Consider the following 144,179-nt stretch of genomic DNA (forward strand, 5'->3'; position numbering starts at 1 on the left):
GTTTGCAGGTGCACTTTAAGAAAAGAGAAGTTGGAGGTCAAGGAGGAGGGAGAGAGGGGCGGGGGACGCGGGGAGACAGGAGACGGTTTCAGACAGACGAGGTGACAGCTTTGATCGGAGGGAGATGAAAAAGGCCGGTGGTTTTCCTCTCGGAAAACCGTAATGAAAAAATAATGTCCTCCGACGGGAGGCCCGTTCGCATGTCGCGCTTCTCTCTGAAGCCTCAGACCTAAATGAGCTCTCCGCTCCCCCCCCCCCCCCCCCCAAAACCCGAGCTGCGGAAATCTCATCGCATCAAACTAACGTTTTTAATTGCAGCACTCGACGTTCTTGAAGCCGTTTCTCGAGAAACTGCAAGTCGTTGAGCGACAAACGAGTTCGGGCTGCCTCTCTCTCTCCGTGGTAGGAACTTAAGAGCCGGTCCTACGTCTGATTTGAAGGTTCCTTTTCTTTCTTTTCTTTACTGCCTTTAGATCTTATGTAGGCCTGAGGGTGAGAGGACTTGAGCTGCGTGTTGGAAAAAGTTTTTTTGGGGGGGAGGGGAAAAAAAAAAAAGTCTTCAGACGGTGAATTCTTCTCCGATGGTGAATTTTGATGTCGTATTCCTTTGTGTTTTTTTGCAGAGAAAATAATTGAATGTTGTGAAAGTGTAACGCGGGATTTGAAGGGTCCGTTCGCATGCGAGGAAGCGACCTTTAATTTGTGAAGGAAAAGAAATCGAAAGAGAGGCTTTTAAAAAAAAAGCCAACAGCTCCGCAGCGCGGTGATTTTGGCGAGTTTAATAAAGGTTTTGACGGGAAAGTGTTGGTAAGTGTGTGGGAGCAGGTGGGACGTATTTAAGGGCGTGGTGGCGGTGGGGGGGGGGGGGCGGTTGGGGGGGGCGCTTTTGTAGGTTTTTAATTAATATTTTTGGTTTTGAGTGAGACAGAAAAGAAAGAAAGAGAGAGAAACAAACAAAAAAAAAAAGAACCAGCGAAGCTCCTGTGAATCAGGGGATGCTGATTATTTATGTCACTCTGAAAGACTTCCTGGCAGAGTCGCGCGGTTGTTTGAGGTGCCGGCGGGCGTCAGCGGGAGCCGTGTCTACCGCGCTCCGGAGGGAAAGAGCGGCTGTGTCGAGGAACGAGGCGCGACGCCGCGTCGTCTCCCGCGCCGCTTTTTTTCCTTTTGTCTCGGTTTGAATCCCCGTTTCTAATTAGCGCGACGGGTGCGTCTTAATTAACCTCAGCCAGTCAAGACAATGTTGCCGCGCTGACAAGACTTCCTAATCGGGAACAGCGCGTGCTGCCGGGGCCCGCCGACGGTTCTGTTTTTTTGTTTTTTTTGGGGCGGGGGGGGGGGGGGGGGGGGGGGGGGTGTGAGCTGTCAAACCCCGATGAATGCTGAAGTGACGGCTTGAGGTGGATTGGCGGGGAAAAGGTGACCCCGCTCAGCGTCGCATTCGTTGAATGAAATCCATCGCCACCACCCTGCTGTGCCAAAACAAGAAAAAAAATAAAATAATAAAAACAAAACGTGGAAGCCATGGAGCTCATGATGAAAAAAAAAACAACAAAAAAAAACAACTATTTGTTACCAGCAAGTCGGTAACGAACAGTCACGACCTGCAGGCCTTGAGTCGGACCAAAGGAGGTGCTATTCTTTCATTTCCTCTTTCATTTTTTTTCCCTCTTCGTATTACCATGGCTGTTTCCTGTTTGTGTTTTAACCCCTTGCTGACTCCTTGCTTTCAAAAGATATGCCTTTAAGGAGGCCGAAGGACGATTCACACGAAAAACATCCTGAAATAACCAACCAGACTCCCTCCCGGTCCTCAAACTCTCCGCATCTCTTTTGAAAACAGGGCTTTTTTTTTTTTTTTTTCTTATCTAACGTTTCATTTTGACAAAGTCTTGTTTCTTTGTTGTTGGTTTTTTTCCCCGTTTTTTTTTTTGTTTTTTTGTTTTTGTATCTTGTACATGTTTACATTGTATCTCGCATTGCCCAGAAGAGAAACAATATTAAATGTATTATCTTTGTTGTTTTAGAGCGGCTCCTTTTCTTTTATCTCCCGCCCCTCCTCCCTCCTCCCTCCTCCCTCCCTCCCTGACTGCGATCCATCTCGATAGTACGTGACAGTAATATTACAGATTGAGACATTTATCTCTATTTGGCCTTATTGTGCGGGCCAGATGAAGTGAGTTTAGATGCGGAGGTAGCAGAACAATGCAGCCGGTTTTATATATAGCGGAGCTGTGAGTTACGAGAGGACAGAGTGAGGAGGTTGAGAGCGATGAATGAAGACGAACGAGCTCTCGCAGCCCCAGTTCCCCAACAAGGAGTTTTGTCTTCCTGTATCCAAATGTACATGTGTGTGTGTTGTGTGTGGTGCGTGTGTGTGTGTGTGTGTGTGAGAGATTTATCACTTCTGTCCAAAGGAATGTGAAATATATGCTTACACCTTTGTCCCAAGGCAACGCCACAAATCTGCGCCTCTTAAGAGACAAACACTGGGTTTTTCGGGACGATTCGGCAACTCGGGCGTTCAGTCGGCGACGTGAAATACGAACACGAGTTCTCCTCTCATAAATTATGAATCACTGGCCATCAGCTCTTCCTCTCTTAACGAGTTGCGCTCTTGCGGACACCGAGCGTTTAAAGCAGCGCTGTCACGCCGTCGCTGACATCAAGATGTCGCGACAGTTTAAACACGTTAATCATGTTTTTGGTGTTTTCTATGTTAATATATAGATACAGAACTCCAGGTATTACCTGCTGATACTGCCTTTTTTAGCACTATTTATTTCAGCCGGGCAACAAAATGGTCTGTTTTTTTTTTCTGGTTTTTTTCTTTCACAAACTTAAATAGGTCGTTCTAATGATAGTTTTTATGCTGAATTTGGAGTTTTTAGAACCCTTTTTTTTTCTTTACTCTTCGGTATGGACAAAACTGATTCTAACATTTAAAGTATTATTATTTTGCCGGTGTGTACCTCAGATACATCTCTCTTTAGGGTCCAGCAACAGTCTGCCAACATAAAGGGGTTCCACTTTCCTTGGTACTGCTTTCTCCGTGTGAGTAAACTGGAACAAAGAAACTATGGGTAATTCATTACTTATTTAATTGTTCTTTTCTGGCCACCAGGGGGCAGAGCGACAAGCTGAAAACACAACATTTGACCTGTTTTATTCACGTTGTAAAGCAGCTCCAGCTAACAAGTTAGCAGTAAAACAATCGCCTTCTTACACGTCCAACAGACATAATCCAACGATAGCAATCATTTAGAGTCCGGTTTTCGCCACCCTAAGTTTTGCGCTCCAAAACCAAAACAATGTGCTGAAAGGCTCCATGGAGCTCGGTGATTTATAACTACAAACTGACACCTTTTGCATTACACGTCACCGTTTGACCCGCCGCTGACGTAAAAATATTGATTAGTGCAGCTTTAATCAGTTGTATAGGTCATGAGATGTGGTTGAAAGCTCTGTAAAAAGCCAGTAAGTGGACCTTGAGTTCAAGATTTTTGGTAACATTTATATGTTATGATAATGTCCTGTACAAAAAAAAACCAATCTTAACAAAACTAATATAAACAGTTTGCTGTTATTTTGAAACTCCACCAATTAAAACACTTTCTTTATTTTTAATCATTTGTACCATATCACAGAAATCTTAAATGTTTTTTTTTTTTTACATGAACTGATCATTTCAAAATAAAACCCCTTCTCAGTCTTTGGACACTCAGGGTGCCATACTGATCCATCTCCACTAGATGGCTGTCTTGAACCAGCCTTGCCGCGGTCCCTCCTGCAGATAGCAGGCGGTGTTGACAGGACAGACATTTCCGTATGAATAGACCTGCATAATCTAAACTCAATATTGTACGTTGACATTGGGACTTGAAATGAAACTCCCGTTTATGATCGGCCCTTTTAACTGTTTCATAGAGCGTACTACAATAGCACAATATTGGATGTTAACATTGAGAGATGATGATCTCCGGCAAGGTTATGAATACCCAGTTTGAACAACGATAAGTATTAAATACCCCTCGTCTGGCTTGTTCTTTTCACGACATTATTACTCATCGTATTCACATCCCTCCGGCAGGTCTTTTATATGGAGATGTGTCGTGAATCAGACGCAGACGGACCGATGGCTATCAGCGAGGAATACATCTGTGTGAGGTGCTTCATGAATTTATAGTGCGGCCATCTTACTGGGAGCACATCTTCGATTATTTCAGTTTTAAAAGCGAAGCTCCTAAAAACCCGTACCTGTCACAGCGAAGGCCCCCCCCAGCCCCCACCTCCACCCCCGAATGACTTAGCGCTTGCGTTTTCAACGTGACCTCAGTGGGCGCTGGCCGGCCGGGGATAAGTCACTTATATGGTAGGGTCAAAGGTCAAGTGTGTACACAAACAGCATTTGCACTCCATTTCGGAGGCCTAGTGTTACGCCAGTAAAGAAAACAACATGGGGACTTAAGGTGAGGAATAGAGCAACCCAAAGAGCCCCCCCCCCCCCAGCAATAACTTACTTCTTCTGGAGCTTTTCACCGAGTCACATGGCCTTCAGCAGCAGACGCGATGTTGTAACAGAACTCCTGATGCTCCGAATGATTATCATCTCGTTATTATTTGTTTTTTAGCTGTTCAAAAATGGGAAAGAGACGTGCGATAGTGTCTGAATTTGTACATTTGAAGCGCAGGAGATGCTCCAAATCCGTCTGTAAATTATTTCATAAATGTGTTGCTTTGAAGTGTCCAGCTGCTGTCGATCAAGTGAGCGAGGTTTTTTTTTTTTATCTCCAGATGTTGCACATTTTAAATAATGCGAATCTTTCTTTTTGTACTCGCCTGAGCCAACGACTGCCGTCGTTTACAATAAGTCATTCCACGTGCTGCATTAGTGATCTTAAAAGCAAATTGTAACGTTAAAGTGAAAGCTGCATTAATCAATAGTTATATAAATCAAATTACTGTGCAGTTTGAAAGGTGTTATTTTTAGTTACAATCCCACACATGACTGTAATTCGGCTGCAGCTCTGCAGTTTTTTTTTGCCTTCTTTTTTCTAAATTTTTTTTTTACTTGTTTTGTTGTTTTTACATTTGTCGTCCTCAGATTTACTTTTTAATGTTTAATCTTCACCGTTGTCATTAAAATATCTTTTAGCAGCACTTTGAGATACCGAACCGGATGAGCTCCTCGAGGAGCATTTAGCTGCTGAAGAGTCTTTAATATTTTCCCCAGGTGAACAAAAGAGTCATTTCTTTACTTGAATATGATGACGGCCAGAAAACAGTTTTAACTGAATGCTTATATTGTTTGTTGGATGTGTAAACAGGAAACTCTTTGCTGACATAATCAAAACTTCTTGATGTTTTGATAAATTGCTCATGTTAGCAGCACTTTAATACTTACAAAAGCCAACTGATTGCAGCTTAAACTACAGTTTCTTAAAATGTAAAATAACAACACGTTGTGGTCGGTATGAGTTTATAATTTGTTACGTTGCACCTTGTTTATCATAAAAGTAATGTAGGAAAGCTTTAATGTACACATGTTAATGTAGTTGTCCCAGAAAAAGTATTCTTTCGTCTTCCTCTTAAAGATTATTTCAATTATGAAGCAAACACATTTTTTAATATAATTATGCGACTCACAACATAACATAGACATGTAGCATTTAGCAGCATGCTATCAACTGAGGTGAAATGACCTCATTATAAAAATGATCAAATGTTTTTTTGTTTTTTTTATAACCATTATTTTCTCTTTTCCAAGTGTCGTGGAATCGTGTAAATGTTAATTCAATTATGACACGAGACAGTTTTTTTTTTTTTTTAGTTTTTTTTTGCTCAAACACATCTGGAAAGTTTATTAAACCACAATCATCCGACACACAGAACAGAGCTCACAAACAAAACGCTTGTCGCTTTCAAATGAAAAAGAACGAAAGAAAAATACAGATTTGCAAAGTACTTCAGCTGCTGTGTCACAAATAATGGACTGAGCGCGACGCAGTTCCTCTACAGCCACTGGTTCCAGTCTACACGGACACGAACAGCTTCCCACTTTGATGCTCGTCTACCGTTGGTCCCGATGTTCACGCTGGGCGAACAGGAAAAACTCATGCATGACAAAAAGATTTACAGAAACAAAGTCTAAATGTGCTGCACGGAGGCAAAAAAAAAACAAAACACAGGAGAAAAGAGGGTTTGGGGGAATCATAGTCCACACGTCAGTGACGGACAATAAATAATACATTACAGGATCTGTGACATTCAAGGAGCCTGTGGAGTACTCTGGATGAAAATATATATATGTGCACATATATATCATCATTAAAAGGTGTATAAGTTCATTTTACAGGTGAAAATCTTCTACCAAATTTGTGGTTTGTAATTGATGTGGTCCAAAAAAAATAATCGATAAAGAAGGGAATTTATATTTACACAATGTTTAAAAAAAAAAAATTCTATGATTTTTTTTTTTTTTTTTTTTGGGGGGGGGGGGGGGGGGGGGGGGGGATTTGGTCGCAGTGTCTGCACAAAATAAAACACGCCATAGTTGAATCTCAGAGAGCGACTCTGGCCTAAAACATGAACAAGATTACAATCAGTAGCTTCGTAAAGTGACATTTATCATTACCATACAGTGATGGCTTTTAGACTATAATAATGATGATAGGAGCTATAAATACAGAAGCGGGTAGGAGGGTTCCTTAACATGGGCTGCACACACACAAGATCAATCACAAAAATACAAAAAAGGAACACCTGACATTCAGGGATTGTAATCAAACCAAGAGTTTATATCTTGCACCCCAAAGCAATTGGGTTTTGATTGTGTACTGCAAATGTTTGCTGCGAGCTACAAGAAACTCTCTATACTCTCACTATTAGAAAACAAATATTTCATGGTTTTGAACAAAAGAGGGAAAAAAAAGAAAGAAAAACAAGTCTTAGAAACGTGATTATCAATCCAAGCAAACTTACCAAAAAAAAAAAAAAGAGGAAGAAAAGAACACGGATAAAACTTTTTTTCTTTGTTTTTTTTTTTTCAGTTCAAGCACACCGATAAAAATCATTTATCTCTCTAAATACATAAGTTAACATTCAAATGTGAATTAACACTTCAAGCAGTAGCGTAATCAAACTGTAATGTGGGAGTAGGGATGTGTGAAACATCGCCGTCAGCTGGCAAATACCATAGCAGCATAGGTTTGAGCCCCATTTGTTGATTATCTACAAAATGAAGAATGAGTTTGTTTTTTTGTCTTTTAAATACAGGTTCTCAGCTTCCTGTGATGTCCTGTAGTAAGCTATGGCTTCGAAGTTGTTGGGGGTGTGAAGACATTTCATAGTGAAAATTAAGGGGAAAGAAATCATACAAATATTCAAAATCTGAGCTATTTTTTTTTTTTTTTCTTTTCTTTTTTTTTTTTTTTTTTCTGTAAAGGATCTCTGCTGCTGGTGAAAGTCCCGTCACAAAGATTATCATACATTTTAATGGTGAAATATTGTCATGGATATCTGTTAGAAAAATAGCTTTTGAATTGGTGTGCTTTCCTTTCTCCTCTGAGTGAACATTTTGTGACAGTCTGAGCCACACAACAGCGTTATTTGGTAATTTATCCATTTTTTGTGTGTTTTTTTTTTTTTTTTTTGGGGGGGGGGGGGGGGGGGAGAACACAGATACATCCGCGTGTAAAAAAAAAAAGAAAAGAGAAGAAGAACCGTCTGTGTGTTAAGGCAGGAGGCTGATACCATGGCAACAATCCTTTGACTTTATGTGTTGTTATGGGAGCTATTTTTGAGGACTTGTCAATTTGTCACGAGCACTCACAGTGTATTAGGCATGGTTATGTCGATAGAGTCTGGGAAAATACTTCTTTAAAAAAAAAAGATCGCTGGCCCTGAGGAGTATCCAAATTACTGTGGTTGTTGTTGTTGTTGTTGTTGTTGTTTTTTATTTCCACTTCCTGTTTCGTTTCAAAAGTCTGCTGGATGCGGGTTTGTAGATTGTTTTTTTTTGTTGTTGTTTTTTTTTAACCGATGAGTGTCTTTTTGTCCTCTCTGTCGGTGACGGGGCGTATCGGAGAGGACGATTGCTGATTTTCAGTGCAACACTACCACATTGCAGAGCAAGCAGCCAGCTAGCACGACAACAGAGCTACCACCAACTATTTTGCAAGAGAACTACCGTACGTTAGATTAAATGAGTACAAGAGGTGTTACAATCCTACTTTAAAAAAAAAAAAAAATACTCGGCACCGCCTTGCGTCTCTAAAACACGTCACTCACTGATAATCACCACAACAACAACAAGAGGTCCGTCGCTCGCTTTCTCTCGTCCGGCTCTCAGTAACACACAGACACAAGTTGTGACGTACTGAGACGATTAACCCGGCGGTAGGTGTGCTTTTTGTTTTCGACCGGTTAGGTCGGAAATTCTGTCGACGGCGTGTTCCCGAGCTGTTATCGAGACATTCGGGGCGCCCCCCCCCTCCCCCCCGGGGTTTTTGCTTCGGCGAGGCTGGGCGGCAGTCCCTAAATCTTTACCACGCGGCTCGACGCGTGAAAGAAGAATTTTAAGAGTCGGTTCGCTTTCCGTCCTCCTTCGAAGTTTTCCGTAATCTCGGCAAAGACCGAACACTTCTGGTAAGAGTTAAAGTTCTGGGTGGAACCTCCCCGTCGCCGTCGAGGCGCCGCCCGAGAGAGGAAGGGGAACCTTCCCGACGAAGAGGTACCGGCTTTGGAAAAGGTCACATTTGAGAACCGGCTGGCGATTTTTTTTTTTTTGTTTGACAAATCAAAACACCAGAGTTCGAGTTCCCCCGGAACCTTTCTTTCCTTAACTCTGGGGTTTTGCTGATTTTAGGGAGGCCGTCCGCTGGGCCCCCCCCCTCCCCCCCACACCTCCCTCCGTTCCCTTACGTGCTGCGGTACGTCTTGATAATGTCTTTGATCTGCCTCCTGCAGATGGGACAGCAGGCGTTGGACATTTTCTTGAGTTTGAGGCCGCAGGTGTAGCACAGACACATGTGTCCGCAGGCGTAGATGACCGTGTCCACCGCGTTCTCGTAACAGATCGAGCACTCGTCGGACCAGGGTCCGCGGCCCGACGGGAACGTGGGCGACTTGGGGAGGCTGACCGGCGAATTTGGGGTTGTTCCTGTGGAACAAATAGAAAGGGAATGATGAATGGAGGACGTGAGGTAAACGGAGTGAAATGTTGGCGACGACGTGGTCAGAAATCCAAATCTGTCGGGTGCACAGCATAACCAGCGGTGCAGAATAGATCTTGTGTTGTTCTTTTCTTCCTGATGATGCAAACAATAAACCTTTTCAGAGGAGCAGAAAAAGTAGTTGTAGTATATGTACTTTTTTTTTTTTTTTTTAATCTAAGGAAGCATACAACAAGCGCGCATGACAATCCGCAATGTGGAAACTGGATCACGTGAAGTTTAGGGGTGCGCGTTGACGTGTGGGCGGAGCAGGAGGCGGGGTCTAGGTACCAAGTCTCCACCCCCTGGTGACAACTGGGCAGAATTTTTGGGGGTAAATGACAACACTGGCGCTTGAATGGAGCGCCCATTTCCGCCATAATCCGGCTTCAATTTCTGAACATTGGGAGAAAAGTGGCGCCGCACCGTCGGTCTTTATTTACAGTCACTCGTCAGGAGTGAAAATTGGATGCCGAAATGTTTATTTGCTTTCCAAGGAGTTAACTACTTCTACCTATGGACAGCACAGCCACCGGCTCCAACCGGTCAGGAGCGAGTCACATATCTACCCTACCAACGTCATTTCCAGCACAGTTCGGTACATTTAAGATTAAAAACAAAAATCCCTCCCCTGCATCCAACAAGAAATTGTCTGACAGCAAAGCGACATCCAGCTGAATGAATGACAGGAAATGAAATCATAGTTCAGTCTGACTGTCTGGCAAAAATAGATTAAAAAAACAACTACCATGTGCACGGGGATTTTGGAGTCTGGATTTTGTCTTGCACTCTTCTCAAAAAAAAAAAAGAGACACACTGCATCAGTCCCATTTACGTAACAGTGTGTGACATAACAACACATGCCCAACATTTCCCAACATCCAGCTGCAGCCTGCAGCAGCGGTGGGACCACGAAGTGCTGGCCATTGTTCCCGACCACTGCAGGATGACATCTGCTCACTACCCCATAATGGCTTCCGCTCGGTCCCCTGTGGGGTGATTGAATCCCCGCTTCTGCAGCGGTCGCTCTCTGTCGCGAGGTGCACCTACCGTCCGCCGAGCTGCAGTACGCAGCCGAGCACAGGCCTCCGTTCAGGACCGGGTCAGAGCTGCCGCTTCCCAGGGCGCTGGGGGTGTGCGGGGAGGAGGAGGAGGAGGGCGAGCCGGGGTTCGAGGTGGCCCGTTGATCCCCGACATGAGTGGAGCCTAGGCGGGAGGAGATAAATAACACGAGCTCAATAGCAGTAACAGTGACATTGCTGTATTTTTTTAAAAAATAATTTTTTTAATATAATTTTCAGAACACAAACTGTTGCATAAAGAACAATTACCGATCGCACTAATGAGGAACGAAGGTCAACGAGGCTCTTGTAAAGCAAACAGGAAGTGAAAATCAAAGGAAGACTTTTGTGTAAAAAGTAGACTGTTAATGGTTGAATCGCAGCATCGGAGATAAAAGAAAGAAGACATTACAGCAAATAGGTCTTCTCATGGACGACGGTTCTTTTTGTTCCAGGCTTTTGGTTTTTTTTCTCTTTTGTTTCATCTTTGCTCTACAATAGTGCAGACAATGAAACGGGAGCGGGATTAACTTCTTCCCCACTATTCAGGCGTTACATTTATAGTCATGAAAGCAGAGCGAAAGGAAAGAACGCACTCCAATTTGTGAGTGCACAGTCATTTTAGAAAAGCGCACATATTCATCACCGGAGAGAATAGCTCTCCCATTTTTTTTTTTTTTTTTTTTTTTTTTTTTTTTAAGGGAAAAAAAGAGAATAGGTGTCTTCCACCTCTTTCCACATTCTGTCTTTACATGAGGGTTGGAGGGAACAAATGGGAATTCCAAGTACAAATTTAGGGAGCACATGTTGGGATGCCAGCGATGCTTATGAAGACGGGTCAGGCTGGTCAAAGGCTGCCTTTGATTGACACGACAAACTGGAGTCAAAAGTCAGTGCTGAATCTGTGGCTTTAAAGCTGCACTTAATAATAACATTAAAGGATGATTCGATATGTAATGTATTTTAGCGACAGACCCATCGACTGTATATAAAAGTGGACGTAGCTTCCGGTCCCAAAAAATAAGGCCGATGCGGAAGTGCCGTAATCTGCGATACCACCGAGTGCCACTAGAGGTTGGCTCCGAAAAAAAAGGCCAGCTCCATAGACTCCCATTCAACTTCTCATGAAATACAAAGTCGGTCATTTTTTTCACGACTTATTTCGGTGTTGTTCGGTAAAGTCGCTCCTTTTTCTGGCAGTTCATCTGAAAATAATCCCGTCATTAATTAGAAAAAAAAAAGGGCCGCTCTGTGTTTTTGGGGGCGTGTCTGTTTGATTGACAGCGACGTTGCTATTGGTTGCCGCTTGGACAGACCACAAAGAGTCCTGACCAGGCTCTGCAGCTCTGAGGAGATTTTTCAACCACTTTAAACTCATTGTTTGGGTTGTAAACAAATTTCTCTAACAGTATTAACACCAAGGCTGGCACAGAAAATTGGATCATTCAGGATATAAAGAGATATTTTCCTTACTGGAAACAAAAAAAAACAAAAAAATAACAAAACATGACAACATATAGCTGGTAATGTTGCTCTGCGTTTGTTAGATGGGTAAAAAGACAACCTTTTCCTCCGATTTATTGTTGTATTGTCAGTTAACTATAACATTTCAAGATTGTTTCTTTGTCCCGAAGTGGACAAAGAAGAAAACAAACAAAGACAAATCAATGCAGCTTTTAAATTTCCTTTCAGTCTAAAAAAAAGACAGAGAGGGGCAAACAATGTGTGGTGTTTAATAAAGAACAAAAGGAGAAGTTACTAATTGTACGGTATGTTCTGTCATTTAAAAAAACAAAACCTTAATAGTTTACCATCACTGGTTGTGCGGAGACACTGAGATACTCGACAAATTAAGATGCAAATGAGCTGTCTTGCAGAGCAAGCATGTAATCATCCACAAAGAATTCCCATCAAATGCTTTGCTGCTTCTCAACGTAAATGCAGATTACTTTAATTACCTCCCCTGAAGCTCGCTGTCAAAAAGAAAGCCCACTAACAACTGCATCAGCAATGAGCTGCTGTTTGCACTTCAGATATTTACCAATTCAGGACCATGTTTTTTTTTTTTTTTTAAAGCACCGCTCCACTGCGGTGAATCTCCCCGAGGAACGACTCACGGTGCCGTCCGTTCTCCTGCACGGCTGACTGATAAAAAAAACCCCAAAAAAACAACGTGGAACCAGAAGTCATCTGGTGTGGCAGATAGGCGTGGAATTTTATGATAGTGACCTGTGAGAGCCAGGCCGTAAACCGCACCAGTGTTTTCTCATAACTCTATATCGGGACGGGTTTTGATGTGGTGTTACAGAGAGGGTCGGGGTGGGGGGGTTGCGGGGGGTTTAGACAAGGAACCTCTTTTGTTTGCATACCGAGGGTTAGGGGGGGGGGGGGGGGGGCGGGTTTGCCCTGGTGCTCTCCAGCCCCCTTTGGTGCCAACAAGAATGTATGTGAGTATGTTTGTACCGTATGTAGTCTGTAACATGATGTAACAGGTCGTTTGGAGCAGCGGGAGGGAACACATTTTTTAGTAGGGGGAAGGCCTCGGGCGGAGTCACGCTCCTCATCCAGGCAACATGCGTGAGAAGGACGAGCCGCAAACGGTCCACGTGCAGGTACGAGACACAGCGTTCCCCGCTCGAAGTCAAATGTCAAATTCCCGTACTTTCACTGCCGAAAGAAAATGACCGAGAACGAGCAGAAAAACATGCTGCCGTTGTGCTGAGCAGGCAAGAAACAGCAAATGTGCTACAAATGTGCTGCCGCATGCCCCTCCGGTAGCGCCATTATTGAAAAAAAAAAAGAAATATATGTCTAAATCCTGGTTGCAGGGGCAAACAAACGATCCAACAGTAACGGTAAGTAGCTCGCAACCTAATAAACTACATTTTCAATTTCTGCCCGTGACCGCGAATGCTACCAAACACGCGCGCTGACGATAACTAGCTCACTAACGTCATCGCTGCAGACACGGAAAAATGTACATTCGGGTGAATGAAAACGAAAATGGAAACATGCAAACAAACAAAAAAGATCAAGTTCCCTGACTTTCCCTGTCTGGAAAAGAGTTTTTAAAAATCTCCTGAAATTCCGTGAAGTTCCCTGACCCGTAACATTTACTGCTGAAAGACGGAGCAACCCAGTATCGTGGCAAAAAGTGTGAAACAGACACTCCCGTCCACTACAGCAAAACATGAGATAGCTACGCTTTGGGCTGTCGAAGGCGTGAAAGTTACACGTTATGAAAGCGTGAAACTTACACGCACACGAATGTCATTTGACCCACAACAGAGGCACAGAGACCAGGTACAAAGTAAAAAAAGGACAATTTTCTGCGGTGTTAGGAGGCAAGAGGCGTGGCAGACCGCCGTGTGGGATGAGGAGGTGCGAATCCAGGAGGCGACAACTTTGTTCTCGAGTTTGTTTTCCCTCCCTTAACCATGTTTCGTTTTCCTGTCGATCACACGGCTCTACGGTACGTGCAGTACGTTTCATTTTCACCCACGACAGGAAAAATGTTCACGCCTGGACAACCCAAGCGTGTCTATTTCACGCTTTGCCGGCGTGTAAACCCGCATGTGAGCCGGGTCAAACCACTGCCTGGCGAGCGTTGATCACCGACGGCCCTACAAGGTGCTACAGCACACCGACACGCTTCCCCTTTCAGCGGCTTACTCGAGCTTGATCACCCTGCAAGCGAGGCGCGGTTCCCCCCGTGGAACTGAATCCTCTTTTTCTCCACCACCATCCCCCCCCCCCCCTCCTCCCTCTGTCCATCTCCTGCCTGCTAATCCCCCCCCCCCCTCACCCCTCCCACACACACACACACACACACACCCTTTGGCAGCCGGGCACCTCCCAACCCCGGGCAGCTGAAGCAGGATCTGCGGTGCCCGGCCCTGATCCCGCCTGCTCACCACTAAGATTAAACCGGCCCGCGTGAACAGCTGTGAGCGGCCCGGCCGGCTCTCTCGGCGGCCACATCTCTACTTCCACCCGTCCATCTAATCATCTGCCCCGTCCGTCCGTCTTTAGCACACACCAGCGCACCCGTGGAGGGATCCTCTTCCTTTGAAGCACGGGAGGTATGCGGGCGGGTGGGGGAAGAGGGTGTGTGTGTGTGTGTGGGGGGGGTGGTGTTGAGGGCTTAAGTGTCACGATCGCTGACAAGATTTTCCCACTTGAAGGGAAGGGAACGGGTTAAAAGGGAGAATCTCCGGGCTTGTTCTACAGACTAGAAAAAGCAATCGAAAGGAAAGGACCGCTGCGAATAGTTTACATTAACACTTCCTCGGTGAAATCCCATCTTCAAACACGACCCACTTCAACGGGCGGCCCTTTAATTTGATTGCCGAGAATCTCTTGTGTTGAGGCGCTATCAGGACAAATGTGCACTCAGGCTGCGATGTTTGGGTTTTCGTAGTGCGTGTTAGTGTTTAGATGGGATAAAAAGGAAAGCAGTTCAGTAGGTAGGAGTTTAAGGTCGCGGCTTACCCTGCTGCATAAATGTTAATCGTCTTCTTTTTGTCTTTTTTTTTGGGTCTGCGCCGGAGATATTATCTTGAGAGACAAAGGAGCTATTTTGTAAGGAGGACACAGTCGTACATCCCCAAGTTGTTTATCTCCGTGTCAAGTGTGGTGGAGAGAGGGTTTACATATGTATGAAATGCTGGGATTTTGTGAATGCGTGCATGCATGGCTGGAAAAAAAAAAAAGAAATAAAAGGATCTTTGTTCTTGAAGGTTTCGAAAAATATCACGAAGCAACTTGTTTTTGTAATTTCTTCTTTTTGTAGCCTACAGCAGGAAAAACCACAAAAACCTTTAACAAACCGCTGCACGAACAACCCACATCATTAACAGCAATCAGCAACCGAGTTGTGAACGATGGCCTGCTGCCGGTGCCGCTGCTTTCCAGGAGAGCGAAATTAATTAAATCTTTCTAGCTTTTAAGGCTCCAGCTCGACACAAAAAAATCTCTCCAAACAGAGTCTTTGTACTTTTTCACATGTCAAAATTCATGTACGCCATTTGAATGGCAAGTACTTTGACTTTATTTTTTTATTTTTTATTTTTTTCCGACACTCTGGTTGCAAATACGGAGGGTTTATGAGAGGAAGGCCTGTCAGACATGACTCAGGGAATACAAAATAACACTAGAAACCCCTCTGCATGTTTTTCCAATTATTGTATAGCGTCATTTGATTCCCTAAAGAGAAACTTTGGAGCACCACAATCAAAAATAGCACAAAATCGAATTAAACTCATTGTTAGCATATTAAAATACTGCAATTTACATGTTTCATTTTTAGACGTCTCTTATTCGGAAAAGTTTGATATGCAGGATTCATACGGACAGGTAGGTATATGATCATCTCAGGGTATACGCTGCCCTTTATTCTGCAGCGTAGATGGCTAACTTTATGTGCTCCTCTCAATGTCCCCTATATGTTTACGCGTCTGACTTTGCTGCAGGTGTGTGTTCGAAGCAAAATGCAGAAAAATGACCAAAAAGACGAGGAAAAACAAATTTTAAAATGTTTTTTAAAAAAAAAAAAAAAAGAGAAGTGACTGAGAGGAGAGGAGCAGCTGAGGCGACAGAAGACGAGACGAGGAGCGGGAGGAGAGAGGAGCGCGGCAGCTGCACTGCATGAGGATGTGGGTGGTGAGATGCTTCACTTGAGCAGGAGCGCGTTGACATTTTAATGGAATCTATAATACATGTGAAGTGGGTCACTGGATGGGTGTCCTATTTCCAGGCCGCGATGCAACGAGGTCCCTTCGACGTTCTCTTCTCTCGCTCAGTTCAACTGTCAGCCGGTCCTCAGCGCCGTCTCATAAAATCACACTGATAAGAGGTGTTTGGGCTTTTGGGAAGAAGTCGCAGGTGACGCGTCGTTCCAACGGGAGCTTAGAAAACACAAGATTTATTTGGGTTTTGATGTGCGTGTCAGAATAAACCAACAACATGCAGCCCCGGCTGTCGGGAGGTCAGCTGCTCCTTTAAACTGACAATGAAACACTTTGGTTTCGCGGTAAATATTTAATCTGTTAAAGGATTGAATGGATTCCGGTGAAATCTGAACACACACATTATTATTGTATTCATGAGATATGAATACCAACATTAGTTGGGCTGATTTGCAGTGCTAAGCTAACGCTCAAGGTGAGCGTGTTGCGGCACGACCTGCTAACAGCACACAGCCGAGCCTGAAAGAGTACGTTCAAATAAGAACTGGTTAAATTTGTAAACGCGTCATTTTCTCTGACTAAAACGTCATTTTTCTGCCCTGGAAATTGGAGCTTATTCCCCAAAATGGCCTCCAGAGTTTTTACATCTTAAAACACCGGTGTTGTTTTGTTTTTTTTTGCAAAATGCGAACATAATCCGGCACAATGACGGTTTGGGGCCCGTGTTAAAGTTAAAAAAAACTTTCACAGCCTCCAACTTTTCTCCGGGGTCGCTCAGTTCGACTGCTAATCGGGCCGAACGCAGAGCGGAGCTGTTGTCATTAACATGGGTTTATGGTAATTAAAAAAAAAAATGTTTAGACAATGTTTCAATCATAAAATGAGGATTGTATTTTGCTGCAGTATAGAAATGACTGCTGATTCCCATGTGCAGTTTATGGGCTGCAATGAAATAAGTATTTCATACTTGTTCAGTTGTTTGAGGTAAATGAGAGCTATAATACTGTGAATTCAGCCGTTTTAAAGGTGGCTACAGAAAGCAGGAGGAGACCGGACGGACGCTCTGCAGAATAACCAGCTGTGTGAGTAGATCAGTCACGGGACAGGCTGTAACGGTAAAAAAAAAAAGGCAACTTTGTCTTCTCTAACTTTTTAAAGTGGTCGTGCATTTTAAACGTCCATACATGCAAACAAGCTGCGCCACATGAAAAGATGGCAAAGAAGTTTTGGATTTTGTTCACGTGTTTAACTGGAAAAAGATCTATGAAGAAAACAAAAAAAAAAAGAGCTAGAAACACTGATAATTGTTTCACGTAAAAGCGCTGTTTCACAATTTGGACAGCTTAATGTAAGTGCGCTGTTAAGACTGATTTAAGTCTGTCAACACAAAGGTGAGCCTGGTCAATTAAGCAGTTTAATGAGGTAATAACACTGAATTTGAGCCTAAAGGTTCCCCGTAGAGATCCTAAACCACCAGCGGGTCTTCGGAGCCGTATTTAAAAAAAAAAAAAATTTACAAGTGGGTAACAGATTTGTTTTGTGTCTCGCGAGAGCGGAGGACAACGATACAACAATCCTGACTGCTTTTAATGCTATTCCACTGTTCCACAGTTGGTGGCAGTAATGCGCAAAATAGCGCAGCAGTGCACAGACAAAGGAAAGAAGAAGAAGACCGCAAGCTGCCAAACAAAATGTCCAGGTCTGCAAACACGGAGCCAGGTGGAGGGAAATACGAGGCCGAGCGCGGTGTTGTTCTGGTGAGTGGGAACACGAGAAATTACTCATTAATCATCACAATAATGTAAATATTCTGACAGCGAGACACGTACTGATGTAGGGACGTTTTTCAGGTATATTTCTTCAAATAAAAATTCCTCTGTCATACCAGCAGAACTGATGCAGTATTGATTCCCTGTCCTTAGCCTGTCCAACAGAAAAAAATCAATTCTCTTTAAGTTGTCGGAAGTTGCAACGACATCATCACTTCCGGCCAAAACAAGGCAGGTCCTTCAAAATAAAAGCCCCTGTAGTTCTGCTTTGATTAATTTCATGATAACAACACTTTATTCAATTTGATTATAACAGTACTTTATCTAACTTTATTTTAACAGTATTTTATTTAAGACTTAAATTTAACGACTACTTTATTGAACTTTATAACAGTACTTTAATTTAACATAACAGCGTTTTATCAAACTGTATCACAACAAAACTTCATTTAAATTCACTATAACTACTTTATTTAATTAACACTATTTTATTTAAGACTTTTACATTGGCCTGACCTCTATTCTATTCACCTTTATTAGAACAGTACTTTATTAAACTTATTATTACGGTACTTTATCTAACAGGTAGGTTACTTTTATGCTGATGTCTTAAGTGGGTTTCCTAATAACAGAATTTTTGTTAGCGTGACTGACAGAACAGAGGAGGTTATAGCAGTGATGCTGATCAAATAAAACTGAATATTGCTTTTGGAAATATGACTCATGATATCGACACTGAACTTCTCTGGTGTTAATAAAAAAAATAAAAAAAAAGGAAACAAAAAAGTGTGATAAATTGTAAGCTTCTTGGGGTTCAAGCATTTCATCTCAGCCCCGCTGGCCAGGCAACTCCAGGCTCACCTGAGATAGATATGTATTTTACGCTCCGACCAGAAGGCAGAGTTCAACTTCAACTGAACTTTAAATCGCCCCCGAGTCAACACAAAGCAACACATCAGGAGTAGCAAAAAAAAAAAAAGAAAAGAAAAGAAAAGAAAGAGAGGCTACCTAACTCGAAGCAGCTGGAAGGTAAAGATGATGCGCTCCTCAGTGGGAATTCCAAGATGGTCCCCGATAATGAAGACGTGCCCTCGGACCGCTCTCATTGTTCTGCGGTTCCTGTTTTGATGGGCTGCCAAGGCTTTCTGCTGTCAGTGAGCGATGATTAGAAAACAGGTGGTGTTTGACAGTGAAGTCGGGGATCTGTCTGAGTGGCCATAAAAAGTACGACAACAACTGCACCACCCAGAATAAAACTCGGGTTTTAGTGCACGAGATCTGAATTTCTGTTTTTTGTTTTGCATTTGCTGAATTGATCGCTGATATTCTCTCTCAGAGCTTTATCGGAGCTCCCTGCGGTTCGTATCGACGTAGCTGTCACGGTCCCTTTGTTGTCGGCTAAGTAGGTCAAGCTCAGAGGACAGCATTTAACCCACAGTTGACACACGAGGAGTGTATAAATGCTTCGGTTTGAGAATTATTGTTACGTTACTGTATATTTCAATCAGACACTCGTGTTCTCTCGCTCTCTCTCTCTTTCGCTCACGTCTCTTTAAAAGCGAAGGTTGTTTCCTTTTCTCAGCTCTTTCAACCTACTGCTTCCTGTTTCCGTTGGCTGTCGCCGAAGAAAAGCCAGAATGCATTTATAGATGCGTTTTTTTGTTTTGTTTTTCCTCCTCAGACGAAAACACACTGGCGCCACCTTTTTTTTTGAAAAGGCCGCCGGGCCGCCGTTGCCGCACTGCTCTTAACTGCCTTGCCCGTGTCGGCCTGTTTAAGAGTTTAAGAGCGTCGGGTGCTGCAAGACGTCCTTCGGCGGACGTGGGAGAGATAGAATATCGTTTCGTAAAGACGGACTGTCGTCTTTTCATCTCGAGCGGTGGCGCGTGCGCGCACGCGCACCCGAAAAGGGTATAAAAGGGTCAAACGAACCTCGGGTGTCCCGGCACACTACGGGCACACAAAAAAGAAAAAAAGAAAAAAAAGTGTCCGCCCCGGTGAGACATCGCGCCGTCCCCGCTGTGTGCAGGTCACAGCCTCTCTCACTGCCCCCCCCCCCCTCCCCGACACACACACACACACACCTCTCCCACCCCACCCCTACTTCCTGTTTTTCATCTTGCAGCGCTCGGTGACAGCCCATCCGAGCGTCTGCTCCTCTCTCGCCTCGTCCTCTCGAATGTGTTGCGGATGCTTCCTGCCTCAGGACGTCGGCTGTAAATATTGTGACAAAGTGAGAACTAAAGCGCTCTCTCTTAATCTTTTGACCCCTTTTGAGATTCGTCAGCGCGTTCAACGCAAACACATTCGAACCCCACTCCACCCCCACCCCCAGGGGGAAGTGAGTGAATTAAAGTGCGGAGCTCGGTGCCAAATGCAGATCAATACAGCGATCTGTAAATCCCTGACCCCGGGACACACCGCTGAGCTAAAGGGGTTATTTCCACCATAAATTACTCTTTCAAAGTGGGATTATGCACAAAATGAAGCGTGCAGCGGGAGAACAAAGGCGGCTCATTACTCCACCCAGGACACAGATATGGTACAGCGGAATATACCACAATAGTAATATGTGAAGTCCTTCGTAAACCCATTATAATCTTGTGGATTAGTGTTTTTTTTATACTTTCTTTTTTTTTCCCTGTGTGAATCACTGCATTCACAAGCAGTTTATATATATATATAATTGGATTACACACTTTAATGTGGTTAGATATAAGGACAATTCAAGTTTCAAAACCTCCTATGAACACATATTTTATATTAATTAAACTGCATCTCACTACGAGACTCTTCACATCCTGGCATTAACATCCGCCCTGGGTGACCTGGTTTCAAGTTGATAGGTCAAAGGTCAGTGTTAAAGCACCCTGGATTGAGATCGTATCTGCTCAGACCACATTCAGAGGTGGTCTGACACGCATATGTCCTCATTCTTTTAGCAGTACGGACCATTTACTCAACAGACGTCCTCTGAATAATCAATACAAAATTATATCCAATAGAAAAACTGTCCTGATGCGATTGTGATGACGCATCTCAACTGTACACGAAGAAGAAAAGGAAAAACAGGCTGTCTACCTGATGCTTGTTTTACCAAAAACACCTTGTCTCTAATTTCTGACACAAATCAGACCCACAGCTGTGGAAGAGGCCCCGCCCCCCTCGCACAGTTCATTCATCCACCGCAGTGCAGAGCCCGACCCTCTCAAACCCGCCGGAATAACTCAATAATCTGAACCTGAACCGACGTGATCGGATCGAGTCTAACGGTTCAAGTTGTGAATTACAAACTCCAGCGTTCAGACATTTAGAAAAACGTCATCAATTTCTAACAGACCGAGCGTTACAATTATTAAAAAATGTAGTTTATTTTGCGTAAAGAGCGGCTATGGATCCGATCACGAGTGGTCACGTGTTTAGACGCATGTTACCGCCAGGCGTGAACAGGCGCTGCATTGTCATTCATAATCTGTTTACACAGCAGCCACATTTCTATCTGCTTCCTACATTATTGCGTGTTAAATGTTTATATATATTCCTTACAGATGCTAAATAGCTACAAGTAAAGCCAAATTACACATCAGGATGCAACACGGCAGCATTGTGAGACTGCGTTCCACTAAAATTAGCGCCGTGTTCAAAATGATGAAAGGGGTCCTGCTCGAGGTACCGGCAAGAAAATTAAACAAAATCCAGTTTGGTTGTAGATGAGTTCGAAGGCTTATCGCACGCCGAAACACCGCACAGCTGCTTGTAATACTGTGAAATAGGATTTCACGACTCCGGAAAGTTATCGTGGCAAACAGTGATTTCTACCCTCCGTCTCCGCGGTCGTGGTGTAAACAGCAGAGTTACAGCGTTCCTCTCACAGCCAGCGATGTGTGATTGGCCATCGGAGGTTTTATTTGATTTTTTTTTTTGCCTTACAGAGCGACAGTTTAACGGTGCAATCCACCAATTTTACACACGGAGACCAGTTTACTCGCCCCAAGAGAAGAAGCAACAGAAACATAAAGTAGAGCCTGGCTTCTATTTTAAAATGTAGACTTATACATAAACAATCTGAAGCCCTTTTTCCACACATGAACCGTGACTCACCGGACGTCACCCGGAGGAGCTTCTTGTGAAACACCCGACGTATGAATCAGTCGAAAGTGACTTTTCCGTTCAACCTCCTCAGCGCAAAGTCTGCGTAATGTCTAGATGGAGCCCATTTGATAATAACGCGGTTCATTGTGTGAACCGAGTGGGCGACGGTCGATCCAGTCGCCACCTCTCACCTGAACCAAACGCAGTATTTAGAGATGACTGGATAAAATGAGAACCGAGATTTTCTCTTTTTAAATGTGTATGTGTGTCGTGCATTCGTTTATCTGATGGAGATGGAGAACGTTAAATGCTCAGCGCCTCGTCACGCTGCTTGCAGTTAAAAAAAAAACCGCGACACTCCCGTTTATAACAATTAAAAAAAAAAAAAAAAATATGCTGAGCTCAGGTAAAACGCACACTGACTCTCGGTCATTCCAGCGATGGCATAGCCGGTTTCGGCGCGTGCTGATTGGTTAAAGCTGCTCCAATAGTTTCAAAATGAACCCAAAGTCTCCACCCAATGACTGCAAACGATTCCTGAAATATTCACATGGTAAATTTGTGTCTGGGTATTGCAGGCTACAAGAAAGAGTTAGATTCTGTCACTGAGATGAATACAAACTTCCTGGAAAAGTACTGCTGACGTCGTTTGGTAATTGAAGTCAAACACCAGTTTGTCATTTCTGTGCTGCTGCTTCCTGTTACCAGCCTTGCACGTACATCCCGTCGATGTATCTGCAATAATCTATTATTGTCTGACAAACTGCGGTCACTTTTAAGAGACGCAGGTGTTTACAAGCAGCGACGGTGAAGTGAACGGACGCCGCTTCATTTAAAGGTAGAATCCAGCCGGTTGTTGGTTCTTTTCTAGTCTCCGACTGTACGTGAACTGCAACGCCAAATGGCTTTCTCATGTTTTGCGTGTTATTTCGTCTGCCCTTTAAGAGTCTAACGGGGCTCTCCTGCAGCGCTCGCTTACCCAGAATCCTCAGCTGCGTCACGGCTCCGTGCAGGCCGAAGAACATCCAGAGGGGCCGCGAGTTGTCCACGCACACCTGCATGCCCACGTTGGTGCCGTTGTGGCTGAGGATGACCTCGCCCTCCTGGTTGACCAAGAAGCCCAGGATGTCGCTGCTCTGCAGCGGCGTCGGCACGCGGCACACCGCCCAGAACTCCTTCCTGTCCACCAGCGCCTCGGGGTTGTAGGGCAAGTCGCTTGGGCGCAGCACGGCGGGGTCGCACGAGGTCACGCCGTAGGACAGGGAGCCCGAGCGCGCCAGGCTGGACTTGGTGACCTTGATGAACACGGTCTCTCCGGTGCGCAGCGGCCGGTTGGTGAACACCAGCGTGCGCTCCTCCCGCGTGTGCTCGGAGCGCGCCACCGTCTGCTCGTCCAGCGTCTTGATGTGGGCGCCGCGCAGCTGGTGGAAGTGCAGGTCGCTCTCCAGGGCGGACGGCAGCAGGGAGGACTGCTGGGAGTTGAGGGAGTTCTGGGGGATGGGGCAGGCGGAGGAGGACGAGGCCGAGGCCAGGTGGAGGGTGTGGCGGTGGGGGTGGTTGTGGGCGGGGCCTCCGTCCTCCTGCTGCAGGTTGAGGTCGCACAGGCTGACGGACAGGCGGGAGTCGTCGGCTTCGCGGCGCAGCGAGGAGGAGCGCACCGTGGTGAAGGAGCGCGGGCGGAGGCAGTCGGGAGGAACAATCTCGCTTTCTGGAAAGAGACGGGAGCAGGAAACGGAGAGAGAGAGAGAGAGAGAGAGAGAGAGCGAGAGAGAGCGGCGGTTATTAATGGCCTCGCTGTGTTTTCTCTCTGATTAGCAATTTGCCCAAGTCCTGTGGCGATGAAGTTTCAGTCAGTTCTGAGAAGGAAAGAATTAGCAGCAAAGTCTGACAACAAGATAATGATAACAGAAAAGAAAGAGAGCAATTTAATTTCAGCTGCATGAGTTGGATGCAGAGTTCTAATTACTGAACGCTGTGTCAGGAAGCGTGTTTAAAGATAAAGAAATTAAAGAAAGTGTGAGCCGAATCATCAAGTTTTAGACAAGAAAATGCTGTTTGCTATCAGTCGCAGAAGAACAAATTACTGAAATGAAACTTGAAATATAATGTGTGCGGGTGGGGGAGGGGGGGGGACGAGTGGGTGGGTGGGTGGGTGGGTGGGGGGGGGGTGCAGTTTCGTTCCTGAACTCCTCATTCACGCCGTTGATTTCTGACTATACGTGTCTCTAATAGCAAGAGTCAAGGTCACGCGCGTACAAACACGCACACACCTCTCATTGGCCGCCTCCCGTCTACAGCTGTGCCAAGCGGCAACCAGCAGCGACATCATCCGTTGGTTTGTGAACGTCTGTTGTGAAGCATCGAGTTCGGATTTTGGCCGACGCCGTCTCGCTAGTTCGGCGCAGGAAGCGACCGTATTGTGGATCTGACTTAGATCTGATTGGAAACCCGACGATGCTACGTCCCCCGCCCACCGATAGCCGCAAACCTGACCGCACCACAGGCCCGTCTAATCAAACAGACACGGCCCCCAAAAACACGCCCGTTTGAAGCTTATTTTCTAATTAATGACGGGATTCTTTTTATGATGCACCTCCAGAAAACTAATAAGAAGTAACGATTTAAACGAACAGCACCGAGGTGACGCGTTGAGAAATTTGATTGACTTAGAATTTCACGAGAGGAATTGAAAACCAGCCGCTGACCCCCCCTGAAGAGTCTCTCCAGTCCTGCCCGGCTGCAGGCCGCTTTATATCTGACGGGGACCTGAGAGGCCCGACTCCAGATAAACCTCTTAGCCTCAATTACCAGGACTGTGGGACGGACCGCTGACTGAAAACTGCCGCCGAGGCGAAGACAGATTCATGACAGCCGTAAAGAACAGATCCGCCTGCAACAGCAATAATTCCAATTTCTAACTCTTTTTTTTTCTTTTTTTTTTTTTGCTGCTAATTAACAGCAGCAAGTCGAAGACATCAGCAGTCGTGCACGGGGGAGGACGTTGGTGTCTCATCAAGGCAGCTATTCTTTTAATTCATGCACGAATCAGGTTACACAACAAACTTCAATACGCGCATATAATGTGGGAAGTAGTTGTGCTGACAGTCTGCAGGACGACTGTGTTGGTGTGATTATTTACAGCCGAAGAAGATTACATACTGATTGAAGCGGGAATCCATTTGTCGTTTTTTTTTTTTACTGGACTAAAGTAGATCCGAGAGTCGATAGAAATGATGAAGCAAGAATTTACAAGAGATTTGCTTAAAATCAGATGCAAACGACTTTTTGTGAAGTGGAAAGAAGTCAAAATGTGATTTGGGGAGCTCTCGAGGCTTTGATGGACTTCAAAAGTAAAGTAGAATAAAAGATTAAATAAAAAAAAAACCCAAAAATGCAGAATCAACTTTGCAGGCGCTATCTTCGTATTTATGTGTCAAAATTTCAAGCTCGCATACATAAAGAGTGAAGTTAACCGCAACTCCCAGGGTGTATTTCACACCGTACCTGCAGATATCAGAGAAGCTGGCTCTGTAAATACTTCAAACGTATCTCTTTGCTTTACTTGGGTGCACTACTGCGCCTTTCAAATGCGATTTGCTTTATTCTGCATTTTAACTTTATTTTGTTTTATTAATATCCTGCCGTGTGTCTAATTAGATCTCTTCTTATGCATTTATTTGTTCTTATTTTTAAATCAAATATTAGCATTTTAAATCAAATTTCTTTAGGTTCCTTTTTTTAAAAATTTGTTTTCACTGCATGTAATTCTCTTGCTGCATTTCTTGTTCGAAAAGTGCAATACAAATATATTTATTATCATTTCAGCATCAGCATCCAATCATTGAGCTTGTTCTGCTTTTAGAGCCCCAAACGGCTTTAATCAGTTTTGCAACTTTGTGTCGGTATTTTCTTACCAAACAGAGCAACAACATTTTTTACATTTCTTCCAGCTTCTTGACTCTCTTTATCTTTACCGCAACGGCCGCTGAGGCTCACGGGTATTGTAGTACACTGAGCCGACTCTTGTGTTTCTGCTCCAGAGAAACATTGACGAGTTTATTTTTAAAAGAAAAAAAAAAAAATGTCAAAGTTGGTGGAAAAGCACTTTGTGACCTGCAGCTCCTCCGATTTCACGGCTCCGCTTGACCTGTTGTTCGATTCGTGTTTTGGACCTCACGCCAGGATCTGAGATCCTCCCCCACATCTCAACTAAAACCCTCCTCTTTGAAGTGAACCTGAGAGAATACGTCAGTCCTCCTCTTCAAAGACGGAGGCTGACACCGAGCATCGCGCTGCGAAACGTGTTGAAAAGCGAAGCGGAGACGACAGCGAGCCTCCTCGGCGTTTGATCCCCGCCGAGCGACGCCTCCCGGCGAGGCGTCCGTGAAACGCCGGGATTGGCATCGCCGCTCGCCTCAAAGTCAGTGTCGGCCCTCAATTAGCGTTAGCCGCTATGCCCCGTGATTAATGTTTAATGGGACTCCGGCCTTGTAATTGTGCTAATTGATTTCCTGGAGAGGCGTAAAACGGAGAGCACGGCGCCTTCGGTTTGCGCCGGGCGGCTCCCGGAGACCGCTAATGAACCGTTAAACACCTCCACGCTCAGAAGTGTGCGGCGGTTCGCGGGGAGTCCCCGAGGCCGGCTGACGATGACGAGCGCACCGCCTCTGATTTCATCCACCGTTTCCCTCCGCTTTTCAGATCCCGCTACCGAACGGACTCGGGAGCCTTTCGTGAGAGGCTTTAGCAGAACCGAGGCCCGGAGAACGCTGCCCGCCTGGCGCGTGCGTTACCCTCCGAGGCAAGTCCCCTGTCTGCTTGTTCTGTGTCCTCCTCTCCTCACCTCCCGTGGCCACGCCCCTCACCGGTCCCAGCAGCTGCAGCCACTCACCCCGGATCACCACCTGCAGGTGTGCTGCATCTCCATGATCACCTCCCCGGACTATATGTACCCTGCTCCTGCACTCCTCTGGTGGTCGGTGCATTACTACTACTACCAGCAACAGCTCGGCGACGGCGAGTTACTGCGAGTGCGAGTTGTGCACCGCAAGGACCGCCAGTCAGGCGTCCGTCACCCGTCCGTCCCGTTCCCGCTCCTCCGGCTCCTGTTCCACCTGCAGAGCTACCTGTCGGAGTCACCAGTCGGTGGAGTTGCCCTCCCGACTCGGAGGATATAGCGGTCCTGTCCGCTGTCCCGCCGCCTGCGTCTCCCTGGACCAGTCGGTTGAGTTGCCCTCCCGACTTGGAAGCAAGTGGACGCTGTAGGTGCCACCTTTTGTTTGTTTGTTTGTTTTCTGTTTATGGGAATAAAGACTGTATTTTGGAACCGATACCCGAGTCTGTGAGCCTGCATTTGGGTCCTGGTAAAACACCACCTCGTAACAGATGCGGCCCGAGCCGGCTCGCTGCGAATTATCTGTGCATTTGAATGACGTCACCAAAACAAAATGAAGTGCGCGTTTGTCTGGCAGAGGCGGCCACCATCGCTCCGTCCTAAATTGGATCACGAATGTGAACAGACTTCCTTCGAGAGAGTTCCTGGACGACGGCACGTCTCCGGGGAGGATGACGGCGGATGGAGAGAGAGAGAGAGAGAGAGCGAGATGAGGAAGAGAGAAGAGGTAAAGCCAGTGAGGGATGGATGGGGGTGTGGAAGTGTGGGGGGGAGGGGCAGGGGGGCTGTGACAATGTTGGATTTACGTTGAAAGGAGCTGGCGGCGGGCTCCGAAGAGCCGCAAATCATCTCGCCGTCTCCGTCGCCCTCTCGCTCAAACGCAGAGCGTGTGAACACAAACCTCCGACACACGGCAAATTGATTCCTCTAAAAAATATAGTCTTTTATCAGCTTCTCAGCGGGTTTATGTTCCTTTTTTTTTTTTTTTTTACTTCCTCTTCCTCTCTGGCTTTTCAAAGAGGGAGTCATGTCCAACCCGTATTGGCTTGTGTGCCGTGTATTCTTCTTTGTTCATCAAAGGCTGCAGCGTCGTAGGCCGCGCTGTTGTCAGCTCGCAGGACAGAAGAGTGGAATGAAAGGACTGCAGAACATTTGCCGTGCATTTGTAAAAAAAAAAAAAAAAAGTGGGTTTGTGTCCGTTTGTGACCTCACCAGCTGCTGCCCGCTAATCGTGGTGCACCTGCGTTTTTTTTTTTTTTTTTTTTTTTAGCTGATACAATCCTTTTGTCCAATTGGGTCCCCTTTTCAAATCCAACGCTCGCAGATGCTCTCCGCCATTGGCCGAGGCCAAAACTTTGAAAGCTGCATTAAACACTGTGTGAGTGTATTTGTGTGTGTGTGTGGGTGTGGGTGGGTGTGGGTGGGTTTCAGTTTCTGTAATGGGGCCAGGGAAGATGCAGCTGCTGACACTGTGAGCCTGCAGTGGGGGGGAAAGAGAGGTAGGGGGGATGGCGGGGGCGGTATCACCTGATTCGTCACTTTTTGATTGAATTTCAAACCGAATGTCGCACCTGTTGGGCCGAACCATTAATGAATTCAGGGGAGTGGGGGGGCTATTTTCTTTTTTTTTTTTTTTAAACTGAAACCCATTTGGCTCTTTTTCAGCTCCTCCTCAGAGTTTTTTTTTTTATTAGAATAATTGGGCACCTGTTCGGCTAATCCATCTCAAATGCACGGACAACAGTGTGAGGAGGAGGAGGAGGAGGAAGAGGGCGGCAGGCAGGCAGGCAGGCAGCGTGTCTATTTTGGCCCACACAGGGCTTTGGCTGTGGCTGTAAATGTTTTTGATTAGCGAATAGCTGCAAAGCAGGTTAGCTAATGCCGTGTGTGTGTGTGTGGGGGGGGGGGGGGCTGGCTGGCTTAGTGGCTTTGCAGGACTGAGCAGACAAAACGTGCCAGTGGGTTCAAGCCAGTGTAGGAGAGAGAGAGAGAGAGAGGTGGGGAGGGAGGTGGATTTATTCTCTCACGCAGACAATCTATCTCACAGGGCTTATCTTTATCCATCGTCTCTGGAAGGTTTCATCTGATGTCAGCGAGGGTGAGGCGGGGAAGAGGGAGAGAGGGAGAGCTGGAGCGAGGAGGAGACGACGACGACGGAGGGAGAGAGATTTTTGAAAAGAGGAGAGGAAGAGCTGTGGATCAGGCAGGTAGAGATGGATGTCCAGGGGAGATAAAGCAGAAGGCAGCATGTTGCTCAGCAGTGACCGAGCCGGGGATTAGGAGCCGCAGACTGACCGGTACAACACTGGCAGGGAGCGGGCGAGGCAGGGATGGAGTCAGAGGGGTCTTTGTTGAGAGATGTTTGGGATGTTCTTTATTCTCTGGCACCGGCCCAATCCCACCCCACCCCCCAGTTCCCGATCGGGCCGGGCCGACTTTGAACCCGGAGCTTTTTGGAAAGAGCAGCGTGCTCCCCGGGCGACACATGGCCGTAACAAAGAGCCAGGCAAAACGCCCGGTAAGTCACAAAAGCCCCCCCCCCCCCCCCCCCCTCCGTCCCTTAGGTCATCGGCAGGATTCGGCATGCCCCGCCCCTTTTCTGCCAATCAGCATGCCAGGAGCCTTACCGCTAATAACCTCCATCATAAGGTTCTTATATTAAATCTCCCCTGTTTTATTCCATTGCTCGAGCACGGAGGAAGGCAAATTATTTACACCGCCAGCACGCCCACTACTTTACTATCGATCAGACAAAATGGATGGATAATCATATTTCAGTATGTGGAGAGTCAAAGCAAAAATCAGTTCACACTACTTTTCAAAGAGCATTCAATAATGATTTAAATATATAAAAAAAATGAGCAAAGTCATACTTGACAATTCATTTTCTGTCATCAACTGATTGATTAAGGGAGAAATCATTGCAGCTATAATCTAGATATCTTTATTTTGATGTGCAACCAAAACGTTATGATGCGCAAAATGTAAATAAAAAAAACAAATGCAATGTTTGGCAAATCATATAAACACATATTTTATTGAAAATAGCCCAAAGACAACATGCGAAATGTTGAAACCGAGACATTTTATTATTAAATAAAAAATAACATTTGGGAACTGAGGAGTTTCTGGAGTTTTGGAAGTGAAATGTCCCATTGCCTGAGATAGGATTTCAGTTGCTGAACAGTTCAGGGTCTCCTTTGTTATGTTACTGATCTGTTGTCAGTTCACCTAATTAGTTGTGAAATGTTCCACCAGGTGTTTTTTCTTTTTTCATCTTTACACAACTTTTCCAGTCTTTTGTTGCCGCCGTCACGACTTTTTTTTTTTTTTAGATCAAATTCAAAATGAGCATATATTTTTCACAAAACAATAAAACGTCTAAGTTTCAACATTTGATGTGTTGTCTTTGGTCTAAATATGGGTTTATATGATTTGCAAACTGCCAAATTTGGTTTTTAATTAACATTTTACACAGCGCCCCAAAGTCCGCGTGTTTACCAGCCTTGTTTTCTTTTTGTTCGTCTATTTCCTGCTCGCGCTTCCAACTCTGTCTTCTTTTTACCGATCTCTTCCTTGATCTCACGTCTGAACTTGGTACAATTTAATCATCAATAGGAACGACGGCCATAACAACAACAAAAAACCTAATAAAGAGGGATTACCCTTTAAATAGGAGCGTAATCACGGCGCCTGACCGTCACGGCCGCCTAATTTTAGAATATAATTTGTGATCCGGCACGCTGGTGGCCGTCCGCCGGCTCGAACTGTGTCACAAAGGACCGAGTCATGCACCCGCATGACTCCTGTTGTCTAAAAGGGTTTGAGAACGGGAACAGTAAATACACTGCTGATCTCCCCCCCCCCCCGACGATGCATCAGAGGGGCGGTGGCGGCGAGCCGGATGCTTCGGCGGATCTGCGCCGAGCGCCTCCGAGCTTCTTCTTCCCAGCGCAGGAGAAGACGCACAAAAACAGGAAGCGCCGCGTAAATCCTGAAGAGTTCCCTCCAGTTTCAAAGTTATCTGCTGACAAAGTTTGAGCCGCAGTACAGTAATTTAAAACGGAGTATAAATGCCAAATCATCATCTGGTTTATTCCTTTCCGAGCTCTTTCACCAGCAGCCAACATGTAAATTCCACAAAGCCCTCTTTTAGGCCAAAACACACAACGCTCCTAAAACGTGCTTTACCCGACGTATGGAGGTCTTTTACAGCAAAACAGACCAGCGAGAACGTCTTGTAACATCTCCTCAACCCCCCCCCCCCTCCTCCCCTCCGATGTGAACGTGAAGCGTCTTCCTAAAGTGCTGCTATTAACGGGGGGCAGGGGGGGGGGCCCGAGTCCTGCCAAGTCCAACAGCAGTGCCAGTCAAGCGCTCGCAGTAATCAAATCATCGTTTCGCTGAAAGCGGTCGGTTTCTCCCTGAAGAGCGGGAACACCGTCCCGCCTCTCCCCCTCTGTCTCCCTCTGTCTCCGGTCTGGATAACACAACAAACGCAGCTAATAGACTTCTGTCCTTCCAGATGTCTTCATGCTGCTGCAGTCCAGAGAGAGAGAGAGAGAGAGAGAGAGACACTGAGCTCAGCCAGCGAACAAAAAGCACCAAAACAACAGAGCGTCTGAGTTCTTTTTTTTTTTTTTTAACCGTCAAGAAGAAAGAGAAAACCCACTCCATCTTTAAAAGTGTTTGTTTCTCTGAACACTTTTGGACTTTTATAATTAGTGCGGCGCTTTAAGTTGGTCTCGTCCCTCGGTGCGTCCCGCTCCTCATTACACATTCAGAATTTTTTTATTTTTTTATGGTAATAATTAGTCGCTCTGCAGCCCCTGGGCAGAGAAAAACATTTCTCTTGTTTTTATTCTCGTGACTCACACTCTTCACTCCTTTCTCTTTTCATTATAAAAAAAAACAACAACCTTTCGCAGTCCTTCATCTGATCTGATAGGATAATATTTCAATATCGTGTTTTTAATATAAGGCCCAACTTGAACTGACTGCAGCTGTACATCGTGTAGTGGCACCGACTTCTCAGGTCAATTTATGATTCTTCATCTTCGAAAACAAAGAATCAGATTAAAGAAACTTGTTTGAGGTTGCTGAGGCGATTATTCTCAGATCAGTTTATGAAAGTGACTTCCTGAATGCGTGAGTTTGGCGCCAAGAGACTCTACGTTCAGTTGTGTTTTTAAAATTTTTTTTATTTTTTTTTATACCGGTACAATATGGTAACCATCTACTTTCATACCGCGGTATAATAGTGATACTGGGAGAACTCGGCCAGCCAATTTATAAGTTAGTGTCAGGATTAGGGACCGGTGGACCGACTCAGTGAAACAACCAAGCAGAGTAGAGTGCTTCCAGCTGATCCAATCCAGCATCAACCATGGACCACGCCAACCCAACGTCTAGTTATACAAGCAATATAATACGAGTCGGTGAGGGTGTATCAGTGGAGTCACTGTTAGAGATCCAGCAGTGGATCCCCTGCACTCACTAAATCATTCGAAGAGTCCTGAGAGCTCACAGGACTTCGTCTCTACAGCCGCAGCTTCCGGTTCTTTCTGTGAACGCCCAGTAATGTCTGAACGAACGTTACCGAAGAAGTTAACACTGAGAGGAAGCCAGGAATGTTCCAACAACAGGCCAAAGCTAAAGCCTCATTAGTGTGAGGCAATGGCGGAGTGGTTTAATCCAAGTTTCATGGTCATTAATATGTTAATCTGCAGCTGCACCGGTTTGAGTCTGAGGGTTTGGAAAAGGAGACTTCATTTGAATAAAACTGAGCAATTGTTAACCCCCCAACCGACAAAAAAAAACCCAAAAAAACTCTCCGAGTTCGACATATGTAGGTAGAGGTTAATGCAGCCAGACGAGGCCCGCGATTTATCGTTCATCGGCGTTTCCTGTGGAGTCAGTGGAGGGAAAACGTGAAGCCGTCGTTCCACCCGCGCTCGACGGGAGCAGAGGGAGGGGACGGCGTCTCTGTCGGAGACGGCATCCTTCACTTCAGCCGTGAAAAGGTTTCGGGACGGGACGACCCCGCCTCCCGAGCCGAGGCGATGTCACCGATATAAGCTCGCTCCCTCTGACACGCGACGTGAAAAGACGTAAACAAAAGAGCCCGCCGCGCCTTCATCCATCAAACCTTCACGCTTTGTTTTAACCTCACTGAAGCCCTTCCAGGATCGGTTTTCCCCTCTCACCTCGCACACGTCTGTCATCTTTACAAAAACAAAGACTGCGGTGTCGTATATAACTCGGTCCCTCCGGGGGTTTTATTTCATGATCGCTGTGATCAAAAATATCGCGGCAGATTTTCTCCAAAATTTTAGTTTTAAGCGAGTTTTTTGGCGGTAAACCTGCGGAAATTCGAAAACAAATTGCAAATAGAGAAAAATGTGATTTGTTTTAAGGACTACCTGATAAACATTGACACGCTTTTTCCTTATTAGGTTCGGCACGGCTTCTGCCGACGGCCTTTTTTGCAGAAATATAGCAGGAATTAAAAATAAATGCAAGCTCCAGCAAATATTGAGGCGATCGCCTGAACTCGTGTTAACTATTCACACACACACACACACACTGATGATATACATCCTGGAGGGAAGAGCTTTTAGCACACGCCAGCTGCACTGTACTTTACAGCTAATTTGATCAAAATTGTCCACTTGAAAAGGAATTCATTACTCTTTTCCTCACCGTCTGCCAATCACCTCGGGTGACGGCGGAGTGTTTTTGCTCGACGGGCCCTCGCTCTCCCGGTCAAGAAGCACCGTGTCATGCGATCCATCACCTGAGGACAATCTCTCCAAAAACACGCCGGAGGCTGTTTAGTGCTGCAGCAGCCCTGTCCTGATGGACTGTAAAGACCCCCCTTCCCTCTCTCTCCCCCCCCCCCCCTCCCACCCGCCCTCCATCCTCTTCCAGGACACTGTGTTTTCATATGAACTAAATTAACTGCTTTGCTTCTCCGGGGTGACAGCTCGATTGGCCCCGCTCCTCCTCTGAGTCAGCCCCGATGAGAGGTGTGAACAGCCTCAAGGCTTTGCAATCAGACTCCATTCTCTCGTCCTTCAGGGAAGTCCCACGGAGGGGCCCCCCTCTTGATTAAAGCTCTGCCTCTGACTGACTCATACAATCTCGGTCCTAGTGGCTTCACAACAGCTGGAATTACTCAGTTACTCAGCCTCCCGCCCGATGTCAAGTAAAGTCCTGCCGTGTGTGCCTGTGTGTGTGTGTATATACACATGAGAATGGCAGCTAAAGCGAGGACCAGGGACAACGGTATATATTAAACAACCTTTTGTGGCTTGTTGGCTTTCGAGCCTTCGGGGACAGCTTCCGTCTGCCCGAGAGAAAATCCGGCCAAACCTCCACGATATTGCGTTTTCCCAGTTCGAGGCCGGGTACAGTCAATCTCCTGCCACCTGAGGCACCTGAGCAGAAGCTTGTCTGACACCTTTTCTCCACAGCAGAAGCATAAAATCCAGATATGTTCGTGGTTCACGTGTTGCAAAGAGTCCAAACTTTGTCACAGCAAAGCAGGGTGCTAAAAATCACGTCTTGGTTTATTAACCCTTTGAACCATCGATGCTATTTTCGGGGTAATTTCACTACCTTCACTCTTAAGCTCATATCTTGGTCATTATAGGGGCTGACCATCCCTATATGTTTTTTTTTTTTTTTCAGGACAGTCTAGGCTATCCAGATCTTTCATCTTTTATTTTGATAATACTTCTCACCATAACTTATTCAATATAGATATAATTAATAATTCACAGTTGTGTAGAGGAGATTGTCTTGAATCTGGCAATATCTGAACCGTGTTTGTGTGACATTGTATGACTCAGCAATTTGAAAAAATATGTTCTCTGCGCCTGACGGACAATAAATGTCATGGGTGACTCCGGGTAGCCGGGAGTCCGAACCACGGACTCACCCTCTGGACATACGGCCCAGTGATATGGGCTAATAACTCGGCTGTAGTGTAGGCCCACAAATATGTTGTTATTATTTTCATACAAAGTGGGATGTAATGTCAGCCCTATGCTCGAAACAGCTGTGATTTTTCAAACTGGATTCGCTGAAAACGTGAAAAACGACAGGTATCATCAGAAAGAGGAAGTTCTGCTGTTGTGATATACAGCACGTTGTGAAGCGATCGGGACTTATTTCAATTGTTTAATTAAGAATAGCGGGGGTAGAAATGGTGGAAACTGCTTCATGCAGAGTGTAAACGACGACGCAACTTTAAAGTCGAGTTCCTCTGCAACGCTTCGTCACACAGACGAGCCGCCGACGTTTCTGGAAAGCTCAAACCGTGCAGTTTCATAGGACATCAGATGCATCTGATTAACACTCGTTGCGCAATTCAGCTGAGAAGAAGGGGTAGGGACTTGGACGCAATTTGCATCCGTTGGGTTCCAAGGCTTAAGACTCGTAAGAAAAGATCAGGGTTGGTTTCAGCTTCATTAGCAGGTTTGAAGGTGGGACGGGACGCTCTTTTAAATTACCATCATCATGCTCGCAGAGGTGTGAACACTCTATATCAGCCCTGCCCTCCCCCTCGTGTCCACTGACACGTATGTCGTATCACCCCGCAATGAGATACGGCTCCCCATTTCAATCTTGTCTACTTCAAAGGTGTTCCTTAATGTCGCCCGGGGTCATCCTCCACTCCTTCGCTTCGGTCCCGTCCTCAGAACAGCCTCGGGACAGAACAGGGGGGAATAGATGATATAATCACAAGCCACAGAAAAGGCACATGGGAGGCATTGCTCTGAACATGTGCTAAGAACTCTGGCTGTCATCAATATTTTTTTTTTTTTTTTTTATCAAGGGATTAAATTAGCACCTGTATGTGAAAGAGGAGGTGAAGCTGATTTTAAATTCTCATATTTATTAAATCAAACTCATCAAAGTCGCGTGTAATGTGAAAGGATTTTTCTTTTTAGTGACAACCCCACAGAGTTTTATGCTGTTTTTCTCTCCCAGATCAACTTTACAGCCTGTTGATGTCGGTTTTTTTCTTTTTAATTTATGGCTTGTTGAGTATGCCCCCAAGTGCCTGAAAAAAAAATAAATCAATGAGTACCGCCTTGAAGCATGTCTCCAGTTTGTCAGAATTTGCAGTAAACAAGAATGAAGGAAACTTTTTCTCTGGATTTGGTGGAGACTTAAAAATGAGAGCAAATGTAATCGATTAAAAACATGTCTATGAATGAATGCTAATGTTTCTTCTTATCCACCAACTAAACTGATAATATCACAGTGTAGATTGTTTCTGCTGCCCCCATCTGGCCAAAACAATACCCAGCAAAGTATGTTTAAGACGTGCAGTCTACTTGACCTGCAGCCGGGTATCGCGCCTACGCCTCTAATATGCCCAACAGTGAGGGGGTAAAGAAGCCATCGCTAACTGCTAAGTTAATGTCGCTAGCAGATTTACATAGCTTGTAAAAAAAAAAAAACTGTGGGGTCAGTCTCCGAAAGAAGTAGAGAGCTGTGGGTGCGTTTTGCAGAATCAACGTAAGTTTAAATGTACAGTGAGTAATTAGCTGCTGTGGTGAAGACTAAAGCAAATGAAATAGGTTGAGAGATTAGCAAACATCGCTGCCAGAAGCACAGCGGAAATGAGACGATATGTTTACAGCAGCACGTTGGTCTGAAGGAGCATTTTTAGTGGATGCAGCTTTTGGGTCTGAAAAACGAGGCCAATACGGAAGTGCGATAAACTGCAATACCACCAAGGGCCACTAGGTGGTCGGGGCGTCAAAGTCGAACTCGAAGGCTTCAATAACGGCTGTTCGCAAACCGAGGGGGGTGACGTCACTGTTTGTTGCCTCTCCGTTCAAATCCAGGAGAGCGAGGTTCGAGTCTGCTTTCAAGAAATATTTTTCTAATCCAAATCCAAAAGTTTTGGAGCCCGACCCCTAAATACATGTTATTTTTCTCCCCTAAACTTGACTGTGAAGTTTTTCACACCGAGGCGAGGCAGCGTATACCCTGACAGAGCCTGCTTTAGCAGAGTGAGCAGTGGATTACATGCCTTGGCCTGATAACGGGTTGAGATCAAAACAAACAAATCATGCCTTCTAATTTTAGCAACTTCAGCCATTCTCTCATCCCTCTTTGAGACCCTACATTTCTACGTAGTGAGCTCCATATTTATTTTGCCTCGGACGCAGAAGGATAACGTTGATTCTCTGTGGGCCGGGGGTGGAAACGCTGAGCGGTCGACTGACAACCTCTGAGCTCCTGTGACAGGACCTGCGTTGCACTTGAGTCACGATCAACCTCGATTAAAAATAACAACTAGACCCAAATTTAAACTGACAGTCGGCGGAGTAAAAAAAAACACTAAATAGAACAGGTGACAGAAACTGCAACACAATGCTGGAGGGTGACGCATATGAGGTGATATTGAGACAGGTGTGTGTGAATGGAGACTCTACCCTCTGCTAATTTACATTATTAAAGGGTTACAGTACACACAAGCTGTACAAAAACGTCTCCGAGCGAGAAACTTAATCCACCGTAGAATTTTAATTCAATCTTTATGTCGTGAGGATTATGGTATTTCCAAGGAGGCACAATGAATAATCTCACTCGCCGCTGGAAAACACTTCAACTTTATTGATCCCAGAGGGGAAATTGTGGGTCATCGCGGGTTGCCAGGAGTCGATGCGCAGGTTGGGAGAGATTTTGAGTGAGAATGCGATAAAGGATCTAAATTAAAGCAAAGAAGGGGTGCTTTGAAGATAAAACGTCTCCAGTTGTACAAAAGACATTTTCAATAACGGCCAAAGCAGAATGTATCTAAGATAGCTGTTATTGAAAGATTTAGAATGAACGAGGAAAAACGCTGCTTTCTATTTCTTTTATCTGTTCCCTCCCAGGCTGTGGGTTTATAATTGAGAATATGAAGCAGGAAAAAAAAACAAAAAAAAACAAGAGCTCCTCAAGAGCCTCATGAAATAAGGAGTGAAAGCGAGGAAAGATTGGCCTCAGATGTGGGAGCTCAGGGGCGTATCCGCGGACAGGGGAAGGTTCGTGGAGCATTGCGCGTAGAAACGTGACATAAAGGGTCGAGATGGTGAATTTCTATCTCGAGCCACGGTAGCCTTTCCACCCGTCTGCACTAAGGCGTCTTGTTTGTGGGGGCAGATGTCAGTCAGTAGGACCCCCCCCGAGGAACAAGGAACAACAACTGCTCTGTAGGCGGCCCTGCGTACAGCCTGACGGTAAAAAGACAGTAGAAATTACTTAAAGAGGGCTGAAGAGAAGCCCGGTTCGTGAAGTCAATTTTACTCATGGCGCCAAATCACAACACGGCATTTCGTGGCATTTAAAGTCTTTACAACAGAACTTTCCAGCATTATACAGAGGAACCCGACAATTCAACAATTCCCTGGTAGGGAAAAACGCCGCTTTAAGGGAGGAAAAACCTCCAACAGAGGGGAGGAAAAACTCCCTTTTAACAGGAAGAAACCTCCGATTGTGTTTCAGAGGGTCAGATATTTCCCAGGGAGATGCGTTAGAGGTTTTGGTGAGTCCGCACCTCGTTGGTCCTCTGCTGCTTGATATTTCAGCCGTTTTCTGCTTTCATCTTAAAGGAACATTGTGGGGTTTTTTGGGGGTTTTTTTCCCTTCCTATGTGCAGACAGTAATTTGATCGGACAGATGCGAGAACAGGACTTGGAGTTACGAACCTATAAGCGCCGCTCGTCATCGGCAGAGACGAGGGAGAAAAAAAACCAACACAAAGAGTATAGATTCCCTCGCGCTCGGGACGCTAAAACATCCTCCCCCACCCGCCTGGAGATACCGCTGTCAATCAACACAGTGCACACAATTACAATCAAATGTGCTATCTGTGGGACATGTGACACCCCCCCCCCACCCCCCGGGTCTATTTTTACAGCAGCAGAGGGGAGGACAGCACTGAATCTCTGGGGAAAAGAAGAATGCGCATACATTCTCTCACATCAAAGCCACGGCTGTACTATCCCGCGCTATGTCAGTGTGGTATGTATGCTAAGCTACCTAGCATACCTTAGTCATACACAACAGCATGGCTTCCCCACCCCACCCCACCCCACCCCTCCATCCCCCACCACTCCCGCTGTTTTCGGGTAAACATGGGGGGGCCAAATATCGGTCAAATATAGATTGACTTTGTTCCCTGTTATTCCATCGCTTCATGGAAGGCTTTACTGTACAGCAGGAGCGGAAGGGTAACGTCCAGAGAGGAGCCGTTTACGGTAAACGAGAGGGAAGAAAGAAAAATCTGCTTTGTCAACTGTAATAATGTGGAAAGTAAAAGCAACAAAGTGAGACGTCATCTAACAATACCTTAACTCCTCGTGACTTTTGAAAAAACAAAACAAAACAAAAAAAACACATTAAAGATAAACGAGTTCTGATGACAGTGACAAGAAAGAAAAATCGATGAAGGACGCTTTGATAAATAAGAAACCGTTGAAAAGATTTTTGGGAGTTAGTTGTGGTTCAAAACAGAGCACGTAGGCAGAGGGTTGTTCTGGACCGGAATATCCTTCAGAAAAATACAGTACCAAGGCTGGATCGACCCCCTCATTGATTAAAAATAGGTATGTTTTCCATGTTTACGTGGTATCTAAGATAAGTAATTAGAAGTCGGTTTTGACAAATCGGCACCATTACGACTTGAGCTGCGAGTAGATGCAAGTTTCAAAACACCTCATTGTGAATCTACGGTCCGAAACCGGCCCTTACATACAGTAACTCGCGTCACCAACAACAGCAACTAGTATCCAGTTAGCGTTGCTTAGCAGAACGACTGACAGTATGGGGGAATCAGCTAGCCTGACTCCGCCCAAAGGTGGGACTGTTTTTTATCCGAGGCACTGACTCTCACGAGACGTGTCGCCAAGAGTCAAAAACAACAAGAACTAACTTCTTCCGGCCAAGAAATAACCAGCTCATAATCATATTGCATACATTATTACATACCGTTGCTGTAAAACTCTCTACATCTTATCTCTTTTTCATCTGTGTGGTCTATGTGGTGCCTTCGGGGCCCGTCGGCGACCCGGTTGTAATGTGCTTCATCAACCGTCTTACCTAGCAGCTGCACTCCGCGGGTCAGACCGTAGACATCGATGAGAGCCCAGAGGGGCTCAGCTGTGCGAACTCCGCTGAAGAACAGCATGGGAGTGGACTCGTTGATGCGGTAGAAGACTCGGCCCTTCTTGTCCACCCAGAACGCGATGACGTGGCCCTCGTTGGCGAACTCCTCCGGGAGCGCCTTGGCCCAGAAGCCGCTCTGGGACACCAAGTCGGGGCAGGCGTACTTGGGCAGGTTGTCCGGGTTTATCCTGGAGGGGTCTTTGGCGGTAAAGCCCAGACGCAGCGCCCCGCTCCAGCAGCACTGCTTTTTAGTTATCTGTGGAAAGGAGAACCAAATGTGGCCTTACTGGTCTTGGCGAGTCTAGATTTTTCAGACTTAGTGTCGCCCTAAGATAAAAACAGGAGAATAGTTTTTGGCTGTTTAAAAGCTCCCAGACTTCTTCAGAGTGCCCGACTCTGTCAACACGCACCTTGAGGCGGACTTGCTCGTACAGCCCTATGGGCCTGTTGCTGAAGGTGATGGCGTTGCAGAAGCTGGCCTGCCTCTTGACCGTCTTCTGGGCGTGGTCCATGACGATCTGGGATCCCTTGGCATTTGGGTGGAAAAGGAGAGGGCTGATGGGAAGGGGCCCGCCGACGGTGCCGTACTGGATGGGCAGGCACCTCTTAGGTTTGTGGTGACATCGGTGCGACGTGGACGGGAACGGCCCGCCGAGGGAGTCTGAGAAAAAAGCAAAGGACAAAAGGAGATGAGAAGGGAGACGGAACGAGTGAAACAAACTGTCCTAATTAGGAGCAGGAGGTTCGGTTTAGTCGCTGTAATCAGTATCTGATGTTTTTATTACAAATTTGCATCACAGAAAACAACATCAGATATGACCATATTGTCTCGGATTTCTGAGCTCTTGTTCCTGAAGTCTTTGTTGATTATTTGTGAGCACCGGAGTAATAAGCTAATCAGCGACAATCACATCGAGCCCCACGGGGGTGAAAATCACAACACATGTCCAAGTCAGAAAATGATGCTTCTCGGATTATTCACAGGGTGTACCGTTCCCAGACAAAACACCCCTTTTGAAATCCAATGGATGTAGTGGGTCGACTGTGGCCGTTCTGTTGGACATCTGCGACCGTGAGTCCTCAGCAGAAGCCATGTGCTGGCTGGCTGGCATTGCGAAGCCGTTTTGACATATTTCATGTTGAAAACGGCTCGTGCTATTTGGCCACATTAACCCTCAGATTAAGGCATTATTTCTACCGGCCGCCCCTCCCCCTTCAAAAAAATACCAACCAACCAAATAACTCCTTCACAAGTATCACATATCAAACTCTGTCATGTGCTTCATCCCATAACCCGGCAGCTCGATGGCTGCCTGCCAAGCAGGGAAGAAGACGTGCAGGGGAAGGCTTGGCTGACTTGATAATTAAATGCATGGGCAGTAGAAGTGTCTGAATGGAGTCTGGGTGAGAGTGGCAGAGAGGGGGTATGACCACAGCACTTGTGCAGCTATTTGGAAATGTGCACTGGAGCAATTTTCATAGATTTTTCCAGAGCTGCTAACTGCCAGATGAAAATGACCGAATTAGTATTCTGCAGCTGAGCCGAGTGAAGGTTTTTGGCTCCATGAGTGAATCCTAAAAATTCCTTTATCTGAAACTCCGACAGCATGTTACCCACTCTGGGATTTTGAACGATTTCCAGGAGTATTTGTGTCGGGACGTTCCAGTAGTCTGTGGTGAAAGGGGGTATAATCTTTCCCTCAACCTGTCAGTTTTTTTTTTTTTTCTTAGTTTCTCAGTTCTCACCTGACTCATTCATGTACTGCAAGATTTGACTTGTAGCCTCTGAAAACAATCATTCAAAGCAGTGTCAACTGCGATCGCACAGCAGGAGATGTATCGAGAGTCCCTTTCGCAACTCGAACGTGTCTCGCAGCTGCATAGCATCATGACGAAACAATCGTGCATCTGTCTCATCTTTGATCGATGGCTTCTGGTGTGATTTGCTGGCTAGAAAAGAAACCCTATTTCTTCAAGTCTGGCATTTTGATACATCGGCATAACCATCAGCAAAAACCTGATGTCCCCCCCCCCCACCCCCCTCCTGGTCTGTCTCAGTTAGTTGATTTTTCCTTTTTCAATCAAACTCTAGTCGGCTTCGCGGGAGACATTCCAACAACCGAGTACTTGGCTACCTTTCTATAGGCCATCATTCAACAAGATTAAATACAGGATACGGTATATTTCTGCCTCCGTCTCCCTTCAAAACCGAGCCCAATAAAAATGTCAAAATAAAATGATGCTTTATGGTCGGTTTGGGTTTCTTTGGACCTCTCTCGGCCGTAATCAAAGAGGACTGCTCGGTTTTAACAGATGAAAGCTGATGCGGAGGCCGCGGCAGATCTCCCGTGGAGTCCCGATAAGACTCCGATAAGCTATAGAACCAGAAAACGGCACGCTCTGTGTCTTCCCTCTTTCTTTGTGTCCCTCTCTGTGTTTATCCAGTAATGACCCTTCCAGTTTTTACACCCCGCGAGCGTGTCCACCATTCAATCTGGGCCCAACCTAAGAGCGTCGTTGGGGCCTTTTGTCTTTTGGACAGTGCCACAGAAGAGCGGTTGTTGAGTGTGGGCACACGTGGTCCGGGGCAGATTGAGCTGAATGCATTAGCGGGCTCTAAAGAGGCGCAGCTGCTGTGGAGGGAAATGGGCTTACGTGTGAATTCATGTTCCTTAGCAACCCCCTCGTATCCAAAGGTCTCGATCGGCTCGCTCTGCAGCCATTAGCTAGGACACAACAGATGCCTTTTGTTTTCTCGGACACAACAAATTGATATTTATAGTCTCTCATTGGAGCTTTTTTGCAACCGAGCTTCTATGTGTTTTTCTCAGGGGTCCGTTCATTCGTATCAGTCATTTAAATTAAATTCTATTTTTCTGTATATTTCCACTGACAATACAACTTTGATGAGCTCTGCAGGTGTTTTCAGATAAATAGATGGATGTAGTGGTTTAGAAACCAACAGCTGGGTCGACTGTCTTCGAGGGCTTTGACGCATTTGGCCTTTCTAGCTACCCAAGTTAACGAGTATACGGAGGGGGGGATATTGTGAAACAGAAAAACAGTTGTGTGTTTGATTTATTGGTCATCCCCTCTTTGGTCTTGTGATACAGTCAGTGTGTTGCATGTACACAAGTATGACTCTTGATGATTTGGTTCACTCCCAGCACTCTCAATTTTAGGGATGTGCAATGATATCAGCGTGTCATTGGGGGATAACCGATTTTAAATGATGTATCTGCGTCAGCTTGAAACGAACATCTCAGCTGATATAAATGACAATTTAACGCTCGATGTTTGACTAAAAGCTTGACGGCGCCATGGCGCTACTGTGCGGAGGATTTTTTTTAAAGTGACCGAGATGGATGGCAAAGTAGCGTTGGCCATGCGAGGAGGAGCCACATCACAGCCCTTCAACACAACAAATTTAATCGTCCATCTTAAGAACCTTCATCCCGATCATTATGACAGAGAAATTCTCTTTTGTTCTTATATATAAAATACACGCATATAAACAGGAAGCAACAGGCGGGAGGAGCGAGGCTATCGTCAGTCGGCCAAAGGTTTTGGAAAATATTGCCAAATTGAAAATGTTCAACCTCATTTCCAGCCACAGCGGGAAGGTGTTTTCAGCACAAAGGCTGTGATAAGCCCATCACCTGCCCAACTCCAAACAACAGGGATAGTTAGCAAAGTTAGCACTTAGCTGCTAAAGAGTCCGAGATTTTTCCTGGGGAGTTGTTGGAGCAACAAGGATAGTAAATACTGGACTTACATTAATTAAGTAGATAGACATGTATGGGCCCCTAGTGAATCTATAAATACAAAACTGATGGTGACACATTTGCCACAACTTGGTCACCAGTTCTACCTTTCAGTTTGTTGGGTTTCCCCTTTTAATTTTGAGATTTCTCAGCTCTTGTATCTGTTCGGTTTCACTTCCTGCCCTTCTGGGTTGTTTTTTAACATCGCCTTTGTTCTACCGTGTGAACCAACTGCTTTTCTGTTCATAACTCTCGTTCTGTATGACTTTTGACAGTCCTTCGGTTTAGCCCTTTTTTGCCTGCCCACTTTGTTTTTTCCTAAACCTGCAGAACAATGCAAGTAACACTTCCAGTACCGTACGTTTGGGTCCTTACTCTTCCCTGTGAACCACTGTGACAACTGCAATGAGTCTGGATTGTGTTTACAGCATGGCCAGGCAGTAAATATCACCTTCACTGTTTTGACTGTTTACTCTGAAATGAATTGATGAACGTATCAATATGCATCCCTAAAGCTGTCACGAATGCACATATACCGGGAAGGGGAATTGTGCTGTAAATGTCAGAAATGTTGAGGTGGCGCAAAAAAATGATTGATTTCAGATAACTTTCCATCGTTGTTCAGTCGTAACCTTCGAAATACTGTGATACCAGAAAGAGTGAACCAACACCACTTATGCCGTTGTGCCTCATGACTGTAGTCTAAAAGTTTGTGAAGACAAAATAAAGCTATAAAGCTAAGAATTGACTTTGTAGAACTGTAAGCCAAAATGCTCCACTCATTGGTCAAAAACAAATAATTTCCCCTCTTTGCAGTTCTTGTTTAAGATCCAGAGTTTTGAAGTTCTCAGACACAACAAAGATGCCTCAGGCCTAATGTCTGCTCTCAGTCCTCCAATTACCTCAGCAGCACAAAAATCCTGAAGCACGCTCTTGTCCTCAGAGCCCGTTAACATCAATCTGACAGCTGCCTCTTATAAACCTGTGCGCCGGCGTTATGCATGTGTGATATGGGAAAAGGTTTTAACAGCCTCGCAGAAGCCATTTTGCCAAAAGGTCAAGAATGTCTTATGATGAACAATCGGGGCGAAAAGCTTGTATTCCTCTGCCTCCGGAGTGTGGAGGTCTTTATCCCGCTAATAACAACACGCGCACGACAGACTCAATCCCCCCCCATCACAAAACACACGGGCTTGTGTGCAGCTAATACCTGTCATACCCCAGTGAACATCTCTGGAGCAGCGAGCTAATCTCCCACCATTTCATTCGGCTGCAGATCATGCTAAATAAAAGGGTTAGCTGTGTGTGTGTGCGCGCATCAGTTTGTTTTTGTTTTTTTTATCTTGTGTGGTCGTTACTCAGCAAGCGTCAGCTAAGTGGTTTACCATGCAAATAGGATTTTACGGGTGGGAGAAAACTATTCAAATATTTGCTGTTGTTTGGGAGGCAAGTCACTTCCTGGTTTCGGTGGAACAACAGCAAAAAGCTCATTCTCCATCGTTAAATGTTCTCAGTTGAGCTGTATTATACTTTTTAGAATGAGGCTCGGCGCTTCCAGGCCGCACCGATTCATATACGGGATACTGTATCGACCGTGTGAAGAATCCTTCTCTGCCTTTTGTTTTCCGCTTGCAGACCTGCCTCCTGCGTCTCCAAGGTACGATGCAACAAAACCTTGAGTGGTATTTGCAGATAGCGTTGACCCAGATCTCCGCCGCTGTGCCTAACTTTAGCGCCGCGGAGACACGAGGGGTCTGCGGCATTTCGGTCGTAGCGGCCTATCGGAGCCCACAGGTAGCCCACATGCCAGCCCACTCCCTGCTCTCGTTGCTATGTAAAGCCCGGCTTAACTTGAAGCTCATCCTGGGAGACTTTAGACAAAACACAAGTGCACATAAACATGACCCGTGTATATCCGTGATAGCGACTCATCTCGAAACCTTAAGGCATTTGGGAACATGGTAATATGCAAGTATGCAGACTAGTGTAGGTTGTAACGTCGAATAAACTGCTATGTAGTTGTCAAAGTTTCCGTATTCTACACTCTTCCTGTGTTTTATTTGCGGTCTTGATCTCCATAAAAACATAGCTTTATGGTTTCAGGTATCAAAAAAACATCCTGTATAGTTTTACATCTCATAACTTCTCTGCAGTTCCACCAACAGCAGCCTGTTTTGTGTCTGTACCTTTAAGGCTCATTGATATCAACGACTCTGTCTTCTGATTGGCTGACTCTTTCTGAGCGACGCACGCCCAGGCCAATCACAGGTTTTCTCCGGTCTTGTTGCAAAAGCCGAGCCCGGGTGCGCAGACTACACCTCCCAGCTTCAGTTTTCCACTGTATAATTATAGTCAGCACACAAAAGGTTGGACAGCGGGCTGCGCTGACATGAGCGGGAGTTTGTGACATCACAAACTGACATCCAAACAGCACATTTGGTGAATACAGGCTGTGAGCATTTCTTCAAGTTTTGACAGAGAGAGTTTCCGTAGCACCGCCACCTGCTTTGTAATCAATCAGTGGAAATCTGTATTTTTGAAATACGGTGACTTTAAAGTAAGCGAGTGTTAATATACTGCTGTGTTTCGTATAAACATGAGGTGATCTTTTTTTAGGTTCGATGCTAATGTTGTTCCCTTGCAAACATTACCAGCACTAAAAGGTAAAAAGCATGCACTTCCTCATTTACAACACGTTACCGGTGGCACATGCTCCCGCTCCGGTTCTTTATCTGATATTTTTCTCCCCGTAGATCCGCTGACAGAGTCATTTACAACACCGCCAACAAGCCTGGAGGGCAATGACAAGCAACTTCTTAATGATGTTTACATAGCAGTGTCTCGATGATGTATTCAATCCCACTGACTCATGACGAAATGGCATTTCAGCCCGATCTAACACCAACCGAGAAATGAATCACGCTATAATAGTGACGATTAATCACACGCATTAGCATTTAGGCTTAAAAGCCGCGGCTCGGGCTCACAGGCTTTACGTGTCACGGTTCGTGAGCGAGCAGCAGCTCACGGCTCGTCTGTGGCGTATAGTTCACAGGGTGTTACGTTTCTTCCTCTTACTCATCTCCAAAGAACCTTACGCGTGTGACAGATGCAGCACAGAAACGGGCACGACGTGTGAAACCCAATAGGCTGCTGCTTTACCTGGGGACAGGTACCGGGAACTCCTCGCAACGCTCATTATGTCAGTGGCAAACAAAAGGGGCCCGATGTGCTGCTAGGCAACGCCGAGATAGATCTGTTGGGCAAGTGTCGGTGAGTTGATAGATGACTCGTGCCCGTGGTAATGTTTGCATGGTTTGAGGGGGTGTGGGGGATTTCCATAATGAGAGTGCTCAGAGCACCTTCAGATGATCCTAAAAATCGAGATCTGCTTATTCTAGATCAGCGGTTCGCAACTGGTCGAACCCCAGGACGCAAATCTGACCCACATTTTTGAGCTTTTTGAATTTATTCTTCAGGAACAAAGTGCGGTGATGCAAAATGGCCTAATGAAATATTAAAAATAAAAAGTGCAACAAGGGCTAAAAACAGAACACCTTATCTGCACTACTGCTGACTGTTGTTTTATTTTATTTGTGCATACTGTACATTTTTATATTTTACCACCTCTATTTTTATTCTGTCAATTTAATTGGTTTTACTCTGTATGTTTCTAACCTACGCTGCTGTAGCGAAACAAGTTTAAATTTGTCATGTTGGATCAAGTTTCCAAATATTACAGCGAACTGCGAGAAATGTCAATTAAAACAGCAGATTTATCTTAAACTAAATAAAAAGGTTGACTTGTCTCATCTTAAACCTGGTTACAGATGCGCGCATAAGAGCCAACTGCTGTCATGACGACGTTAGTTTTGGTTGAAACTGTCATGACGAGAGGAAAAACATATTTCTTTCAACGTAAAAGCAGAGCATCCAAAATTCTGGAGGTAAACCAGCCAAACAGGAATAAATGCTGTGTACTTTAACCTTTAATAATAGATTACTTAGGATAAATTCTGCAGCAGTTTCACTTATTCATTTGAATTCATTTGACTAAAACTGAACAATTCCTGCACATTTTTCACAATAAAAGTTGGCCAAAAGGAAACACGGAAGCATTTTAAAGTTTAAAAAAAAAAAATTGGGCAGGAAGTAGCTGCTGCCAGGCTAACACTGTAACTGTTTGGTTGAATGTAGGGCTACAATTTAAGATTATTTTCAATATTGTGTTTGTTTTTTAATTTAATATTTTTCCTCTTAATCCATAAATGTAAAAAAAAAACAACTAAACAAAACAATGAAAAATGTTCATCACATGTTTCCCTGATGGTTTACTAGTGTTTGTTTTGGCCAACAGAAATAACTTGTTTAAATTGTGTATTTGAATAAAACTGAGAAAATGTGCTCACGTTAGAGAAACTGCAGCCTGCAAATGCTCGACATCTTCTTTATCATAAAAGAGTTCAGTACTTAAACTGTAATAAAACCTGTGACACTCTGCTGCCCGACCACGGCAGTATAGAGCAACATGTTTGTGCATATAACACAATAACTATCTTTTCTATAGAAACTCGCCCCGCCGCCACCGGGCTGGCTTCAACCTACTCTAGAGAAGCTCTGCTATCAATAATTCAGTCTGAGATGAACCCGGCGGTGAAAGGTGAGACGGTGGATGTGATGAAGTCTGGCTGACGTCACGGCCCCCGAGCGGTCTCCCCGCTCCGCTCCCCTCACGGGCGGGATTACACAACGGCGATCAATAAATAAGAATATCGCGCGCGGCGGAGCCACGACGCCGCCGCCTCTCTGGGTCGGTCGTGGGCGCTGCCTCGAGGCTGAGCGGTCGTGAGGTTGCACGCATGCACACGATCGAGCTGAACAGACTGTGGCCCTCAGAACTTTAAAGTCAGGAGGAGACTGACGCGCTCTCGAACGATGCCACCTGACCCCGAGACATATGTTCGTGTCACTCCGTAGCAACCGCCCGGGCTCGATTTAAAGCCGTCCGTCAAGCTCCTCGCTCTGAAACGCGCGAAGAGAAAGGAGGAGGTGTTTTACCCGGTGGCAGCTTTAATAACCCCGAACTGCCTTTTATTTCGAGTAACCTTGAGGCGTTTCCCGTGAAGTTAGGAGTCTTTACTTTTTTTTTTTTTTTTTTTCCCCCCTGGGGTCCCTCTTGCTCGGTATTAGCTTTGGACGCCGGACGCCCCCCAGTTTCACTTCGTGCGCGGGCCAGACGCTCCCATCGAGCCGGCCTCAGACACTGGCCCACTTTCAGTCAATCGGGAGCACAGAAGTGGAGCTCCCACACACTCGGCAGACTCCAATTATGCAACCGACCCAGCGAGAGCGCCGCTTGGATGTGCTCTGGTGCTTCACACCTGAGAACAGCAGCCCGCAGAGGTGCAATTTTAGAAAAGCGTAATCTGTTCCTACTGCAAGTCACACCGTCCTCGAGCCTACCTGTAAACAGTGAGGATGCGTATTAAGAACAGGGACCGTTTTCCTGGACGGTGGATTTCTAGTTTAGTGAAGTTTAATTCAGCTGCTTTTTCTCAAAGGAAGAACAAGTAGAGAAGAAAACATCAGATGCGTTTGTCTGCATCCTTAAATTTAGCTTCTCTGTTCCAGAAACGAGCGGCAGAAGGAATCCAATGCTTTCCATCAATGGCTGCGGGTCGTCATAGCAACTGTTGTACTTCAATATTAGATCTGGTTTAACCCTCTCCTCTTCCCCTTTTGGGATTAGCAGACTCTTTCTGTTGTCAACAAAACCTTTCTAAATGCAAGTAAGCGGCCGTCGTCACACAGCTTTATTGATATTTAACGTTCATGAGTGGCTGCTCAAAGTGCGGTCGGCCTACCCATAATACTCTGAGGCTGCCTCTACAAATGTAACTTTACTCAATTAAAAAAAAACAAGCGGTGTCAGTTGCCGTTTGCTCGCCATGTTTGTTTACGTTCAACCAAACACGGACGTAGCCGGTCGTTTCCACCGAACTCGCAGGTTTCACTTTCAACCGATGTAACTCAACTCGAGGACGAAGCTGCACTTGATGAAAATGCCGTAAAAAACAACAACCCAGAACCTGCTGCTTAGAAGGAAAAAAAAAACCTCATTTGTTTCCACCCCGAGCACCAACCAATAGCGACGTCCCAACAACTCACTGCGAAACCCTGACTGAACGACGGCCCTGTCAAACGGACACGCCTCAAACACATTTTTCTTTTTGAGGCCTAATATTTAATAAATGACGGGTCCACTGTCAGATGGACGGACAGCAAACTCATAAGATGGAAATACGTTAGCTAACAACACCATAATCTATGGAAAACATTTATTGACTTCATATTTAATGAGAGAAGTTGAATGGGAGTCTATGGAGGATTTGTGGTGCCGGCACCTAGTGGCCCCCTGGTGGTATTGCAGTTGAAGGCATTCTTGCACTGGCCTCATTTCTCCGACCGGACAGCTACGTCCACTTTAATTACAGTCTGCGCTGTGTACGACATAAAAAAAAAATTCTGTCAGAGATGCAAGGTTTGATGTATTTAAACTGAACACAGTCGACAGTTACTAAAAGCCAAAACAATGAAAAGTTTTGTTAAAAGTAAAGAGTTCTTACTACTGAATGTTAATCCTAGTCTGACACCGAATCTATGACTTCCTGTTTATTGCGCGGTGCGAATACTTAAACAAATATCTACTTTGAAGATGTTTGTGCAAATGTGTCAATCATGGCGTTAATTTCAAGTGATATCACTCGAGAATCGAATCACTCGGTACTTAAAACACAAAGAAATGAAATGTTTATTGCTGAGAGCCAAAGTTTTTAGTCGCATTGCATAATACAATCGAAAAAAAAATGTGTCTTTTTAAGGCAAACAATCAATTTCTGACTCACTGTTTTCTATTAAATTACTGACTTCTTTCCAAAGTTGGGACGTGCTCAAGTTGCAGTCCAAGGAAATATGGAAAAAAAAAATCAGCACCAGTTATGAAATTCACACAATCAATCAATGTCACGCAGAATAAATACTGATGAGAGTCGGAGCGACGGAGTAATCGTTGGTACCTGAGACGGAATTACAGGAGAGAATGAAAGAACGAGGTTTTAGCTTTAATAACCATAGAAGACCATCCCAGTACATAGATAATATTAAGATCTCAGCCTGCAGAACAGCAGAGCTCTGGAAGATGAAGTGAAATCATGCACACATACGTTTCATGCTTCGACACGTCCCAGCGGTCCGCCATGAAAAAGTTCTATTGAGAAAAAGATTTGACACGGATGTCAGTGATGATGAAGACGAGCACAGAGAGGACCTTTATGAACGTATGAAATGTAAAATGAAATGTCACTTTCACAAAAGATCATTAAAGTAGAATTGTGGGGCATGAAAACACAATGAGGGATAAATTAAAAAAAAAAAAAAAAAACGTGGACTCATTTACAATCCTCAGTATGTTCACAGATGTCGTATATTTCACCATCTTCATGTTTTGTGCAAGAAAAAAAAAATGCATATTTAACTACACTTGTAGATAATGTGGACATTTATTTTCAAACATAAAAATGTAATTGCACATTTGTCCGTAAACATAATTCAAATTGTCATTGAAATGACAGCGACATACGTGACCGCCGGTGAAAACTGAAAGGCGATTATTAACGTTTGGTTCGTAGTAAATGAACTGTTAAAACAGTGTGACGTCAGGATTTTAACACTTAGAGCGCAAATCTGATCTGGCAAAATGTCATGCACTGTAAAAAAATTTTTTAAAAATTAATTTTATTTCACACAGACTTCACGATTATTCAAAAAGTGTCAAACATCATAAAAATTTACATTCCGTGACTTTTAAAATTTGATGGCATCGTTTAAGGGAAAGAACTTGACTGTTTTACAAGAGTTTGTCGGTAAAATCGATAAGTTTTGCACTGAAATTTTATGACCATGAAAAGTCAGGCAGAAAGCCTGACTTTTCATGGTCATTAAACACGTCATTAAACACGTCATTAAACACGTCACTGCTAGTGATTATAAAACTGATGTTTTTTTTTAACCGGGCTGTTAGTAATATAAAAGCGGCATCTTTTGCCTTTTAAGGTAGTGAGTCAAAAGATGGTGATTCTACAAAACAGTTGCACTTTTACAGGATTTTATTTGTAGAAAATGTTTGGACAACTTAATTTTACTGGTTAAATATTGTAATTATAAAAAATTTTTTACAAGTAATGTCAAATGATGATGAGTAGCTGCATTTTTTTTTTTAAGGTCGTATCTGTAAAAATACAAGATCCTATGATAAAAAAACACAACTGTACTTTGACAAATTAACCCTTAATATTTCAGTGTTGGGCCAACAAGTAAATACGTCACGGCAGGTAATGCTGTTTGTTGAATGCACACCTGGCAAAAAAAAAAAAAAAAAGTTCACAAGGTGTTTGACCTTGATCCCGGAGAAAAGGAGCTCTTCCTGCTGTCTTAGTCTTGTCCCTCTTTAGGTAATTGGATTCATCTCTGGGCTTTAATTAGAACGATCAGGTGGTCAAAAGCAGGGGGAGGGACGAGGCTTAACTCCCCCAGCTTCACGCTGCATGCGTCGCCATAACGTGCCAATAATAACAATAATACTACAGGAGACATGGACTCCGATCTGTTGTTTTCACTTCCTGTGTTTCTGAGTTGGGGCAGAAGGGGGTGGCACTTGTTTATATTGTTAAAATAAAAAACAACAACATGAGTATTGGTAAGCCTGAAGCTGGCCAACATTTTGTACACAGAAGCCACACTGTTTTGTTAAAAAAAATAAAAAAAAATAAAAAAAATGTTGCATCGACAGAACAAACCTCAACAACAGTCCACAAATCAGCACTATTAAACCAGCTCGGTGTGTTTTTGCCCAAAAGCCGCAAACCCCCCCCCCCCCCCCAGTCTGATGGATGCTCCGACCTCATACTGTCGGCACGCACAGGACACTGCAAATCAATGTATGGATTTCCTTGCAGGCAGCGGCTGCGCGCAGTGTGTTCTTGTTTATTAAAAAAAAAGAGGAACCGACAGCACGACGGCAGGGCCAAGAAGCAGAAGCAGAGGGAGACCCCCGCAACTTTCCACCCTCCCACCCCCCCGCGCGTTATTATAAACACTTTTACAACACTTTTACATGAGGCACGGGGGCTTTTTGTTCGCGCGCGAGGGGGTGGTGACGTCCCCGTTTTGTTACGTCGCGTCAAATCAAAAGACACAGCTGCGCGTCGCGAGACCCCCTTATTCTAATTACAGGAGTGACGTAACTGTGAGCGAAGAATAGGCTGTAGTGGCAGTATGGTACCTGATAACAGGGAGGGGAGAGGAGAGGGAGAGGGAGGGGAGAGGAGGGGGGGGGGGGTTGCTAACAGCCGCCTATGAATGAAAACACTATAAAAAAAAAAAAAAAAAATGAAATGACCAAACGTGGGCACGTGGGCTTTGAAAAATAAATAAATAAATAAACCTTAATATTCATCCCGAAGACACAAACCGGCTCTTCCTTACCGTAAAAGGCATTTCGCGTTATCTGGCCGCCCATTTCTTTAATCCTTCAGTGTCCTCTTATCGCATTCGCGGATTATTCAGAATGCTCTCGTGGCACAGCGCGGCGCAGCGCTCGTGACATGATTGCATCCAAAAGGTAACCTTTCGCACCGCTCCCCCCCTCTTGAATAGATGCAGACACGGGAGAGAGCAGAGACCCGCACCTCCTTCTCGCTCGCGCAGCGACACACATCCGTGAAGGCAACTCCCCCCCCCCCCCCCTCCCTCCCTCCCTCTCCCCCTCCCCCCCCCCTGTCCTCCACACACACACACACACACACACCAACACACCAACACACCACACCTCCTCCTCCTCCTCAGTCACCGAGCGCTCTCTCCGCCTCGGGTCCCACTCACTCCCTCGCTCGCTGGTATTTACATAGAAGGTGGAGACTCGAGCTGAGCGCTTTTAACGCTCTCCCTGCCGCACCGGGCGCCTATTTATGGGCCGCGAGGTAAAGAGGACGGAGAGAAATAATAAAAATATTAGTGCTGCGAAGATATATTGGGATGTTTAACAATATCATTCTTTTTTTTTTTTTTTTTTTTTTTTTTGGGGGGGGGGGGGGGTTAATGAGTGAATAAATGCAGGATAGCCTTCCACATAACTTTAAATTAAAAAAAAAAAGAAAAAAGTCTGAGGCTAAGTATGGATCCGGAGCCCGTGAGAAGTGGCACACGTTCTTTAGTCTCGGCACTCTTTCATCTTTCACCTTGCATGCTTCCTTGTGTGCCTCTCTGGCCCCTTGGCAGGCAGACCTGGTGACACCCCCCCCCCCCCCCCGAAGAGCCGGGCATCTGACTCGGAGCTGTCGTCGCCTATCCGTGGTGACCTCAGAGCCCTCTGTCTCAGACACCAGTGTTTACTCTGGGCCCGGAGCTGCAGGCGCTCAGATAATGCCACCGCGAAGCAGGAGGTGAGGTGAATAAAATAGATATGAATTAGTGCAACGTGAGCTAACATTTACTGGGTTAACAGCCGGAATGAGTGATGACGGTAGCGTCATTTTTATTTCTGTACCTGTTAGTAAACCTGCCGCCATATTTTTTTTTTTTTTTTTTTTTTTTTTTTTAAGGTTTCTGAGCATTTCGTGGGGATGATTGTAGGCACTTGCTTCGAATTTGAGCACCGTATTTTTTCGGTGTTCAAGTGGTTAAGTCATTGAAGCACTGTTGCTAAGTAACAGCACCGTAGACGGCGTCTAGAAGCCACAGAGGCTAACAATTTAGCAAGCTAACGAGGAAAACGTAACGCAGGAAATATACAGTTGGGAAGATCGACATTTCCCTCAGACGTAGGCTGTCATCTAAGTTATGAAGACAAACTCTACGTGATTAAAATTACAACATATTAGCTTAACGTCCAACCAAACATGAACTTCCATGACCTCTGACCTTTCTGTAAACGTCAAGCAAACACATCACAACTGGCGAACTCGAGGCTCAAAGAAAATTTTGAGTTCCGACGGCGTGAATGCGGACTGTTCTCGTGTACGCGGTAAATACGACCACATTTAAAGTGCAATACCACCGAGGGCCACAAGGGGAAGGCTTTAAAAAAAAACTCTGGCCCCAATAGACCGGTACTGATGGGCGGGACATAGTGTCCTCGAGTTCTCGGTCAGATCCATCACTAGCTCCTCCTAAGCTCGTCCAAATATGGTCACTTCTGGATTTCGAAAAATAAACCAAGACGGCGGCGACCAAAGGAGGCTTCAAAACGGCAATTAACAATCCGACGGGTAACGTCATGATCAGTTTTGAACAGCAAACACAGCAGAAACTTTTGCAAGCAACCAATTATCGCCAGCAGTTTTAAGAGATGCCAGGAAGTCACCGCTTTGCGGTGCTGGTAAAGTGACTTTTTCACCATTAGGCAAGCTAATTGTTTCCCTCTGTTTCCAGTCTTTGTGCTAAGCTAACCTGCGGAAGAAATGCATTTCCCAAAATGTTAGACTTTCCGTAAGTAAAAGTAACATTACGACCCTGTTAAATATTTCATAATAAGCTGAAGTTATGCATTTAAGGTGCAAGCACACAAGTACTGAGACCATTTAAAGACAGCTGTCGTCGTGAAAATACGTTTTAAGTCCTTCCGTTACGCGGATCCTTTATTGTACTGAGTGTAAAACAACTGTCTGCGCATTGTTGTTTATGTGTAACGGATTAACCGCCAAAATCCTGCAGGTAATAATATTTACATGTCCCCATTTCCCCGTCATCTTTAACGAGCACCACCGTGTAACCATAACAAATAGTGCAGCCCGCCCGGGATGCTGATCAAACTGAAATCAGCAACCGCAACCTCGAGGTTTAGTTTGCGAAAACGAGACGCACACATGGTGCGCACATTCGACGTGAAGACAGTCGCTGGAGAGAGTTCCTCACAAACGAGAGGCTTCACCGCATTTTGGTTTCGTGTATCACCTCCGCGGACTGTTGTAAAAAAAACAAAAAAAAATCAGGATTCGGCTTTTCAGAGAGGAGTTTTAGCCAAAGAGAAGACGACTTTCGAGACGGAGCAAACAAACTCCTTCAACGTGAACGAGCCTCCTGATTGCAGTTGTCAGCGTTGATAAATCAGATTCTGATTCTGGGACAGAAAACTGTTGCGTTTTTCCTTTTTGATGAGTTCATGAAGGACTTCCAAGTCGAGAGATATACAACGACCCACCTCGGACTGACTGATATTCCGATTAGCGATAAAAAACAAAAAAAAAGAAAAGAAAAAAAAGTAACACTGGCGAGTGTTTAAAGTCTCCCTGGGGGTGACATCATCGCACTAAGGTTTAACAACTGTTCGGGACACGGCTGTAAGAAGGAGCGCTGCCTGGGAGCCGGCCAGACCAGTTTCAGGAAGGAAAACGTCAGACCGCCGCGTCATGTAACCGAGCAGATCCAAGCCGGAGGACAAGGCCCGAAGACAAGTGCACATCCTCGCCCGGCTTCACGTCGGTGCCGTACGCGAATGCGTCGCTAGAACGCCCTTTCCTTTTGCGCACTACCCTTTTTCTTTTTTGCTTCCCGTTTTAATAATGCAGCCACGCTCCGACGGACCTTAACCTTTAAACAAGGGAAGGCCCCATGCTTTGGCCCGCAGTCCTCCCCGCTACGTGATTGAGGTGCATCTCCGAGAGCCTGTGCATAAAAATGGCCTTACGTAACCGACTGGGATAAAGCGAGGGCGCCTCATGGTTCGCTGCAGTTCAGCCGGTATCAGACCACGCAGCTTCGGCTGACGTACGGCCTTTCTGACAGGTTTCTAGGATAGATGTGCACCGTTAATTCCGTCCATGGTTTCTTGGCTTCGAGGGGAGGGGGGGGGAGGGGGACATCCCCGTCTCAATGCCCCGAGCATTAACAACCGTCCTGTTGCATTTGGGTTTGGTCTGTTTGATGAACACTTGGATACTCGCAGTTTTCTGACAATCACGTTTAGACCAATCTGGTGTTTGGACAACAACAAAGGCTGCAGATGTTTGTTTTATTTGGTTGTTGAGATAAAACATTTTTTGACTTTGCAGTGTTTTTTTCTCAAAGATTGCGATGCAGTTTGCAAAGTTTTGTGAATTTTTTTTTTTTTTTTTTGTGCTAAAATTGTATGAAGGTAGTTTTGGGTCTTTTTTTATGCAGCATAAAATACAGTTTTGAGAGCAAATTTTCCAATCCAAAACCGAGTTTGTAAGTACATAAAAATGTATAAACTGAGAATACCATTTTTGGATTGCAAAAAAATTATTCCTCCTTTTTCTTTTTTGTCACAGACTTAAGAATTTTGCTTATAAAACCCGGCTTTTTATCGCGTCACTAAAAGTTTTGATTGTAAATCAAGCCTCTCTGGTGGCGATCCAAAAATTTGTGCTTGCAAGTTGAATTGGATGTATTGGGCGAGAACTACAGTAATGGATGAGACGAGAGTTTCTATTGGTGGGTCTTGACTTGGATCCACAGCATGGCTGCAATAATTCTACTTTCAGACAAATGTTTTTGACTCGTCACCAAAGAGGTCTGTTCCCCAATCTTTTGAAATTTGCTCTCAAAACTGTCTTTCATAATGGCGTAAACAAGACACAAAATGAACTTCATAAAATTGCAGGAATTGTCAAAAAATTGCAAGCAACTACTACCTAATGTAAAAATGTTTCCATCTTTTTATTTTTTATTTTGTAGTCATAAAATGATAAGCTTTACAAAACAGTCTGTCACTGGAAAATAGAATACAAAGACTACAGCTGCTGTCAAAACGAGACTTATAAATGCTTTTTAAATCAGATTAATTCAACACATTCAGTCTGCACAGAAACTAAATGCAGTCTCTTACAACTATATAGGCTACATAAACTCATGTAATTTAGCACATACTTTATTCATACTAAAACAGGGAAGTGTGAATATTGGCAACCTGATTGTCAGGATAAGACCGCGTTTCCCATAAACCCTGTCACTTCCTAGGCAACCCGGTATGTGGTTTTTGTTTTGACGATGAGATGACTGTAAATGAGGAGTCGTATTTTATTGATGAAGCAAGGTTTTGTGTGGAAAGGTTAGAAACAGAGAGAATTTTTCAAAATTGCAAGCCCCTGCAAATACTGTAGATATTGGCGGAGTTTGCATAAATGACTCTGATTGCAACATCGCCATATCCTGGAGGAATTACAGGATATTAATTGGAATTTATGACGGCAAATATGCCTTGAACACATAAATACTCAAATCAATGTGAATGAGGATTGTCATCCGAGTAGCGAATGTTGAAATGTGATGTAATTGTGCTCATGGCTTGTGGCGAACGGTCGGGCTTATGAAATGTCGGATTTTCACAATGAAAGCTTTTGTACCCATTCAGAACAAAATATCTGTCAGTGGCCGTTCCTCTGACCCCAAACCTCTTTTTTTTTTTTTTTTTTTAACCATAACCACAATATGTGCTCAACTGTATCAGTTGTTTTTATGCAGGCAAACCAAGCCAAACCCCCAAACTGTTTTAGAAATCAATCGATCAATTGTGGTGGTTTACAAAGCCACTAACAGAAGCTACGGTTGTGTTCAGATCAGAAAATGTTCCCTATTCATCTTTTAGCAAATTATGTTGCAGATATTTGTTGGTTAAATTGTATTTATTGCCATTTCATCAGTCTCTGAGTATCCATAAGAGCGGTATGTGTGGTGATCTGTCTTACCAGGTGCTCTGTGGCAGTGTTTGAGTTGCTTATAAATATAAAATGTCTGCTTTCATCAACATTTGTTCATTGATGATACCATAGATATAAAATGATAATTATGCCTGCGCCTCTGCAACGAATAATGAGAGCAATGGTTGGGTTAGTTAATTTTTCTAACACCAAAAAATATATCAATTAATTATTCTATTCTATTCTATTCTAAGTCAATTGGATACAGAGGTAAATGCTGGTAGGACTGACCCTCAGAGTCTCAGAGCTAAACCGCAAGTTGGACGACTTGACCCTCTGGCCAAATGTGCTGCTGACCACGTGACATATGAATGAAGGGCCCATGCCCATAATGCCTGAAAGCCTCGAGTATGTATGTTTTAATGCTTCTCTGCTAGCTGGGGGAATGAACAAAGGGCAGTGGGGTCTACTTATTGTACTCTGCCACTGCTCTGCCCTGAGGCTGCATTCATTGTGGAAGGCTGACTTATTAGAATGATGTCTGGCTGTGAAGGAGTAGGACTGTGTGCATGGAAGAGCATCGGCTTGACTATTTATAACCCTGTAGGGACAGTTTACAGTAACACATTCATACGCAGACACTGTATTGGATGTTGCCAATCATCAATAAAGTGCTGTGGACACGTTTCATTCACTTTAGATGTTCACCCATCATGCAGTCTATGTCTGATTGCTCCAAACTCATCCGGACAAGGAGTGAGAGTCTTCATATGCTGTCTGGCAATACGCACAGATTTAATACTATCTTCTCAGTTACAGATGATGGCACGCTATATTCATCAAATAATGGAAATTCTCATGTATAGTTGTCATGCGGTTTTCTCTCCGCGATGCAATTCAAAGGTTTTCATGGTTTCAAAATTGACAAAGTGCAGCCATCAGCCTTCGTGTGCATCTGACCCAGTGGCTGATGATTAACCAACACCCCCCCCCCCCCCCAAACACACACACACACACACACACACACACGCACACACACACACACCCCACCCCCCGGTCACCACATGTCCCAGCATGCCTCAGTCTTCGACAGCAGCTGGAGACCAGACCTGTCCGAGGTTTCCACAGCAACTGCTACTCGAAAGGAATCACGTACGCGGGGACGCACACGAGCACACTTACGGCCCATTAGTCCAATGAAGCACTGTGTCCGTGTGCAACCGGCCCGGCGGTGACACAAAGAGGAACAGCACAACAGTTTTTTATGGTGTGGGCTGCGCTCCAAGTGTAATAATCCACCGGAGCAACACAACATCCTGACAGCAGAACGGGGCCCCCGCCGCCTTTTTTCTAAGTGATTTGTACAGGAGTGGAAAGCGGATCTGGCAGCAGATGCCGAGCGGCGGGAAGGTCAGCGGCGTGGGTCTCCAGCAGTCGCTATTGTCTCGGAGTGCTGCTCGGCACGCGCCTGCAAACAAAAACCCCCCATTCAAGTGTGTATCCTCTGGAGCACCGTCGCAAGGCCGTTTTGCAATACGAGTAACGACCGATTCTGAAACAGGAGACGATGAGGAGAGAGGAGGAGAAACTTTTAGGGGACTGCGACACCGTCTACAGCTTTGCTTGAAAGTTTATGAACCCTCCACATTTTTCCATAATTCTTAAAAAAAGAAAAAAATGACGTAAAACCTCGTCAGAGTCCTAAAAGTGGATAAAAATAACTCACAAAAATATTGTACTCGGTCATTTATTGATTGAGTTATGAACTGCTCGTTTTAGATCCTTCCAAAAAAAAAATTCTTCTGGATTGGGGTCATGACTTTGACTTAACTTTTTTCGATTTTGACCTTTCTTTCGAAGAGTAACTTATGTACATTCGGTCATTGTCTGGCTGCATGTCCTACTTTCTCTTGAGATTCAGCTCACCAACACCCGTCCTCACATTTTCCTTTACAAAATTTGCTGATATAATTCAGAGTTTGTTGGTAGATTAATAATGGCAAGTCATCATGACCCAAATGCAGCAGACCCGGCCCAAACCATGATACTACCGCCACCGTGTTTCACAGATGGGGTAAGGTTCTCATGCTAAAATGCAGTGTTTTCCATTCCCCAAACATAACGCTGTTTATTTAAACTAAAAGGTTCTATTTCGGTCTCATCCAACCACAAATCCTTTTGTAATGGCCTTCTGGCTCGTCCGCGTGGTCTTTGATAAATAGTGGTTTCCGTCTTGCAACCCTGCCGTGCTGTTCTCCTGTTGGTGGACTCATGAACATGAACATGAGCCAAAGTGAAAGATATACTCAGAGGTTAACTCTGGGGTCCTTTTGTGACCTCGCTGACTATTCAACGCCTCGCCCTTGGAGCGATGTTTGTTGCTCAACCACTCCTATGGAAGGTAACAATGGTCTCGAATTTCCTTCATTGTTCAAATTAACAGTTTGTTTGACTGTGGATTGATGGGAGTCCAAAGTCTTCACAGATGGTTTTGTAAACTTTTCCAGCCTGATGAGCATCAACAACTCTGAAGTTCTCAGAAATCTCCTTTTGTTTGTGCACCGATGCACTTCTACAAAACATGTGTTGAGAAGATCAGACTTTCTGTTCTTTGAATGAAACAGGGCATCTGCTCACAGCTGATCATCATCCCATTGACTGAAAACACCAGACTCTAATTTCCCCCTTCAAATAATTACTACCAGTTCACCTACTTCTGCCACTCACGGATCTGTTATATTGGAATGATTTTCCCCGATGTATGAATGACCTTTTAGAAGTTCACACACTTTCAAGCACAGCTGTAAAAAAAAAAGTAAAAGTAAGACAAAAATGTGGAATAAGAGGGGAGAAAGGTGAGAAACAGCAGGTAGGGGGGCATTTGCACAGCCACTGCAGCGAGTGTTGGAATAATGATGGTTTCCTCTTTTCATAAATCCGGCCTTATTGCAAATCTCACTCTGCCTATTCTGAGACATGCCCTCAGCAGGTAGTCCAGATAACTACACTCTTAGTTATTAGCAAAGGTGAAAGTTAGTTTGAGGGCACGGGATGTCTGGTGTAATGTAGTACTTTTCATCAGAGTTGGAGCAGGAGAAGTGGGGAGGTGATAATTAGATCTGTCACTCTGCTTTAATATCTTCCAGAGCTGCTCCGGCCTTGGGCCGGATGGTTGCAAAGAAATGCCTTATTGTCTCTGTGTGCCGAGGATCTGAGAATACCATTACAGTGTGATACGCTGCCGCAAAATGTGCAAGTGAGGAGTGATGGGTTTCATGTGGGCCGGGGAGTAACGCGGTGGCTATCAAAGGATTTGACTTAACAATGAAGCTTGTAATTCAATACAACGCGTTGCTTGGTGTAAGTATGGTGCTATATTAGAAATATGCTGAAATAAAATACCAAGAGTTGTTTGCCCGTGTTCCCGAGAAGAGTCCCTACGAGCGCTGCCCTCTTGTGTTATTTATGACATTGACTTTTTTTTTTAAAGCTCCATGTTTACTGAAATGTTCTGAAAAATGGCCATGGAAGTTCATTTTTTGTTTATTCATAATAATTGCCTTTGCTGTTCCTGCATTACGTCACCTGCCTGCGAGCTTGCTAAGCGCTAGCCTCTGTTGCCTCTACATGCAAATAGCACCGCGGTCTTTTAGCATCTGTGTTGCTAGCTTAGCATTGGTGTTCTCACAGCGTAACCACTCAAATGCCAAGCATACCGTGCACATACTCTGCATTCGAAGGCAGCATTACACCGTGCTAATGGTTCTCTGAGGCACAGCGGGGCTTTAAGCTAAAATGCTAACATCTGCTGGCCAGTCTGCTCAAAAGGGCAAAGGTTACAGTTTTGACCATCTTAACCAGCCTATTTTTGAGTGTTGGCGTGCTAGTTATGTGCAGTTGCCTGAAGACTGTGTGTAGTTACTGGGCGTAACTCCAGTTCTATGAGTACGTACGCAGCCCTCTAGCGGCCTTCGATATTGGTTACCACCAAGGGTAAGTACATAAGATAAAGAACAGGGAAACAACCAGCCTGGTTCAGTCCAGTAGGCAGAGAACATTTCCGTGCCAGCACCTCTAAATGCTACTTATTAACATGCCTCGTCTACTCTGAACAAAAGACAACATAAAAACAACAATTTGCCGTGTTTTAGTGACTTGCTGTTTTTTTGCAACTGTTGTAGAAAGCCATGCTTTTACCAGTTTCCAGTGTCTCTGTTACGCTAAGCTGAGCTGATGTGACAGTGACACTATAAATTGCAGTTCGGGGGATCAATGAAGCTTCATTGCCAGGGAAAAAAAAGTTTCTGTACAAAGTTTAATGCTAATAGTTGTTGGGATATTTTTGGACCAATTTGGTGCCCCGGTGCAACCAAACAACAGACTGGCATTGCCATTCCTACAGCCTTAGTTAAGAACACGTGTTCCAGAAAAGCAAAACCAAAAACAAGATTTTATGAGCAAACTCATTGTTTCCTGTAGCCCCTCTCTTTCAGGCAGGAGTACATGTGGTTGCAATTCCTCCCAGAACAGATCACCGAGACTTTTAAATTGCAATTCCGATCATGATGGGGTGTTTATTTTTCATTACATTAGATTAATACGGGGCAGCTGCTGCACGGGGAACCATATGAATCCGTTTGCATGGATTTTCGGCGCCATCAATCAGTGGCCCCGCTGGTTTAGTGGTTTTCCAAAAGCCGTAGCGTCCGTGAGTCAGCACAGGGTATCTTTCTCGACACCCGCTGGCTCCTGTCACGTTTTGCAAACAGATACTTCCAGACACTCCGGAAGATTACCAGAGCTTTCTTTTTTTTTTTTTTTATCCGTTTATGTGGCCCCCACTTCATCATTCCTCTCATTTATCACATTTACAACCTGCGTTCATCTTCTCTCTCTAGGTTTTTTTTTTTTTTATGCCGTGTTCAGATCCTCGAGGAGCTGGTTTTGAGCTGCAAATGAGATCAAAAGAAAATGGAGTTCTTGAAAGTGTTGTGACCATCCCACAGAGCTGGCGCAGCTCCGCATGAAAATCACTTCCACCGTTGCTTTATATGTACTCACTAAAACGATGGGCTTTTAATTAGACACAGGAGAGGCCACATAAGATATTACCTGAGGCTAATCTGTTCCTCTGCTCATTTGGGACCATAACACAGATAAGCAGATTGAGATGTGTTTTTTTTTTTTAGGGCATGTTTTGCTCTTGTTCCCACAGCTCAGACCTGAGTACGAATTTCTTTCCAACAAGACAGCAACACACACACACACACACACAAGAAGATGTTTCCTGCTTTTCTTTAAAAGACTGGAAGGATAGTGGAGTCACAGGATTCAGCAGGGACCCGGGAGCTTAAGGGTACAGAGGATTGGGGAAGTCACGGGGTTGCTAGAGTGGATGGATGTGTGACTGATGAAAACACACTAAAATGTCAAACATATCCTGTGGAGGATTAATACAGGATTAGGAGATTGGTGGCGTCGAAAGTTTTTTAATGAATCCATTGACGTTACATCGAACTGCGAAAATTTCACTGCGGCATCTCTCGATCACGTTAAATACAACTGTCGGTACATCCGGTGATACGGTCAGTTGTCGGGTTTAGCCTCGTCCAGGCGTGAAAAGTACACGTACGTACATCTGGGGTGCAAACCGGTGTTTGGGGTGGACCGGCGTTAAAGCCTCTGAGAAAAGGTCAAAGTGAATTATTTTTAAGTCATTTAAATGTAATTTATGTGATGTATGTAACTTTACTTTCATGAAATGACTTATTCTAACTCAAACCACAATCTTTTCGTGTTTTTGCATAACGCTGACAAAGTATTTTTGAACTGTCCTGTGCCGATCAACGAGAGCACAGCTAGCACTGCTGTTAGCGAGCTAATTTGCATTTGTTGTCTTAACATTACAACGGCATTGAGGTGTGTTCTAAAGGATTTCAATGGGCACAACATTTTTGACCCGATCCATCGGAAGCCTGCCAACACCGACATGTACAGTGTATATATACATATAGCCTACATGGATGTTCAACAAAAGAAAAACCCGATTTAAGGGGGACAAAGCCAGAACTGACCAAAAGAGAATACTGATGCTATTACTTATTTTGAATGGTGGGAAATGGCAGCAGTATAAGAATAATAATAGTGCTATGGGAACAAATGTAAATTAACAGAAAATAAAATAAACTTCAGAAGCAATTTTACAGACGGTGAAAGCGAAAGGATATGATACCACGAGCACCACTTGTTCCTCCGCTCACTTGGGACCATAACAGAGATAAGCAGATTGAGTTGTTTTTTTTGGTGTTTTTTTCAGGGCATGTTTTGCTCTTGTTCCTACAGCTCAGACCTGAGCATGAGCTTCAGTGAAAGCGAAAGGAGATGGTACCACGAGCACCATTTGGATCCACTCAGACTTGAGGAATCCTTTTATATTGACTTAAACTCGATTTAAACTCAACTAGTAGATATGTTCTCATGACTATAGTCATAATAAAGAAATCACAGTCATTCCAATTTTATGCTGCAGTCTGACGACGGCTCCAAACACACAGCTGATTTATAGATAACTATCTTTATTCACACCAAGAACAAGAAAATCTAAAGGGAGTAATTGAAAAAAAGAACGCTGTAACTTTTGGCTATTTGCGTAAAACTGCATCAGTCTTCAGCTTCTTTCTTCGGGATGTAAACAAACCAGAGAATTAACACAGTTTTGTTTTGCGTCACCTTCAAAATGTGCTTCCACACTGCGTGTAATGTCCCTGAGGCTTCAGAGATATGATGTCATTGCATTATGTCACTCGTGAAGCAATGGAAGGAGACGCCGTGTTTCTGAATGATACGGCCCGAGCGAAGCATACATAGTACTGCGATCATTATACAAGATTTGAGATCAAATACCAGCAGTAAATCAGTTGGCACCTTTAAAAGAGCAGGTTATGTAATACAAACAGCGCCGGGCCCGGGCTAAAAACTGATCAGAGACACTCAGAAAAGGTCAAGAAGAAGGCAAGACAAGTTTAGATAACGGAAACGATTTGAGAGATAAGAAGAGAAGCATACTTCTTCTACAGCGATCCAGATGCCAGAGGGACCCTGTGATTGTGCTGTTCTAACATCCTTGTGGTATTTAATCAGACTGTTTCTAGGACAGTCATAAGACACGAGATTATCTTCTTTCCATTTCCCTGCTGCTTTCCTGCAGCTCTTCCTCAGAAGACAGCGCGTTGCATCTCCGAGCCGGTGGGTGAGCTTCGGGTCAATCGAGAGAGAATATCAGTGGTAACAAGTGCTGAGAGCACTGAATGAAGACACTTTCTAGTTGGGAAGCCAATTAACTGACCACAAAGAGATGGAAAATAACCCACAAAAAAGAGGCAAAACAGCCACAAAGGGAATTGACAAAAAAAGAAACACTATAATGAGACACAAAACGACTGCACAGAGGAAATACAACTAAAAACGACTGCTGTGAGACACAAAACGACTACAAGATGTAAAAAGGCCACAAAGGGACAACCATGGCCACAAAGACATGCAAAATGGTTACAATAAGATACGAAATAGCAACAGAGAGACAACAAACGCCACAAAGAGTCACAAAAAGGCTACAGAGACATGCCAAATTACCAAAAACAGACACAAAATGGCTCCAATGACATGTAAATTGACTATAAAGAGATACATAAATAGCAACACAGAGAAAACAATTGCGACAGAGAAACACAAAATTGCCACAAAGAGATGCAAAATGACCAAAAAGAGACACAAAATGGCTACCAAGAGACTGCAATGGCTACAAAGAGACACAAAACGGCAACAAAGATATTGACACTGGCTGCAAAGATTACAAAATAGCAACAAAGACACAAAAAAGGCTACAAAAGACTTTCTTTTTTTTACTAAGAGACAGAAATGCACCTCATGCCTGGAGACCCTGCTTCTTCCTCCCGGTTAGCAGAGCGTCACCTGACACGGGGTTCACAGTTGGACCCTGTTTAGCTGTATTGAGCAGGTGTTTGAGAACTGAATTGCAGTTTTTGGTTTTTAATGATTTGCACAAAAAAAACCCCCAAAAAACCCCGAGAAGAGCACAACATTTAAAGTGTTGACAAACTAAAACTGGCACCAAACGGGCAGAAATGCAGTAAAGTCTGAATATAAGGCAGGTCAGAGGAGTGCTGTTGTTAAACTCGGTGTGCCTCTGAGCTACGTAACAGCAGATATCGCTGCATTACACTGCTGAAGCCGTTCCACCTTTTAAAATAGAGCAATGGAGCTTTACTCTGGCAGCGTTTAAAACAATTTGTAAAAATAAGAGATAATCTGTGGCCAGGGGTGCTGGAGGAGCTAAAGAAGTTAAGGTTTGGCAGAGAAAGTCCAAACAACGAGCTGAGCTACAGTAGGTCTTAGTTACAACAGAAAATCGAATTAAAGAGATTAAGGAAAAGTTACCTATTCAAAGTTTTGTTGGATAGTAAGTCTCCATTTGAGAGCCATGTGCAGAGGTAGATGAAGGGATGAACTAACAGTCGTTGCAAGGAGCCCGCTGCTGCTCACAGGATGTTTTGTCGGTCTCCGTGAGTAAATCTAGCAGCTTTGCGGTAGAAGAACATACGGACGAGGAAAAATATTTGCTAACGACACATGATTGCTGAAGCTTTTTGGTGCGAAGCCTTTGTTATCGAAAAAAAAAAAAAAAAAATGTTGTGCGCTGCCAGAAAGGAAATGAAGTCAACAGAAAGAATGCTGTGAGACGAACCACAAGTGGATACTGCGGAGCAGAGGTGCTCGTAGAAATCCTGGGAAAACGGAAATCTGTCATTCCCGGCAATGTGCACACGCCTGGCGATATTTCACAATATTCCAAAGGAAACTTCTCAATTCAAAACCCCCAAAGCAAATATTTTCTGTGAAAAAAAGGCAAAAAAAAGATCCAGTTTCTACAGATGCAGGTTCAGGTCATCCTTATTGATCAGGCAAGAATATTCAAGAGCCACCAATCAAAAGGGATCTGAAGCACAAATCAGAATCAAAGTTGTTTTCTACAAAATAGACAATAAACCAGAGACTCCAAGAATCAGCTCAGATTTAACAATAATTGGTCATGTTTACTTGTATCTTAATGTTAAAGCTGCACAATTAAAAAAAATAAAAACATAAACATGACTAGGTGCTATGTGAAAGGTGAACTTCAGTTCCTCAGATCTTTTGGAGCATTTTGGAGCGTCTTTCAGCTCATTGTTTTGTTTTTCTGGACCGCAACTTTTTCATCGTTGTTGTTTTGGTTCAAACTCATTCGTTAAGCATTGCTTTGCATTAAGCTGCTTTCCGAGCAAAAACGGCAAACAAACAACGTTACACTGAGACTAAGTGGCAGACAGACAAAGTTAGCACCGACATTTCGACACACATCGGAACATCGTGCGACAGGAAAAGCCATTATCTTTTTCCTGTTTCCTTTTTACGAGTTGGTGGAGACCAAAACGGAGCTCAAAGGAAAGTGAATATTGATCTTTTATTCGGCAGGTTGATTGAAACACACGTCACATGAAATGCACACATGCGCTAGCTTTTTATTATCTGTGTCAGGTCCCGTAAGAGCATTCATCGTTTTAAACAGTACGCTCATGTAAAATGTAAAATTTCACACACAGAATATGAAAAAGTCAACAAAGTCCACAATACTTTTGTATTTTTTTTTTTCCAATAAATAACGGGCCTTTCTTTTTCTTACTCGGTGTGTCACGACCAAAGTGAACCAGACCACCCATTTAGTTGCAGCTATCATAAGTGACAGGGATGCGATTTATGACCTCAGTGCTGAGTTGGCTTTTTATCACCCTTAAAAACAAACAAAGAGGATCTATGAAGTGACTTCTCTTTTCCAGCACTCGGCATCAGAAAAAGTCTCACGCTACGGACAAACTTTTCTCTTTATGGAGCATAACTCCACAGCAGATGTCGGGGGAGGGGAGGGGGGGGGGATTCAGTGGTGGTTGTGAAAGTGCAGGTGGGTTTATGCTCTAAAAGGTTTACAACCGGATCCTGGGATGTGACCGTTTCTCAAGTAGACTACCGTCCTATTCCTCTCTTCCTCTTTCTCCCTCCCTCCCTCTCTCCCTCCCCCTCTCCCTCTCCCTCCCTCGTACACACTCATTCATAGAGTCTCTGTCACACCCACTCTCATCCTATCACCCCACTGTAAAGCTCCTTGTAAATGTCCCGCAGCCACACTACTGGTGACAGATGGTGAAGGCGGGATGAAAACTCCCCAAATAAATATGTAATCCCTTCCTCACATGGGCCGCAGCACAACACGCAGATTATCCCATCAGATACACTACAGCGGCTCTGCAGAGCAGCCGGCTGCAGGGGGATGATGGGGATGGGGGGGGGGATCCCTCTTTGTGTTGCACTCGTCCAATTATTTGAAAGCAAGCGCTCGCGTGTGTGTTTGAATGGCAGCTCGGCAGCTTTTTTTTTTTTTTTTTTTTGGGAGCGACGGAGGTGAAGAGAGACCAAAAAAAAAAAAAAAAAAATCACGTCATGTGCTGCACTTCAGATTTGATTGTCTTCTCATCATGCCACCATCAGCGGAACAAAGTGCTCCCATCTCCCCATTCACACACCACTAACACGAAAGACGTATTCACTTTAGAGTTGATTTAGTTCCTTGCTGCCGGGGCCTTTCTGGGGATTTTTTTTTCCCTATACCTGCATTACAACCAGGATACAATTACCTTTATTGTCACACACCGTGTAAACTGCTGTCCGAGCGCAGAGACGTGTTGACTTGCCTCCATAAAGATGAGAGCACAGCCTGGTTTTTATGCACAAATGACAGATGTGTTTTATTGATGCCATTCTGTGATATGGGAGCAACCCGCCTCCCTGTTTGTTTGGAGGAGCTGACCTCCACAGAAAGAGGAAGTCGACAAAACAGCCTCCCACGTCCACATGAATATGTTCAACTTTACCACACATATGCAGTGACATTAAGGGAAAAATGCCAGTTTAATAGAATTTACTTTCATGCCTGGAAACCAAAACAAACACTTTCAAACTAATTTTCTAGAGGAGAAGTCTCCTTAAGATACTGTGAGAGTTTCACCCCCGAAGTCTTTTCTCTTATAAAAGAAAATAGTTCCTTTAAAACAGAATATAAAGTGGCACATTTATGTAGTTTACCATAACCAAAAATAAGGCTACTGTCAGTACACGTTTCACATTCGATGAGAGTAGATTGGACTTTATTAACCCCACGGTGGGGAAATTTAGTCATAACAGCAGCATAGAAACAGTTAGGAAAAAAAAAGTGCACACAATAAGAAAACATTACATACAATAAGATAGATGAAAAGATCTTTTTAGAAAAATTAAAACCAATGAATAAATACACACACACACACACAAACTATATACACAAAAAATAAATAAATACAATTTAAACATTCAGCCTAGGAATGCTAGTTTCGACGTAAAGGATACTACTGACTATCCTAGAAATGGTAGTTGCTAGCCCAGAGAAAGTGACTAGGGATGTTCGTTTAAGTATGTTAACAACTATCCTAGAAATGCTAGTTTCTTGCCTACGAAAGCAAAAATACAGGAGAGCTGAAACTGAGTCAAACTTATTCCTGCTTATTTGCTTCCATTGCCCATGATATTATTTCTAGTAGCCCGTGAGCGATGGCCACAAATTTTTTTTTATTTTATTATATATTACAGCAGAATATTCTTTTTAGTATTAAGCCTCACCCCACAAGCTAAAAACGAATCAATCTACACTGCTTTATTCAAACCTTCCAGAAATGAACTAGTCATGACTCCTTTTTCCAAATTTTGTTGTTTTACAGTTTTTTACCGTCAGATTTTTTTTTTTTTTTTTTTGTCACTTAAGAGTGAAGCAGTTTCCCTCTCCATGCCATTCAGCCAAATTTAGTAAAAAACAAAAGAAACACCTTGCGTCAAGCTGTATTGTTTGCTTCTCTTCAAAATCACAATGCCAGTTGATTTGAGTGACGCTCTTCTCCTGGAGTAAACAAATAGCTCAAAGGAACTGTAAACTAACAGCAGACATTTTGTCAGATGTTGTTTTTACTATACAACGCTGGTATTTACCTTTGACAATCACACCAAACCCACATTTTACTGTTTCCTTTTCCTGCACCTCCTGCCAAATGAAATTTTAAATGTGTTTTGAAGGTATTATTCCCCCTCTTAATTTGAAAATAATCACTCCCCTGTCACAAAGGGTTTCAACGCTCGCTTGCAACGGAAAGAAAAGCATCACTTCACATGATGATTGACTTGTCACGTTGCCAACATTTACTTTCACATTTCTAACTTCCATTCCAACTTCTTTCTTTTTTTTCTTTTTTTTTTTTAAATTGCACAATCAAAACAACTTGTGTTGCTGATATGCTTCTTTTGATGCGCTGCCATGTAGAAAAGTGAATTGTTCGGTGCTCTGGTCAGAAAGAAAACCTTTTTTTTTCACATTTTACGTTAGGTCGCGTTACAATGAGGTGTCGGCCTTTCCAAGTCAGCTCATTTACCAACTGTAACAACTCCAATTTGTTCTATTTCAGTTGATCCTGTTTGAATAACAAGATTTTATCAGACATGAATGAAGCCATTATCGGTGCCACACAAGATTACTCAATTATTGTAAAACATTATTTCCATTGCACAAATCATTAGAGGCAACAGTGGGAGAATTAACATTTGTGAACATGGTTCCACCTGGTTGACGCTACGCTCTCTTCAGTTTCTGTTCATCTGCATATGATTTGAAAGAAACTATTCTCAGTCTCTCCATCTTTACAAAAAGTACACGAGGAAAAAAAAAAATCATGCTCAAAGATTACAAAAACAGAGCCGGATGAACCAAGCAGTGGGACACGGGGGCAAAAATGAGCTGTGGGCCCCACATTGATCCCCAATTCTACAGAAACTGTTCCTGTTGCGCATAAACGGAGGGCAGCAAAGTGATGCGCACGGAGCAAGAGGGAGCGATAGCCTTCATGAGGAAGTATTCAAAGTTATGTCTCTTGATCAACGTCAGCACCTGAGTTCCACACGTTTTCCTGACCGCTGGTACGTGAACATTTACGATTTCACCACGGACCTGAAACTGGAGCAGAGAAAACATCCGATTTTGGGTCCTCCGGGGTCAGACTGTCAACACCGAGTTCTACTGGGACCTTCTGAGGGTTGTTAGCTGTTTGTTAACTTGAGTTTAACTGTTTTTTTGAAGCAAAATTAGCTGTTTGTTAGCTTTTTTTTTAGCTGTTTGTTGGCTTTGTTAGGGGATATCCATTAATAATCTCGTTGTTCAAGAGTTAGCAGGTTGTCAGACTGTCCATCCCAAAAATGGACCCAAAATCAGTGTTTCTCTGCTCAAATTTCCGGTCAATGATGACATCGTAGGAGTGGTCATGAAAATGTGAACTGTGTACTTCCTCACGAAGGTTACAGCTTCCTCCTGCTCCGCGTGCAACGCTGCGCTGCGTTCTGTTCAACAGGAACGGTCTCTGAATCCTTTAATCAGCCCTCGTTTGTGTGTATCTCGTTCTTTTCTGTCAACAAACAAACTAAAAAAAAAAAAAAAAAAGCCATGAATTATCCACCTCCATTTTGTTTAGGACACACTCCAAGAATCGGGAATTCACGGCTTCCCCTCCTTTGACGCTTCTGTTCACCTTGATGCTGATTTTTTTAAAAAGCATGCACGAGCCACACGCACACGCACACACACACACACACACTATTAAAGACTGTACCGTATGAATCACTGGGCTCAATTTAACATGCTGTTTCCTGCATCAGAAAAACACTCCATAGGTTCACATGAGTCACCAGGTTTTGTTTTTTTTCTATGTGAGCGGAAGACACATGATTCATGATTCATGATTCAAGCAGACTTAATTATTCCACTTCCAATCTGTGGAGCCGCCGAGTGCGCGAGTGCAAGCTGCTCGTCAATGATGCAAAGCGCCATCAAAAACATACATCTGTCACAGGCAGGCAGGCAAGCCGGCCCGTCTTTATAAAAGGAAGTTGATACATGACAGTTACAATACCCTGGGTTAACAAAGCGCTCTGATATTCTGTTCTGGTTTTCATCACCGAGAGGGAATGCTATATCAGCGGAGCAAGAGAGCAAACAGCAAAGCCCATTACGCGAATGCATTTATCACCATTTCTATGTTGTAGGAATAAAAAAAAAAAAAAAAAAAAAAAAAAAGCCATTTGATCAATTTCACCTCGTGTTTTCGAACACAACATGACACAGACTATTTATTATAATAATATAACGGGTTGCTGTTATATTCCGGAGCAAGACAATGCATCATCATCGCCGAGGCACTCCTGAGCAATTCAAAAAGCATTAATAACAATCTTGTGATAGCGCCTCGCCTTCGCTTATGTAAGTATGACACATCGTCTAACCTGATGAGCTCATCTCGTTCAGGCAACTGTCTAGCCCGCCCGCCCGTCTTTTTTTTATTATTAATTTTTTTTATGTCGATAAAGTGCGCGCTTGCGTTACGCCGCCCGAGGAGCTCGGATCCTCTCGGGAAGTGACAATGTGCCCGGTATCACCTCCCTCTATTGGTGTTTTTATTATTTATGCAGGTGTTAAGGATGTTTAAAAAAAAAAAAAAAAAAAAAAAAGCAGCTCCGGGCAGGCAGCTGAACCGTCACTGTCACGTTATGTAAGACAGGTGAACCATCGCGCAAAAAAAAAAAGAAAGAAAGCGAGGAAGAAATAAAACGGAGAGGTCGCTGCTCTATAGTTAAGAAGCGGAGAAATGTTTCCCGAACATTTCCTCGGGTGAATTATCAGTGTTTTTTAAGACTCCACTCCGGCTGTTCGGCACTTGAAATATGGTCTGAAGTCCACTAATTTCAAAACAAATACAGTAATTTCCTTTAATGAGCGCTCCCCACAGAGTCAATGCACTTAGTTGCGATTAGGCCGGTCGGAGGTTCATGTGACTAATAGTTTCCCATTGCACACAAACAAACTGCATTCTTCTCACCGAAAATCTGAAGAAAAGCTTCCAAACTCAAGAGTTATGTTCCTCTTTTGCAGCTTTTGTTTTGCACAAGTTCGAATACAGGTTATCTAGCACAAAGTAAATCGTAAGCTTTATTTTAATCAGGTAGCCTCGTTGAGATTTATTTTTCCGTGAGAGACCTCTGAGACCTCTGAGACCGCGGGACGTTCCCGTTCCGACGAGCACACGGTCAGCGTTCAGACACGACACAACTGAGGCCAGATAATCACGAGAAATAACGCAACGGTTAAGTCGTGAAAATAATTACAAAAAATAAATCACAGGAGTCATTAAACTACGTTTAATGGTGTTTCAAGTCCAGCTTGAAGGAAAAAAAAAAAACACAACACATTTCGGTTCCAGATTGCTTTATGGAAAAGATACATACTGTAGATGATGTTGTGGTCATTGTGCTTCGGGTGGTGATAGATGAGAGCTGTCTTATGTTCTGAAATATATAAATTGGACTATTAACTATATTTTTTTCACTCTACAAAGGAAACGGCAGAACTTTTGATCCCTCTGTCGATTGTAAACACTTTAAACCAGTTATCCAGCGACATCTGTGCAGCTGGTTGAGGTTGACAGTGTAGTTTTTTTTGTTTGTTTTTTGCCCAACTTTTAATAAACAACACACTCGCGGTGAGACCTTTGTGTATTTGCGCAATTAAAGGCCGTAAATGAATCGTTGTGCTCCACTTGCCCTTTGCCCTCCGGGACGTTTTGGTGTCCTTCAGCTGATAAACACTTGATTCTGCTGCGATATGATAGAAGATGTGCAGAGAAACCCAATTCGGGGTGTTAAATCTGCACTAATACAACAGTAAACTGGTGCTGCAGGTTTAAAAAAAAAGAACACGATTTGTTCGTATCTGGTGTAACGTGATTACAAACCGCGGCGTAGACGTAGCACAAAAGGTTAACAGGAGGGGTTAACCACCATCATGGATTAATGTGGGAACGCTGCCAAGGTGGATTCATGAGAAATGTTCCTCTTCCATTTCTGTCAATGCTGCTTCACAATATCAGAGCTTTTTTGTTTTTGTTTTTTTGTCAAAAAGGGCCAAAAGCTGCTCGAATGAGAGCGTAGTCTAAAGCAGGGGCTCCCAACTGATGGCATGTGACCCAAAACTGAGCTGTGGGCCATTTGGAGAGCGGTCGTTGTATGTGTGTGTGTGTGTGTGAAAAAAAAAGTTGAAGTACAAAAAAAAAAAAAAAAATCAAACTTTTATTTTGAAACCTAAGGTCTTCTGCTACCCTTTTATTTTGAAGGGTTTACATTTCCCATGACGCAGCATGTGTACAACAGTCGTTTGCTGACAGCGGTGGAGTCAGTAATGTGACATCTACAAGAAACATTGTCTCATCAGCATTTGTAAACAGGGTTAGGATTTGTCGTTTACTTCAAGATAAGTCAGACTTTTCTTTCATTTCATCTTTTATCCAATCAATCCATTTTAATTCTAGAGGCGAAACAGACACGTGTGACAGTTTGTCACTCGCATTTGGCAGACTGGAAGTTGGATCGAAGATTTGATTTCTTTAAACCGAAGATCTGAGGTCAGAGGTCACTCAAGGCTAAACACGTTCAAAAGCCCTCGGAGACAAATACAACTGACCTGATCTTTTGTTTTGAGGTCACCGTAACTTCTGCCATCACCAGCAGGTGCTGTACAGTATGCGAAGCAGTCATGTGTGTGTGTGTGTGTGTTTATGGACAGGAATGTGTGTATGAGGTAGCAGCATGCCTTTGCGGTGCACTTGCGGTGCCCTCGCGGTCAGATCGTACAGCCGGATCTGCTGAGCCGGAGTCGCCCTGAGTTAATGAAGAGGTGATGATGTACAGCTCCGACTGCCTGTTCGGCTCTTCGCTCCCGTCTCTGTGTAAACGGGCTCGATGGAGCGGCCAATAAAACACTTTGTATTTATCTGTGCTGTGATTGGTGGACGTGAGTCCGGATGACTTTGACCTCTTGGTGTTAAGACGTTTCTCGTGAAGTCATCTTCTAGTTGGATAAATGTTCAAAAACAAATTGGCTTACAATTCAACCTGCCTTACACATTTGTGACCTGACCTGACAAGCGGCAACCGTGACGTCACCCGTCGGTTTGTGAACGGTCGTTACGAAGCCTCGAGTTTGGAATTTGGGCCGCCGCCATCTTTGATAGGTCGGAGCGGTTTGGAACAGGAAGTGACCAGGGGAGGTAGGGGAGGAGCTAGCGGTGGATCTGACTGATCTGATTGGAAATCTGACGATACTACGTCCCGCCCACCGATAGCTGTGACCTGACTGCATCGCAGGCCTGTCAATCAAACAGACACGCCCCCCCCCCCCCCCAAAAAAAACACATTTTTGTTAAGCTTATTTTATAATTATTGACGTTATTGACGGGAGTCTGTGGACGTTTGTTTTGGAGCCGGCCCCCTAGTGGCACTCGGTGGTACTGCAGCTTAAGGCACTTCTGCATCGGCCTCATTTTTCAGACACGGAAGCTACGTCGGCTTTTATATCCAGTCTGCGCTCCGGCACTGAAGGGGTTCACCTCTAAAACAGATGGAGAAATGGGTCGGAACTAAACCGTCAGTCACACGTGAGGAATTACTCCACAATGTGGTCCGGCGGTGCATTTTACATTTCCCACGTCTGGCACACACATCACGCTACATGCCTTCTTCATCTACATCTGCGTGTGTTTCCTCTCCTCTTCTCTCGTCTGTGTGCGTCTTGAACACGCGGCCGCTTCCTGCTTCCCGGCATCACGTTTGTGTCGGCGGCGGCGACCAGAAAATGTTGTTCGACTGCATCCCTGAGGGGGACCGCTGTCTACATCGTGTCCCGGGGCCGCCGAAAAGCCTGGCCTCTTTCTAAATGCAAGCAAGACGAAGGTGATGATTGACAACCAGTGTGAAGAGAACCCATCCAAAATGATCTCTTCAAAGTGGTTGCGAAACAAAAACTGGAATATTTTGGTCACATTGCCAGGCGTGAAGGAGACAATCTGGAAAAGCTGATTATGTTTGGTAAAGTGGAAGGGAAAAGAAGCAGAGGACGACAGAAACTCCGCTGGACAGATGGAATTACAACTCTCACAAAGAAATCAAATTATAGCTGCTACATCAAAGCTCAAAACCGCTATCAATGGAGAAACTACATCAAAAAGGTCACAAATACTCAGATGTGAGTAGAACGACGACGACCCTGAGGGGGACTGCTGTCCAAGTCGTGCCTCTCGGGTCACATGACCAGCGGCGCTTACTGGCATCGCCGATTACACGACAAGGCTCATGCAGGAGGAATGTCACTTTTCCATTTGGGGGGAGGGGGGGGGGGGAATATTCAAACTGATTTTGAACAAAGCTAAGCAGCGGTTACTGTGTGAGCATGAATACAAGCACGGCAGCTTGCAGGTACTTTAAAAGTCTTTTTTGTTGTTGTTGTACTTCTGAGTTTTAATCTCTGAAGTGTAATCATGCATTCAGGCAGCTAGAATTAGAAAAGTTAAAATCCCACGTCCGGCACGAGAGCATTTCAAACGGCAACAACGACAATGACGGCCCCCAGAAAATCTGCTCTATAATAATGATACAACAGAGAAGTTCCTTAAGCTGCAATACCACCGAGGGCCACCAGAGGTTGGCTCCGGCTCCATCGACTTCCATTCAACTAAAAAAAAAAAAAAAAACATTATTTTTCCTGCCAACTGACTGATCATTTCATCTATTTATTTCAACTCCAAATATTGTATTTCCAAAAAAGAAAACCAGCAGCATTAATAACTATATAGAAGCAGGCGCTGCAGTGCTGTGAAGGAAAAGCTGCCAAAATATTTTAAGGTATTTGAGTCGTAGTTTCGTGGTTTATGTAAGAGACGAGATGAAGATGCTTTGAAGGTGAATGGGAACTCATCGCCACAAAGCTGAGTCAGCAGTACTGTGAGAAAAAAAAAAAAAAGCCATTTATCCGGCTGACAGCAAAATAATGTTTGTCTGTGCTGAAGGAATGTGTGTCTCTGGGATGTAACACGAGGAGGCGCGCGTGTGCGTGTGTGTGTGTGTGCGTAGCTTCGTGCATGACTGAGAGCACTAGTCTGAGCTTTGATCTGCAGATATCGCTGTTTCACATCCAGCCAATCGCAGTGCACCGTCCAAACGTCGGCTCTAATAAAGACCGGGACGCGGAGCGGCACCAGCGCGTCCTTTCAACCCCGGACGGCTCGCTCGGTGACGTCGACCGCGGTTCCTCTTCCCAATCAGCCCATCATCTCCCGCTGATAACGCACTCTGGAAACAGTCACCATGGGAACTGTTGTGCGCATGTTATGGGCAGTCGTCAAGGCAACCTGGCTGAATAATGGGGGCCTCTCCTCTCCTCTCCTCTCGCCTGACTCACTCGTTCCTGCGATGTGAAAATAGCCGCGTGCGCTCGCAGAGATGGAGACAGAGGATGTGAAAGGACAAACTGTACACTTGTGGTGATTATCACCATGACAGCTTCGTTTAAAATGTCCCCCCTCCCCCCGCCACGTCCCCCAACCCTCCCCCGCAGGCCCCCACCGCTTTCCCCCCTCTGTAATCCAGATGTGGCAGTGGGATCGGTGGAGGTGGATTATTTTGTTCTTTTACATGATTGCATGACACACGGGGCTCAGCCCAGAGAGTGCTGGACGGAGCATTAGAGTGGGAATGCAGTGAAAAAAAAAGTTTGAGAAATTATAACTCTTGACTCAAGTTTCTTCTGGTTTACTTGCAGGCATTTTTTCAAAAAATAACAACAATCATTAGACTGTTGTTTCAAAAGAGAACTTCTCTTTTCATATCTCCTTCCTATTTTTGGTTGTTTGTCTCACCCCATTTACTGTTTCTAAAAGCGTTCGTAACTTCCGGGTCTGAAAAAAATGAGGCCGACGCGGAAGCGCCTTAAACTGCAATACCACAGAGTGCCACTAGAGGTCGGCTCCAAAAAGTCTCCGGCTCCATAGACTCCCATTCAACTTCTCGTAAAAATTCTCAGTCAACACATCTTTTCCACAAGTTATCTGGGTGTTGTTAGCTAAAGTCACTCCTATTTACTAGTTTTCTGGCAGTCCATCTGAAAATAATCCCGTCATCAATTAGAAAATAAGCCTCAAAAGACGTGTTTTTAGGGGCATGTCTGTTTGACTGACAGGCCTGTTACAGGTTACAGCTGTCGGTGGGCGGGATGTAGTATCAGATTAAGTCAGATCCACCGCTGGCTCCTCCCCTCCCTCGTCCAAATATGGTCACTTCCTGCTCCAAACCGCTCCGAACTAGCAAGATGGCGACAGCCAAAATGTGAACTCAACTTAACGTTCGTTCACAAGCCGTCACTGTTGGTTGCTGTTTGGGCTGTACAAAGCATATTTTATTGTTTCACTTTAGTTTTTGTTACTTAATACTCAAACTTTTATCTTACTTCATTTTCCTTCCTTGTCTGTGCGCAGCAGAGGAAACCTAATTAAAATACGCACCGGAAACTGTGGCAAGCTTTCAATTCTCAGCATCCTCTTTCAACAGAGTCGAGTCCAGCAACATACCGACACAATCCGGGGAAGAAAACACCGAAGCAATGATGTCATCCAACGAACCAAGGTAGAAGCATCACGTCAACACACACTGCTTTAGATGACTTCGATCACCGTGTCTTGACCTCAGAAAAGAGCAGTTTGACAAGACAGCCTCGCCTGAAGGTCGGTTCTGTTGCTGCCAACCCAAATTTCTGCTGCAGCAATTCTCGTCTAATTATGTCCCTTAAACGGTCCTTCAAGTTCGTCCTTCTTTTGTCAACTGGACAAACTACTTCTGCTGAGACTTTAATGGAAACCTGTCAAACTTTTACTGAAACGATTAAAACAGGGAGAGTCTTGATTTCACTTCAACACGAGTGAAAGGCTGGATTTACCAACTCAATGAGTCCTGCTTTTTTTTTTTTTTTTTTTTACTTTTTTAAAACTTTTTTTTGGTCTTTCTTTCAGTTCTGAGAATTTCCAGGAGTCAAACAAGAGACAGGACCTTCAGTTATCAGGCTTAAAACTTTACTTTTTGATAAATCTTACAATCAGGTCAGACATGAAATGACGACTATCCTTCACTTATATGTACTTTCTCTTGCTTTGTTACCACTGCAGGATGATATATTCACAAATTTTAGCATTATTCATTTGATATAAATTTGATATTTTAACGTGGTTGTTTTGTCTATTTGTAAAGTACAGTAGTACTATGTTTCATGCTGATTTATCAATTCAAATTGAATTATTCTGGTCTTGCAGAGGATCCAAACATCCAAATCTCACTATAACTCCTTTTTTTTATTTTTTCAAAATAAAATTTCCCTCCACAGACCCTTTCCAGATACTGGTTTTGTTTCCTCAAGGTGCTACAAGGGTGTTAAAACCACAATAATTTTTATTTTGTACATATGATAAGCGTAACGAGCAGAACACAAGCCCTCCATCAAGCCAGGACGTCCCAACTTTCCCATAACGACCCCTTAACATAAAGTTCAGTAACAATGTTTTCAGTCCAAATCCTATTGTAAATCACTCACTGTCATACTTTTTTTTTTTTTTACGAGTATCGGTTTCATGAGGTCACCTGTCCGGACCATCAGAACCAGCCCGGAGCTCAGCAGCAGCAGCAGCAGGCCCGCCTCCTGCAGCCCGAGCCGGGAGCTGTTCTTCAGCACCACCGGGCAGCTGATCCCGGAGCAGCAGCAAGAGGAGAAGAGTGGATGCAGCACGGAGCATTCACTACTATTTAGATTTCATATTCAGCCGGAGGACGCATAAACTGCTGCCTCATTTGACGCCAAATTAGGCGTGAAGTTCTGTCTGTGTGTTGTTGGTTGTTTTTTTTTGGAGGGGGGGTGTTTTGGTCACTGACCTTTGTGGGAGTTTCGGAGTCTGTGGAAGCCCGGCTGTTGTCCTCTGTGTAGCGTCGAGATGCCCGACACATTATTGCCCATGGCAGGATGCTGGACGGTAGTGTTCAACCACTGACTGGTGGCTGCACGTCGAGACACTTTTCCTTAAGAAGTAGATCAATGAACTCTTTCCCCCTCTCTCCGCAGATGCAGCCGTGTTGTTGTTGTTGTTGTTTTTTAATATATAAATGACGTCTGCGGTCATCACCCAAATGGCAGAGGCGGAAGCGGCAGCCGGGCACGCAGGTGTGAGGCGTCAAGAGTGCAGCGGGGATGTGACGGAGATCAGCTTTTGTCTTTTCGTCAGCGGAATTTTGACGGTCGGTTTAATCCTCTTCAGCGAGCTCAATGAGTCCCCCCCCCCCCCCCCCAACACACAAAAAAAAAACGAAATCAGTTTCATATTTGGTTTCACAAGAACACTGTAAAAAAATTTCAAAATGAAATATTTTGAACTGAACAAGTGCGCTTTTCGTGAGAAGACTGTAGCCTGCTCGGTTTAATGAGGGGAAATTTGTGCTTTAAAACAATAATAAAAAAAAACATTAAAAAAAACCAACAACTAATATTAACCAGGTGTACAGGCCTCGCTATCATCTACCAGCTACATGTCAGCTCTGCTTGGACCCACCTGCTTTTCGTCCAAACGTTCAGCCTGTTAAAAAAAAAAACAACAACCTCAAACGTGCAAAACACACATGCATCATGGGTGCTCCATCACGGTCCATGAACTGTGTAAAGCTGCCATCTAGTGTAAATCAACAATAAACAACCAAACAAAAGCAACCAATGACAGCTGCCGTTTCAGTCACGCTTTATGTCTCAGAACAGATTAAACAGGAGTCAGCAGGTCGGCTACAGTGTCGTGACCCCAATCCCACATCTGATCAGAGTCATTGATTATTATTATTATTATTATTATTATTATTATTATTGGAAAATTCAAGGGAGTGAAATGTCAGTGGAATTATTTCATGTTGATGAGTGAAGCAAACCACACAGCGGAAATAAAGAGGAATGATTTCTCACAAAAACATTTAGTCCTTCCAACACCGTAATATTACAACAGATACTTCACACACAAACGAAAAAGAAAAAGAAAAATAACCCTGGTCATTTCTTCATTTTCATCTTAATCAGTTTAAACCTCAGATTTATCTTGTTAACCTTTGGTAAGCTCTGTTAGTATGAACAGTCTGATAATGGCAAATCATACAGGGGCAATTGTCTTCACAATGAAGCACATTTTTTTAATACGTTTAGTAGGTAATTTTACTGCTAACACCTTACTTAAGTACATGTTTGACTTGAAATGGAGGGTTTTACATTAATGCGTATTTTTTTCACTTAAGTAAACTATTTGTGTACTTTTTTTCATAACTGTTGAGAGGCCACTTTGATTGATTGATTGACAGAATTTGGTTAATAGTAATTCATAGTATTGAGGTCTTTTGGTGATTTGGTTGCACACCTAAAATCAATTCAGTGTTTAAGAAAAGCATTTACACAAAAAAAAAAACAGTGAAGTGACGCTTTGTATATGTTACAAACATTATGTTTTATTATTTTTTTTAGAACTTGTCATAAACACCGGGAGATGTAGGAGTGCGCAGCACCCCCTGGTGGACGGTAGAGGACTTGGACAACTGAGAATTTAACAAAATACTTTTTTTTTTTTCCCCTGTTTTTTCTTCCTCGGATATATTTATACTCTAATGAAATTTGGTTTCAGTAGGAGTTTAAAAGTGGGGTTTACGTTCTAAATTTCAGTTCCGGCTGGAAATGGTGTATAACTTCAGACGAGGCCGCTCAGAGGTTACGTGACGTCACTATAAACAAGCGCAACGGCCACAAAATGGCGACTTAGGCGAGTTTTTGGGGCTTTCTTGATGACGCTAGTAAAAGGAGCGAAACAGCGGAGCGCAATTAACAGCGACACGGCGAACAGCTGTCTCTCGATGAGAAAGCAGGGAGCTAACGGAAGCTAACATTTATCAAGCAGGGAGCTCATGCTTACAGCACCGAGGAAGGGCCGGGATGAGTTTATTTGCACACAACATTTCATACACAACTGCAGTTCAAGGTGCTTCACACGAGGTATAAAGTGACATTCAGCCCTCGGGAGACCTTCGGCCCGACATGACTGTGTTTCAGAGGCTGTAGCGGTCTCAGTTTAAAAGCTCCTCTGGAGATACTGGGGTTTAACTAGAGGCCTCAGCTGGAACCAACCGGGTCCCGTCAGCTTGTCGGGGAACAAAAAAAAAAGGGGGTTAAATAAGTCGACACAGAGCTGAACTGCTTCTCAAATTGAAGGTTCAGGTTCCAGCTGCTAGTTGTTGAACACCACTTCTATGTGGCTGATGCTGTTGACCTGCTGTCCCCCCCCCCCCCCTAAAAAACCCCTGTCCCCCCTAAAAGAGACACAAACTGGTCTGTGGTGGTCTCTGAGGGTTCAAGGCAGAAAAATACAACCAAGAAAATAAACAATAAGGCAAGTTTATTTGCAGAGCACATTTCAACAACAAGGCAATTCAAAGTGCTTCACATAAAACCATTAAAAGCATCGAAACATAAGGCAAAAGAAAAGGACATTTAAAAACAATTAAGAACAGTGCAAGCTAGAAAATAGGATAAAAAGTTACAGTGCAGTTTAAGAAATCCTCAAATCTGGTTCAGTGAAAGGCAGCAGCAAACAGAAACGTCTTCAGTCTTGGTTTAAAGGAGCTGAGGTGTTGCAGGAGACCTAGAAAAGTCAAATATGCTTTTTCTTGTGCATACTGACTCTTGTCAGCAGTCGATACTCTGACCAGCAACACATTTCAACGCATTTAGTAAATACGGCTTTTAGAGCTGCGGCTGCTGCTGCTGCTGGATTTAGGTTTGTGGACTCTTTGTGCATGTTTGCTGTCAGCTTGTAAAAAAACAGTGTTGCCGTTTTATTGTCAAACTTCACTGTGTAAATCTCAGCTTTACTGCAGACCAGCGCCCAGCTGCTGCTGGATGTGTGCGTGTGTGTTTTTCTTCCATGTTCATCAAAGTGTTTTACTTTTTTTTTTTTTTTAAGGGCCTTAGGAAAAAAACATGCACAACCTATCAACTCGTATATTGCATCATCCCTGCAGCTCCCTCCTCCATTTGAAACACGGCTATGCTCGCAACCATCTTTTTTTCCTTCTTTTTATAGAACAGCCCAGCCTGATTTTTTTTCTTTTCTTTTCTTTTCTTTTTTTCTAATCAAAGTGCAACAAAGCAGTGAAAAGCAGATTCATCTCAGTTCTGGCTGGTCCGAAAGATGAACATCACTGCAGGTGTTTTGAGCAGATGTAGAGTCAGACCGGGAGTCGTACTATTTTTCTGCCAAATTGCTGTTTTCAGCTGTTGGTATGAGAAAAGAGGAAAAAAAGAAAGTGCTGCAGAACAAATATTCTATTCGACCTTTCAGAGTTTGCAGCACCCACCTACCCGTGCAGCATAATTTCAGGTGTTCACTGTTGTGGAAACCTGTGATTTGTGCTGTGAAAGCTTGTGACTCCATTGGATCCTTTTTTTTTTTTTCCAAGATCAAATTTCAGCCTATTTTTCTCTCTCGCTGATATAAATCTGTTCCCCATTTGAAGAGCTGACAGAGATGTTTGAAAAGGATTTAGTTACTCGGATGCTTCTGGCTCTGTTATTTATATGAACTTTTCCCACCAAAGCATCCACTTCTCTCATCAGCAGTCTGAATCAATGAATTCTTCAGGCCTTTTCTAATAAGTTTGCTTCGGACATTATTGCTTTGTTAATAAGATCTGAGGCTTTACAGGAGGACTGAACTTTTAGTCTTAGATTTTGTTTGAAGAACTTGATTTTTTCACTCGACATTCACTTCCTCTTAGTTTGTGGTTAAGAAGCGTGACGCCGACAGGAGGCTGTTATGAAATATTTCATCAGGTTTAATGTTAATAGTAGGATCCCTGTTCTGTTTACACAGCCTAACTAAAGTAGCTAAGCAGCAGTTATAACACGATGAGAAATCTATGCTCACCGCAGCCTCATTTTAAAGTTCCATCTGTTAGAAATTTATTTCAGGACTGTAAATGTAAATGTAATTCACAACCTGAACCGTCAGACTTCATCATGTTGGTCCGGACTCAGATTGCTGAATTATTCAAGCAGGTTTGAGAGGGTCGGGCTCTGCGCTGCGGTAGATCGACGAACTGTGGAACGGTCCACACGTTCTTCTTGTGCATTACACTTCGGGTGAAGTACACGGTGTGTACAACACGCCACTGTAGTGTCGGGCGATAAGGACCAGAAATAATACCACAATATTTCAGAGTATTTCTATGTTCTTGACAGTATGACAACATTTCAAAAAAAATATTTTATTTATAATTCCAAGAACATAAAATTTCAACGCAATATGGGTTTTATATGTCAGCATAAACGTAACAGTTTGACTTCTAATACTCAGTAAAAACAACATGATGGTTCGTTTACATCTGATCTTTGCAATCAAAACAACTTCCACGTGAATAAAGTCGCTCTTTTGGGAAAGGACTCCTCCACTGAGGAATGTTGTTTTTTTGCTGGGATCAGTACAGTACATTGTATGATATACTTTTTATTAAAAAGTCAAGACTATTACCACGATCACAATATGCTTTTCTTTAATCATATAAAAGATTATTGCGACATTGTCTTGTCCATTTTAAGGTGGCACGTCCTTCCTCTCTCCCCGACACTTTCAGACTCATTAATGGGACTAAAATAGCATCATTGAATCAAGAGTTCCCCTTTATTCAAAAGGCCATTAACTCCCAGCGAGACTAAGAAGTTCTGAAGAGCAGAGTGGTGGGAGAATGCAGCACTCCGTCACACATTTTACAACTTGGTGATAGAAAGTGAAGATTCTTCAAAGCTCCTCGGCTGTCGGCCTTTTATCATCACAGCGTATCGGCGTGAGCCTCAGAACTGCGCGTTGGATGCGGTGAATCAAACGTGTGCATTTTCTGCTCATACCTTCACATCAGCACAACCTTATACCTCGCTTTTATTGTCTTTTTTTTTTAAAAAGGAAGCGGATAAAAGAAAGAGCCGGTGGGCTTTCTGCTGGAATCAATAAGGGAAGTGTAACGTCGGACATGAGTAACTGCCGAAACGCCGGCGCGGCTAAATCGTCCTTCGCTTTCAGGAAGCAGTCAGAAAGGCAAAGGGAGTCCCGGCAGGTTTCTGGCCAATCACAAGGCGAGATATAACTTTCATCCTCTGACTCTTTTGTGTTTTCCAAATTCAGCTCAAGCTGGACCTCCCGGTCGGTCGAAGCTCCAGAGACGCGAAGGAGGAGGAGGAGGAGGTGAGGCCCAGGCGGCGGCCAATCGAAAGCACCGACAACCAAGAGGAGAGCAAGAAACTGGGGCATCCAGTGGCGGAGCTAAAGGTGAACAAAAGGGGGGGGGGGTACGAGCTAGTAGCCACTCTCACGAACATTAAATATGCTCTAATACGGAAGTGTTTGTTAAGGTTAAAACATCTTTAAACGGGTTTAAAAGACGTGTTGACGGTTTAGACGAAGTGAGCTCAGAGGGATCAACAGGAGAGCCAGAGGTCTGAATATACATCCGGCCTTACAGATGTTTCTAAACATAAACTAAAGACAACATTGTCGATTGTCGTACGCAGTGAGGCTGCAGCACTATCAACTAGCTGTCCTCCACTGTATTGGCGCATTAAAGGAAATCAAAATGAGGTCACTTCCTTAGATTTAAGTACACCATTATTAGTGCTCTACTCGACTCTGCTCGCTTTTGCTACCATTTTTGCTCAATGTCATTTGCCACCGCAGATACAGTACTACCCACTCAACGTGAGGTTGTTACTATAGCGACGCCACATTAAACTGCCGTGATGTCACCTCCTCAGTTGACCACGTTGTGGTTTTGCAGGTTGCCACTTGTTAAGCGTTACAGTGAATGAACTAACTCGCAGCCGCCGGCTTGTTAACAATGGCTGGTTAGTGATCGTGATGATTCTCTCTGACCAATCAGCGGTCGCCTTTGAATATTGTCTCGTCTCGCTTGAAACCTCAACGGAGGTGATACCAAAAAAAAAAAAATCACCAGGTACCAGGTTGCTGTCTGTAAAGACGAGTCTATTTCTGACGGAAGCCGCTCGGAGGCCGCGGCGATCTCGAGTAGAGCAGATCGGCCGGGCAGGAAGTTTGTCGAGAGAGCAAAATAAAACTCCGGGAAAATTTCCTGAATAAAAAAAACCCGTGTGCAAACTCTCAGTTGTAAAAAAAACAACAACAACCTCTTGTTTCAATTTGGACAAGAAATGCGTTCTTCTTCCTGCTACAGACACGGTATGTGAAACTGTTCCACAATAAACAGGAGGATTCGTGTTTTTAATGACTAAAACACAGCAGGATTAACTTTGTCTGTAGGCTGCAGCACAAAGTAGGAAATGACAACAACGAACACACGACGGACGAAAACGAAGCCGTTTAACAACGTTCACCCGCGATGGACGCACAGAAATCAAGGAAACGTGATCAAATGAGGGAAGGACGATAAAACGGGCAGACAAAACAGTATGAAGCCGGAGAAGAGGACGGAACAAAATCGATCACGCGACGTGACGGACTCGTCTTCGGTGGAAAATGTAAATGCTGGGAATTTTTTCTCGACGGAAACCCCCCCCCCCCAAAAAAAAACAACCTTGAGCTGAGCCGGTACCAGCAGCGAAAAAGGAGCTTGTTGGTCCTAAATGTGTTCCCTTTCTTTAGGATTGAGGGTGCGACTAAAACACCCCATTTATTGGTGCACACGAATACTCGATATTCCCCTTTAAATCGTCTCCGTTGGCAACCGGTCGATAGAAAAAGTAACATCATAACCACAGGAAATTACTCTCGCTCAGCGCAGATAAAAACACGATCAGTCACATTTTCACCCCGTCTGCCTCCCAATCTCTCCTTGCCTCCATCTCGCCATCGATTTGCTTCGCCTTCCCGCCTGTTGCAGAGGTGCAGCCGAGCCAAGTTTACCCACCGTGCCAATCGGACGTGTCGCTGGCTTTGGAGAGTGATAAACGCTCAGCTGCTGCCTCTATCGTTTGGCTGCTCTCTGCCCGAGTCGGCGTGCCGCACTCCATTTTGTTTTTCCTTCTTCTTTTTTCCCCGTTGTTGTTGTTGTTGACATTTTGTGGTTTGCCATCGCTCCAAGTGTTTGGTGACATTTCGCTGCCGCGCTGGCTCTTGGAAATAAAAAAAAAAAGCGCAATTTAATTCGCTCCTTGTACGCTTCGCTCTCCGCGCAAGTCGCACAAAACCCGCCATTTAGTACGCCTCGCTCTTGTCCTGCGTTGTTGCCCCACCCGCCCCCACACATCCGACAGATCTCGAGTTTGCCCCCCCCCCCCCCCAAATAAAATGAGCTGCTCGCCCTCTCTCCAGAATGTCAGCGAATGACCTTAAGGCAAACTCTCCACCGCCAACACACTTCTACACCTGAGCAGCAGCAGAGTGTCCCCCGCGGGCGACCGGCGCTCTGTGTGTGTGTGTGTGTGTGTGTGTGTGTGTGTGTGTGTGTGTGCGTGTGTGTGTGTGTGTGCGTGTGTGCGTGTGTGTGTGTGTGTGTGTGTGCGCGCGCGTGTGTTCACGCCGTGCGGATGAAAGACACGCCGTGCTGTGATCTCAAAGTGTTCCTTCGCCGTGGACGCGGGGCGCTAAGCAGCCCAGGGAGTCCGGCGTTGCATTTTTTATTTTATTTTTTCATTTAAATTTTTTTTTTTTTTTTTTTTTTTTTTTAAGGTACTGCCTCTCCTTTCACCCTCCAGCCACGCAGCAACTGAATGATATTTGACCTTTTCTGAAAAAGGCGGCCGACGGTGGTGCTGTTCCTCCTCGGGGAAAAAAATAAAATAAAAAAATCTCAACTCACCTCCATCGAGAAAAAAAGAAAAAGAAAGCCTCCAGGAGCCCGAGGCGAAGTGATGGTGGAGAGAAGAGGCTTTCGGTTTGGCATTCGGAGCCTTGACTGCTTCCTCATGCTGCAATGTGCACTCGTATGATTCATGCTTAGCTGAAGCTTAAGTGTCTCTCGGCCTCCCAGTCCAAACACCCCCTCCTGCATTGATTTTTACATTTATACCCATCGAAATGCATCCAACATTTCTATCAACTCGGTGCTCCTCGTTTTGAAATTCAAAGCTCAGTCTTAGTTCAGGCCGCCTTTTTCTCTGAGTAGTAATAATAAAGATGCTGCAGCCTTTTCCAGATTAGCTGTGCACCAGGCAACATCAGAGTAGAAAGAAACATGTTTCCTGGCTTCGACAAAGCCATTTGTCAGAGGAGGACTCGGGCCACAAGGGGGCAGTGTTTGGACACGGTTCGTCATGTAACGGGGACCCAGAACAAAACAAGCCCATCAACACATGTATTCCACTACCAGGAGATGTGGAGATCATTTCTAATCTGCAGCACGAAAAATGCTGCCATTTAACTTCAATTTCTTTGAGACGCATTGTGCCGCGGGTGAAGCCACACAACCAGAGCGTCCCTAATGTGTCCTGCGAGGTGGAGGATCGCGCCGACGCCGGCGTGCTTTTGATGTGCCCGTACATGATGTGCATCTTGATTTTTTTTCTTCTTTTTTTTTTTTTTCTCCACTTGTGTAGAGCTACTCTTCACTTCACTTGAGTCGCTCTCTCTTCACCCTTCCGCAGGATTGTTGTCATTTCCCGTTAAAGTGGAGGTAGCCGTTTATTAAAGGGAGAAAGAGCGACGATACGAGAGACCAAATGAGAAGAAGATAGAGGTGGACAAAGGGGTTGGCTGGCGGGAGGGGTGAGGAGACGTGGTCAGACGTAGAAGGGATCAAATCAATAAATAATAATAATAATAATATGATTACATTTTCTCAAACCACGGCGATGCCCGCCTTCCTCCAGCAACTCCTCTCCAAAGCGGAGAAAGAAAATGGGGCAATAACCCTAATAACACTAAACTCTATTATCCGCTGCTCTCTCTGCTTTTTTTTTTTTTTCAAAACTTCCCTTTTCTCTTTACCGTGCAGGCGTCGGTTAAAAAGAAGAAAGACAGCCCCCGACAAAGACGGGAGTCATCCCGACGAAAGATGGGAGAGCCCAGCGGGCACACATGGAGATGCTGTTGAAGGAAACGTGTAGCCCCCCCCCCCCCCCCCCCCCCCCTCAACCCCCTGGACTGAAGGTGCAGAAGAGACACACACACACACACACAAACAAACAAACAAACAAACAAACACACGCACACCTTGACGAATAGGACACGGACGCCCCCCTCCCCACCCCACCCGCACCCCCTCCTGTCGGGACCAAAAGCCTCTAACCTCCTCTGACATCTTCTGCCGCTTCTAGGAAAAAAAAACAACAACAACATAAAATAGGTTATTCAGCCAGTGATGTCAAGATTAAAGAGGCATTTCAGACATTTTTGCAGTGCACTGCCGTAAAGTTGCGGGACTTGCAGGAGGGAGATTTAAAAGAAAAGAAAAAAGTGGTCAACATTGAATCAACGGAGGCTGAATTATTCAATTTAATCTGGAGTCTAAGCATAAGATTAAAAAAAACAAACCAAAAAAACTGCATTTCCCATGATGCAGTTGCGTCCTTCATTAAATGACCTCGCATTTGTCGCAAAGGTGGCGTTTGACAAGTCGGGAGCCACGAAAACCCCAAGTCGAGATGACCCTCACGACGTCACCCGGCCCCCTCGTGACACCATCGGGCCTCGATCACGCCACCGGGGGCATTTGTCTTGACTGCAGGAAGTTAAAAACGGGAAAGGTGATTCAAATGTACTTTTTAAGAGCTACAGTAACAGCGCGCGTGTTTTCATGCGCATCGCAGTTCGAGTCCGACCCGACCCGGCTCATTTAAATCCCCGTTTAAAAGGCTTCACCGGCGTGTTGGGATCTGATAGTGCGGACTCATCAGTCTTCGCGTTACCCCGACGAGCTGCGGTGGCTTCAGCGGCAGCGGAAGACGAGAGCGTCAACGCGACGTATCCGCCCCATTACCGGTGTCAAGGCTCTCGATTTTTTTTGACGCTATATTTATCGCAGCGTTCAGCAGCTGCGAAACGGCCTCGGCCGTTCACGTGCCACTCCTCCCGATGAGGTCGGGACGTTTGTCAAACCGGGTCAAGGGCTCATCAGCAAAAAAAAAAAAAAAAGCCCCCACAAGAAACGGAGGAAAGTGATTACCCGGGGGTAGCCGAACGTTAGATGCGCGAATTTTCAAAACAATCCTAATAAAATGAGAAACAGGACTTCCCGTCGGAGCCACGAACCGGCGAAAACAAGTGTGATCCGCCACGGCTTGAGGGGACGCCTCGGTGTCGGTCAGAGGCGTGCGGTGTCGTATCGCTCACGATGACGCCGGTACAGTTTTCCATACGGTAATAAAACAAAAATAAAAAGATTCATGCGACAGTCCAGCCCATGACGACATACCGACGCCCGGCGTAACGTACGGATCTCATTTGCAGCTTGTTGAGCGACAGCGGACGTCCTCCGCCACTTTCAACACGCGGTTAATTGACGGCCGCTCGTCGTCCGTAGCTCCGCCCCCTCCTCCGCACGCGACGGAGGACAGCTGGAGGCTCAGCTTAGTCGACTTAGTCGAGTTACTGTCCTTTAAACTCGAGAACTGAGAGATCATTTTCGTTTGGATTTAGAAATGTTTATGCTGGCATAAAAAAAATCGGACACCTTTTTTTGTAATTTTTTTTTTATTCAAGTTGCATTTTAAGTTAAAGTCCCCCCCCCCCCTCTCCCCCCGCCGCCGCACCACCCTTCCTCGGGCCTCTTGACCAGCTCGCTTCCCCAGATGTAGGTCAAGGAGTTGCAAACAAAAAGCTCACCTCCCGGCGAGCCGTCGGGAAGTCCTGAAACACCTTCTGCGGCCGCACGCCGTGGATTTGGGAATGTTTATTTCTTTTACATTTAGCGTTGCGAGGCAGCTCGTGACAGAGACCCAGTACACTTTCAGTTCATCCCCCTTCGGCTACTCCGAGACTCAAAACGAGCATTTAATACCCAACGCTCTTTACCTTTTAAGACGAGTCAGACGAGGTCGGATCAATCAATTGTTTGAGTGACCGGGCGGGACCGCGTCCTTACCTGAGGAGTGTGTGTGTGTGTGTGTGTGTGTGTGTGTGTGTGTGTGTGTGCGTGTGTGTGTGTGTGTGTCTGCCTGCCTGCGTGGGCGCCATGTGATCTTGTGATGGATGAGCTGAAAAACATGCTGCCACATTAATCCGTCTCCCCGGAGGTGATGGATGGGAGCCCGGGATCTGACGGGGAGGTCAACCGCCACGATCCACCGCGCAGCGACCGAGAAGAAGAAGAAGAAGAAGAAGAAAAAAAGGGGAGAACACGAAATGCCCATTTCTGATGACAACCCAGACGCTCATGCTTTCTGACACTCCGTGCACTTAGCGATGTTCGCCGGTCTTTCCAAAGACGGGGATCGCTTTCTCCTCCGACGGCCCCCTTTTCCGTCCGTTGCCGCCGATCTATCGAGCTGTCGTCTTGTTTTGGACGAGATGTTCACGAATTGACCCTCGACGACGATGGAACTACCTCTGAACTTTATGAACGTGCCGGTCGCGTCAGGAAGGCGAACTTCACACACACACACACACACGCACACACACGCACACACACACACACACACACACTGCACCTGTATACCTTGTCACTCTGGACCAATCGCGGGTTAGAGCATAGCTCCTCAGCCAATAGGAACAGCTGCGGCCGTGTCATTACCGTAACTGTTCTCGACGCATCTCGTCGGTATTTTCTGCGCGAATATTACGATCGCTTTTCTTTTTACCTCCTGACTGTTTACTTTTTTTTTTTTTCTTTCAACTTTCTTTCAAGATTTGCCTTTCAACTCCGACCTTTACTCCCCCCTCCTCTTTTGAATTGTTTCTGTTTTTTTTTTTTTTTAATATATTCACCATTTCCTGTTTGACATAAAAATAATAGGCTTTTTTTTTTCTCACTGCTTCAAGTTCACTGTTGAGACTTCACAGCCCGCGTCCTGCTTCTAAATTAAAATAGCACATCTCGTCACGCAAGGAAAATAGTCGTTATCGAAATGTCACGAAGCGAATCGTTTTGACTACGATGCATACTCGCCTATATATATATATATATATATATATATATATATATATATATATATATATATACACATATACATATATGTATATATAAATATATATAAGCCTGCCACGTCCATTTACCCTCCTTCCCCCCAGTTTGAGCCCATATGAAGCCCCCCGTTCTTTATCAGAGAAGGTCAGAGGTCCCCGCAGCTCTGTGATGTAACTGTCGCACTTCAAACCAAGAAGAAATTGGTCGGCATGTTATTTCACGCACAACATCCCGCGGACGTCGCATCGTCCGGCCCGCTCGGCGCGAAACGTACGTCCCGGGAAACACGTGTGGAATTGAATTTGGCTGCGGTGCGGTGGGGGGGCTAAAGGTTTTTGTAAACGTGAACCTGTGCATTCGCTGCACGGATGGCACTTCATTGAAGGGTGGGTTCAGCCACAAGAACAAACAAACAAACGGGGAAAAGAAAAAAAAGATATCGGTTGGAAATTCTGAGCCGATCAGAGCCTCGTTGGCAGAATTAAGACTCGCAATTTCTCCTTTTGGTGCCAGAGTGAGCTAATTATCAACAGATTGCATTGAAGCAGCTTTCAAGGTTTTTCGAAGTGCACTTAAGAGAAATAAAAGCCCCCCCCCCCCACCTCCTCCCATTGACAGTTGAACTAGAAACTGCTAATTGCCATCAACTGCTTTTGTGTTGAGCGAAAATTGCAGGTTTCTGTCCAGCCGTGCACATATTCACCAAATTTATATCAAACTGGCAGAAACTACTGCTGTGCAGTTGAGAGTTAATTTTGGCACTTGACGTTCCTTCAGTTTGATTGTTTTCGCAGCAGTGTCTTTTAGATTTTGTCAAATTTTAGTCATCTGACTTTTGTTATGCTGTTTTTTTTTTTTTTTTTTTTTTTTATAACATATTCTAAGCGTTTTCGGCCAAGCCAGACCTTTTGTACAGTTGCCATAGTTACGGACAGACCTACCCTCAGTTTCACTGCATTAGCTTTACATCATTAAGAGCAGGTACTCGTTCAGAAGATAATTCCCCGACTTGTTTTAAAAATTCTCTCATAGTTTTCTCTCATTTCGAAATATTACTCTTTGGTTTGCGTTTTTATGGTAAAAAAAAAAAAAAAAAAAAAAAAAAAAAAAAAAAAAAAAAATCCTTCATTGATGAATATTTCTCGTCGTGGTTGATTGACGTGAACCCCGGTTGAGTTGTGGCCAGCGGAGAGCTGGTGGTGCTAATTCTCCAGTCGGGTGCAACGTAAGTGACGTCATAGAAAAAAAAAAATCAAAAAAAAAATCCCCAGTTAAAAACTTAAATGAATGAAAACATGAAGATATTTTTAGGTTTCCATTAAGGACGGTGCTCAGGACAAAAACACAACCAATTGAAAGCCTGGTAAACATGAACACAAAGCAAAACTGAGTAATAAAGTGGAAATAAAAAAAAACAAACTCGCTGTGTTTATCAGGCTGTGGTTACTATGGAAAATCCACTAGCCTACTTTACTGCAACCGCGTGCATGTAATGGAAAAGAGTCCATGTGAAATCTCCTGTTCCGGAGAAGATGTTTTTTGTTTTGTTTTTTTAAACAAGTATTTTCAAAACAGCATAAATACACCTTTCAAAGCACCAGTGGCAATGAGTGGGGAAAGACATGGCGCAAGTTTCTGGTGAATTTCTGCATTATTTTAAAACGGTGCCGCTCCTTGATTTCCCTGCAATATAGAAGAACATATAGAAACGTACGGCTGCTGGGGAAGTACGGAGCGATGGCCCACTTCTTTTCTTTTTTTGTGTGTGTTATTGACAAGACGCACGCCGGAGCCCCAAAAATGGTTCTTAAGAGGCTCTGACAGGTCGGCTTTGATCTGGAGTATTGCTACTAAAGCACAGTCTTTCCGGAGAGAGGAGAGAGAGAAAGAAAAAAAAAAAAAGGAGCCCTAATTGCTCTTCAAGGCTCTCCACGCGAGATGCGAGGGAAGAGGAGAGTACTTCTGACACGGATCCTCATGTGCTAAATGTTGTAGCGTTGTTGTGTATGAGGAGATGAGTGCCCCATCCATATTTAATTGGCTCGGGCAGCGCCGCGCCACACTCGGGCCTTCGCCGAGAAGGCGGCGGGGATTGTGAGCGGTCTTGACGCGGGGAGAGGAAGAGCGGTAGTATTTAATGAGTGTCTGGCTCGTCTTATCGAACAAATTCACCGTTTGAAGGAGGCGTTGGAGAGCCCACCTGCTAGTGGCGTTTCTCATGCCGACGGCAATATTGATATTTGAGGGTTGTCGCCACGGAAACGGAGATCACACAAAACCCAGAAAAGTTTTGTGTTTCGAGAGCGGACTCGCCCCGCAACATGAACGCGCTCGGACGACGTGTTTTTATTTCGACCGCAGCTTGTTGTGTAATCGCACCACGACACTCGAGGGTGAAGCTCCAACGTGGTTATTGTCACTTCGCCGCTGTGCCAATAATCACGTCGACGCGCACCCTCGAGCGTCACGTCGCTTAAATCAACCGTGTAGCTGAAGTACGAGACCACGTCAGCAACTGCATCACTTGAGAAGTTTCTGCATTCCGCCATTTATTTGATCCGCAGCGTAGTCCATGACGTCCGCGTCAAAAATCTGCATGGAAGTTTTATACAAGCGAGCAGATGGAGCATGAGAAGCAGATGACCGCAGCGAAGTCGTGAAAAAGTAAATATTTGGACAGCCTTTTTAAATTAGACTCGTTCCCCCCCCCCCCCCCCCACCATTTCTGAAGCACCGTGTCAATTAAAAAAAAAAAAAAAAAAAAAGCATAAAAGATTCTTATGCTTCTCTGTTGGTTCCCAAAACTTTCTGGCCTTCTGAATATTGACCCATATGGCAGAAACTCTCCATCTGGCACCAGAGGAGTACAAGACAGGCTCCGGCTACGAAGCTTTGCAATACCGTTGGAGACTTCAAAAGTCATTTAGAGCCATTAAATAAGTGTGGAATTCAGGAAACACACAAGAAATGTACTCAGGTTCAACTAATGTGAATTTAATTGTCCGTGTGTGTGTGTGTGTGTGTGTGTGTGTGTGTGTGTCGCCCTGACGCTCACATCCATTTTAATTTTTTATGTAGGACTTTTAGTGGTAAGAATTTATATTGGACTTGGCGTTTACCCAGCGCAGTAAGTTAGCAAAGGTTTCTGGGATTTATGAATTTAGTTTATTATGACTCTCACACACACACACACACACACACACACACACACACACACACACATTAACAAAAACGTCCCGAGCACAGATGCCATTAGAACTCAATCCACTCACCGACATACGGTCCAATGATGTGCTCCATAAATTGGAACATGCAGGGCGTCGAACATAAAACAGTTACACGCGTTGTTGATGAGGCGGAAAAAAACAGAAGAAGAAAACGAGCGAGGAAGCAACTTGATTTAAATACGACAATTTATCGCCGGCGACTCCCGGATATTCACCGGCGCTCCGTCTCGATTACTGGGGCGAACGGGTTTCCTCGGCTCGCCGCGTTTTTATTTTTAATTTTTTTTTTTTTTTTACGTGTCACGGGTGTCTTTGATGTTACAGAACGAGGAGGGACGGTCCGTGCGGGAATGACGGCACGGCGGAGGTCCATTTACGCTCCTATTCTTTCCATCCCCCCCCCCTCCTCCCCCCTCCCACCTCCTTTCCACTGGAAAAAAAACCCCCCCCAAAAAAACCCCATCTCCAGTCCCTCCAAGAGCGGGAAAACAGTTTGAAACGGCACTCATCAAAGCAGCAGCCTGCAGGAAGGGCCTTTGTAGCGCAGCGCAGCGCTGCTTTACAACCAGGAGCGTTGTGTGCACGAACCCCTGACGACGCCGGGCCGTTCTGCGGCCCTCTGACGGCCACCGAGCGGTCGTCAAAGTACGCCGATTAATTATTGCGTCGCGCCTTTTTTTTTAAATTTATTTTTTTTATTCTCAGCGTTTTGTTCCTCGCCGTGTCATCGCGTTACACCGCCGAGCACAAAACCAAAAAAGCAAAACACCCGTCAGTTACTGTTTTCTAAAGCCGAGCTCGTCTCTGTGGCTTTCTAGAGAGTACAAAAAAAAAAAAAAAAAAGTACGCTTTCCTATTTTTAACCCGACTACCCGAGTCGGGGGGGTTTTATCATTTCCATTTTCTTTTGTAAGGAATTTCATTTCAGTGCTGTAATTTTTTTCTATTTTGCTCCAGATGTCGTATCAAAAGTCGATGTTCTTCCTCGGCTTCCTGCCCAACTTTCGCTTTGATGTAGCTCGCTGTCTGTTCCCCCGTATTCAGCCTTCTGCTTATGTCACTGCGCATTACAGTGCAAACTTCTGGGTTTGGTTTTTAAGCTCTCACTTTTGTCTCGAATTTAACCTTCCCCTCTCGTCCCCCACAAAAAAAAAAAAAATGACAACTCTACAATTAAATTTGAACTTTTAAACCAGCTGACGGTATTCCCACGTCGGCCATTAAAGCGATCTTGTGCAGACTGGGTGGTGAATAACACCTCCTTCGACTGTGAGCTGCCACGGTGTGTGCTGTCACAGGATTTAGACGGCCAGGCCTCCCGGTGATGGTTTTTCTGAACGTGTCTTCACCTGCGTCGAGCTCCCTTCGTCGCTGAAATTCATGACTATTTTGTTGTTGTTGTTGTTGTTGTTGTTTTGCTCCGAAATCTGCCTTCGGTGCACAAAAGAAACCCTGCTCGATAAATCAACCCCAAACTGTATACGGTGGCGGTCAACACAGCTAAAACAATAAAATTCTTCTTCAGCTTTTGCAGTGCGGCTATTGATTTTAATCCAGCGTTCCTCCTTTAATCAATCATCTTTTAGCGGCATTAATTCGCGTTTCTCTATTGCCTGAGGCGTTCACCTGCGAGGTAAAAAAAGGAAGTGGCGCTTCGGCCCCCTTTTCTTTCTTTTTTTCTTGCCGAAGCGGGCCGAACAATAACAAGTATTTCATAAAGCTGGATTGATGTTCATTGAATGAGAAGATGTGCGTCGCTTACCGTATGCAGTTTGCAGACGAGCTCGAGTTGAACCCCCGAAAATATTAAAAATTGATTTTTTTTTTTTTTTTTTTTTTTTTTTTAGGGGGGGGGGATTTTTCCTTTGCCTCACTTGTTATCGAGAACAGCAGCTACTTTTAAAGGAGTGTCCTCGGATTCAACTCAGTCACAGTTTACGGTAGAACCCCCCCACCCCACCCCACCCCACCCCACCCCACCCGAGTGTGCCGTCCTACGCCTCATTCATAAATCCCTCTCATATAAAATCATTTGATTCTGTGCATGTTATCTCGGACCGGGGGGCGAGGGGAGACTCGGCACCCCCGTGATTGGATTAGCAGGGCCGTGCACAGACAGCGGTATAATACAATCCAGAAATCTAATTTGATTTGGAAAAAGATGGAAGTGTGTAATTTGATGTTTCTTATCTCGCTTTGTGCTGGACGGAAAAGGAGGCATTTAAAAAAAAAAAAGAAAAAAAAAGAAAAGAAAAAGCAGAAGGAGATAGCCTGTGAGAGCCGTATTGATCTTTTACGAATGGAAAGTGGCTTAAATCCTTAACATTGCCTTTAACTCACACCTGTAGTCATCCAGCAGCGATAGGAGCTGTTCAGCTGCTTGCTGGTTGTCGGCGCTGCTCGATTCTCGAGCTGCAGCTTGTCAAGATGACGGGTTTCTGACGGGAGTAGAAAAGAGAAATAGAAATGTCTCTTTTTCTTTTTTCTTTTTTCTCTGACGAGGCCTCAAGGCTTCGATCTGTCGTGACGCATCTCTAGGTGCGGCAACACGTGGCTAACATTCACGTACAGAAGAAGTTCGGGCAAAGTACACTTCATGGGAGAAAACCCGTACCACGACGGCAGTCTGTAGAGTTTAATCTGAATGGTTCAAAAATAAAGCATCCAATGAGTGGAAGTTCTGTGGAAAACGAGAGAAGTCAGAGAAGAATGACGTTTTCTTTTAAAAATGCTCCAGTCGTAAACCGTATATAAAAAGTGGACGGAGCTTCCGGGTCTGAAAAATGAGGCCGATGCGGAAGCGCCTTAAGCTGCGATACCACCGAGTGCCACTAGAGGTCGGCTCCAAAAAGCCTCCGGCTCCGCAGACTCCCATTCAAATCAAAATTCAAAGTCAATTTAAATATTCCACGAGTTATTTCGGTGTTGTCAGCTAAATTCCATCAGAAACTAATCCTGTCATTAGTTACGTTTCCAATCGGATCGAGTCGGATCCGCCGCTCGTCCAGATACGGTCGACTTCCCGCTCCGGACTGCACAGCTTCAGACGAAGACCATGCGCGCCGCCGCCGTTCAGCCGTTCTCTCACGCCGCCGGTTTTACCCGACGACACTCGCCAGTCAGTAAGTGCGACGACCGGTTGGTAATAAGGTCAGTTTTTTTTTTTTATAGCGAGCTCCTTTTCACGCAGGCGCTTCTTCTTATGTGTTTTCGTGTCGGTCTCAAATGTTTCTAAGTTGCGATTGGTGCGTGGGAGTGCATCATGACATCATGCGTTTTGAGCCGAGGCTCGCCCGCTTCAAACGGGAGGACGGACAGAAACAGAGATACAGAAATATCTAGTAGTTCAAAAAAAAAAAAAAAATCACTCAGAGAGAACCGACTTCATGCAGAGCTCCATCGCACGGAGGGATCTGCTGCAGTTAATACGTTGCCGGGGCTTTAGTAAATAATTGATTCCCATTTATTGACGTTTTCCATGATCTTTTTCAATGCTTGAATTGAAGTTGTTGTTTCTTTTTTTTCATAGAGAAATTGTTCAAATCAATGAGTTTATTGATGTTTTTCACACACGGTACATTGACAGCGGCATAAAACAGCACTTCGCTGATTTCTCATGATGGACAGTTTTAAAGAAAGTCGAAAAAGTCATGTAGATACATCATGTTGTTGTTTTTGTTCCACGCTTTCGTCTACGGGTGTGCTATTGGCGGCTAATGTAGCCTGCAGCCCGGACCAGGAGCAGGCTGCGGAGTAATGAAACCATGAATTTATCATTTGTGGGTCATTCTTCATGCGCGCGCACACACACACACACACACACACACACACAAACACACACACACACACACAAACAAACACACACACACACACACACACACACACACACACTCAAACGCACATTGTTTAATAAAACACCAAACGGGGGCCGAGTCGGCTTTAAGTTGTCGGGGAGATTCTTCTCACGTCAACGCGATCGATTTAAAAAATGTGTTTTGAGATTTTTTTTTTTTTTTTTTCCCCCATTTTCATCTCGTGGAAAAAAAAAAAAAAAAAAAAAAACACGGCAGAAAAAGATCTTGAACGTTGAGCTCTTATTCATTCCCGTCTTGCTTACCGTGCCCGGACGATGAAACTCGAACCGTCTCCGACCGCATGTAAAATTAAGCAGCATAATTCATAAATGCCTCTAATAAATGATGAAATTGAAGAGAAAGTTGTATAGAGCTGTCGATAGATCCGGCGGTAAAAAAAACCCAAAAAAAAAACAGGGCGGGCCTTCCTCGTGCTCATCGTGGACGTTAATTAGAGCTTTAAACTGCAAAAATAAGTTTTAAAAAAACAAAACGATCTCCTGACACGCCGAGAACACATTTCTTCTTCGATTTCTGCTCCCACGTGCGCGATGTGAAATATTACGCGTCACGCATCTGCATGTCTTCAGACGTTTGAATGGATCCAGAGGTGTTTCGCCCGCTGGTTGGTTAACGAGCTGGCAGACACCGCAGCCGCACCGTAGCGGAGCGAAGGACGCGGCGGCCTCACGCGGGTCATTTATATTGTGCGGCCAAAGCTCATTAACTCCTAATGTTTGTTTGTTTGTTTGTTTGAGCCGGTTCAATTTGATCCCCATTAAAAAAACAACAACAACAACAACAAACAAACAAAAACAGACGCTGCTCCAATCCGATCGCTCCTCTCCGAGCTGCCGGGGTTTAATACGGCCCGTGTCAAAGTCTCTTTTTGACCCCTCCCCCGCCCTCTTTTTTGTTGTTGTCGTCATCATCTTTTTATACGATGTCTTTTGATAGTTGGAAAAGGAGGCCGAAGCTTCGACTCTTTCGATTTTCGTCGCAGAGTGTCCTCGGCTGACGAGCACGGCGACCTTGTCACGTTTTCTCACAGCTGTAAGACTGTTATTAGACTGTAGGGCTGTTATTATTTAATGAGAGTCCCAGCGCACCCTCCCCCTCTTACCGCCCCCGCCCCCCCCCCCCACCACGCACACACACACACACACACACACACACACACACACGAGCACCGCTGTCAAACTTTGGATCTTTTCTGTGCGTCTCTGACTGACCGACTGCCGTCGTCTCTCGTTGAGGTCAAGCTGAGAGATGGCGTGAAAGATATATATATATATATATATATATATATAGATTCAAAAAACGTGACGATATTTTGGTCTGAGTCAGCTCCTCGTTCCCAGTCTGGAGTAACGAAGGTACAAAACAACAAGCAATCTAATAAATCGATCGGAGCCGGAGGGAAATTGTCAAACGACCCCAAGTCAAAACATGCTTTTCTTTTTAGGGGGCGGGGCTCAACTATGAGCTGTACTTCAGTAGTTTATTAGCATGTGTCAAGAAAAAAAAAAGATTTAAAGGCTCCCTGTTCAACACTGCCGGGAGTTAAAGGAAATCTCTTGCGCTCGTTTCCGGGGATTTCCATTTCCATTCAGGGTCTTCGCATGATTCGTCTCTTCGGCTGAGTTCAGACTGCAGGTTTTTTTTTTAATTTTCTTCTCTCAAATCGGATCTTCGAGACAAGACTGTCCTGCACTTTTATTTGCAGGCGGGCTGATCAGATCGGGGGAGGGGGGGGGGGGTCTTGCCGTGGTAACGGCCTACGCTTCCCTTTTCCTTTTCTTCAGCCGTGGCTACAGCGGCTGCGACCACGGCCCGCGAAGGCGGCACGGACCTCACCCCGTTTGTCTCTTGACGACCCGAGAGTTAAGAGGTTCAGAGTTTGCAGAACTTTATTTCAGCTGCTCGCGGCACTCCGCGCTCTTCCACCTGCCACCGGTGAACCCGTAAGACCATTTGTTTTCCACTTCCTACCACGACCGGGAGCTTCTTCCAGAACGGGCAACGCGATACGAGACGATGCATCCTCAGAGTTCATCTGGGCACTGCTCTTACCAAAAAAAAAAAAAAAAAATATTGCATATTACACACGCGCAAAGCTTACTGGTTGGTTTATTTTCGGTGGTTAACCGCCGTTCATGTCAACCACAGTGGATTTATTGTACTATGTGTATGTAGTATATATGTTGAGCTTCTCGTTGCGTCGCCCTCCGACAGCAGCTGCCGCGAGGCGACGAGTGAAGAGCCAAAGATGAAAAGACTCCGGATGTCTGGAACTTTCTTAATTCAGACATTTTCAGAATGACGTTTATGGAGTAGAGCAATGCGGAGAAAAAGTATTACACAAAAAACCAAATCGCTGCCATTTTGCATCGCCAAAACTCGATGTTATCTTATAATTATACGGAAGGAGGGAATGCTGATGGCGAGTGTCTCTGCTCCGCCACAGTCAGGAGGAGTTTAATCGTTTCCTCGCAGACAAAAATAGAAGCCCGAGGCAACTTTTGGGGAAAATCATCCTCAAATTCAGGGAGGTCAAAATCAACATGTTGGCCTCACAGATCGGAGAAATGAGGAGAACTTTTGAATTACAGCGAAGTCTTTGTGTCTCGCCGCCGGGGTCAGAGGGAGGATCAGAAAACTCCAGGAACTCATCGTTTTACTTCCACTAAATCAAAACGGTGAATGTTGCCAGCGACACCGATGTTATTGAACCTGTTCAAATGTGATGCAGCAGAAAAGAAGGACAACAAATGCTGCGTCCATTTTATTCATTCATGTGAGATAACTAGATAACTCATAAAAAAAAAAAAAAAAAAAAAAATTGTGGCGGGTTGTGTTTTTAATAGCACATACAGCCTTGGGTCCCACTGCAGAGATTTCCAGGGTTGATGTCTTAATGATTGAATGAATCGATACTGAATCTGTTCCATCAAATGGAAGCAGCTTGTCACGCACGTGAAACAAAATCCTCCGCCATGACAGTGGACCGCGAGAGCCGGTTGATTCGGGAGGAGTCTGAAAAATTGACATCATATTTAACGGCAGATCGTTTCCCCATCAGCTGATGGATTTAAGAATTACCAAATCGTGATACCGACTAACTGCGGGTGTGCGACCGCAGTAATCGGAAGGAATTACTTAGTGGATTTTTTTGCAGCAATGTCTGGCATGTTCAGTCCAGTATAAGAATAGATGAAGCACATTGTAGACCCAGACAGCGAATTAAACTGTAAAGGAGGAGCCGAGCGTATGGACGTCTGCGCGGTATCCGTCGGAGGCTTTACTTCCTTCTTCTCATTTCATAATTGACTGCAGGTCGATCTGAGAGAGTTCCACGCAAAGCGAATCTGGAACTGTCCGATCGTGCGTGACTCGATACGGTATTAACAAGTTTGAGATGAAGAGCAAAGAAGCAAAGAAGCGTGGCCGGGCCAGATTATTTCTTAGCTGTGCATCGATGCATATTTGCCGCTGCAGCGTGCGTTTACGGCGAAGCCGGTGTTCATCATAATGAAGGAGCTCGTTACGCGGTAAAGTTTCCATCGATGCAATTTAAATTGTGACCTAGGATTTCAAATAAACATCACTAAGCAACACTTCAAATAATGTGTGCAAAAAGTGTTCGGCATTAAAAGTAAAAGTGAGGTATTTTCTAAAATAACTGAAATACAAAGCGCAGTAAATGGGGGGGGGGGAAAGAAAACGACGAGGGCTGATGGAAAAAAGTTGACGTGCACGGAGACGGGGGGGGGGGGGATGCTACAACCTTCAAGAGGAAGGACGCCAAGTTTTGTCTCTCGATCATCATCGGTTCCTGAGTTGCAGGCGGTTTCGTGAGCGGCGCGTCTGCGATATCTTCGCGGACATTAGCTGAGAAACACCACTTGACCGTCCGAGACCGAAGAAGGCGCTTCAGGTCGGGAGACACCAGGTGGTTGTTTTCTTTCTTTGACATTGACGGGGTTGTGCATCATGAATTTCGTCCCCACAGGGTCCGACTGTCAACGCGGAGTCCTACCGGGACCCTCCGAGGGTTAAAACCTTCGCTGCCAGCCACCTGAACTGTGGCGCCACGGCAACAAGGTCCTCCGACACGACTGCTTCCCCACTTGCAGCGTGTTGAAATAAGCTTCACAGAATCAAAGATCCCCACGTCCCCCGATCACCGGATTTGGTTCCCAGCGGTTCCCGGCTCGTGCTGACGTCGATCGAGGGACACTCCTGAAGGTTATAGTTCCCCCCCCCACCCCCCCACCCCCCCCGACTATTTAACGTGCAACAGGAGCAGCCCGAGAACTTTTGGATCCACCCTGCTGCATCAAGTCGATGATTGGCGAGACTTCACCCGACGTGTCCGCAGAACACATTAAAAAAAACACAACTCGTTTAACCGAATCACCTTGTTTGGATATTCTCCATGAAATTCACCGGTGAACAGTGAAACGTTCAGGAGATAAGGGATGTCATAAAAGATTTATTTTCATCTAATTTCTACGAAGAATTCAGCTGTCCTCGATTTCATTCGGCGAATATTGATGTTTTTGAGGAAATACCTCGCTATCTCTCTTTTCACGAGTGAAATCGAGGCCTTTTAAAACATGTTTACCAGAAAAAGAGCGCATCAATATTTTAGGACTATATTCAAAGTGCAACTGCGCCCAGGTTTGATGTGAAGATGAGGCCGAGATAAGGCCTCAGAAAATATTGAACATTGTTTTGGAGCTTCCCTGACTTTGATCTGTGGGGCAAAGTTTCTTTCCGTCCGATGTTAAACCAGTGACATTTCACATCAGCCTCTGCTGCTCTGCAATTTGAACTATCAAAATATTACCGCGTTCATCTGCCCGTCAGAGATGGTAAACACGCCAGAGGTGATTTTCGCTTTCCCTTTTTGTTTCGTTTTAAAGCGTTCGCGGTTTTGCGCCTCCGCTGGGTCGCCGTCGGACGAGAGCAATTCAGAGAAGCCGAGGAGCTTCGAAAGCGTTCGCGTCACTCGGCGCGTTCGCGGAGCCGCGTGCACAAACACATGAGAGGCTGCGTGGGTGCGCGTGCTGCGCTTTACGGATTCCAAAATATAATTACGCTCCGTTGCCCAGCTGCCACGGATGAGTCGTGTAGCATCGCAACATCTCTATGGTAACCGCCTCTCCATTGTTTAACAGCATGTATAGAAATGGCATCCCGGCCACATATTCATCACAATGTGCCGGCAAGTCGCGCGAGCCAATCGAATGCCTTTGTGTGCACCGTGTACGGCGACATGCATATTCATGGCGTGGCCCACGAAGGCGAGCTCGAAATTAGTGTGTGTGCTCAGAGAGAGAGAGAGAGAGAGAGAGCGGGAGACAGCAATCAGCCGGCCAAACGGGAAGGTGTGTTTGTCCAACAGTTCCCGGCTGGAGGAGGGGGCGGGGGAGGTGGGGGATTCGGGGGGGGACATGGCGGGGCTGCCCAGCACCAGAGGTCTGAACAGATGGGTTTGGTGGGGTGCACCGGAAGGTTTTTTTTTTTTTTTTTTTTTTTTCAAGGAGAGGGTAGTCCTGATGTTCACGGTTGCTGACTCGACCACTCGGGGGGGAGGGGAGAGGAGGGGGGGGGGGGGGCTCGCCCACAGAGCCGGGGGAAAAAAACAAAACACGGCAAAGAGCAAATCCGTGCGGGCCTTTGTCTGTGTGGTGTTATGCGATGGGTAAAAAAAAAAAAAAAAAAGTGTTCTCCTCTCCTCTTCATTTTCTTTTTTTTTTTTTTTTTCCATGTTTGCCATGTTTTAGCTGTCGGAACAGCAGGCCGCGATTATAAAAAAAAGCAATTATGATCTGTCTGACTGAGCACATCGCGGAAAGTGCCTCCAACCAACAAAATAAGTTCCCAGACTAAATGGAGGGAATAACACCAGCGCTAGTCACGGTATTAAGAGGTGGTCTGTGAATTCCCCCACAAATTCGCCGTCCCCTCCATCCATCATTCATTTATCCGTAGAGGGATGCTGCAAGAAAACCACCCGCCGCCGCCGCCGTCGTCGCCGACCGAGAAAATGTGGAGGGACTAAAGACGATTGCCATCAGCGGGTTCACACAAGCGTGGGCGGTGACAGTAGGAAGTAATTAGTGACCTCCGGTGGGGCTTTTCGCTCCGTCCGAGGCTGCTATTCCCATGTGGAGGAGGGCGGGGGCGGGGGGGGGGGGGGGGTGCGCAATACAGTTCAACTCCTTTGCAGTTGTTGCAACAAAAAACACAAAAAAAGAAAACTAATCACACAAAAAAAAAAAACTGCCTGATGAGCAGCAGAGTGCAGGAGAAATTAATTAGGTTAGTTATGGATTGAGAATATGAAAGCATGTCTCATATGAGTACATTTGAAAATGTCTCCATTTGTGTTTTTTTTTTTTTTTGTCCACCCCAGAAACAGAGAACGCTCTGCAGAGTGGTGACTCAGGGAAAACGTTCCCGTGTGTTGGTGTAAACAAAAACAACACGATAACTCTTAAGCTACTCTAACGGCTATTAAAGCTGTACTTAAGATAAACCTGCTAATGTAAAAGTGCTCGTGTCAGCGTGATACCATGCTGATGTTTAGCAAGGAAATTTGTTTAGCACATTAGCAGGCTATCTTAATTTAATCTAAATCCAATTTGTTTTAAACAGAAAGTATATCTGAGGACAATGAGAATGTTTTTAGTTTTGCAGATATTGAAAAAAAAAAAAAAATTGGAAGTTTAAGTTGGTGGTGGTACGAGAACTTTTTTTTTCTCCACAGGATGAAAGGCTTCGGATTATAAAAGTCAACAGGAATCATCTTCTGCGAGCCACAAATATTGGTAAAAGTTGTGCTAAGCCACGCGGTAGATGTTAGCATATTTCGCCAGATAACCGAATACTTGCTTCCACATAAAAAGTTCCAAAAGCAATTTAGGATTCATCCTCTGGTGACCTCTGAATCTTTGTACCCAAATTAATGCCAATTTAGTTCGCTGTTGTTCAGATATTTCACTTAAAATCACAAATGTAAACCCCCACGGTGGTGCTAGTTGAAAAATCAAAAGTCATAATGATTCATCCTCTGGGGACCATCAGCGCTTCTCTCGGATTTCAGGGCAACACTTTTGGGCTTTTTGAGACATTTATATCACTTCTACAAACCCCCCCACCCCCAAAAAAAAAAAAATAATAAAGAAATGCTGCAGACCACCATTACGTTATCCACCATACAATTTATAAAACAATGAGAACTGTACGTAAACGTCTTTGACCGCCATCGTCCACTAAAGGTTAGACGAGGTAAACGCCGCAGGAACGCAGGCGCACCGTGTTGTTTCACTGAATAATGGCGGGCAGCACCTCGAGCGACCGGCACGCTGACAAACATCTGATTAAAATTCAAAGCAGACGCTCTAGTAATTTACAGTACCACATCTTGAGCCTTAATCACATCCATTTATAATTTACACATGGATTAACTTCCAAGCACAAGTCACATTAGCAAATACCAAGTGACATTAAGACTCAAGTTCCCTCTTTAGGGGACAGCGTTTTAAAAGTTTCATCTCCTATTGTTTACCTAATGTTGTTGCGCAGAATAAATAATGATACCGTCGTCGTTTGCTAAATTCACTTGTATAATCGTTAAAAACAATGGGCGGGGGAGAGTTTGAATGTTTACTGTGTAACACAATGGGCCCTAATTGAAAGTATTTGCTTACAGGATGAACAAAAAAAATGTGTAATTATTTGTGTATGATCATTTTTTTTTTTTATGGTCGTTGGAAAACGCAAATACATTACAATATTGTTCATAAAAAAAAACCTCAATATGATATTAGCTCCAAAGAACATAAAGACATATGTCAAGGAAACACACAAAATACCCTTATGTCAGTACCAGTATTCAGAGCATGTAGTATCCAATAGGTCCAATACGGTTGGTTGCAACTCATCCATTGCTCCATTTCTTCCTTTGAATATCCATTTTGAACAGTAAGCCAGCTGTAATATTCTTCATCTCTTAATGTCTGTTCATGGCTTAAAGTCTAAATCAGTTTTAAATCATTTTAATTTCCACCTTCACTCACCTCTTTGCGGTCCGGAACCGTCCACCGAATTATGTACTGAATGACAGGTGGACGACACCCTCCCCACTTCATCTGCCAAGCAAATCGTCTCCTGTTGGGGGCCACATACTGCAGACATTTGTGCCAAAGCTCCCAGAACATTTTCTACTCCTCATCTTCGCCTACAGCGTTTTCTCCAACTCCCATCTCCTTTTTTTTTTTTTCTTTCTTTTTTTTAAATGTAGTGTTGTCTGATTCATCTAAATGTATCCTCTTGAAGATGCAAAACATCATCTTTCCGAGGTTGGCTTTTGGTTTCGCCCCGTGCTATCCGCTACTCCTCCAGATTGGAGTGTTGTTGCTTTTAATCGGAACGATCGGTGTGCGTTTTCTGGTCATGTTTAATCCGTAGGTACCAACAATGGTCATAGGACACAATACAAAGCTGTACTTCACAGTTTATGAATAGTAACCTCAGGTCCTTTGGTCCCCACCTTTTAAATCCTTTATCTGGCAGCAATGAAACCATCCATAGATGATTACTATTATTTATTTTTTTTTAGCTCCGTGATGATTGCGCTATATATATATTTTTTTGTGATCATTCGCCAGGTCTGCGGATTTTAATTAACCCGTTCCAACCCAGTGCCGTTAACTTTTACCGTTTTACCGTTAACGGGCTGTTGCGCTCAACAATTTGAGAACTCGGATGTTGGAAGTCCTTTAAACAAACTGTGCTCCATGTTCACGTATTTAATCCTCATGTTCAATTTGATTTACAAAAACTAAATATCTCTCCTTTGGCATTCTTTAGCGGTAATATTTCCAGCTTTCATTCTGGCCTTGTGGTGGAAACAAGGAGACATATTATATTTTAAAAGTCTCCCAAGTGTCTCCGATCCATAGAGCCCAAGTTTGTTCATTTTGTACTCCCAGTTGTGGAGCTGCTACTGACTAAATTTAGGGGCCTAGCCTCGAGCCTATTTTTAGATAACATTAGCCTACTTTGTTTTTTCCCCGAGCACAACACCTCCAAACTTACCCTGGGCCTTTTTCATTTTTCCATATAAACCCGTGACTACTATGTTTTTACAGTGGGATGGCCATGCAGTAAAAAGAAGACGCTTGGGGAGGTGGGAAACGCAGCGGTGCTCCCACCTGGGCCCCTTTTGAACCTGTTTTTTTTTTTTTTTTTTTTTATATCCTCGAGGGTCGCGGATTTGGAAAAACAGCTCTGAACATTGAGTTAATGTCGAAATAAACAACTTGTACCAAAAATGAAGGTAGGGATGCAATCGAGATGTAACAGGAGCAATAAATAAAACCTCCTGGGCCACAAAAGTACCGAGGACACTCCCTGCAGTTTATGCCAAAATCGACCCTCAAAATGAAGCTTTTAACTTTTACAAGTTTTGTCTTTGCCCGTGAAAGCAGGCTAAAGCTTCGTCTCTAAGGAATGAGCGGCTACAGCTTGAGTTTTACATGCTCACAGAGTCCAGCAAACTAACCAGATCCCAACGGGGATCTGACAGGTGGTCATGTTGCATGAAGCTTTATTTATCTAATCAAACTTGAAAATCTCTTTTCTTCTATCGCTGTATCTCTGACTCAGTCAGTTGACGTGTGTCCCACGTTTGAATGTGCATATGCGAAGTGAGGAGAAAGCCGCCCCGATGCATTTAGCTTGATTAACTCGAGGTCAGTGATGGGTTAAATATAAAGCTTCTTAAAATCCTCAACGATTCGTGGACGGCCACCGCATTCTGAAAACCTGAACTTTCTGTCAAAGTAGGTAAAAGACACTGCCGGGTTATACGCAGTGTCGAGAATTTGCAATATTACTATGGCACCGGGCTTCATGTGACAGCGAGATGTTACGAAAACGAGTTAGTAAGTACATCCTACGTCAATGTGGCAACGTCAACCGAAAAGTGGACTAACGATCGTTGGAGAGTCGGCCACAACTTGGGAAAGATATGTATTCATTTGGGTGAAACCGGGAAAACCTGATTGGCCGACGGTAAGGTAGATAATCAGTGCACGTTTAGCCACTAAACCTCCGGCTTACTGACCAGTCGAAGTTAGTCTCTACTGCAGCAATGTGTGGCTCAGGTTCCGAAAGGTGCCGGTGCGGGACTGTTTTGGGTCCAGTGTTTAGACTCTAGTAGCAGACCGTGTTCTCATCACCACGCACAGCGCCGACACCAGGCAGCCCTACAGGTGTGACGAATCAGCCTGGTAATATGTAAAAAAAAAAAAAAGTTCACCCCTTCAGCTGTCGCCCAGCAATGCTTCGGGGGGGGGGGGGTTCAGTCGCGTTCGCTCACATCAACCGCAACACGAACCACGGGAAACCAAAGAGCGCATCGTTCACCCCTCGGGGACTCGTTGCACCTCCGGCAACCGATTAGCATGGCGGCTTCCTGCTCGTACCGGTTATCTGCTCGGCCCCTCGGGAAGAGCAGATGTAAAAACAGCACGGCGGGCTGGCCTCGGGCCATTTACTCCCCCCAGCCGGCAGCCTCCGAAGAGCCCTTTTTCTCCGCCACCCCCCGAACCTCCCGGCCCTCACCGAGGTTCCCGAACGAACGCGTTAAGATGTACGGTAGTTGTTGGTAGGTCGGATCCTTCTAATCACGCGTAGACATTTACACGACGGCGTAAACGACCACGGCGGCTTAAATCAGCGCGACGAGCAAAAAAACAACAACCCAAAAAACGCCGAGCCGTTCACTTCGGAAGTATCGGAGGGAAACTGAGTCAGTAAAGGGGCGCTACGTCAAAAGATGTTGCGGCGGGGCCTTTCGAGATCCCTTCTACAAAGTAGCGATCCGTATCGCGTCATTTTAAAAAGACAGCGGCGTCTTCACAGTCAGGCTGCAGCTGCAGGAACGTGGACCGGTAGGGTCGAAAGAGCGTCGGGCTGGTTTTTTTGTGTTTCTTTTCAACAGGTTTCAGTTTATGGTAGATGATAATGCAAAAAATTCCTCCGTGACTCGATTGCCTGGAACTGAGAGGAAGAGGTGACGTCGCAATAAACCTTTCCCACCGCAGACGTTTTGACATTAATAATGGCTGACTGACAATAATCTACTCTAATGCCAGGGACCTGCCACTGTCAAAAACACTCGCTCTCCGCCGTCATAACACCTGAGTGTGACAAAGCTATTAGCCTTTTAGCTGCAATTTCTCAAGCAGTCACCTTTCACACACACACAACGTCTCGACGAGGTTATCGGAAAGTATTCACAGAGTGCTATTGTAGTGCGTTTTTTTTGGGGGGGGGGGGGATGTGCCAAAAGTCACGCTTTTAGCCTCGGAGAGGAGCTTTAATTTTCAGCCTTTATGCGTATGAAGAAATATGCTGAAAACTGTCGTGCGGCGCCGCCGCTACTCCGACGAACCTTTTCACGCCGCCGCAGACAAATTCATTTCAAATTGTAAATACCCGTGACGCAGTTCGCTGATTTGCTGACGCGTCCGACCCCGTTCAACCCACGGGGTGAGATTGTAATATGTCATTTTGACGTCGTAAATGTTTTGTATTGATCCGTATTTTCGGAGCGGTAGCGCTTCAATCGCGCTGTTCCGGCGGCAAGTCAACACCAGTTAGTGTGGATTGTAAAAACGTTGGGAACTGTGCCATTTGAGATTTGGTCTCTTTTTATTCGGACGGCTAAACATATTTATTTATAAAAGATGTGAAGGGATTTTTTTTTTTTTTTAATCACAAAAGCAGCAGGAGATATGATAAATAAGAGCCAGAAAAAAAAGACCAAAAAAAAAAAAAAAAAGAGATTTATTCATGATTTTATGAAGGGATGGGCAGCATTTCAAGCGAAAGTACTATTTGAAATTCCCATGTAATTATTTGAAAATATATCGAATATTCGATTAATACCAAGAAGGTGTTTTTCTCACCACGTCACGTGCGCATCGCTTAACAAACCCGTCCACACTCAGTCCAGGTTGTGCAAATCGCTCACTTTGCTCGTACTTTGCAATACTGATTTTCTTTTAGGTAACAGAAAGCTGAGGCAGCGAAACCCGACAGCGTTAAATATATTTTCAGATTTAATCCCACTTGTTGACACTGTGCGAAATCTGCAACTGACCAAAGGAAAACAAAAACAAAATCCATCGCTTCTTCTTACCTCTTGTCTTATACTGTCATTATCTGCATGCAATTTTCTCTCGCTAATCTTTTCTTCGGGCTTTTACACACAAACCGGGCGAACCAGGCTGAGAACTGACGCATTCGCTTTCTGCTCCCTCCCTAAGTTCCGTCTCTCATTCTTACTCGCCTGTCTCTGCTTAAAAAAAACATTAAAAAAAAACACCTTCCGACGAAGCCACTTAGACCGTTCCCGGCACTGCTCTACTTTTATGCACAATTGTAATGAAATTTGCTTCCATCAGGATGCTTTCCGCCGAGTGAGCGCTCCAATACATCTGGTGACTCAATTGCTTTTCGGCGATGTAACGTTTGAGATGAAATGGATAAAAGCCTATTTGCCTGATGAAGGTCTACCGGCTATTGTACGAGGCAATAACTACTCTGTGACAGCCTCCTCCTACATATGTGCGCCGGCCCGCTTGTTAACGCCGTAGTTAACAATGTCAGTGCCTTACGGTCAGCTCTTCAAAAGCTCACTTTCCCCGCTCGTCATTTCGAGTTTCCTCCGAGCTTTAAAATACTTTTTTTTTCTGAACCGTACGCACGTGTCTCTGCCGAGCGGCAACCGGCGGCGACGTCACCCGTCGGTTTGTGAACGGCCGCTACGAAGCCCCGAGTTTAGATTTTGGCCGGCGCCACCTCACTGGTTCGGAGCAGCCTGGAGCAGGAAGTGACCATATTTGGACGGGCAAGGGGGAGGAGCGAGCCGTGGATCTGACTGATCTGATTGGAAACTCAGCGAAACTACGTCCCGCCCGCCGCGAGCAGTAACCTGACCGCACCGAAAGGCCTGTCGATCAAAAAGGACGCCCTCAAAATCACGTCTAACCCTTTAGCTAACGACACCAAAATAACTTGTGGAAAAAAAAATGTATTGACTTTGTGTTTCATGAGAGAAGTTAAATGGGAGTCTATGGAGCCAGATGCTTTTTGAGCCATACCCTAGTGGAACTCGGTGGTATTGCAGCTTAAAGCTCTTCCGCATCCGCCTCATTTTATAGACCTGGAGGCTACGTTCACTTTTACGTACAGCCTATGGCCTCCGCCGGCTTGATCAAAAATGGGATTGCAATTCTGTCTTCCATTAAATCTAAATGTACAACTTCCTCTCCGAGCCATTCGCTCGGTCGTGTAAACCACTCGGTCGTCTGAAAACAGCTCCCTCGTGCTGCTGAAAATAAAGCTGACGGAAAGTGTTCAGCAGTAAATGTAGTCGTTCGATGCATTGTTGACATAACTAATTGTTGATTAGTGCAGCTTTAAAGCCTATTAAGTGATTAATTGAAGACATAAATGGAATAAACCGCAGGACAAATTGTGACCGTTAGCTGTAATTTCACTTGATTTCCAGGAAACACATTACTCCTCTAATACCTACGAGAAACCGTTACCTCCAGGCAGATCCGTGGGTAACCCCCAAATCATTTTTCGCTTTGTTTCTCCCTTCAATTTAAAGCCGTCTTCCTGTTTCTCCGGCCGAGATTGGTGCAGATGAGGTTGGCTGACTCGGTTTGAAGTGGAGGGAAGGGAAGACGCAGGAAAGGAGAAGGGATTCTGAATAAAAGAAATGGTTTATCACGAAAGCTGATCTGTGGGGAAGAGTTTTGCACTCTACTGACTTTTCTTCTTTCTTTTTTTTTTTCCCCACCCTTTTTTCTGTATTTTTCTACAAGAGCAAACACGCCATTATCTCCTGTCGTCAGCTTTGTCTCGGAGCGAGGTGGCATCTCACAAACAAATGTGTTGCGGAGTTAAAAGCGGGACTGATGTGTTACTATTTAAATCGAACAACGGGATCCATTTTAAATGTGTGAGCCTTTAGAAGAATATCGACCTTCTGGCTCGCCATGAAAGAAATATGATTTCTGTCTTCTCAAATCCCCTGCATCACTTTGTCAGGTGTCAGCCCACCCTGCTCTCGTCAGCTTCTCGTATTTCACTCTTCATTTAACAATTAACCTTCTACCAGTCCTGTGACAAGGACGTCAATGGGTGTTTCTAGAAAAGCTACCAAATTCTGCTTCGGCGTAAAAAAAAATGAAAAAAATGGGGAGAATATCCTGTCATAGTCCTCTCTTCGCCTCTTAACTCGCGGCGCCGTTGAATATTCAGCATGCTGTGACTCTTTTTTTTTTTGGTCCCGTCAGAAAACGTCACCATCAGCAGGTTTTCCCTCATTGCGTGTGTGAACGCTCTAAACACTTCACCGCCGAGTCGCGTGAATTATTCCTGCGTAAGCGTCGCCCCGAATCGTTTTTCGCGTGTGGTCTCCAAACCCCAACAGCATCCATGTGCCACCTGTCACTTAAGGCGTTTTTGTACTAAAGAGCTCTAGGGACTTTTTTTTTTTTTTTTTACCACCGAAAGAGTCCCCCCTTCCCCCCTCCCTGAACTAAAGAGGCTCTGAGGCCTTTTTCTGTTTGCATTCGCACCGATAGGAACTCTGAAATAACCAGAACAACGCTTCGCCACTTTTTTTTTGTTTTACTTGAATCAAGGAAATTCAGATTTCAGTTTTCTTGATCTGGTTGAAATTCAGGAACATATTTTACCTGTTTGAAAATCCCCCAAAAAATTTTATTCAAGAGGGCCAATAAAAACAAACGGAACAGTCAAATTTCTCATCATTATATTTAAGATGTATTAACCGATTGGCAAAATCAACTTGAAGCCTTGTTATGACCAGCTGCATTAAGCGTCAATACAAACTCATCACTTCCTGTATTTTCTTTCAAACTAAAAGGCGTCGCGTTTTATAAGAAATCATGAAAAGGCTTTTATTGAGAAACATTTGCAGGAACGCGTTGAAGTTGGACGATCGCACTTTAGATAAAAAAAAAAAAAATACCACAACAACCTCTTTTTTTAAAAGGCTTCATTCGTAGCTGTAGTTTACGTAGATTACCGTTTACACGTTGTTTTAAACGGGGCGTTTGTCTGTTCCTATTGTCAGGGAAGCTAACTCAGTTAATACTTAAAAAAAAAAAGTTCAACGCATATCTCTTTACATCGGCCTTTACTTAGCAACTCTTGAAGCTCTCTTGCACCTGCCATGCACTTGAACTACCGCGCCTTTGAAATGTGTATTGCTGATTTTACATTTTAACCATATATTTTGATAAAACTTAAAAAGACTATTTAAGTGAAATGGGAATTTTAGTATCGTACTAATGGGTTGGACCCTTGTGAGGTTTTAACCGAGGTCTAGCAGAAACCTGGAGGTACGCTAACGAGTCTACCTTAAATAATTCACTAAGGCCACAGCAGAAAAGGAGATTTCATCTCGAGTGTGTTACTGGGTAATATTATAGACTGTGTGAAGTAAAGTGCAAGACGTACAACTGCTACAACTGCTTTTTCCATTACTTCATATCATAAATTGAATCCTTGCATTCATTTTTATGCATTTCATCTGTTTCTTATGCTTCTTTTTTTTTTATCGGTTTCTTATGCATTTTATGTTTTATCGAATTTCTTTTCTATATTTTTAAATGTTCCTTTATATCTGTTTTTATGTAAAACACTGCACGTAATTATCTTGCTGTGAAGCACTTTGAGCTGCATTTCTTGTATGAAAGGTTATTATTATTATTGTAACAGAGGAGAGTACCCAGGTAGAGGGAGGAGCTAAAAAGAAGTCCCACAAAACAGAGATATAGGAACTTGAAAGGTTCTAAGTTCCCACCGTTCTTAGAAATGTGAATTAGTTCCTGCGGTCCGAAAACGCCTTTTGTCGTTCACCTCACCAAAACAAACCAGATTTAAATATTTTACGTCCACACACACAAAAGAAAAGACTCCCTTCCATTTAATCGTGTTCAACATTTCGGGGATTCTCACTCTGCCTTTCAGTCGCGGAGCACCTTAAAATATGCAGCCGGAATAGATCTTGCGTGCTTGACTTTATGCTCTCTCTCATCAGTCTCCCTTTTTGTAGTCAGACAGCCTTGTTACTTTGATTTTCTCTGTTCACCAGCTAACCTGTATGACAGAGTCTGGAAATAAAAAAGATTCACAAAGAGCTGTGCTTCTCCTTGAGCTCATTATGCAATGAATAAAAGCGCCCAAAAACTCAGATAATGTCATTAGACTCTCTGAAATTATATATTTACTTGTTTGAAATTCTGATACGGCTTTGTGTGATATTAGGTGCTTAAACATAATCACATTTCACACCCGCTTGCTTAATTTAATGCAGGGGGAACATTTATCTTTTTTGTGTGTTTCGGGTATTGTAGTGTTTGCTCTTTACCATCCTTGTGTGGCATGTGTTAAATTATGCTAAATTAGACATCTTTATCTCTCGGTGGCCACCTGCTATTCATTTTAGTGTGCATGCTGTGTTGTCAAGCGGCACACAGTGAATGCACTATAGATGCTCGGCTCCAAAGATGTTTCGGTTAGACTATCTCAATGAGGGATTCAACTCGTGCTCTTTGAAGTGTGAGCCTGCTCTTCGTCGAACCTTTCAGTTGCAGATATGAGAGGAAAAGGCTGCTGCTTTTTTTTTTTTTTTTTTTTTTTTTTCTCTCTCTTTCTACTTTAATTACCTACGCAAGAACATGGCTTCCTTTCACTGAAATAATGTTGCAGTTGTTATATGAGGTCCTCATCATAAAGCACTACGCCAATCAAGCCTCACGAGCCTATTAGTTGTGCTTGTTTCGCCTCTTCACCGCAACTAAAATCCTTCAACAGCGTAAAATAAACTGGAATTACCGCCTTAAGTTGTAGTTTACATGCTTATCTGCCCAAGCTTATATTAATGTTGCTGCAAAGAAGCCATTAATTCTAAAAGGTGGATTTTCCGCACACAGCTTCGGTCCTAACCGCACAGAAGACCTATACACATGTCCTCAATTTAGTATCTGTCATAAATGTGAAATATGGTCACGATCTCACCTGCTCCTCTGTTGTGGTGTTGAATAATGAACAAAAAACAAAAAGGATAATAGTCATTTTATCCTATTAGATATTTAAGTAAATTGTGGTCGTAATTAATGTATGAATTATTGAGTTATGGCCACAAACGTGTTTTGTGAGGTCATAGTTACCTTTGACCACATCTTCGAGTCCAAGTCAATGTCGCCGCCACATTGGAAGAAATTCCTTCAAGGGGTTCCTGAAAAATTGCAATCACAAGAACTGACGGGTTGGACGGACGTTAAGTATTGTTGACCTTGACCTCTTGACCTTTGAGTGGTGGTGGCAGTGGCGACAAGATGCTGCTCTGTGGGCAGCCGGCGAGCTAGCGATACCCCTGTATGTTTAGGGAACAACAATAAATAAATACAAATTAAAACATTTCCCTTTGAGGGATTAATAAAGCATCCATCCATCCATCCATCCATCCATCCATCCATCCATCCATCCATCTCTAAATTGTAGCGTCCACTGGTCGTCAGAATGTGAGGCGTTCAGGGGACGTCCGTTAATTGCAGCTTGGGGGGGAAATAAGCTGGGTTACACTCTCCCCCTCTAAAGTGCATGAGCCTCTGCATGAACATTGATCCCCCATCATTTTAACCTGTGGGACACACTGAGATCTCTGAACATGGTCTCAGTTCTTGACTCGAATCCAAAGGGAATTTCAGTGTTGTGTGTAGCGTGTATAATAAATCACTGAAATTATTGAAAACGAGTTGATTTAATTTTACAGCCTGTGGGCCAGTAAAACTCTAATCGACTGGCCAACTGGTTCCAGTGGAGAAAAAATAAACCTTATGTTGGTTGGCTGGCGTTGGTATTTAATGGGAATTTCTTATTATCATATACAGGACTGTGCAAAAGTCGTAGGCAAGTTAGGCAATCAGGTTTCTTAACGCTTGCGCACAGTTTTTAGGCTACTTGGTTGGAGAACTTGCCAGATTTCGATGGTCCGTCTGAGTGTCTTCTGTCTCTTTATGTAATCCAGACTGACTCCATGATGATGACATCAGGACTCCTTGTTATTCTTGTGGGGTTTTTTTGCCAGTTCTTTATGAGTCCAGCTGGACGTGGATCTCGTTGTGATGCTGCAGAGAGGAAGGGCACCCCTTCAACTCTCCTGCAAGCCCATAAATTAAAGTGAAGGGAAACTGTTCAAAACAAAAGACTTTGTTAGCTGGGTCGAGTTTGCAGCGAAGCACTTCGAGCATGGAAGGTGTGACATTAATGTTAAAAAGTTGTCCGGTTTCCAGGTTTCCATCCAAAAACCTCAAGTTTTATTGAAATTTCTGCTAAGAAAATCTGCTAAAAATAAATTTGCGTTTCTGTGCTGTTCCTGAATATTCAGAGGTGGTTCATCCTAATGACAAGTGGCACCACCAACCATCGTGTCAGGTACCATTAAACCACTGCAGATGAGGAAAAGGTGTCATTAAAAAAGCATTAGTTTACCCTCCTTTAGCCCCTGTTCTCATCTCCACAAACTCCTGGGTAAAATAAAAGGTATCTGGCTCTTAAACTGCTAAATGTTCAAAAGGTTGCCACTACATTTTTCTTTCACCAAATTCAAACCACATTGGCTACAGTAGGTCTATTAGAGCTTGTCGTTGAGTATAACTACCTGTTGTGGCTACAAACCAATTGGCAAATTTAGGAATTGCCTTTTTAGACGAGTTGGGGGAGGAGCCAGGAGTTATCCAACTGAGAACTCCAGGACACTTTGCCCCGCCCACTTAAACCTGGAAACCCGACTGCCCCCCAGGATTTCAATCAAACCAAGACACGCCCCTAAACATCTATTAGGCATCTGTTTGAGGCCTAATATGGATATTTGGAGCCAGCCTCTTCTGGCCATCAGTGGTATCGCACTTTTAAAGCACTTCATTAGCTTCCCTCTGCAGACTGCGTCCATTTTTACACACAGTCTATGCCACGAACAAAGTTCATGAGACCTGCAAGAGGGGGAATCAAACCAACCAGAAAAAAAAAAAAAAAAAAAAAAAAAAAAAAAAAAAAAAAGACGCCTACTTAAAAACCCAAACAATGAGCTGAGAGATGCCAAAATGCTAAATAGAGCCAAAGGGCATCGCGGGGATCAGTGTTCATTCTCTTTGTTTGGTACAACTATTGCGGCAACAATTTCTGAGATAATTAATATTGATAGATAATACTGAATATTGCATTTGGTGCTGTACATACAGTCAGAAAGTTAAAGCTAAATCTTCTCATCAACTTTAAGCTCAGACATCTCATTTAAATTTGGACCCCCACTCACAGTTATTGAGCTCCCAGCGCAGACCGCCGGCCCTCTTCCGGAAGCTCAGCCAGCCTTCACGACACCTGATCTGGGCACCAACGAAGATCTTTAGCCCTTTCGACTACATCAGTATGACAGTCTCTCCCCACCGGCCTGCCCTCGCTGCCTCCTTAAGACGAATGAAAGGACAGGAGCTGGGGCTTATTAGACAGAAGCAAATTACCTCACTTTTCTCTCTCCGCTGCTCTCTGATCCCTTGTCTTGTCCGTCCCGTAATTTTTTTTTTTTTTTGTCACGACCTTTCTCGACTTGTTACAGACGTTCACAAAGTTTTATTTCTGTTGTTGTTGCAGTCAGAGCGTTGTGCACATTCGCTCCGGCGACAGGTCCGGTATTAACCACCGCTTCTGCCGTGATCTGTGCTATCTCCAGTACGCTGGTAGTAAATGACTTTGGTTCAAACAGGTCATCCGATCTCGTGACCCTCAACCCCGAGACAGCTTCACCTTCCACTTCTTGTCCTCACCGCACCCTCCGTCCCACATAAAATGTTTTTTGGAGGCGCAGCTCTGGTGTAAATTCCGTATTGGCGTGTGAGCGTCTCACCCGTTCTCTCTCTCTCTCTCTCTCTCTCTCCCTCTCCCCCCGTGTCCCGATACAGAGGGGAACCGCGGCTAATGAAGCAGCAGCAGCAGGAGGAAACAAGGCGGCGCATTGACAGCCAGAAGGCAGAGCAGCGAAACCGCGCACGATCAGAGCTGACGCTGAGCGGATCCGACAGCAAGAAGCAACTGGACCAGGTAAAGAAACAGATCGAAAGGGGGGTGGGGGGGGGGGGCAGGACTCGGGGAGGAGAAGGAGACGTGAACAAAGGGAGAGGACGAGGAGGGGGTATGGTGGTGGTGGTGGGGGGGGGGGTGTTCGGTGCTTCAGTGAGCTAACTGGCTTCACTGGCTGCTACAAGGATGAAAGAGACCAAAGTCTGGGTCTGCTCCAAGCTGATTAAACAGAGCCCGGCCTCTCTCCCAACCGAAGCCTCAAGTTCCCCCCGCGACCCCGCTCACCCCGCATCGAGTTCCAACGCAGCTGTCTGAACGCCGCTTTCAAGTTGCCCAGTGACGCGGCACGCCGGAAGAGTTTCGCTCAACAAGGTTGACCAAACGGGGCACGACGGGGCCGAGACAGGTGACGAAAAAAAACAAAAAAACGAAACAAAAAAGAAAAGTGCCGGTTTTGACGGCGAGCGTCGCCGCAACGGGATTTTTTTCTTCAGGGGACCGCGTCCGCGTACGTCGTCGCGTGCCGCGGTCCGGTGCACCACTCATCTCTGAGAGGGTGAAAGCGACCGGGGCGAACCCTCGCGATCTCTTCATACGCGGCCCAAAATAATTGTGTTGATGAGGCAGTTCATTTTCGCTCTTCCTCAGGGGTGAATCACTGTTTACCAGTGGAACGACTCTCGACTTGAAACACTGACAACGGCGGCGGAGCCACACTTGGAGCGTCAGCGACTGACACGGAGACTGGAGATTGTTGTTCTCCGGAGATGCTAAGCTGCGGTGTCACTGAACCTCTTCCAGCCTTTGAAAGAGATTGATGCAATAAGAGATAATCAGGCTGAAAGGATCGGACCCCTCCTCCTCTTCTCCTCACGCTCATAACTTTAATAAATTTAAACCCACAGACATCAAATCATTTTCGCAGTGAGTGATCTCCATCGCGGATTCATATCGTGGAAACGAAAGACGTTTATTTGATTTCATCAGTGACAGAAAAAAATACCCAGCTGATTGTTTTCTTCGGCGCTCGTAGTTTCAACGCACGAGAAGCTGTTCGGAGCTAATTTAGCATGACTTTTTCATAATATTTAAAAAAATATATATAAATTAGCATTGGCTAATAAAAAAATTAAAAAAAAAAAAAAAAACGGGGGAAAAGGAAATTCATCAGCGTGATGGCAAAATTAAACAAGTGTAGGGAGTACCATTTACCAGGTTCACTATCTTAGTTTACATTGCTAGCATATGCTAACACTTGCTAATTGGCACTAAACAAGAAATACAACCGAGGCCGATGGGAATGTTTTGCAGTTATTTTAGTGTCGGACAAATTTTACTGTAACGATGTAGATGAAAAGTGAAGGGATCTTTTTTTTTTCTTTTCTCCTAATGCAGTGTTGTGCTGTATTCCACTGTAAATTCTGCAATGCAGTAGTTTTGCTGTGTTTTTTTTTTTCGTAACGAACCTTGCAGGTGCATTCGGGAAGCCAGACACGCATGTTGGTTAGTTCATCTTTCTCTTGCAGGTCAAAGTTCAACAGAGCAGAACCGTCGCAAAACGACAACGACGATTAATGTCGGTACAAACCGGCCGATCGGCTGATAACATCTCTGGAACCACTTTTGTTTTTATTTTTATCTAAAATTATTCAAGGGCATTTACAGTATTATTGACCTGTCAGCTGCCGGCATTAATGAGAAGGTTTAAAGAGTGTGGAATATCTGGATAAGACAGGTTTTGAACCTAAGAATAAAATGGAAACTGAACCAAAGCAGATTTAAGGCCTTTTCAGGAACAAATAACTTCAAGCTCCTGTGAGTTAGGACTTATATTAAGGAGTAAAACTTCTTAACAGAGTCATAGGAATTTTAAACATGCTCCAAAACACTGTACCCTAAATATTAGTGTGTACCCGCTGATCAACTCTGGACTAATACTACACATATGAGAAGGCGCTCAAATGTACAAATACAAAATTCGTCTTTTCAAAACTAAATATTTAGAAATAAACATTTTTTTTGTTGTTGTTTTGTTTACTGATTCCAAACAAAGTAAAGTTTCTCCTCAGCCGGTTAATCGCGTCCCGTCCTTGTTCCGGCGCTACGGTATCTGACATCTGGATGTACGATGTCCACTTCCAACCTCTCCCGCTTGTTATTTGCTGTATGGTGCTGTTTACTGAAGAGAGAGACACTGCTGGGACAAATATGATCAAAATCACATCGGGAACAAAGTTAGCTGGAGGCTCTTCTGGAGGTTTGGGGGACGAAGGTGACTGGAGGCTTTTTTTTTTTTTTTTTTTTCTTTCCGGGTTTGAACAATGTCTCTTTTATTGGTTCCTGCGGCGCGTTGTGTCACTGTTCTCCCTGTGATCCTTGATTTGAGCCCCCGTAGTGTCGATGGCATCTTTTTTTTTTTTTTCTACAGGAGTGGTTATATTTAGGTGTGACATTACAGATAGTTCAGTTTGAAGGACGATGAGGCCTCAACTTGCATTCTAGTTCATTCTGGCTGCGTGGTTGTGTTTATGTGCTTAAAGCGAAGGGCAGTTACTTTTTACATGTTCAATAGAATAAAACTTCATTTCCTCCACAGATTTTTTTTTTTTACATGTTTGAGATTGCAAGCATAAAAAAAAACAAAAAACAAACTCAGATGCCACTCTTTTGAAATATCTTTCACAAATCTTTATATTCCAAGTAATTTCCTGGGACGTGTGCTGGATGCAGTGATGGAATTAAAAGTTTTAATGAATGAATGAATCTAATTAAAGTGCTAAAGAAGTGTAATTGTTGCGCAACAGGTCGGCTACAGATGTTTCGCATTTCTCTGCAGGCTTCCGATGATAAAACGATGAAGACATACAGCACGTATATCTGGGTCGAAATTCAAGTACTACAGAAGTATGAGTCCTAACACGTAAGAGCACTATTTGTTAGTGTACTTAAAGGAAGTATGTCATTACAGTATGTATACCTGGGTTTAAAGGACTACTTCTATTACAGCGCTTGAAATCAACGGCTTGTTTTTTTTTCTCCACTTCCATAAGATTAGTACCAGATTAAACCTTTATCAGTTTTTTTTGATGGACCTGTAAAATAAAGCACTTTTTTCAAATCACCTTTATGTTTAAATCGAGCACAAATTCATCGGTCCGTTTCACTTCTCTGAGCTTTACTCTTCACACAAAAATGACAAAATGGTGGGAGGGCAGTAAAAATGATTCAGAGGAAGATGAGAGACGGTGAGGTCCAAGCAAGACAGAGAGGCTAAAGACCAAATGGGTTAGTAATAATTGCAGCTGGAGAGAACGGATAGAGAGTGAACTGTCAAAAGAAATGACATGATTGAAAGACGGAAAGACCTTGTCTCTAAGATCCACCTCAAACCCCACGGTAGATTATGTGAAATCCAAAACTCTGTCACCGCTCCGACTTCATTTTGGTTATTTCTGTAGCAGGAGGCTTTTGCGATATAACCTTTCAGACTGCAGTCAGTCCCCAGCCGTTTCGATAAATAATCAATGAGCCTGAATTATGCACTAATAAAAAGGCTTCTCATTTTGGATTATTTTATTATTAAAGTTTAGATATTTCAAAGTTTTTTCCGGGCGCTCCGGGGAGATGTTATGGCCACACTCGGTACATGCAGATTCAGGATGAAGTGCTGGGTTTATGGTATTTGGTATATGGCTTCAATTCTTTTTTCTTCTTCTTGTAATTCAAATGATAATGAGAACTTTGAGAGAACAGAAAAGTAAAGACTGCTTGGTAACGCCTGGGAACCTTTTTTTTTTTTTTTTTTTTAGTCACGAATGAATTATCAGCCGAGGAAAGTTGGAAAAAGTGCAGTGAGGCTCCCGACGTTCAGATTGCTTGCGGGATATTTTATTTGTTTGTTTGCTCAGCTGTTCGCTTACAGTTGTGTCCTATTGATGAATGTTATTCCAATATTTGATTCCCCTTTTAGCTCTATTTTGGTCTCCACCATTTCTTAAGGAAAAATGTGGCTCTTCAGCTGCTGAATGCTCCAAAGAAAATTCACCAGCTAATTCCGTGGAAATTCCTACTGCTATTAGAAAAAAAAAACAGTAATAGAAGCAGAGACATTGAGCTTAAAGACCCTAAAGAGTTGAGGGAAACAGCACTGTTGGGTGGTAATTCTCTACGGATTCGTCGAGCTGAAGTAAAGTAAGAGGGTCGTTCAAAATGTTCTGAAACTGCTCCCGTTGCTCGTGAACGGTGTGTAGCACCATGGTGTGCACGGAGCAGGGGGAAGCGATAACCTCCACGAGTAAGTACGCCAAATTTCGTCTCTTGATCAACATCAGCACCCGAGTTATACGTCAATTTTGCCGCGGACGAGACATCCAATTTTGAGTCAAACTCTGGAAATGGTCAACAGAGAGCCTTTGAAACGCTTCAGAAAGTCTACGGCGAAGAAGCGACGAGCCGGGCGAGGTTGTTCTGAGGTGACGTTCACGTTTCAAGCGGGGCAGATATAGCAATGTATTACAGGCGAACCTCGGGCAGGGTAGTGCTCTCGTGTACGGTGGGTTTAAAGGGCCCCGTGTTTTTTACTCGCTGTTAAAAAAAAAATTCCCATTAACGCACTCTTGTAAAACTAAAGGCTTCTTTTCTTTGATTCCTCAGTCCAACAGCAAGCGTACTATTTTTATATGTATTTATAAGCACCTGTTCAAGTTAGTCATTTTTAAAGAGCTGGGTCTTATTTCCATCAGTGACATATTCTCCCACTTTTATTGGATCCTAGAAATATTCATAAGTCCGCGCTGCCAGAAGCATTTCCTCATTAATTAGAAGCGGCTTCTTTTTAAACACCGCGGCACATTTGGCCGTCATCTGAAGTGTACTTGTAGGAATTCCATAATGACACGACATGAGACGGAGGAGATTCCAAACCCCTCGGCATCCTTTCCGCATCCCCTTTCTTTTGTACATGGAGACATCCCGGAGCAGCTTTGTGTGTCTAAGCAGATGCATAGCTGTGTGTTTTTTCCGCCCTTGCTGACCCTACCCGATCTCCACATCTCTCCCAGCTCTCATCAGCGTTAATGGGAGAGCCAAGAGAACCATAGAGAACACACCATATGCTGCTCCCAGTAATCGGCTCATTAGGTGCCAGCCTGCTTCCTCGCTGCCCGAATGGAAATGTGAAATATTGTCGACGGCCGGATGCACCCGCTATATACTTTCGCGTGTGCAAACAAAGGAGCAGGCACATGCGTGCATGCAGGAAACACCATGACAATGCGCACGCCGCATGCATTAAGCACAGCGCCCGGGTTTCGTGGTCCGTAATTACCACTTCACTCTGAACTGTGTGTGTCGGGCCTGGCCTCCTCTCCTCTCCCGCCGGACCACACGGCCTATTTAGGATGTGTCTGATTTTTCTACAAATCTTGAATCTGTCGGCGCGTCTCTACTGGTGTCCCCATATGTGTCAGAGACTGACAGAAAGTAAAGAAATACTTTGAAATTATGGTAAATATGTATGGATATTCATTTCAGTTATATGCTTTCGTTTAATAATTTGGGAGAAAAGGATTAAAAACTAACGTAATGCCTGTTTATTAGACCACAAATAATTCATTTCTTTGCCAGCCTCAAATTAAAACCAGGCAATTCTATTGGTGTAGCAACTTTTACCGCAATACACAGTTTATATGAAGGGCAATTGGAGTCAGTCATTTTACCTCAAATGATCCCTTTTTAAAGGAAATACCCGCATTCTTCAAAACTCAACAATATGCGCCCTGTCAAAGTATTTGAAATACTTTTATTTTGTTTTATTTCATCTCATCCTCTGTTCTCATACCAGTTTGCAGTGTCTTGTGTTTGTGTTATTTTACAGAAACTGAACAATAAGAAAAGACCGCAGTGACCTCTCGCTGTCCAATCTACATTTTTCATAAAACCGGATTTATTGGGGGAAAAAAAAAAACAAGACAAACACAACATCCCTTATAAGTTAGTTACTTTTCCGCTGTGTTTTTTTTCCCGGCGCCTTTTGTTTCCTCAGAAAACAAGTCAGTCAATCTTGTACAGCGGGGTCACGTCCACACAGCTTTACGTGAGCATCCATGATTACAATCAATATACTGGATGCATAGATATGTTGAAGGCTGAAGAATATAAATACGGTTGTGTGTTCCAGGGAAATGCATTGATTAAACTAAGAGGCAAGAGGCTGCCAGCGTTACAACAGGCCCGCTAACCTCGGTGAATCAATAACACACACACACACACACGGAAGGACACGCACAAAGTTCACATATACGTGTATATTTTATTGACTTAGTAAACACAGACTCAAATCAATTCCTTTAACTTCTCCACACTAAGAAAAGTAAAAAATAAAAAAATCATATATTTACTATATATACTCAAATTTCTTTCTCCAAAATGAACCTGGATGGAGGGCCGCAGGCCACAGCATAAATGTTTAGGTGATGTAAAGTGACATTTAATTGAATTATAATATATTGTACAGAAAATGACCATTCTAAATTTAAAATGAAATTTCTGAAAATATTAAAACATTGTTCTTTTATTTGCACAATAGTACATTTGCTATTTTGCAGGAATTTACATCAGTTTTTTTTCTCAGTGTCCTATTTTCTAGCCAAGTCGGTGACGAAGAGCACACTATGAGCACATGAGCGTCAGTGCAAAGACAGGGAATACCATCATTCTTCGTAGATAAGACGTCGGCCAACGTCATTTAACAGGGAACCTTAACAGCGCTTAAGAAAAAGGAAAATAAGCAAGATCTTGCCACATGCCGCGGTGGGCCGAAACAAACAAGCAAAACGTGGCCCGCTGCCCTGCCGCAGGAGTTTTTGTATCGCCTGGCTCCGCCCGCCGGTCACAGCTTCACCTTTCGCTGTGATTAAAGTCTGGAAACCCATTTCGCTTGAGGGTTTGCTCAGCCACTCTTTAAGGGTGGATCACTTAGCGACCCGTAGGGGTGGTTAAGCGGTCAAAGCAATGCAAGCTAATATCGAGGAATGTCATCACTGCTGGTTGCTTAAAGGCTGCTCCAATAGTTTCAAAAATAACTCCAGCTCCGTGTCTCCATTCATGCAGAGAGTTTGTGTCGGCTAATAGCAGCTAGCTTTTTCTCCGGATCTTTGTTAAGTTTATCCCCGTTATGACTTTGATCCGTCTTCTCTTCAGTGTCTTGGTTGCGTGATGAACGGTGTTACACCGGTAAGGGATTTGCTGCATTCAAGCACAAGGTCAAATTTGTGTTTAATTTGATTACTGTAAAGCGTGTGACAGCCCTGAAGATAATGGCTTGATTCAGTGTCTGTATTTCCCCACTGAGCTGTCCATTATCACTATCTATTTTTTTTTCCTCCCCCAGAATGAAACTGCGAAGTCTCCGCTGTACTCCACTTCAAGCGCGAGACCATACATCTCCGGTTTCCCCACTCGGTTGCTTAGCATATGGCTGCCTTGACACCATCAATGCATCATTTGAAAGGAGGAGGAGGAGGCGGTTGGGCGGACGCAGTCTCGCGTCGGGGGATAAAAAAAAAAAAAAAAAAAAAAAAAAAAAAAAAAAGGCACAGGGGCAAAGACAAGTGTTTAAAATGCCTGGGCAGTAATGCGAACTTCTGAAAAAACAAATGATTGGACCACCGCTGCTGTCTGAATCACAATTTCATCCATTTGCCTCCGTTTTCACGATGATGAAGGAGGGGAAAAGACACAGAGTTGTGAGCTCTTGAACACATTACCCTTCCTCATTTTAAACACTTCCATTTACATCCTTCTCGAACCTCCAGCGAAAAATAAAAAAAAATAAAATATTCTCAGTCATTTCACAACCTTTGCGAAATTAAACCCTCCTCCCTGTTTGCTACTAAGATTTTTCAAAACCAGCTTTGATTCATAGTTTCATAACGACAAAGTGCCTGCAGAGACGCATCTCCTGAATCTGCTGCTCCCCTTTATCCCGCTTTGTTGTGAGTTCCAGCTCCTTGTGTACCTCTTCGCTCTCTAACTGCTTTCTAACTGTTTTGATTCACTCTCGCCGCTCTAATCGCGTTACTTTTTGATGGCAGCGGGCGGTGAAAAAGCTTTGAAACCCCACTTTTACTGTAACCTGCTCGGCACCGAAACCGCAGGCAGCCGCAGTTAGAGACCAGAAGGAGGCACTCGGAGAGCACAGACCTCCGCCGAGGCCGACGGCCCCGCTCTTCTGTTATATGCAACGAGTTGACGGCGGCCGTCTCAGGTGACCGCCCGTGAAAAGATATCTCTTCCCTGCTCTACGCGCGAGGCCAAACACGTACGACATGTAAATAAACGGGTACATAAATGCGTGGCGAGAGAAAAGAGATCAACTCCAATTTCCTGCGTAAGGAGTTTTACCTTCAGCTGAAGTGGTTTCGAGTTTCTGGCTGTAGTTGACTGACAATACTCCAGTCCAGCTACGAAATAGCGAAGCTTGAAAGACTCGGTTTGGGATAGAAGTCCTGAATTCACCGCCGTCGCTGTCCCCGGTGTTGACACAGTCGAAACGCTGTTGGCATGACAACCTCTCCGATCGGAGATGCTTTTCCTTCCGAGGCAAGAGAGTTTTAATTCTGTTCACAGCATGAACGATAGACTTACGCATAGTTTCTTTGTCCGTGATTTTTACGATGATTATTAGTCATTTACTCTTACCGCATACAGAACATCAATCACAGTCTAATTGTGGTACATTCAATCACAAGAACTAATGGTACATTTATAACTTAAATATGGAAACAGTGGAAACTCTGCTGGCCACAGAATAGCTTGAAATGATTGAAATGCTTTAAATGTTGATCGCACAGATTGAGGACTTGTGCAAAAATGGATAAACTACAAAGCAAAGTATGCAGCATGTGTTTCATCAGGTTATAAAAAGTCAGTTCCACGTTTTACCTGAATTACAGGATGCTCTGAAAGTGATATATTCATAAGTTTATGCCACAGTTAAAACATAAAATAGCGTTTATCTTGATTATCCCTGCAGGGCCAATCTCAGATGCTCTTCTTGAGTTTTCTTTGAATCTCTTTTTTTTTGTTTTTTTGTTAAAAAGTTTTAATTTGACAGTTTGTTTTTCCTCATCTGATTTGATGGTCTCAGGATGGAAGGTTTGCTGTACAGGTTGTAAAGCCTTTGAGTCAAATTTATGGTTTGTATTGGGCTTAAAAAAAAAAAAAAAAAAAAAAAAAAAAAAACTTGACTAGTTTTAATCATTTCTTTTACAGTGCACTGCTTTCACCTCAATGTCCTTAAAAAAAAGATTGAAAAAAATATCAATATGAAGCGCAGCATTTGGATTTGGTCACCAACGTTTTGATGATACCTCTCTAAAAAGAATTATGACCTCGCCACAGACTGAGCAGAATACAACGGAGCTGTGGGAAAAGAAAAAAAGGTGACGTGTGTGTCAGTGGCAGCTTTAACCATCGTTTACAACCCCCGCATTTCCAGAATTGGCCGATTCTGAAGAGTCAGTATAGAAAATGCTCGGGTTTCTGAGATCTAAGAACTGGGGTTACAAAGAGCTCTGTTCTCGAGATAAGCTCTTTTTTTCAGTGCTCACACACAGTATACACACTGTGCTGTGTATATGCTTTTACAGCTTTTAAGATTTGACTCATTCTATTGAACTTAGGAAGCCACTGCAGCAGGCTCAGGTCACCCCACAAAGAAAAGAAAAACAAAAAAATCAATGACAGTGCTGCAGAAATGTGTGCTGTTTTAAACCATCACCGCTCCACATTGCCGTCGTTTTCTTGTCCCTCCTGTGCAACAAGTAATCGTACATTAGATTAAGGTTCCATTTTGAACTCTATTGTTAACCCGGTTTTCAAACAGAGCAATAAATAATCTTAAATAGGGAGTTAAACAGCAATAACTATGGTTTTCTACTGGAAAACGGTGAATCGCCTCCCTTTGGGTTCGTGCAGGATCAGCAGTAAAGCGGGCATTGTACCGGACCGTTTTGTTGAAGAGGGAGCTGAGCCGGAACCTTTCGATTTACCAGTTGATCTACGTTTTCGACTCTCCCCCTGTATGGCCATGAGTTTTCCGTTGTGCCTGAAAGAATAAGCATGGCCGGGTTGAGCCTTGGAGATAGGGTAAGAAGCTTGGACGTCCAGAAGGAGCTCGGGGTAGAACCGCTGGTCCTTCACCGTCCAAAGAAACCGCTTGAGGCTGGTCAGGATGCCTCCTTGGCGCCTTCCATTGGAGGTTTTCCAGGCACATCTGAACTGTAAAAGACCCCGAGGTAGATGCAAAAAACGCTGGAGGGTTTATTATATTTCATACGACCTGGGAACGCCTCGGGTTTCCCCAGGATGATCTTTAAAAAGGTTGCCAGGAAGACGAGACGTCTGTGCTCAACCTGTTGCATCCTGGGACCACAGATAAGCGGTAAAAAAAAAAATCTGTGGATTGGCCAACAGATAATACCAAAAAGATAGATGAATAAAAAAAAACAATAAAAAAAACCACATTAAATCTTACTGCTAATTTCATGCAAGTGTCAGGGTAGAAGAGTTTTAAACAGACATAAAAAGTGGACGTAGCTTCCTGGTCTGGAAAATGAGGCCGATGCAGAAGTGCCTTAAACTGCAATACCACCGACTGCCACTAGAGGTTGGCTCCAAAAAGCCTCCAACGCCATAGACTCCCACTCAATTTGTCAAGTCAGTAAAAATGTTCAACAAGTTGTTATAGTGTTGTCAGCTAAAGTCCTTCCCTCTTATTCGTTTTTTTTTTTTTTAATTTTTAAAAACAAAAGCCATGGTCTTTTTTTGGGGGGGGGGAGGGTTCTGTTTGATTGACAGGCCTGGTGACAGCCAAAATGTGAACTCAAACCTTGACCCCTCCTTTAATATGGCCCTCCCCCTCCCCTCCCCTTTTAGAGCAGCTAGCGTAGCTCCGTGGCTCAGCAAATTGCGGGTTTATTCGAACGCAACGAGAGCTGGTGATTGTTGAGGCGGTGGAAACACAACACGAGGCGGGTTGGGTGAGTTTTTACTTTGTTTTTGTCGAGTTAGTTTGCGAACTTGATTTCAGATGTTGTACCTCTGTATTTGTATGTTTAATCGGGTAAATACAGGTGAATATTCTCTTTCTTGGCAATTTGTGAATTTTTTGTGTTAATTATGTAACTGAATAAATAAAAAAAGAGCCGCCGGCAGAAAGCAAAAACACTCCTCTGCCACCATTTTAGGTTCATTAATTAATGCAAAATGTTTCTTTTGATGATGGTGAAATTGTACAAGGATTACTGATAGAGACTTTATTGTCTGTACGGCAATGCCAGCTTCCAGGTTCTTTGCTTCGGATCAGCGTTGACTTTATGGTCTGTTTACGTCTCTTTATGGCTATTTTGCGAGTCATTTAAGACCGATACATCTCCTTTGTGGTCTTTTTCCTTCCCTTTGTGGTTGCTTTGCGTCTCTTTACAGCTGTTCTACATCTGTTATTCAGTCGATTCTCTCTGTTTGTGTCACCTTGTGTTAATTTCGCATCTCTTTTTTTCAGCCCTGTTGTGATTTATGAAGCTGAACTGTAGTTTGGTGATGAGTCTCTGCGGTTTTGTCAATACTGAGGGACCTCCCTCCCATTACACATTGTTATTTGATCCATTTTTAATTTAGAAGTATTGATTAGATCAGCTTTACAGTTACAGAGAAGCCTAACTGATAATGAAAAGAAATAATTCCATCATTTTGCCCCCGGTCTGACTTCTTTTCCCGTCTTCCTGAAAGGTCAGTTCGGGTCAGAGCAGCTCTCCGCTGGGATTTACGTGCCATAATTTAACTTTTTTGCTTCACTTTGCAGAGATGGTGGAGTAGTCAGCAACTGCAAAGTGATGGTCTGTAAGTAGACTTTTTTTTTTTTCCGTCTTGACGTGCTTTGCAGCATAAGTGACTTATCACACAAGACAATTTTTTTCTTCATCTAACAACGTGAGTTTATTCCCGTATCGTCATGTTTGTGAACGGTGTGGCTCCACCATCATTTGGCATGCACAGCTTGATGTAGCCCGTACGGCTTTGCCCAGATTTGCTCACGGCTTTTGCTCGCCCTGTTGCCAGACTTGCAGCAGATTGCATCAATGCCACCGTATTCACTTCTGCCAAAATCATTATGCCGTTTGTCGGTTTTTATTGTACTCCGCTCGCCGTCGAAACACATTCGTATTGACAAATTACGTCCGGTGCGGCTGTTCCCCCGGAGTTAGGCGCACTTTGTTATACATACGACACAGTTGAGATGAAGGGGGCCGGGGCGACGTGTCCTCCCGCCCCGTCCTCACTGCCTCGCCCCACATGCGATTTGCCTCAGTAATTGAATCGCATGAGTGTTTCGGTGCTGAGATTGGAAAACACTGGCAGCTGCAGCTCTGACATTAAAGCCCAGGTGAGATTAGGCCGCAATATGTGTCTCAAAAAAACAGAAAGACCGGGCGGATATACGATCTATAAACACCAGAAAGCATGGACAGGAGGGATGTGAGGGAGAAGAGACACACTGATTGTGTGTGTGTGTGTGTGTGTGTGTGTGTGTGTGTGTGTGTGGAGGTTACCGTGTGAAAGATCTGTGTATCGACATGAACGGGCTGACAGGGCGTCGTGTGCCATGGGAATTGGAGTGCAGCCTTATTTTGACTACCTCTCGAAAATATAATAAAAAGGCAAAGATAGCAGAAATGGAACATGATGCCCTATCATCCTCCTGTGCTGCCACATGCTTCTGAGCGCGCACGCACGCACACACACACACACACACACACACACACACACACACACACACACACACACACACACACACACCAGTGCTGCCCTTCAGCATGTTTCCCCCCGTATTAAAGCCATATTACAGAAAGGATGCAAAGGACACAAACTCCATTTCACTTGATCCTCTTTGAGTACACTGGATTACACTTTTGGTGAGAATGGTTAGGGGGAAACGGGAGTTTTTTTGTTTGTTTTTTGCGCAGTTTTACAAAACCTTACGTAGGAAATGAACACAATAAACTGTAGTGTGGGTGGATTTAACTGATTCGGTGCCGCATCATACTGCTGCCTTGTGCGGTTCACGGCTGGTTGCGAGTAGTCGGCTTATTTACAGTCCAGAAAACGGACACCTAACCGTCTGACTCGTCTGAGATGACACCATCAGCAGTCAGAGCTGCTGAGCAGAAATTCCCATCGCCACCAAAAATCCAATTAAGTCAAATAGCCTCAGCCGCTTCCCAGATTCTCGAACACGATGCTGTTTATTGCTGCAGCTGTAAAATGTGCAAGAAATATGACGCGGGCGAGGCACCGGGGTAAAGTTCTCACCTCGAGTAAAGAGTAAAGATCTGACGCTGTTCTGGCGATTGCAGGTTGGGAATAGAGGAAGGTATGAAGCCTGTTAGGGATGATGCGCTTTTCACTGCAACGGCAAACTCCTGCCATGTAGCGGGTCACCTCCATCGACCGCGTCCACAGGGGGACTGGACACTCAAAACTGAGAGAAGAAAAAGCAAAAAGCAAGTGTCATACGCCAACAATAATAGTTGCTGCAAATAGCAAACAAGCAGCCTTAAAACGTTGTGCGGTGGGGGTAACACTTCCACCGCGGAGGTCCAATCACACGCACGGTAAACAGAAGTCCACGTTTTACCTCACCTACAAAAGTACACCAACGCGGGACCAGCCCGACCCGGGTCGAAGAAAGAGTGCACGTGACAAAGTACAAACATGGGACTTTCTCCTGAGAGACCCGTGTTCGAGTCCCCGAGAACGCAAAAGTCACGGCCTCCTTTTTCCGACCCGAGAAGCTACGTCCACTTTTATATACAGTCTTATGATTTGTGGCCCCTAAATCTAAAGCCTCTTACTCCTAACGCCTGCAAGAGGCAAAACGTGACACGGTGTCCTCCGGTGGACTGACGGGTTGTATTGCCCACTTTGGCGGGATACCGGATTGGACATGTATGTGAAATCCGTTGCCTTCTCGATAGTTCTATACAGAATTTATAGTATAATGTAATCCACATAAATACGTTGTTCATTACTGTAAGTAGGAACATTAATGTGTCAGCCCATACGAGAATATGTCTGTTTAATATGCGCAGTAGCTTTAAGATGATCATCCATAATGTAAAAAAAAATATGTGGTAGGAAGGAGTATATGAGATATTCTGGATTAATAATTCATTTACCGAACATGCATACGGCATAAACAAAACCTGATAAACATTAGAACCACATGAAGGTAAAAGTAATGGGGTCTTTGATCTTTAGCATTGTACCAAATGATGATTGCAACTTCAAAGAGAAAAAATATTTGTATTGTAACATATTTATTTATTTCTCATTCTGTATGAACTTTGATACCTCAAACACCGGACATCACAAACAAACAAACAAACAAACAAACAAACAAACAAACACGCGCAATCGAGTTCACAGGAGTGTTTTCAGGCCTAAATGTTACGTGTCCTCTTTTGATCAGCTGTTGACGACTCGCATTTGATGTTTTGTTTTTTTTGGTTTATCATTAATTCACTAAAACCCCGACATGGGTGGGGTGTGTGTGTGTGTGGGGGGGATAAATCGGTGGATATTAGCCCATCCCTCGCAGATGCAGGAGGATGTGTGAAGGCTCCAGGGTTGTTGCACTTCCTTTGACATGAACCAGACGGTGTTTGTCTGCGAAGGACAACGGTGGAAAAAAAAAGAAAAGAAAAAGAAAAGCAGTGAAAATGGAACAATCTCCATTTACTCACACCGTTCGGCTTTTTTTTTTTTTTTTACATTCTACTTCAAAGTTTTTGCCAAATCTTTGACATTATTTAAAAGATTTTACGATTATTAGTTACCCGACTGTTCTGACGCGCACTCATAAACAGTCCTGCGTTTGGTTAGGAACAAACCGTGATTTGTTTTACGTATCGAATTAAAACAACAAAAATGTTAAATGAGTGACCTAAGTGGTTTTTATTTGAACAATAAATCCAATCATTTGTGTAATCGTTGCTCCTCTCCATGTAGTCGGTTTTACTGTGTGGTTTGTTGTATAGTTAGTTCGGTGGAGCTTTGATCCCGGGAGTGTCTTTGTGCCTTTTACTGCGCACCACCAGGATCATAAATGCTGTCTTCCCAGGGAAAAAGTCTATAATGGATAAAGAGCATAGCCTGTCATAACAATAAAAAAAAAATAAAAAAAAAATAACAGCATATACACATATACCTACAAGAAATAAGGCACTCTATGGGTAAAGTCCACAAATGCACAACAAAAACGAATGTGGTTGCAGCGGCGCTTATTAGCACTGTTAGCTGCAAAAGCTCAAAAAGCAGATTTGTGCTTAAAACTGAATAATGTAAAAAAAAAAAAAAAAAGTCGAATATTCAGTCTACTTAAAGCTTCTTTTTTTTTCTTTCTTTTTTTTTGTCTGCTGGGTGGGTGTTCATATAAAAAAAAAAAAAAAAGAAGCATACCTTCCCGGAACAAAGTCAAGAGTGAATAGAGAAAGTACAGCGTGTTCTTCCCTTTACATTGATATTGAAATGCATTCCTTGAGGTGCAAGTAGATTAAATGCAAACCGCGGTAGTCTTTGAGAAAAAGAGCCGCCGTTCCATATTCCGCCGTCGCGAGGCTTTCAGGCGCGTGAAGTTTACATACGGTTAGTGGCAAAGATATGGGGGGAACCTTATTGATCAACGTGCGTGGAAAGTTTCAAGCGTTGGGATTTTTCTTTTCTTTTCTTTCCTTTTTTTCTTCCGCCGCCGCTGCCGCCGCAATCGAGCCGTCCCGCAGCACTCAGCTGTTTCCGCTCGTGTTCAGGCACCTCGGAGCTCTCCCTGCTTCCTGCTTCCTGCTTTGACGCAGGAACGGTGACGCGTACCCCCCCGCCCCGCGTCGCCGTTCCGGGCCGCGTCCGCTATTAAAATGCGACCCGCCGCCGTTTTTCAAAGGTTGCCGAGCGCGGGCGCCTTCGGTAAAGAAGGCCGCCTTGTCTGACTAAAATGGATGCGACGTCCCCCGCGCTTCAGCTGTTGCGTCCAATTTGGCGGAGTTGACGGTTTTTCTTTTGCAACGGGTTCAGAACGTTGGACGTGCGTCGGTTGAATTATTATTTCGAAAATAGGTACAAGATTCTTGATTTACTCTTTGATTCACAGTTTTTAAGAGGCAGAGGGAAAATGTCAATTTTTTTTTTTTTTTTGCTTTTCAGATCTCGCTCTCGCCCGGCGGCGGATGCTTATTGAATTCCAAATTCTCCGAAGCGTCTCTGGTTCAAAGAGGTTCATTTAGGCCATATTTGTGGAGCTGTTACTGACTGAAATTGGGGAAGTTTTTGTTTTTTTTAGGTGGACATTTTAAATAACTACCTTGGGCTTCAGGAGTTAACTGTGATATTCCCCCTGACTTTAACCAAATTGCTTTTTTTTTTTTTTTGTGCTTTAACAAATGTGAACAGGAGTTCACGGTCACAAAAATTTCTCTGCAAGTTATTTTGGTGTTGTTAGTCGCTCCTTATTATTCGCTTTCTGGCGGTCCATCTGAAAATAATCCCGTCAAGCATCAAAAAGACGTGTTTTTTGGGGGGGGCGTGTCTGTTTGATTGACAGGTCTGTGGTGCAGTCAGGTTAGGGCTATCGGTGGACGGGATGTAGTATCGTCGGATTTCCAATCAGATCAGCCAGATCGCCCGCTTGCTCCTCCTCCCCCCCCCCCGGCTCGTCCAAATACGGTCACTTCCTGCTCCAAACCGCTCCGAACTAGCAAAATCTGAACTCGAGGCTTCATTACGGCCGTTCGCAAACCGACGGGTGACGTCGCCGCTGGTTGCCGCTCGTGTGAGAGTCAAAGCGCTTTGTACGCCCTCCATCCACCCCCCCCACCACCACCACCACCTCCTCCCGCTGACTCCAACGTACTTCATAAACGTGGTGCTTCATTTAATATCGAAGGAGAAGCCAGCCAGCGATTCTGTTGCACCTCAGCGCAACCTGAAAAACACTTTATTTGTATAGAAAACTGAATTCCCAGGGGGACGGGGTTGGTATAACCTTCATCGTCCAACAGGTCATTCCTTTTACAAAACCGTCCTCGCCGAAGTCGTTCAACGTGCAAACGCACGTCTGAATAATCGCGCCGTTAAAAGACGAAGACAGCTCGAAGAAGCCTCGCGCGCAGATGCCGCTCCGTGATTGAAGCTATCTGACATCGTGGCCTCGTAGCGATTCGTCAACTCATGCTTCATCGTGTCCTCCGGCGTCGGAGGCTTCTGTCCCAGAGGCGTCATGTCCCAGCTGGATGTCACATGACGGGGGGTGGGTGGGGGGGGGCACGGAGTCTGTCACCTAGAGGGCTGGAGCTTCTCATCGCGCCACGATCCGCCACAACCTCAATATCATTGAAACTGAAGCGTGCGCCGTATACCAGTTAGGTTGTTCTTTCTTTCCACTTGTTTTTTTGTTTTTTATCTACCATCCTCTCTTCCTCTTAAACGTTACAGATCGTCTTTCCGACTTCGTCTTTCCGACTCCGCGTGTCTGCAGGCGTCAACGCGTCGGGTCCCATGTGTTGTTACGGAGGAACAATGTTGAGCGTCAAGGTTGAACGTTTCTGTTTCTTCTTCGGGCTTGTTTGGAAAGTTTGGCCCTCACTTCCACTTTTTGACTTCAAAGGTAAGTTGTACGCTGTTACGTGGCCAACAAATATATCACAAACTGATATTCTTATTTACAGCGCGAACGCAGGGCGGTCTGGGATAATTACAAAGGGACGAGAGGCCACAGCCGTCATATTATTCGCATTTTTGTCCTGTTGTCATCGCGCGTTGGCGATTATTTGTCATATAAAATAATTTAAATCCGCAGTTTAATTGTCTAGTTCTGCTCATTTCATAATAAATAATATATATTTTTACATTTGAGCAACTATTCAAATATTCCCCAAAACAAATCCGGTGGAACTAATTCTGCATTCATGTGCCATTAAACCAGCAGCAGAACAAAACAAAAAAAAAGCGGGCAACGAGATGATGCCATTAAAAGAGTCAAAGGTCAAACGGCGTTAAACTTTGGGGAAAATATTGAAGGAAATCTGACACCTCTCTGTTCCTTTCGTCCAGCTGTTTTTATACACACACGAATGGACACCGTTCGGACGATTATGTAAAATCGCGTCGATCGGGCGATGATGTTATAATTGAGACGTGCCTCGTGTGTGTTCTGGTAACGTTGAAATTAGTTCTTTCGCTCTCTCTGCTTTAAATGCATGGGTGTCCCTCCCTGCCCTCAGCCCCCCCCCCCCCCCCCCCCACCACCACCACCACCCCACGCCACCTGCTGCCCGGCCGGCCGCCTCTACAGTCGTTCCAGCGGTTCTGACTGTTCCAGCTGGTCCAGAGACACTCGGAGGCTGGAGCGTGTTGAGAAATGGAGATGACTTCACTCTGCGGTAATAGGCCTCCTTCTGCCCCCTTAGCCCTCCTAACCCCCCCCCCCCTCCCACACACACACACACACACACACACACACACACACACACACACACACACACACACTGCCACACTTGTCTTGTCTGTCTCTGTCATCCCCCGACTCCGCTGCCGGGGCCGCTCACTGGATCGCTATTAAAGGATAACGACCGACCCGGTCATCGCACACGCGCGACATATATGCAACCGTTGCCACGGTTACCCCGAGTCCAGCCATCGTTACTGTGAATCCATCAAACATGGCAAACCTGTAGGTGTCGCTGTGTGCGGATGCATTATGCTGATTGCAAACAGCCATAATCGTGATTGCCTCGCTCGGCCTCCGAGGTCCTTCGGGGGTGCCCCACAGGCTCGCCTGTTGCATTTAACCCCCCCCCCCCCTTATTGAAAATGCATTTGTTTGCGTCCTACTAATTTACAATGCAGCCATAAAACTTTTTCCATCTGCCCTATTTCTTCTCGCGCTAAGTGGCAGTCGATATCCGGGCAGCGGTTTAATTTTCTCAGTTGCTTTTATTATAATTTTTTTTTTTTTTTTTTTTCCATCCCTCCCTCGCTCCCTCTCTTGCAGCAGTTCTGCAGTCAGTCAGTTCTGAAATATATTAGTGAAAGCTGCCCCCCCCTCCCCCCCCCTGCCCCCCGCCCCCTTTTTGACAGTTTGACGGTTTAGATTTTCATGAGCCTCCAATAAAGAGCTAAGTCATTGTTCCCAGAATAACCCGCCGTGAAAATATTGTTCTTCCCGGCCAGATAACAATGCCATTCACACAGCGGAGCCTTGACTTGATAACATACATATTGATCACTGTCACTGATCTGGCAGTTGCCTCGCCCCCCCTCCCCCACTCCCCCACCTCCTCCCCCCAATCCCCCCCCAGACAAATCACTCACACACGGTTGCGGCGTCTCGGTCTGCATGTTCGCGTCGATGCCGCGTCACACTTTCTCCGAGCTCCTCCTTTTTTTATTTATTTTTTTTATTTTGAACTTTCCCTTTTGTTTTGAATCTGTCGAGGCGATTTTCTCTCTTTTAAAAAACAAACAAAAAAAACAAGCTCTCAGGCGGCCGTCCAGGAGGCTGCGAGCGCGAGTCGAGATAAAAGGAGCGGATTCTGAAAACGTTTTGCTGCAGTCGCTCTTGGATGCAGCCAGTGAGTCAGACTCATTTGTTCCGTTGCACTCTGTGGACTCGATCGAGAAGGTGGAGAGCAGGAGGAAATAACGATGGCAGAGACTTTCGGTTGGTCTCTGCTCTCCTCCTCCCCCTCCTCCGCCTCTTCCTCCTCCTCCTCCTCTTCCTCTTCCTCCTCCTCCAGCAGCAGCAGCAGCAGCAGCAAACAGCAAACAGCAAACAGCAAACATACATCCTGAAAACTGACACCAAATCTACAAGGACCATATGGGCTTTTGTTCCCGTGCTGGACAGCCACACTGTTGCTTCTTAAGGTGTCCAGTCAAACGCTGCCACAGCAACAAAAAAACAAAAAACACGCTTTGATTGTTGTAATTGTGGCTCGATGTGGCAATTAACATCTGGACAAAAAAAACCAAAAAAACACCACATGGAGGAACAGATTTTAGGCTTTCATGGCGTTTTCAAAGACGTTCTCGGGCGTCTCGTCCTCAGCAACAAGCTGCCATCTAATATTGTTGAGCCAGCTTACGCTTATTGCATGAAAAAGGCATTCCTCTCTGCTTCTTGTACTGCACGATGTTTCTTATCATCTCCTTGAGATTCATCCCATTCTGATAACTGGGATTCCCTCCTTCAGCCCACAAGAAGCTGATTTAAAACCAGTCGAACACGCAAAAATACGACGATTTTAATTTCTGACCTGGGCCTTTTTTGTAGATGGCTCACGGCTGATCCGAATGATTGATTGAACAGTCATTGGTACTTTTACTCTGGGAACAGTGGAGTAAAAAACCAGGCGCGAAGGCTGGGTACTGAATTACCTTCTTAAGCAGGTATCTTACCTGCAGGAGTGTAGTGGGCGGAGTCGGGTTGTCATGGAAACTCGTGAATCCCCCTCCCCCCCCAAAAAAGGAAGGAAAAACATGCATCGCATTCACTTAAGAAAAAACTCAATTGGGCAGCTTATCCCATAATTAGGATTTACTACGTCATAATTACAAGAACCGGATTATGAGACAGCTTCTCGTAATTATGACATCTTTTCTTGTCGCTATGAGATTTATTTCTCGTACAGAATCCGGAGTTAAGGTTTACGGTAAAGTTAGAGAGATATTTGCAGTTTTGAATCTCCCGAATCAGTAACTCAATAACTAAACGTTGTTAAAAAAAAACAACAATCGACGTATCGTCCCCGTTGCAGGAACGTAGATAATTAAAAGATTAGAAATATGATCTTCTAAAGGCGCTTTCTGGCGCAAAATAGTATTTTCAAATCTCAAGATGTTTACAGGTGTCCTCAAACAGTGCATCAAGCAAAAGCAACAAAAAAACTCAAGTTTTATACTTCAGGTGAATTCGTAAAAATGTTTTAACTGAACAATATCAACATGAAACATCCCCAATTCAATGTTTATATTTAGGGGATTTTTTTTTTTTTGTAGTTTTCTAAAATTCTATCTGTAAATATGCAAATGAGGCATCAATAAATTATGTATGCATCAATTTCTGAACGTTTTCAGAACAGGAATCTGAACCTCGGACGAAGGCGGCTTAAAGATTCTTGTTTCGTTTTGTTGACATTAAAGTCGAAGTTTTTTTTTTTTTTTTTTACAGACGGGATTTTGAATAGCTTTTTTTTTTTTTGATCACTCCATAAATCAGAAAACACCATCAACAGCAATATAAAAAAAAATGTATCTGGCCATGAATTTCAGGTCCAAAAGGTTTTATGATCATTAAAATAAAAACAGGCCCGACTCCGTGTCCGGTGGAGGACTGTTGACCCCCCCCCCCCTCCCACCCCACCCCACCCCGCGAGGCTGCAGAGTCTCCTCGGACTCACTGTAGTTTTTTTTGTTTTTTTTGTTTTGTGTGTGCCTCCTTTAAATCTCAATCTGGAGTCTCAGCGTGTGTTTGCTCCCTTCTCGCAGTGTTTTCTGCAAACACATTTGATTAAACGGCGGCGTGTCGGCCCTCTTGCCGTCCCGTCCGCCCCCCCCCCCATCCCCGTCCCACTCCCCTCCCCGCCCCCGTTTTGACTTACCGCCGATGCTTTCCACGCACGTGTCTCGTTTTTTTATTCCGTCTTATATCACACGGCTTGTTTGTTCTTTTTGTTTATGAAGCACTTTGTAACTTCGGCTGTAAAAAGTCAAATAAAAGTCGGACTTTACGCTCCTTTTTTTTATTTCTCCGGCTTTCATTCTGCAGATTCGCGACCTGTAAATAAACGTGCTCTTGGCAGTAGGTGTTCACGCGTGCGTCCGTCGCTCGACATGAAAAGAGGCCTCGCGGAAAAAGGATTAAGCTTTTTGCTTGGGAGCGGCTTTTTGAGGATTATTGTGCTGCCGTCTCCGTTTCTGTGAAGTGCCTCATGCACACCCTCCCCCCCCACACACACCTCCCTCCCCACCTCCGCCACCACCACCCCCACCACCATCGTGAACCTGGACAGTCGCTCAACCTCCATGTTGTGAAGACCAACAAAAAAAAAAAACATGCACGCACAGTTTTTTCTTTCTTTTTCTTTTTTTTTTAATGTATATTTTAATGAGGCATTCTCCCGAGACTCAACATTTTCCTCCCGCGTTTACCCGTCTTCTCGCTCTAGTTCTCCATCTTAACTGCGCGGAAGATAAAGCGGGGAAAATTCCCTTTTATTTGGACCTCGGTCGACTAAATCTCTAAAACGTCGACGAGTCTTCTTTGTATTCAACACCTGATTTAGTTTATTTGTCTGAGCGTCAGAGTTCCATTAATGTGCGGAAGCTATTAAAAGCAACACGCGAGCGATCCTGACGCCTTCACTGCAGGTGACGTGTTTCTACATTACAATACCGTGTATGGAAACTTTCCACCAATATGAGGCAGAGCCCGGGGGGTGGGGGGGTGGGGGGGGAAGAAGCTCTTCCGATTCATTATTTTAGAGAAATATCTGCTGGAAGAACCCGATTTCGCTTCTTTATCACCCCCGGACAGAAATGAAAATGGAGGAGGGAGTGTGGGTCGGTTTCCGTCGACAGCGCACATATTCTTTGCTTCTGTTCAGCTGTTCAGAAATTTCCAAAGAGGTTTACGCGAAGCAACTCGTGCACAGCGGCTGAACTGCGAAACCGGCGAAGCGGAAACGGATCGAAAGGAATTCACGACGTCACTTCGCGTTTTATCGTCCTTCCCTCGTTTGATCGCGTTCCCTTGATTTCTGTGCTTCCGTCGCGGGTGAACCGTTGTCAAACGGCTTCCCGTTCGTCCGTCGTGTGTTCGTCCGTTGTCGTTTCCTGCTTTGTGCTTAAATGGCAAATGTGAAGGGGCGGAGTCCAAAACACGCCGTTCAGTCGCTTTCTAGATTTCTTTCACGGTGGTTATTGTCAATCAAATAAACTTGAGCCTCAGCCGATATTTGAATGGTGACTTTTATTTGAGAATTTACAGTTTCTCACTTTTGATACACCCGCTTCCCATCACACACACACGCACGCACGCACGCACGCACACGCACGCACACACACACACACACTCTCTCTTAAAGGTATCAGCGTCTCCGGCTCTGACTGCCTCGGCTCAGCACTCTCCGTCCAGCTCGCTGTATACATAATTGCTTTGAGTCATTAATAGGCTATTAATATTGATGCGTGTTATTTAAATGTGGGGGTTAACGACTCGGCGGACCTCATTAAGGCGTGATGGGGTCAAACCGGGCCTGCGGCCCCCGCCACAGCGGGCCTGATTACACTTTTAATAGACTGTGGCTTTGATTTAGGAGGCTGTCCTCGACGCCGACGCTCCGCGCAGATACGTTTTAATTGTTAGTGATATTTTAAAGGAGGGCCGTCCGGCTTCGTAAGCGTACAGGTGACACCGGGTAATTGACTGTGCTCTAACACACACACCCCCTCCCCCGCCTCTCTCTCCACCTCCCTCCTCCCCCAACGGCAATTGTCCAATCACAGCTTGGCAGCTGTAATTATTGGCGCTGCAGGGCCTGACGGGCTTTCGGACTCGCGTTGATCTGCTGTTGCTGCAAAGAGTTTGGAGGTTGGCGTCTTTTTTTTTTTTTTTTTTTTTTAATCGCCGCGTTGCAACCAGAATTCTAAGAGCGCGAGGAATTGGATTAAACCAAAGCGCTCCGGTTACGAAGAGCACGCCCACCATGTTTGGAAGCTGCGGACGCTATTAAGAGTTTAATTAGATGCTTTTTGTGGGATTTGGGCACGTTTAGACTCCAGAAACTTATCAGACACTCAGTTAGTCTTCAATATAAAAACAAAAGCAGAATATTAGATAACAGAAGCAAAAGATTTGTCAATGACTCGATGCATTGCAAGAAACTTTTTAATGGTGTGAATATTTGTGTCCATATCTTTTAAGTATTTTGTAAGAGTTATAAATGTAAATCCTTTTTTTTTTTTTTTTTTACATCTACGTGGAAATCAAGAACAGTTGAGTCCACTATTTACGACAACCAGCCTGAGACAGTATTTGAACCAACTTCAGGAGTTTACATTTCTTTTTATTAGGTAACCAGATAGTCCTGTTATACCCTTCACACATATATTGAGCAGACTCTCCAGACCACAACCAAATGTGGGTTTACTTTAAAATCTAACTTGGGATTGCTGTTTTCACCCAAACCTGACTCATCGTGTGTTTGATCC

General features: G+C 44.5%; 1 protein-coding gene across 3 annotated transcripts; it reads right to left on the minus strand.

The window, feature by feature from the left end:
• Window positions 1-6,497: 6,497 nt before the first annotated feature.
• Window positions 6,498-80,742, minus strand: neurl1aa (neuralized E3 ubiquitin protein ligase 1Aa). Of its 3 annotated transcripts, XM_069166011.1 has the most exons (7): window positions 53,196-53,440; window positions 50,876-50,919; window positions 40,299-40,549; window positions 39,823-40,144; window positions 22,801-23,529; window positions 10,263-10,418; window positions 6,498-9,160 (listed from the first exon to the last, which is right to left on the minus strand). In XM_069166011.1, exons 2-7 carry the CDS (start codon window positions 50,880-50,882, stop codon window positions 8,919-8,921), a joined length of 1,707 nt encoding a protein of 568 aa, XP_069022112.1. In that variant the 5' UTR covers window positions 50,883-50,919; window positions 53,196-53,440; the 3' UTR covers window positions 6,498-8,918. The 3 variants fall into 3 exon arrangements, with proteins under 3 accessions (XP_069022112.1, XP_069022110.1, XP_069022111.1); XM_069166009.1 differs by lacking the exons at window positions 50,876-50,919; window positions 53,196-53,440 and adding an exon at window positions 80,342-80,742; XM_069166010.1 differs by lacking the exon at window positions 50,876-50,919.
• Window positions 80,743-144,179: the final 63,437 nt, after the last annotated feature.

The sequence above is a fragment of the Embiotoca jacksoni genome, unplaced genomic scaffold, assembly GCF_022577435.1.
Source record: "Embiotoca jacksoni isolate LCO1_2020_lvr unplaced genomic scaffold, fEmbJac1.0.p SCAF_36, whole genome shotgun sequence".
NCBI lineage: Eukaryota > Metazoa > Chordata > Actinopteri > Embiotocidae > Embiotoca > Embiotoca jacksoni.

Bases quoted from the DNA above. Each gene is read 5' to 3' on its own strand.
- neurl1aa (XM_069166009.1), bottom strand. From the start codon at position 80,423: ATGGGCAATAATGTGTCGGGCATCTCGACGCTACACAGAGGACAACAG. The intron at 40,145-40,298 runs GTGCGTGTTGAC...TCCTTTCCACAG, and splicing joins ACGAGCAAGTCCGCCTCAAG to ATAACTAAAAAGCAGTGCTG. The intron at 10,419-22,800 runs GTAAGCGAGCGC...CCTCCCGCCTAG, and splicing joins GACGCAGCTGAGGATTCTGG to GCTCCACTCATGTCGGGGAT.